The 112,502-nt window shown below is 46.3% G+C and overlaps 13 protein-coding genes and 2 long non-coding RNA genes across 15 annotated transcripts; 9 read left to right on the forward strand and 6 right to left on the reverse strand.

Annotated features, from left to right (window-relative positions):
- The first annotated feature begins 4,113 nt into the window (after positions 1-4,113).
- Positions 4,114-9,024, forward strand: LOC100841472 (flavanone 3-dioxygenase 2). Its single transcript, XM_003558894.4, has 4 exons — positions 4,114-4,549; positions 4,665-4,912; positions 7,346-7,670; positions 8,202-9,024. Exons 1-4 carry the CDS (start codon positions 4,355-4,357, stop codon positions 8,442-8,444), a joined length of 1,011 nt encoding a protein of 336 aa, XP_003558942.1. The 5' UTR covers positions 4,114-4,354; the 3' UTR covers positions 8,445-9,024.
- A 610-nt stretch (positions 9,025-9,634) lies between these two features.
- On the forward strand, positions 9,635-12,515 carry LOC100840391 (psbP-like protein 1, chloroplastic). Its single transcript, XM_003562119.4, has 7 exons — positions 9,635-9,944; positions 10,052-10,153; positions 10,279-10,349; positions 10,458-10,580; positions 10,694-10,765; positions 11,751-11,847; positions 12,055-12,515. Exons 1-7 carry the CDS (start codon positions 9,650-9,652, stop codon positions 12,159-12,161), a joined length of 867 nt encoding a protein of 288 aa, XP_003562167.3. The 5' UTR covers positions 9,635-9,649; the 3' UTR covers positions 12,162-12,515.
- Positions 12,516-12,844: 329 nt separating this feature from the next.
- On the forward strand, positions 12,845-14,912 carry LOC100841775 (50S ribosomal protein L11, chloroplastic). Its single transcript, XM_003558895.4, has 4 exons — positions 12,845-13,123; positions 13,207-13,379; positions 13,473-13,536; positions 14,406-14,912. The coding sequence occupies exons 1-4, from the start codon at positions 12,928-12,930 to the stop codon at positions 14,612-14,614; spliced, it is 642 nt and encodes a 213-aa protein (XP_003558943.1). The 5' UTR covers positions 12,845-12,927; the 3' UTR covers positions 14,615-14,912.
- Positions 14,913-16,557: 1,645 nt separating this feature from the next.
- On the reverse strand, positions 16,558-20,199 carry LOC100840700 (transcription factor bHLH57). The gene is made up of 4 exons (XM_003562120.4): positions 19,698-20,199; positions 18,869-19,261; positions 18,345-18,752; positions 16,558-17,099 (listed from the first exon to the last, which is right to left on the reverse strand). Exons 1-4 carry the CDS (start codon positions 19,737-19,739, stop codon positions 17,007-17,009), a joined length of 936 nt encoding a protein of 311 aa, XP_003562168.1. The 5' UTR covers positions 19,740-20,199; the 3' UTR covers positions 16,558-17,006.
- A 3,990-nt stretch (positions 20,200-24,189) lies between these two features.
- Positions 24,190-24,921, forward strand: LOC112269695. Its single transcript, XR_002961560.1, has 2 exons — positions 24,190-24,358; positions 24,452-24,921. It is a non-coding gene; the product is annotated as an uncharacterized LOC112269695 (long non-coding RNA).
- Positions 24,922-25,648: 727 nt separating this feature from the next.
- Positions 25,649-31,224, reverse strand: LOC100842074 (serine/threonine-protein kinase ATG1a). Its single transcript, XM_003558896.4, has 13 exons — positions 30,816-31,224; positions 30,557-30,683; positions 30,403-30,461; positions 29,919-29,983; positions 29,544-29,637; positions 29,387-29,467; positions 29,180-29,291; positions 28,944-28,998; positions 28,388-28,497; positions 27,965-28,305; positions 27,051-27,342; positions 26,901-26,971; positions 25,649-26,174 (listed from the first exon to the last, which is right to left on the reverse strand). The coding sequence occupies exons 1-13, from the start codon at positions 31,059-31,061 to the stop codon at positions 25,950-25,952; spliced, it is 1,878 nt and encodes a 625-aa protein (XP_003558944.1). The 5' UTR covers positions 31,062-31,224; the 3' UTR covers positions 25,649-25,949.
- Positions 31,225-35,159: 3,935 nt separating this feature from the next.
- LOC100842689 (endoribonuclease Dicer homolog 1) lies at positions 35,160-47,198 on the forward strand. The gene is made up of 20 exons (XM_010230987.3): positions 35,160-35,528; positions 35,679-36,694; positions 36,772-36,885; positions 37,738-37,948; positions 38,063-38,457; positions 38,539-38,761; positions 40,818-40,990; positions 41,084-41,206; positions 41,415-41,575; positions 41,677-41,910; positions 41,996-42,146; positions 42,528-42,707; positions 42,829-42,990; positions 43,066-43,161; positions 43,249-43,871; positions 44,014-44,114; positions 44,299-44,501; positions 45,008-45,919; positions 46,036-46,200; positions 46,295-47,198. The coding sequence occupies exons 2-20, from the start codon at positions 35,699-35,701 to the stop codon at positions 46,862-46,864; spliced, it is 5,793 nt and encodes a 1,930-aa protein (XP_010229289.1). The 5' UTR covers positions 35,160-35,528; positions 35,679-35,698; the 3' UTR covers positions 46,865-47,198.
- LOC112269696 lies at positions 39,436-40,811 on the reverse strand. Its single transcript, XR_002961561.1, has 2 exons — positions 39,949-40,811; positions 39,436-39,680 (listed from the first exon to the last, which is right to left on the reverse strand). It is a non-coding gene; the product is annotated as an uncharacterized LOC112269696 (long non-coding RNA).
- Positions 47,199-47,465: 267 nt separating the features above from the next.
- LOC100842994 (nascent polypeptide-associated complex subunit alpha-like protein 2) lies at positions 47,466-48,737 on the reverse strand. Its single transcript, XM_003558899.4, has 3 exons — positions 48,463-48,737; positions 48,089-48,222; positions 47,466-47,993 (listed from the first exon to the last, which is right to left on the reverse strand). Exons 1-3 carry the CDS (start codon positions 48,653-48,655, stop codon positions 47,640-47,642), a joined length of 681 nt encoding a protein of 226 aa, XP_003558947.2. The 5' UTR covers positions 48,656-48,737; the 3' UTR covers positions 47,466-47,639.
- A 110-nt stretch (positions 48,738-48,847) lies between these two features.
- Positions 48,848-50,755, forward strand: LOC100840999 (syntaxin-52). Its single transcript, XM_003562121.3, has 7 exons — positions 48,848-49,248; positions 49,377-49,579; positions 49,712-49,816; positions 49,923-50,035; positions 50,110-50,210; positions 50,327-50,371; positions 50,492-50,755. Exons 2-7 carry the CDS (start codon positions 49,530-49,532, stop codon positions 50,618-50,620), a joined length of 543 nt encoding a protein of 180 aa, XP_003562169.2. The 5' UTR covers positions 48,848-49,248; positions 49,377-49,529; the 3' UTR covers positions 50,621-50,755.
- A 12,352-nt stretch (positions 50,756-63,107) lies between these two features.
- Positions 63,108-64,202, forward strand: LOC100841302 (dehydration-responsive element-binding protein 1H). Its single transcript, XM_003562122.4, has one exon. It carries the CDS (start codon positions 63,297-63,299, stop codon positions 64,065-64,067), a length of 771 nt encoding a protein of 256 aa, XP_003562170.1. The 5' UTR covers positions 63,108-63,296; the 3' UTR covers positions 64,068-64,202.
- A 4,645-nt stretch (positions 64,203-68,847) lies between these two features.
- Positions 68,848-70,769, forward strand: LOC100843299 (peroxidase 5). Its single transcript, XM_003558900.4, has 4 exons — positions 68,848-69,486; positions 69,611-69,808; positions 69,898-70,063; positions 70,159-70,769. The coding sequence occupies exons 1-4, from the start codon at positions 69,265-69,267 to the stop codon at positions 70,587-70,589; spliced, it is 1,017 nt and encodes a 338-aa protein (XP_003558948.1). The 5' UTR covers positions 68,848-69,264; the 3' UTR covers positions 70,590-70,769.
- Positions 70,770-72,911: 2,142 nt separating this feature from the next.
- LOC100843601 (peroxidase 5) lies at positions 72,912-76,867 on the forward strand. Its single transcript, XM_003558901.4, has 3 exons — positions 72,912-73,414; positions 74,043-74,231; positions 76,023-76,867. Exons 1-3 carry the CDS (start codon positions 73,172-73,174, stop codon positions 76,590-76,592), a joined length of 1,002 nt encoding a protein of 333 aa, XP_003558949.1. The 5' UTR covers positions 72,912-73,171; the 3' UTR covers positions 76,593-76,867.
- A 16,105-nt stretch (positions 76,868-92,972) lies between these two features.
- On the reverse strand, positions 92,973-94,997 carry LOC100843910 (B3 domain-containing protein Os03g0120900). Its single transcript, XM_003558902.3, has one exon. It carries the CDS (start codon positions 94,338-94,340, stop codon positions 93,405-93,407), a length of 936 nt encoding a protein of 311 aa, XP_003558950.1. The 5' UTR covers positions 94,341-94,997; the 3' UTR covers positions 92,973-93,404.
- Positions 94,998-103,564: 8,567 nt separating this feature from the next.
- On the reverse strand, positions 103,565-108,736 carry LOC100842414. The gene is made up of 5 exons (XM_010230988.3): positions 108,420-108,736; positions 106,140-108,058; positions 105,279-105,428; positions 104,996-105,164; positions 103,565-104,886 (listed from the first exon to the last, which is right to left on the reverse strand). The coding sequence occupies exons 1-5, from the start codon at positions 108,661-108,663 to the stop codon at positions 103,877-103,879; spliced, it is 3,492 nt and encodes a 1,163-aa protein (XP_010229290.1). The 5' UTR covers positions 108,664-108,736; the 3' UTR covers positions 103,565-103,876.
- Positions 108,737-112,502: the final 3,766 nt, after the last annotated feature.

Raw genomic sequence — 112,502 nt, forward strand, 5'->3', positions numbered from 1 at the left:
TCCGCATATTCCCGCCGCCATCGAGATCCATCCCCTCCACGACAGGTATTTCGCGAGGGGACAAGCCCTCCCCCCACACGGGAGGAATCCTTCTTCGAGATCCTGCCCAGTTCTAACCCGGCACGGAGAGTCCTCATCAGATCTGGCCGGAATCGTCCGAGTCGCCTTCGCCGTCACCTCGTGCGACATTTCCGCGAAGCGTTTTCTTCCTATATTTTTATTTGTTCCAGGGGATGGTTACTTGGCTGCATGCGCTAGGAAGCAAAGGTAGTATTCTCTCTGTTCGCTAGTAAGTGTCGAGAATTTAGTACAAAGTTGTACTAGCTTTGTACTCACTAAATTCTAGAAACTTATTATGATTCGGAGGGAATAAGAAAATTGTCACGCGGTAACTTGTGCATCATCCAGTAACATTAAAAAAAAAGATCTTTTTGTAAAACATATCCGCGTGGATTTAGTTTTGAAGTTACCGCCGATATGAAGTCAGAATGAAAACTGATCACGAGTCAGACACAAGTTTGAGTGCAAACATTTTATATTTTCAAAGCTTTTAATGGGTTGTTGTCATCTTTTCAAGACAAATTCACACATCTGATTCTCCAAATAGCAATCCAAATAATCACAGTAAAACGCCGGCAGTAAAAAAAAATCAACAGTCAAGCTTTGTCGTCCTCTAACAACTAGCAGTATTTGACGAAGAGGAGCAAATGATGGCGGGCACTCCCAGCTGGCACGCAATGCTAGAGGCCACGACAGAACAGAAAATGCAGCACGTGGTTGATGACGTGGCCGCGTGGGATACTAATTTATGGGAGTATGCACGGTGGACAGGTATGATAAAGTCTGACGCACCTTGCATACGTAGCTATAGTTTTTTTCCCAAATGAACAGGCTGCCACGTATCATTTTTTCTTTCCAATCGAGCTGGTTCGTACTGGACTGTGTCGTGTCGCCAACCCTGAACGAAAACGACACGGATCAGACCCAACTTCTATAAACGTATAATTATATACTTTCGTTTGGAGTCGGTTAGCAAATACATAATCATGCATGTGCATGTTATCATGTTCTGACATAGGCCCTTCCAAGGGCAACCCCCGATCCTCCTTTTTTTCCAAATCTGTTCATACGTGGTACATGACCAAAATATACAAATCAATGAGAACCCTCATCTGTCCAAAAGTGATCCACACCTCTATTTTTTTTCCAAATTTGGGGAGAATATGGGAAACCCCTATTTATGCAAAACTCATCTAAATCTTGTTCACTTGTCTTTTTGGCCCACATGTGAAAGACTCATGAAGTGATAAACGAGGGTTACCATTGGACAAATTGATATTTTATCCACCCCCATTTGTCCAAAAACCTCTCAAATGAACATATGGTGAGGACAAATGGGGGCTCACGCTTGGAGATCAAGAATTGTGGTTTGCCGTTAGCAGAAAAATATATCAGCGCTGGCGCTTTGCTTGGACTTGGCCAAGGCCAATGCTGTCTCAATCTGAAGAGCCACACGAAGAATATTTTGACCAGTACGTGCATGCAGAGCATAGTGGCTAATTTAGGAGTACGATTCAAAGTTTGAAAAGCAGCCGCTTTGACAGGGCGAAAACTCTTAATTTAGCCGACGGCGACTAGCAATGTAGACTAAAAATGGAATACTGGGTAGACAGTGGGAAGGAGAACGAGCAGCAGCCCCCTTAAGCTTCCCGATGACATTTGTTTCCTTGCCCCCTTAAGCACTTGCCATTTCAAAATGCTTGTACATTTATGTTCGTGCTAAGTAATTATCAGGTGTTATCAGATGGCAAAACCTATTCTCCGTTTGTTCTCCCTCGTTGTGCACTTTCTCTACGGGAACGTACAAATAATTCCTCGTCATCATCCATCTCGGCGGAAAGCAAAGAAGCACTAGTCATTCATTTTGGGTGTTAATTTTTGAATGTAAGCTAGCTACACACCTACTAAGGTTGTATTAAAGTACTATTTTTGTACTCGATTACACCTGGGGCCTAAGTGAGCAAGGAAATAAATTAAGTGCCGTCCAATAACCGGCCAAGACGTACGAAAGCAGAAAGGGTTACTGGGTCAGAACCTCCTGCAAAAGTCCTCACAAAAAAAAGGAAAAAGGCAAGAAAAAGTTAGGCATCTCGATCGATCAATAGAAGCGAGTCCACACAACAGTTTGGCCATGCATAGCCGGTTTGTTGAATTTGTGTTGCAACTTGCAAATCAAATATAGTGCGCTCGTACTAGACATGGGCAAACCCCGAACAGGGCCGGGTTTGGGCTTCATAAAGCCTGATGGAGAAACCTCAAGCCTGGCCCAGCCCGGCCCAAAACCCAGAAGAAGACCATGTTAGCATTAAAATAATTATTTTTTAATAAATAAATGACTATTTATGTCTATAATTTAGAAAAATATTCATTTTAATACATTTCGGTCTTTCGGGACGGGCTTCAGGCGGAAATCTTAGACCCGGCCCCAGCTCGGGACACCAGGCTTCGGGCCGGGCCGTCTTGCCAGGCTGCCCGTTTCTAGGTCTAGTTCTACTAGTCACGCACAGTAAGGCCCCTCGATACTTGGTAGTAATGGGTATTCAGATTGAACTACTGCTTTTCCCTCTGTTCAAATTATAAAATGTTTTAGTTTTGTTTTAAATCAAATACTTCGATGCAATAATTTGGGTATTTTTGTAGTGCCACTATCTTAGTTGTACAGACGTAAGTTCTATATTTCGGAACACGTCACCATGCGGAGTAGAGAAAAGGGAGCAAGGAAATAATGTGCCGTCCAATTTCGAGGCGTAGACAAAAGAAGAAAGGTATAGTGTTACCCAAGTCAGAGAACCTCCTGATCAGTCCTCGCCAAAAACAAAGTTAGGCATTTCCACGAGCAAGTCCACACGATGCAATAGTTTGGGCATGCACATACGGTCGTTGAAGCAAATCTTTTTTTTAGCCAGTATTTGTCATTTTAGGAGCATTCTTCAGCAATCGCGCCTCTAAAAATGATGCCATGACTGCCCTTAAGGGTTATAACGGAAATTGCTTAGCACTCTCGGGCATCAATCTATACGTGTCATTAAGTTTGAGAATCCACAGCCCAATCTATAACGCTCGCTCATTGATCCATTTCGCAAGGACACACCTGAAACTAACTTGTTAGTATACAGACCATGCAAGTAATCCATCAAGAATATCTTGTGCACCTGACCATGTTAGCGAGATGGCGACAAGCGATTCAGCCCCAAGATCCACTTGTCTCGAGTTCCAGGAAAACCCTAGGTCCGGCTTTGTGGTATGAGCAGCGGCGGCGCTGTGGCATCGTGTTCCTGCCTGGAGGCGCTGTTTTGGTGCTCATGGATCATGTTGGCATGCGACGGCAAGGTTCGTGATGGTGCCTGCTCGTCGTGCTTGACAAGTTGCAATGCGTCGATCCATCTTCTGAAGATGGGTTGGTGGAAGAAGGTGGAAGCTGATTCTAGAGCATGAACATTGCTTGACCGGATGTGCCTGGTGTGGTTTCCGGATTTCGATGTTAAGTGATGGTATGCGGTCAAGGCATGTGGTCTCGTAACAGCCCTCCCCTTCATCAGGTTGTGGCATAGATTGGTGACTTTGGTTTTTTCAGTGATGTATTTTATTTTGGCAGGCTTGATAATAAATTAATAATGTGGTTTCGTGCATCATTTTGACCTCCACCTTTTAGAGATCAGTCGACGTGTTGCACATTGGATCTTACTCCAACGGTATCAAGTGAAAGATGAGAAAACGAAGATGACTCTCAGATCTTAATCCAACTGAAACGTTGACTACGATTAAACTCCATTTCTTAAAAATCATACGAATTAGAGATAGACACACACACTAACACTGATGCTAATGAAGCTTAATAGAGCGGTGCATCCGTCCGGTAGCGCCTAAAAGCTGGGCCAATTCGGTGCCTAAACGGGAGGACAACAAGCCAGGCAGACAGCAGACACACACACGCGGCGAGCTCTCGGCTCCAGCATCCAGGCCCCCCGCCGCGAACGAAAAGGCGTGGCGCCGCTTGGGGGTCTGCCTGCCGAGTGTCTCTGCGTGTGTGTCCGGACGTGTGTGTGCGCGCCCGGCCAGGCCAGTGTCTCAGCTGCCGTCACCAGGCATGACGTCGGCTCCGGGTGACGACCGCAGCTCTCAATCGAGTCAACTGCGCTTAACCGCGTGAGCCAGGCGCTTCGTTTCATATCCTCCATAAATCTCCCTCCATCCCTTCTTCGTCTTCCTCGTTCCCCTGTTCAGTTGAGCTTCAATTCAGAGCGGCTCTTGCTCTGCTCTGCTCCTTGCTCGATCAAGCGGCATCGGCATCGGCATGGCGGAGCAGCTCATCTCGACGTGCGCGCACGAGACGCTGCCGGAGAGCTACGTCCGGGACGCGGCGGAGCGGCCCCGCCTCGACGAGGTCGTCCCCGACGCGCACATCCCCGTCGTCGACCTCGCCCACCCCGACCGCGCCGCCATCGTCTCCCAGATCGGCGCCGCCTGCCGCTCCCACGGCTTCTTCCAGGTTCCTTACTCAAACATCCTCTGTTTTCTGTCATGGGTGCTCTGTTTTCCAAGCTTTGTTCACTGCAGGCGTCGTGTGATTCTGATTATTACTCTGTTTTCCGCCACTCACGTAGGTGCTCAACCATGGGCTTCCCGCGGAGCTGATGGAGGCGGCCATGGCGGTGGCGCACGAGTTCTTCAGGCTGTCGCCGGAGGAGAAGGCCAAGCTCTACTCGGACGACCCGGCCAAGAAGATCCGGCTGTCCACAAGCTTCAACGTGCGCAAGGAGACCGTCCACAACTGGCGCGACTACCTCCGCCTCCACTGCCACCCGCTCGAGCAGTTCGTCCCGGACTGGCCATCCAATCCCTCCGCCTTCAGGTAATCCCATCCGTCTAGTGATCTAGTCTATCCGTGCGGCCGGACATTCTTTGTTTGTTTTCACTCCCGAGAAAGTTGCTGGAAAATGACGGATCTTGCTGAATTCAGCCTGCGCTTTTGAAAGAAACAGAGCAGGGAATTGACTAATTAAGCTCGTGCGGGCTCCTGTGGACGGTGCAAATCCTACACAACCGTGTTAAATTAGTCTACACTTACCAAATGCTTTTAAAATTATAGTGCTACTCGTACTACTATGTGTTCCCTGGTCACTTTGGCGCTAGTTTTAGAAAGTTGTTCACTGATGCCCAAGGTAAAATCAAAATGTTATTTCCGAGTCCTCTCACGTTCCAGCATCAGCATCAGTAGGTGCAACCTTTTTTTTAATCTAAGAAAGAACACCTTTTCCCAAGTCTTTGCTAACTGATGCCAAAAGCTAAATTTGCTGGCGTTTCCAAGAATCAACCATTAAGAGACAAAGAAAGAAACATAACATAATCTTTTTCTTCTTTCCTGATGAATCGTGAGACTGGAAGGATGCTGTACTGGTACTGGACTAACCACACTGTACCTGGAACGGCCCTTCCATGTGCTAGAGAGTCAGGAAGGGCCTCCATTTGTGCAAAGCATTTATAGGACCAGACAGGGATTCCTGCATCCAGAAAAAGCACAAGTACAGATCCAAGAAAATTACTAGCAAATATAAGTGGGTTGGGCGAATAGCATAGCAGTGGTCCGCACTCCAAACTGATTCCACACACACCTCTAAATGTCCGAATGTCAGTGGTGGACCCAGGTTTTCAATATCGGGTGTTAAAAGAGTGTCATGCGCCGAACTTGTTCACTCAAAAACTCAAACTGATGGTAAGTAGGGCAATATACTTGCCTAAAGACGGACCAAAAGCGGCTTCAATTTAATTGCGTCAGCCGGGTCTCGAACTCAAGACCTATTGGTTTTGATACCATGAAGAGTTACATGAAACGAACCAGTTCACTCAAAAGCTAAAACTGATGGAAGAAAGAGGGCAATCCATTTATATTTCAACAGGTGTGACAAATATTATGTTCTTAATGCTGGTTGGGACAAAAACTACTCCCTCCGATCCATAAACACTACGATTCTTTTTTTTTATACATAATTTCTACTAGTAAAAAAGAATTTTAAATATCATTGGCGTGCCTCACCTAATCACCGGGCTGGGTACACCACTGCTAAATGCTGCATGAGGTCTGTTTTGAAAAAATGATCTACTCCAGCATGAGACGTGAGAGCTAAGCCTGAGGGTACGTATGCCTCTCTAGACATCGAGCCATGAAAGAGGCAAAAGCAACCAGCTGTAGGCTGTAGCATCAGGCAAAGCCAGAGAGGACAGCAACGAGAGACGATGAGTGATGCACTGAAGACGGTGAAATCACAAGACAGGATTTTGGAGGGGGCGTCGTTCCCCGGAAAACTACTACCAGTATAGCAAATATAAGTGGGTTCGGCGACTAACATAGCAGTAGTCCACTCCAAACTGACTCCACACGCACCTCTAGATGCTGTTGGTTGAACGATCCAGCATAAAGGCGTGAGATCTAAGCCTGAGCGTACGTATGCCTCTTTAGACATCTAGCCATGAAAGAGGCAAAAAAGCAGACACTGTAGCATCAGCCAGGGCCAGAGGACAGCAACGGGACGATGAGTGATGCACTATTGCACTGACGGGGAAAGACGGTGAACTCACAAGGACAGGAGTTTGGAGAGGTACGTGTGGTTCACAGGACAGCAGCAGCAGCAGCAGAAATGATTTGGGTGGACGATCTAGCTCTAGCACGAGGGCGTGAGAGCCAAGCCTGGGGCGTACGTATGCCTCTTTTGATATCTACCATGAACGGGGCAAAAGCGCTGTAGCATCAGCCAAAGCGATGAGAGTGATTTCAGTGACGAGAAAGACGGTGAGATCACAAGGACATGTTTTTGGAGGGGTGTCGTCCGATCACAGGACAGGACAGCAGCAGCACTGATTTGAGTGAACACTTCACCTGCCGATGATCCGGCCACCGTGCGAATCTTTCTCTCATCTCATTGGGGGATCCATGGACAGCATAGCGTAGCAGCAACTTTGGTCGGGGGTAATACGTGGTGGTGGGCATACGACGGTATTTCGCTAGATCTCATTAGTTGGAGCATGGATAGGACCAAGGAACATATGCAGGACCAAGATCGCTGCTGGTGCAGGCAGCACGGGCCATAACACTGCAATTCCTTTTGTCTGACTTTCACTCGACAGATATGCTACTAGTACTTAATCGTTGCAAAAGATATATATCTGCATGTAAGATTTTTGTTGATAACGATTAACAAAAGAAACCGACCGGGAGAGCGTCATATCCACATGTGGAAAGTTTTATCACCGAGTTGTTAACCGGTGTTTTTACTGATGATGAACGCAGGGAAGTCATGAGCACATATTGCAAGGAGATCCGGGAGCTCGGGTTCAGGCTGTACGCGGCGATATCCGAGAGCCTAGGCCTGGAGGAGGACTACATGAAGAAGGTCCTGGGCGAGCAGGAGCAGCACATGGCGGTGAACTTCTACCCAAAGTGCCCTTCTCCGGAGCTGACGTACGGGCTCCCGGCGCACACGGACCCGAACGCCCTCACCATCCTGCTCATGGACGAGCAGGTCGCCGGGCTTCAGGTCCTCAAGGATGGCCAATGGATCGCCGTGAACCCGCGGCCCAACGCTCTGGTGGTCAATCTCGGCGACCAGCTGCAGGTGATGCACGATCATGCATATCTATCATTTCAGTTCAGAAAACCAATGTCGATTACACTAGAGATCCCATTACACTACTAATTCGAACTGTATCTTGTGGTAGGTAGCAGACCTGTAGTTGTAGAACACATTGCTAATTGTTTAGAAATGCAGTTATAATATTGTTCGATCTGTTCTGAACTATAAACTACAATCCATACATAAGACAAGCACTTGACCGACCACAAGAAGAATCTAAACAAAAATTGAAGGACACGTGAACAGCCCACCGGTAACCGGTTCGTTGCAAATGCTGGCTAGCTGCATGTGCGATCATATGATTAGTTCGCCAATCCATGTGGAGTATCATACAATACACATGATCAATGTATATATAAACTTTCTGTCAACTGTCAACACATGTTTGCCTACAGTAGCCAGATGCCTGTAAGCAAATCAAATATTCTTTTTTTCTGAATTCACTCATTCAGGAGACTGGAAACTCTGAAGTTTGCTGCTAACAAGTAGTAAAACAATTCTTCCAAAATGCAGGCGCTGAGCAACGGGAGATACAAGAGCGTGTGGCACCGGGCGGTGGTGAACTCGGACAGGCCAAGGATGTCCATTGCCTCCTTCATGTGCCCCTGCAACAGCGTCGTCCTCGGCCCCGCCGAGAAGCTCGTTGGCGACGCCTCCCCGGCCGTCTACAGGAACTACACGTACGACGAGTACTACAAGAAGTTCTGGAGCCGGAACCTGGACCAGGAGCACTGCCTGGAGCTCTTCAGAACCTAGCTAATTAGACGGTCAGCAGAAATTCAGACACTTTTTGGTCTTCCGTGTTTTTTCTGTTTCCAGTCTCGTTTTGGTGTGCACACGCAAGTACGTACTCTCTGTTGCTGTCTGTTACAACCCTCTCAACTGATCATGGTGGCAGCTCCTCCACAGCAGACTTGTGCTCTAACTGATTGTAGCTTTGGCTGTTATATGCATCGCCTGGTGATGATGCAGAGTTTGTCCCTTCCGTTATCTAAAGAACTACATGTAGCTACTAGTTTTTTTTTTTTTGAGAACTATTATTGTAGCTAGCCCGAGCTCGGTGAGGTGGAGACGCAGCAATCCTTAGCAACTGGGTGCAGCCTCTTGGAGGTGGTTGCGATGGTTGCATTGGAACTATTCAGCTGATGTTGGTGGCAGCAGCGTAGCAATATTCCAGGTTGCATGAGTTGTAATTTTTTATTCCTGTTGTTACGAGATTTGTGAGCCCTATGTGCTTGTGACGCTTTAATAATATGGTCTGTGCATCGATCGATGAAGCGACCGGTGATTCTGTTATTCTCTTCAGAAAATAATAATGTATGCATGTTCTTTTTTATCTATGTTTTCTTAAGAAATGTTTGATTTTACTGATTCGATAAATAGAATACAAAAGATTGAAAATTTTGAAACAAAAACTGAAACTATAAGTTGCATCGAGATTCTCTGAAATGGAGTCTCTAGATCTGTCGCCACCGTGGCGACAGAAAAACGAGAACTCAAAACCTAAAAAACAAAACATAAACTAAAACTTTTATGGTTCCACTCATGACCTTATGCCAAATTGACGATCAAAGATGAGGTGAATCTACAGAAAATAATACAGTAGCTGCTTTGGGCTGCTTTTATTGAGCTGATTGCAGCTTCTTGGAGATGTTTGCACTGGAATTATTCCGCCGATGTGGGTGGCAGCATAGCAATAGTATTGAGGTTGCATGAGTTGTAATTTTTTAATCCTGTTGTTACGAGATTTGTGACGTATGTGATTGGCCGGACGGATTAATAATATCTGGCGCGTGCATTGATCGATGGATGTTAAGGTCAAGAATTTCCTTTTTTTCCTTTTCATAAAAGCAATAAATTCGTGTTTTTATCCGTAATAATAATTCAAATTATTCTTTTTTTAATATTATAGTTCAAATTGTTCTAATTCCAGTTGGGCCCAAATGACTGAAATCGCCAAAATGGGCCGGGTTTTAAGGTGTGCCCAGTCGGCCCAACCGCCCTACACTCTTCCTGTGTGGCAGTGGCATCTTCTTCCCGTGCCCTCTCGTGTGGAGCAGAAGAAGCGTAATCCAGTCCGCACCCGCTCGCTCGCTCTATCCGCGTCCCAAGCCATGGCCGCCACAGGCACAGCAGTGTCCACAGCGGCGGCCTCGCTCCCGCCACGCGGGCTACGCCAGGATCCCCCGTCGTCGCTTCGGAAGCGGCATTGCGCCGCCGTCAGGCCCCTCGCCGCCTCCCCTACCGCCACCAGCGGTCGGTGACCTTCCGCTTGCTTCTTTCGCATTTCTCCCCTCCGATTTATGGCGATTTCGTCGCCCCCTCCTCCCTGCGTGACGTCGTTGTGCCATATATGTTGTCAGGTGACGCCGCGGCGGTGGAGAGCTCCCCGCGGCGGCAGGTGCTTGTGGCTGGGGCTGCCGCGGCCGCCGCCTTCGTCTCCCGGCGGCCTAACCAGGCGGCACGTGAGTTTAATTTTTCTTTGCATCTATCAATCAGCGTAGAATGACTCTCTGCGCCCATGAAAAAGCTAGTACAGCAAAATGACTTGTGGGGTGCGATCTCTGAGAACAATTTTGGTCTGGTATAGTCGCAGCAGAGTACCTGCCTGTGATCGACAGGAAAGCTGGCTACTCCTTCGTCTACCCGTTTGGATGGCAGGTAAGGAACTGTTTGATTCTGTGCTCTACTCGATGGTCAGGTAAACATAGTTGTCAGTAAGGTTAAGTTGATCCATGATCGCAAACTTTGATGGTGATAATCATCTAGGAAGTGGCTGTGCAAGGGCAAGACAAGGTGTACAAAGATGTGATTGAGCCCTTGGAGAGTGTGAGCATCAACATGATTCAGACCACGAAGGAGGACATCCGTGACCTCGGGCCTCCAGATCAGGTCTACTGGTATTTCCTTCTGAGTATAAGTTTAGTTTGAACCTTGTGAAGTTATAATTGGGTCTTGGGGAACATACATGTTTATATGTGGTCCACTTATGCTGTCTTTTCCAGGTTGCTGAGGCTTTGATACGAAAAGTTCTAGCTCCACCTACGCAAAAGACAAAGTTAATCGAGGCAAAAGAGGTGTGCCTTTTTTCCAATTAAATTTTGAAAAAGATGCAACAGAATGCATGCCTAAAATGATATTCTATCACCGTTTCATGCACACCAATGCTTGGTCAAATCTTGTAAAACACCCTAGTCTTGCTCAAGTGAACAATTTCTGCTAACACTGAACCATGAGGCTACACAACCTTTCTCTGAAAAATACAGTAATACTAGTAGTAAACCTGGAGTAAAATACACCAGGCTTGCTAGCCGTACATTTGGCTGGCTTTATGTTAAATGCAAGTGTATTTTTTCTCGTGTTTGGATTACATTGGATATTCTGATCTAATAGTTAAAAAGTTTATATTTAAGAAAGAATAACATATGCCACTTCCAAAATAGACATCCCATAAATATACATTTACATTTTAGATAATTGAGACTACAGAACTACGAGAAATGTATTTGTCAACAGAACAGCCCTTTTATAAAAATGTGTGTGAGAGGGAAGGGAAGTAGAATGTGTTTCTAAGTTGAGTTTCCCCAATAGAACTTCCAGCTCCAAAGTGCAAAGGAATCTGCATTGGCCTACTTCTTCACTGAGCAATCTTTATTTAATTGTACTGTAAATATCACTTTTCTATTAATAAAAGGTTACTGCTATGAATTATACATTTGCTGCTGTTCGTCATACTTACTGTTTCTGAAGAACCATGCATACGTGCAAATCATGGTGACAATTTTGCAATGTCAGTGTTCTAGAAATGAGTCTGGCTGTAACATCAAATTATCAATCCTTTGAACAAACTATCCAGTACTTAATTCTTTCCGGTTAGGGTATTCAAATCAAGTGTCGTTTTTCAAATATATTTTGCTACTTTACAATTATATGTTATTTTTTTTAGAAAAGTAGGGGAGAGCCCCCAGCCCCATTTTATACAATTATATGTTATTCTCTTCTGCGAATGAATTTCTTGTACTCTTTTGTTGTTAAACTCACAAGGTTCATTTCATTGCCCAGAATGATATTGATGGAAGAGCTTACTACACTTTCGAGTTCACAGCTCAGGCTCCAAATTTCACCAGACATGCACTTGGTACAATTACCATTGCAAATGGTACCAGCTCCTATCTGTCTGACATCCTTTTCTTTCTCTGTCTATAGTGTTATATTAGTCTTGTTGCACACCCTCGACAAACTTCCATCAGCTTCTCTTGTAAAATTTCTACGATCTCTGACTTGTATTTGTGAAGTTGATCAATGTTGTCACTGGCCAGTGGTCACTATTATCCACTATGTCCTCACTGTGCACGGGATGTTGCAGGCAAATTTTACACGTTGGCGACAGGGGCAAACGAGAGGAGATGGGATAAGATGAAGGACAGGCTACACAAAATCGTCGATTCCTTCAAAATTGAGACAAAAGTATAAGGGGTGCTTGAGGTGCTGATTTTCTTGTTGACTTGTTCGATTTCGGGAGCTGCGACTGGCAAGGTCAACGGTAAATACTGAGGAGGACATGGAGTGTATTGATTCTTCTTTCTTTCTTTTTTGCTTTGAAAATTGTGGTCTGAGAATTAAATACTTCTCTTTGTATGTATATCTTTTCAGCCTATGTACTCTGATCTTTGTACTCCCTCGGATCCATAATAAGTGTCTTAGATTTAGTACAAAGTTACAATCCAAGACACTTATTATTGATTAGAGTGAGTAGTAAAAAAAACCTGGACCGTGTAAATGTGTCACCCTATAATCAGTGTTACATAGAGAGGGAAAAAAAGTCTATTGTGGAGAGTGATATGAAACCATCAGGTGTGTTTTCTTTCTTCAGAAAATGTATTTTTCTGAGGAAATTTGAGAGCCAAATTCACATGCGTGGGAAAAAAATTCCTGGCTCCCGCTTGACAATCCTTTTTTTTTTACGGGTGGCAATCCCTTTTCTAACCTGTGCAAGTGCCGAGGCCCGCGCTCCCAAATGCGTCTTCCTAGCAAGCATGATTAAATGTACATCCTGAATTGCAGTTTGAAACCCGTTTTGTGAGCAGGGAGGCGGATTTTAGCAAACACGCTATCCTTCAGACGAAACGGATTCATGTTGAAAAGGCCTTCCCCTTCGCTAACCGAGTCCCAGACCAGGAGAAGCTGCGGATTAGAAGATAGGAAAGGGCAGAGCAGAGCAGAGGACAACTTCGCAGCCATGGCCACCACAACCTTATCCCTCCATGGGCTCCCTTCCCCGACGGCCAAGAAGCTCACCTCCTCCTTCCTCGGCGCCCCCTCCTCCTTCCTCCGGCCGGCAGCGCTCGCATCCACGGCCACGGCCAACCCATCTCGGAGGGTGTTCGTCGTCAGGGCCATGGCGCCCCCCAAGCCCGGGGGCAAGGCCAAGAAAGGTCCCCTCTCGTCTCTACCTTCACGCGGATACTCCATTGTGCTGCTTTGGCTGAATAGCGCGTGCGTTCCTCTTGCTCTGCAGTGGTGGGCATGATAAAGCTGGCCCTGGAGGCCGGCAAGGCCACGCCGGCGCCCCCCGTCGGCCCCGCGCTCGGTGCCAAGGGCGTGAATATCATGGCCTTCTGCAAGGACTACAATGCCAAGACGGCCGAGAAGGCCGGCTACATCATCCCCGTTGAGATCACCGTGTTCGATGTGAGCGTACACCGTTAAACTGTATGTGTAGTGGTGAATGTGGATTAGTTCTCAATTCTCATGATGTGTGTGGAATTGGTTTGTGTATTGTAGGATAAGAGCTTCACCTTCATCTTGAAGACCCCTCCTGCCTCAGTGCTGCTACTCAAGGCTGCAGGTATTTACCCTATTAATTAGCGTGGAATTGTTCATAGCTTGTGGTTGTGTGCTACAATGCCGGTGTGTGGAAACAATTGGGGAAGCAGAAATGGTATTTTAATAGCTTTTTACGTGAAGGTGGCTGGCTGGGTGAGTGTGGTAAATTTAGAAATCGCGACACCTTTGCATCTCAAATCTCAATGCATTATAAATAAACGGCTTCCTAAGTCATTCAATTTCCTATTGCGCCATTGTTGGATTTTGTATCAAGTGAAAAATAGCACTTAATCTGTACATGTCAACAAATTTTATTTCCCTTACTTGGTCCTGGGTATAATTCTAGGCTAAGTCAGTGCAGACCAGGCAAAATGCTATTCTTGGTATACTTACAGCTTGTTCTAGGTCTGAACCACTTAAAATAATAAAAGTTATGCTAGGTATTTAAGTTGTCATGCATCGACATAATCCCTGCCAGCACGCTTGAAAACCTATCCAGTTTATAGTTGGCAGTGGTAGTTGGTTGATTTTGCTTAGAACTTTGGTTCTTGAGGAACAATCCTGATACAGTCAAATCAACACAACACCTTGACCTTCCTTAGTAATTCTTGGGGGTTTGATTCTATCATGATATTTCCCTTTTTTTCATCAATTAATGTGCAGCTCATGGTCTCGTTGATCATGAATATGTGTTGCTTGCAAATTATTGACTAAAAACAGGATGTATTCTTGTGTGTCTGCAACTCTGCATGCAGACGTTAACCAAAGACAGAACATTATGTCAGAAAGCTAATAATACTCTTTCGAATGTTGAAGCAGCTCTCCTGTCAGACAAATACATTTAAGTAAGCAAACAATGTCTCATCTCCATTTTTCTATCCTAATTCTCAGGTGTCGAAAAAGGTTCGAAAGAACCTCAGCGAGAGAAGGTCGGGAAAGTAACAGCGGATCAAGTACGCACAATCGCCCAAGAGAAGTTACCGGACTTGAACTGCAAAACCATCGAGTCGGCGATGAGAATCATAGCGGGCACTGCCGCTAATATGGGCATCGATGTCGACCCTCCAATCCTTCAGAAGAAGGAGAAGGTGGTCTTCTAGTCTGTTTTGCTGACAAGCCAGAGAACACGTTAGCAATGTCCACCTGTACATTTTGTTTCCTTTTTTGTTCGCCGATCTGCTGTAGCCCTTCAAATTTTCCTCCCATCAGTTTGAGAGCAACCAGTTGTCATATCCTTCAGTTGTCGGCTAGCTGTAATCATTTGATTCGGTGTCCTGGAGTGCAGCTGCTATATGTTTTGTCCTAAATTTCCATCATTTTGAATCTGTTGCCCACAAAATGAACAAGAAGAAACCCATACGATTTATTACATCTCCAAAAAGATGTGCTTGCATGCTACAAGCTCTTCAATGTTGCACAAGTGGATATGTATAGCCCAGTGTGCAGATCTGCGTGGCTTCATCGTATTTTTTCTGTCATGCTGTTCTAGTGTTCTTCCAAAAACATGCCATTTTTTGGCACACAAGTTCTTCAGCATTGCAGTTCTACTCCAGACTCCAGTAAGCATTATCTGGCCTTTCAGGCCATTCAACTTTCAAAGCAGTTGCATAACCCTGAGAACCTTGAAACATTTCCTTGTTTCTCAAAAGAAGGAGGTCTGAAGCATCTGATCTGGGCGGTGTTGGGCTGGAAGTGATTGGTGTGACACTTCCTTCCGAGTTCCAAGTTCCAACGTTGGCCCAAGCGTGTGTACAGAGGCAGAGAACAGGCAGGTTTGCTCGCATCGCATGGTGATCGATCGCAGCGGTAATCTCTCTCTTCGTTTTAATCTCGAGAAGAGAGGAAAAGGGGCAGAGCTAGGCGTCAGCCATGTCTGGACTCTGGAGCAGCCGTCTTAATGGCGGCAGGAGCAAGTGCACGGGCAAGATATCATCTGCTGCTTCAGGAACTGTACGCGGAGATGGACCGATCTTCCTGACGCACGCCGAATCAAGACACGGGGACAGACTGACAGACTCGACTGTTCTCCCCGATCCCGGACAACCCGTGGCCGGCCTACGTCGTCTCCTTGAAACGTGATTTCCGTTCTTCAAGCTGTGGCCGCCGCCGGCGGGGCAGCATCGTCTGCCGTCGCCCGTCGCTGCGAAATCTGGTGGATCCAATGCCATTAGCCGCACCGCTAATGCAACTGTTTCGACCTTGAGCGGGATGATCGAGTTCTTCGAGTAGGTTGAGAGAGACAATGGGTTTCCGGCAATCCGGCCCAGCCCACTCGTTTGCTCATCATAATCTTCTTTCACGTTCCTTTCCTCCGGGCCGCCTTATGGCCCAGTCACACGAGGAACTGAAGCAGGAGGGAGGCTAGCTAGCTTTAACGTCACGCCGCCCGGCTCAAACGCCTGTGCTCGTTTGACTTTGCTCGTCAGTGTGGGTACAACGCCCAGCACAAACAAAAATTTCACGATCCTCCTTTCCGCATGCAGCGGACAAGATCGAGGAGGGACCCGGGAAGTGCCGCTACGCATTTCCCTGTACTGAAACCACGGACGTGCTGCTGAACCCACACGGACAAGGCCGGCGCGGGCGTGAAAACATTACAGCGGTCGGGTCTTTTCGCTTTGATGATGATCGATCCAGAGTCCTGACGACCAGACCCCGGCGGCCGGCGCGGCACAGGCTATGGCTAGATATAGACGTACCACAAGCAGTACACGCGTGGGGTGGCACGGCACGCCGCGAGAACAAGTGTACTACTAGTACGTGCTGAAGCCGGCCGCTAGCTCCATCCTCGGTCCACGCGCAGCAGCAACAGAGAAGCTAGTTCCGAACCGAAGCGAGAGCCGAGCGTGGTGTCGTGTAGGCACCGCACAGGCACAGCTAGAGTGATAGCTACAGCGCCCGCTCTCAGCTGCTGCCGAAAGCTGTATCACCTACTCGTACATGGAAACAACACCCGATGAGGCAAAGCCTGCCACTCCCTCCTCCCAGAGAGAAACAGCAGCAGCGACAGCACCGGACGCAGCTAGCTGTTGCTAGCAGTAGAGGAGAGAACTTGCGATATTTATGTTACGTGTCTAAGTACGTACGTTACGTAAAACTGAACGTACACACTGCAAGGGCTCGAGAAAAGAGGAGAGGAACTGAGAAAGTAAAAAGGGAACAACTGAACAAGACGAGAGAGAAGATGGCTGCACTGTTGCCCTTCTTCCCCGGCCGGCCTCTGTCAGAGATGACAGCTGCCGTCATGTTTACAGAGACTAAAAGCTAGCAGTGGAGGAGGTCTGTCTCGTCCGCAGCTCATGGGCCCGGGCTCTGGCCGCGTCGCCGTCCTCCGTGGCCTCTTGCATGCATGCATGGTCACCCTCTGCCAGTTTTGACTTGTCGTCGCACGTACGTTACCATGCATACGTGCCGCTCATCATCTGTTGGACTTCGACCATACTCCTGCATGCATGCGCCGGCCGGTCACTACCAAGTCTCGATCGTCAGCAGCTAGCACACGCCGACGCCGGCGGCGTAGGCGAAGATCTGGTGCACCACCGCCGCCACCTCGTCCGCCGTCGCCACCTCGCACCCTTCCTCAATCTGCACGTCACACGCACACACAATCCCAACAACACCATCAGAATTTACATCATTTTTTGTTTGTAACAACTACTCTCAAGAGTCAAGACTATCAGGACCAATCGCCAACCAGTTCACCAATGAAATTAGAACCCCATGCCAATTTGTAGTGAATCAAGGGTAAGTAAGTACGGTTAGATCGCGCATGCATGCGGTTGCCGTTGGTGGTGGTGCGTTTTTGTTCGTTTGTTTGCTCAATCGAAACGAACGGCGACGACGAAGAAGACATTGCGGGGAAAAGATGGGGCTTGGACTCACGTAGCTGTCCTGTACTATCGACGGAGTATAGCTAGCTAGTGCCCAGCCAGTGCGTGTTCATCGTACGTATTCGAACGCTCCAGCTACGCATACTCCCAAGAGCGACCTAACCGTGTAACGGAATCGTACGAGAGAGGCCGGCCAGTGCCCATCTCGAGATCTCTCCATGCACTTACGATTACGTTCCGGCAGGGAAAACGGCAACTTCGCTTTCCACAGGTACTACCAGTACGTGCTCCTGTACGTCACCCCCATCGTGATGAAACCCCAAAAACGGCCAGCATCATGCTACCCTGGCCTGATTGCCATGGTAGTAATACTGGTAATATGTTGAATTTCATGGGGTTAAGAAACTTTACAAGAAAAAGGGCCGCCTATTGGATCCTAAATTGACAGACTTTCAAATGAAAAACGCGCTCGAGTCACTTTTCTAAGAGCTTGAATTAACGTAAGATTCTCAACTACGTTCCACTCCATGTTTAAGATACACGCAAGAATTATTAGCTGAAATTGAACTGTCCTTTAGACTGAGCTAGCTAGTGGTGTCATGTGCAATTTTAGGTGACGCAGAATAAAGAAATTCAACGAGTAGTAATTATTAGAATGTTATTATATGTTACAGCAAACTGCAAATTTTAACGAGAAATAGTTAGAGCAAATTTTAACGGAAATTTTAGTGTACAGAGAAGCAGTTTATATTCTTATCGTGTTGGTGCATTTTGAAGCTGAAAAAACAAAACAGTGGCCTTGTAAAATACTGCTAGCTACTCATGAACAAAATCGCTACTGTTTCGCTGCAGAGAAGAAGAAATAAAACACTGGTGAAAGTAATCGCTGGAGAGCAAGAAAGCAATGTGCTAATTAAACCAAGTCACGACAGGACGTAAAATTAAGCTGTTGTACGTAGGTTCAAATTCAAATTCAAATTAAAGGCGGCCGAATTCGTACCTTGAGGTTGAAGCAGTAGACGACGGCGTCTTGCCCGACGGAGGTGACGGCGAGGTGGAGCACGGCGAGGCGGAGGTCCTCCATGGCGGCGACGGCGCGCACCAGCCGCCCCGGCCACCGCTGCCCCGCCACGCGCACCCGCACGTGGCCACCCACCGCCGCCATCGCCTCCACGTCCACCCCCGCCGCTCCCTGCTCCGAGGGCGACGAGTAGCTCGTGTGCTGCGGCGCCACGAACACGCCGTCCGCCGCCGCCGTCGCCGCCGTCCCGACCACCACCCCGACGGCGCCGGAGACTGAGACGGAGCCTCGACGCGCCGCCGCGGACGCCGCCTGGAGCGCCACCAGCTGCTGCTCCAGCTGCTTCACGTAGTCGATCGCTCCCCCCACCACCGTCGCCTGGTCACCCTACAGAGTCAGACACACGCATCGAATTAGTAAAGATTGCGAGTTATAATTCTCGATTTCTTGCGGCATTGACTGGTTAAATTGATAAATTCTTGTGTGAGGCATGGGTGGCTTACGCGTGGGATGTAGTCGGAGGGGATGAGGGAGCGGAGCGAGGCGAGGTGGTCGTTCATGAGGCGGCGCCGGTTGCGCTCCACGGCGATGTGTGTCATCCGCTGGCACTCCGCCTCCTCCGCGGGCTTCTTCCTCTTCGCCTCCGGCGCCGGCGCCGCCCGCGGGCGCGCCCTTGGCCGCTTCCTCCGCCGCTGCTGCCCGGGCACGCCACCGTTCGCCGCCGGCGCCGTGGCATGAGTGACGCAGCTCTCGAGCAGGCCGGCGTCCTCCGTCCGGGGGCACGCGAAGGCGGCGTACTGCCGCTTGTCGTCGTCCTGCTCCTCCGCCATGGCGCCCTGGAGCAGCGCCAGGAACGGCACCTGCGCCGCGGCCGTCGCTGCCGCCTGCTCCCCCCACTGTTCCATCAGCGCCATCGTCGCCGCGGCGCCATGGGCAACAAGGACCGGCATAGCAAATGCAGAGCAGCACGTTAAGAGACAGCAAAAACGGGGGCGCCATTAAAAGAGACAGCAGCAGTACAAGGAGTATTGAATGGCGCGATCGTGCGCGCACAGAGCAGCCAGAGCTAGTAGAGCTAAAGCTAGCCATTGGCTAACATTGGAAGAGGAGCAAAAGGAGGAACTAAACTAAACGCAAAGGAAGAAGAGAAGGGGAAGGGAAGGGGAGCAGCAGGGAGAAGTTAATACACACACATGCATTGCTCACTCCCAGTCCCAGTCCATTGATCGCATTCACGGCTGGAGCATCCAGAGACTGGGAATGGAAGCTGCACCCGCACGTTTGCTCAATTACTGCGAAGAGAAGTGCCGGCCCGGTCGGAGCTTAGCTTACCAGTGAGGTGATGATGGGCCCTTGCAGCTGCATCCTCTCCATTAGAGATAGAGTGGCCGGGCTCGGTCTCAGGCTCAGGCAGGTGGTGGTGGTGTAAACAGGGGTAGCAATAACTGCGGCAATGAGTAATGAGCCCCCGAGGCAGCAAGCTTGCAGGAGCTATCAACAGCAACTGTTCCTCTTTCTCTTCTTCTTCCTCCTAGCTCCTCCAATGCAAGTGGAGCAGCGGCAGGAGCAGCTATACTGTTGCAATAAATATGGTCTCCTCCTCCCTCCCTCTCCCTTTCCCTCCCAGCTGCTGCTACTAGTAGCAGGGGGCACCAGTGGGCAACCTAGGCTGGGTGGCTCCTCAGTGGCTGGAGTGAGTGTGATAGGGGACGGAGGAGTTGTCTCTTGTGAGAGAGATTGCCGAGTAGTAGGGTCACAACGGGGAGATATCACGAATTGGCTGGCGTTTGAAAGGGGATTTCCATCGACTGATTGATCTGGGTAACAAGTGAATGAATTATTATTGATGGCGGTGCAGTTTGCTAGCTAGCTAATGCAGGAGATGAGTATGGAGAGATTTGGAGCTATTGGTGGCCGGTGTTGGGCGCAGCTAGCAGAGAATACTTGTCCTGCGCGACGACAGCGGCAGGCAGCCGAGGGGTCGATTTGCGGCCTTCGTCGCCGGAGCAGAATATTACCGGGAGGAGGTTTAGTTACTTGGTTACAGTGAAAAGAAATGTTATTTCTTATCTTAGTGGTATAGTAGTTGGTAAACCCCATTTGTGGCCTTTCAGCTCTTGTATTCGACGCACAATTCCAAGGACTAGCACCGTCGGGTTGGTACCACCCAAAAAAATACCGTTTGTGTTCTAGCGTACGTGTGTGCGCGATCTGATTTTATCTCGTACGCAGTTGGAGTGGCGCCAGAATTGAAGTGCGTACGATGTACGTATAGCATCGTCATCTGCACGGTCCATATACACGGCATGTGGAAGCATACGTGTATACATACGTACGTACGTACAACGGGTGCATGCATGATGGACGGTCATAATCGATCGGCCGGACCACATAGCTAGCTCCATGTTTCGTATTTTTCTTGCATAAATATCCGGATCGGCGTATAGATCGACCGATGCATGCATGACTACCAACCTTAAATCCGCGTAACATGCTCGTAAATCAAGGTTTTGGCTCTACGCATCAAGTGCGTGCATGCCATCTTGTCCATCATTTTGGTACCACGTACGTACTGTCATTTTCGTCTTGGCGGAGGTATGCGTTTTGTCCACATGGCCACATGCTAGCTAGCTAGGTTCCTTCCATAGTTCCATTTATATACTTGCATGAGCAATTAGTGAACAATACGCGCACATACATAATGGTTGTGCTTGTGCATGCAAATGTGTGTACGCATGCACGACTATACGAGCATGAGCACGTACCCAGACAAGATGGTATATATAGCAAGTTTACGTTGCGGTTGTGCGTGTGTACGTAGCGTACGTGTACGGCCGAGACACGAAAGTTGCAGCTAGTACGGGTTACGAATTAGTACACGAAGCGTTCAAGTCTCCCTTGGCCGTGTTCCCCGAATTAGTAGCTAATCAGTACCCGCGCCCGATCGACGGCACGGCCCGATCAATGGATCTCGTCATCATAGTCTTCTCGTGATAGCTGCGTGTGCCTGGCCGGCCAGGACCGGAGCATGGATTCGACATCGACTCTGCAGTGTGTGGCACGTACGTACGCACATATAGGAGAGTTTTGGCTCGATGCAGGGGATATGGACCATTGGACCGGGCGGCAGGGCGCCGGAGAGCGCAGCACGGGAACGGAAAGCGCGAAGACTTTGTGGCGCACGGAAAAACGTGTCAGGCGGATGGAAACAAAGCAAATTAATATAAGACGGGTCGACTTGTCACGTTCTTTCCGCCGTGCCTGCGTGCCAGTGCTAGCCAGCGCATCCTGGAGAAGTGGATGTGTCCGCCGCCGGAATGGCAATGCGTTATGCGTGTGGCGCGGCGCTCACGTACCCTTGCGTTTTGCGTGTGCCGGGATGAGGAGCTAGCGCAAGTTAAGCCAGGCCAATCCCGCTTGGCCAGTACGGCTTGGTTTGTCGTGGACGCCTGGTTGCACAAGTAAGATTCGATTGCTAATCAATCAACTTATCTTTTTTATGAAAATTAGGCAATTTAGATATAGCAAAATTGTTTCTTATTTACTCTTTTCGTTTCTAAACTTAAGTGGTTTCAATTTTATTTTTTAGAGAAAAAATGAGGTGTATTGCAAGACAAAGAAAAAATTTACATGAAATGCTTATTCGTGGAACAGAGGGAAATCGACCCACCGCCGGGCCCCTCTTGCAGCTGGCGGCGATACGGCTGGCGCGGCGACGTGACGTGATGTGACGCATCATAGCATGCATGCATGCTTGCCTGCGGCCTCGTCGGGCGCCGGCAGTGCAGCGCCTGCCTCCCTCGACGTACTCCGCCGGGATAACAAGTGTTGGCCCGCCGCGCGCGTGCAGGAGCCACCCCTGAACGAGCTGTACCGACCCCCCGTGCAAGCTCTTCTTTTGTGTGTGAGTAATTTCCTTTCGCGGCCAGGAGCATGTACTACTCGAGCTTCTCCTTCCTTCAATTAATTGCGCGGCAAGCGTATTTGACCGGCCATGCATGCATGGGCGCGTGCTGCCCGAGGTTCCCCCGCTGCGGGCCGGCCGGCGCTTTATCGGGATAGCTTTCCTCCCTTCCCTTCCCCGCCTCCTCTTACACCAGTACTGCTAGCACAGGGCATTTTTTCAAAGGTTTTTCAAAACACTACGGCAGCAGACGACTGGCACGTAAATAAGGTGACACAGGCTACCGTCTCCAAGCGTTCTACTAGCAGCTTCCGAATTTTACGGTGTGTAAAATCTGGAGAGGCCAATTCCATGATTTGGCTCTAAGTTAAGCCCTCTGCGGCGCGCGGCACCACCGGTTTTGCGTTTTGGCGATTTGGCTAACCGTCCAAAATGACCTGTGTACTCCTTGTCGGGTAATATCTCCTGCGTTTTGGCCTGTAAATAACTATGTTTTGCTTCTACCTGCTGTTGCTTCTTGCCATTCAGTAAAGAAGTAATCGCGCGCTTTACGCCGTGTGAGAGAGTATATACTGATAGCCGAAAGGTATACTAACGCGCTCGCCAAGACTTCAGTCTGTACGTAGTAGAGAGGACGTACGTACGTCGACGGCATAGCTTTCAGCTCCAGTCAACGACGACCGGTCCCATGGATTTATACAAACTTTTCAAGGCTTAGTCAATGCAACTATAGCTGCACTACAGCCCTACGACGCTTCCCCCACGCAGTACGAGCTTCATTTTGGGTTTGGGAGTCAAGGTACCGTACATCGTGAACGCGAGCTACAGTACTACTGGAGTACTCCGTACTCCGTACTCCAGTACGGAACACAACAAATACATCCGACGATCGACGACGACCGCTCGTGCGTATTGCACAATTTCCGATGAACGCAAGAGTAAGAAGAAGATGATCGTTCTGAGCCTTCTGTTTTCTTTGGTTTCTTTGGGAAGGACCGACGCAGAGAGGATCAGAGGAAGGGACGACGCGACGGTCGCGTCTGGCCATGCCATGTACGTATGGCACATTTGAGAAGCGAGCACGGGGCCACGGGCAGAGACAGTATACGACTTGGATCTGCTCATCTTTTTTCTTTTTGACAGCGGACACCGGCTCATCTTTACTGATTTTCATCCTGATTTTTGACGGATGGAGCCAAGCTCTTGGACTTGGCGGCTTCCGGACGGCTGCACGGTCCACACTTCCTTGTCACGGTGCCCTAAGCAAAGCAGACACGCAGTCAAAAAGGCTGGAGGCCGCAGGACGGGCGTCGGGCGGGGCTAGCTGCTCTAGCCTTGGGCGATGCATCGTGGATGAGGAGGATGAAATGCAATGCAACAACGGCTCCGGGAAAATAATTGGGAGGCATTTGTCTCGGTTTCGGACGACCCGTGCCAATGCCCAGCCAAAGGGTCCTAACTTATTACAGGCCTACAGGGCTGGCCGGTTTTAATTGCGCCAGATCCGGTGAAATCTCCTGGCGCATGCAAATGGTACTACTCCTACTAACACTACAACTCTGGCCCAGAGGCGGATCGGATCTCCATTGCTTTTTGGTCCTTGCAATATTTGCGCTGCTTTTTGGTCCTTGCAATATTGTGCAACCCAGCTTGCTTGCTAGTGTTTGTAGGGCAACAGAAACACAAAAGAGAAAAGGCTTATCATCTCTGTACGGCCGTGGAATGAACGCAAGGGCTAAAACCAATTAGCGGATGAAGCCTCCAACAGGATGGCTACATCAGGGAAAAGCGCTGCATCATATTCTTCTCTTTTTTCTTGCCCCACCTGAGGTGTGGTACCACTGCCAGCCAGCCAGCCTAGCCTAATACGTCCCCATTTACTTTCATATTTTCGCGCCAAAACAACAGTCGTCACCGGAACGCAGTAGTCGTCAGTATAGACTGGCACCGACGATGACGCTATCTACTAATCTATCTATCTATCCATGGCCGCTCCACTGCAGCCACAAACACTGCCACACAAGTGACTCGGATTTTTTCAGCTTTTAACCCCATGGCTCCGTCCTGACTCACTCGTATATTCAGAAAGGTCTGTAGTAGTTTTGTTGATACAGTATAAGATTCAGTAGAGTTTAGGATTGACAACTAAGCAGAGTGATTATACGGTCTCTCTTTTTTCCAGCATTACGGCGGTAACAAATTCTGCTCGGGAAAAAATGCTGCTGGAGTGGTTTCAGTCCTGAGGTGCAATACAGTCGTTCTTACCTGGTACATCGTAGAAAGGCTTCCGAATTCCATGGTATAACAGGTAAAACTGGCTTTAGTGTGGATAGGTCTCCTCTCATCTGTCCACAATGACAAATAGCGGCGATTACATTTAAGATGAAACAGAATGGTCACAACCTAAATCCTCGCTCCAACACCAGGCATGATTTTGGGCAAAACTGTCTGGGCAATTTAGTCCAAATCATCAGTTTACCTGTTCGTACATATCACATCGTGGCACCAGCTACTCGTCAAACTCTGAGTTTCACATGCCGATCTTAAAAGTCCATGAAAACAGAGCGTGATGCAAGTGAAGGCTCACATTGTATTTCTGTATTGCAGATAACCAACCAATACAGCATATGAAGTGACTCTTTAGTTTCTTTATGTACACATGTGTGTTTGTGAGTTTTTTGATCTGGTCTTCCTTATAAACCAGATCATTTTTCTTCTACTTGATGAATAGCCAGAACTCTGAAGCTGCTCTAACCCCAGTTTATTTGGACTTTGATCATTTGCCCTGCCTCAATCTCACTTACAGGTGGCCACATACCACACATGTAAGTGACATGAGGTGGGGCATCACAGCCCAAAGTAAAATAGGGCAAATGATCAAATCTGCACCGAAACTAGCGGATGCCACATTACACCTGGATGAAGAATAATGTAAATGATTGATCTGTTTGCTAACCTGTTTCTGAGTCTGAGGCAAAACAGTTTGCCCCTTTGTCATCTGAAAAATTGCACCGAATGCAGAACATGACAAAACTCTTCAACAGAACAAAACAAACACATATCAGCCCTACCATACAAGCTGCAATGAGAAAAGCTTTTTAGTGGATGCATTGGTCGGAGATGAATGAGAGTTTCTTGATCACATAGCTTCAGATGTGGAACTGAAAAAAATCTTCTCTGCGCTCACCATTATAAGGTGGCTGGCACCACAAGTACTAGGAGGCCAACAAAATAGAAAAACAGAGAAGCAGTATTCGCAATACATTGTCATCTGATAAAGAAATATTGTACGTTATTCTTGGAAATGCTTTTCCCACATCGAAGTTCAAACAAAACTCACTTCTATATACGAATTCTTGATACCAAAGAGGCAATATAGTGAACGAAAGATCTGGAGTCTTTTTCAATTTACAAGTTTCACATGTTATATTTATATACAAACCCATAAGGTCATTTCTACTTGATGGGAAATAACTGTACAACTTAGAAGTGTTATGTACAAAAGAAAGAGCACATGGATCATGCGTTCTGCAAATATAACATCACAATCTCATGGTAGCAGAAGTTCCCCTATGCAATTTAGGCCTCCTAGACAAAAAGGTTGGAGGGACGGAGACTGATGCTCGGATGCGAATAGTTAATCTTTCCAATCGTGTGAATCGAAATTTCCCATGTATAAGTTAGTCCTTGATGGACCTGTGCTGTTGTCCTGTCAACTGAGCACTGCCGAGATGACTCCTCAAATTAGCTATGTACCTATGGATGCGCTGCTGATTGAATGGCGAAAGGGAGAAGAGTGGATTTAGTGGCAAAGCAGATGCTTCCTGCAATATAAAGGTGAACAAGATGATTGCTTTTGAGTATAGTGCCATTGATCTATTTTGACATCCCAAAAGTTCCTTTGCCTGAAAATGAATGCAGATAGGTCAATCAAAAACATCAAACCAATAAGTGAGTAGCAATTTAAGTACAGATTTAAAAGTGACGTTCACAGAAAATGTGAAATAAAGCAACCCCACTGGAGTATCTGATAAGATTGTTATGTACAACTTCAAAAATGGGGAAAACTGTGCTCAGCTAGCAGGGGTTGCTACTTATGGCTGATGTTGTTTGCATGGCTATTGCTGAAACACCAAGCATAGTCATCTATCAGCTGAAGGACACTATGAAACTGCAGTTTAGTTTTGACAGAACAATAAAGAAAGAAGGGTGTAACAAGTCCCTTTTGCCCTTGGCACTAAACTGAGTCCACCTGTTCGTGTTTCTGTGTATCATGTCTGAGGGCAATGACAGGCGTATTCAGCTCAGCTCAAAGGATGACAGAAACTTTTTAACCCAATAGAAACCCTTTATTGCCTTTCTTTTTATATGGTAATTTACTACCAGCAGATATAATTAATACATAGGAGAACCAACTGCCCAGGCAACAAACAGTGAGCATCGATAAAGTTGAAGAATTTTCCTGACAAACATTAACTGGATTATTTTGTTGGGGTTAAATCAAGGCATTCTTACTGACCACCTCATACTGTTTCTCACAAAGAAATTCCTATAGGTGATACATATCCGATTTTCAAATTGTACAAACTGAAAAACTCTAAGAAACAGGGAACACAGATAGTGATACTTACAGCACCACTTTCCCCATATACTAAAGCAGTTTGGAATATGATCTCCATTGCATCTGGCATCTCAGTGTTATCTGGAAACAGACGATGGTTATAATAAGAATCAATATTATACTACTAGTATATAAGATAAGGATATGCGAATGTTCTAACCATTGTTCTCCCGCAACCTATGTGATATATTCTCTGCACGGTCATATGCCCTGATGAACCCACTTTCAGCCCAGTAACGAACAGAAGCCGGTCTAGTGAAATCCAATCCTTGTGCTAAACTCGGAGATAGACGATTATCAGTCTTAGGCATGAAATTCTTGTACGCAAAGGTCGAAGAACTTCCATCATCTGAATCATCCCTCAATAAGCTATAAGCATTAAGTGCCTCTTTCCATATAGCTAGTATTACAAGTTCAAGTGATAGTGCCTCCAGGTCCAGCCCTTTAAAAAGCTGCATATAACACAGGAAAGCAAATATACCTATCAGAAAAGGTGATGTTGAGATAAAGTTGGGGTTATCATGTACTCCCTCCGATCCATAATAAGTGTCTTGGATAGTACAAAGTTACTAACTTTGTACTAAATCCAAGACGCAGTAACTTTGTACTAAATCCAAGACACTATGGAACGGAGGGAGTACATGTTATGAGACAAATATCATAGCTACAACCATCAAAATTATTACTGAGAGGATAGTGCACCACAAACAAATACACTCCACGTATCAGAAATTTGACAAGAAAAAAAAACCATCAGCAACACCATGATTTGAGACAAAAACGCGGCGACAGAGTAGAGAAATCTTGGCACTCCAATTAACTACAATCAATTCTATCAACACTAAAATGTGCACTTATTGTGAAGTTTGCATGAGAAAATTCAGTGAACCATGTGGAGTAACAAAACATATGGTTAAAAATGTGCATCAAATCTACCCTGTAAATTAATTATTCTCAAAGGCAAACCGCTGATTGATCATGATGAAAATCTGAAGCAAAGGAGTTCCAGCTTGCATACTAGACAGAATGCAGAAAGAACATGATACTATTTGCCAACTCGAGCAGTAGAAGTACCTTCTCCTGCGCAAGTTCCGTAAGAACGAAAATATACTGATTCAATAGGTGAAGCCTTGTGTAACAATCAAGTGGCTTCCGTCGCAGATCTTCCATAGTAGATAACTCACGGGAAATGGACAGTGGAGTACCTCCATGGCTTTTCACAGCAACCACTCTACAGAGTGAGTCTCTGTTTTGATTCTGAACAAACCCTTTGCTGGTGGACCTATCATAACCGCGGGATCTTGCACCTGTGAGATCCTTCATTGGCTTCTCGAGTGAAGACATCATCTCCATTGAAGTAGTGTTCGCATGAACTAGTACATATTCTCGTTCAATCCACTCCCATGAATCAAACACTGCAAAATTTATAATTACTAACTAAGCAGAGGACATCTAATATGACATCCAGTTCATCAAGTTTTGGACAGAGCAGTATACCTTTTGAATCCACGCTTTCGGACTTAACTTTGATGACAGCAGAAGAGACCGTCTGGCATGTATCCGTTAGAGCAAGAGCTTGGTGGGGCTCACTGATCATTTCACTCTTCCTGAAAAGGCATGGCCAGCAAGATTCAACAAATGAGACAAATATGACACAATCAAGCCAAGTGCACTATGTTTTGTAACTATTCAAAAAATGTATGGGACATTCAGACAGACTGCAGGATTAATGCACACTAAGTAGGTATCCCCATTTATGACAAGCTAAGGACAAATTCCAGGATGCACTACATGTGATGCACCAAAAATACAAAAGCATGATTGTGTACTTTAGTTGATTTACTATGAAATTTGACTGTTCGACCATTATTTTGATTTTATACATCTCTTTTGGGGGTGCATGTGAGGCAGCTTCCCATATGTACAGCGGGTGAGTTTGCTAAGTTAAGTTTGCACGACTTAATATGGAAACAAATTATGAAAACGAAGTAGATGACTCAACACTGCCAGACAGAATAGTGATTTTAAAACTTTGTCGCCAGAGTAGGAATACCTTGCTGTTGCCAAAAACTTGTGATCAAAGAATTCCTCAAAAGACATCCTCTTTGCTGCAAAATTGAAAACAAACTGGAATCTCATTCTCCAATAGATTACTTATATCAAATTAAGGTATATCCTACAAACTATTAAAATAGCCCGAGCGAAAGTTGAAAAGATTGCTGCAGTGAATAAATTAGTTAACATACGCCTGCTTTGCAGAAACAATACATGGTGAAATGACAGACCTACCTGGATCAAGGCATATGAGTCTTCTGCACAGACCAATGAAATCGGGATGTAAGTCAGCTTCGATATCTGGAGGGAAACTGAGGCCAGTAGATGTCAGGACGTTTTCGCGCAGCTGTATTCAGAAAACAAAGAGCAATCAACATTGTTAGGCTATATAATTATTATGGTCATATAAATACATATAGTTGTGCAATAAGAGTAGCAAACCTCGGGCCTATTATCCCCAAGAAACGGTAACTCCCCCGTTACTAGCTGGAAAAGAATGACTCCAACACTCCACAAGTCAGCCTGTAAAGTTTTTTCTGGTACAAATTATTGCCTGTCATTATAAAACCCACGAATTTAAAGCAGGCTATGAAGATACCTTTGCATCATATTTATCCCCTCGCCAGATTTCTGGGGCCATATAATATGGGGTGCCACAAAATGTGGCTGCCAAATTTTCATGCATCAGAGATCTGAACCCACAATAAATTTTCAGTTGTGCATTTTTAACTTGCATCAAGCTCAGTCACAGCAAAAAAAGAAACTCACAATGAGTAAAGTTTTAGGAAGCAATATATACAGGGCATGAGTACGGACATGACAAAATCATGACACTGAGGAAATACTACTGTGGAACTTAAGAACAGATAGAAACTATAAATATTTAGGTGTTGCTCCCCATCTCCCCAATAATTTCAATCAGAGTAGAAAAAAATATAGTCGTATATATGCGAGGTGAAAATGGCGAACTCACCTAGCAAACCCAAAATCACCAATTTTCAATGTAATTGCATCGCCATTAGTTGATAGCAGGAGATTCTGCATGATTCAAAGCTTGATCAGTATGGATAAAATAATGTATAACTAAATCATATAGATATAATGAAATAACTAAGCAAAATATATCAATCATACTAAATTTTACATGCCTAATTTTGTTGACTGAACTGCAAAGAGTAGCATGAGTGAACAACAATCCCTCTATGTAGCTTGGCACTTAATGGTAAGTTTGCATTGATTTGGGCTAGAAATGAAATCGATCAATAATGTAAATTTAGTTGATAATTATGGAAATCATTTTGCACAAGCAGCTGGAAATGTTTGAATTCAATGGACCTTTTACTCTTTGTTTGGTACTTTGTACCCAATCTTAAACATCACAATTTGCAGACCAGGCCAGATCAGCGACAGATTCCCCTAAACCCTAACCAATCAAATAAAAAGCGGCGAGATCTAACCTGGGGTTTGAGGTCCCGGTGCACGATCCTCTCACCCCTCAGCACCTTCAGCCCCTCGGCTGCCGTAACGGAGAAGAGGCGCATCACAACATAGTCCTAGCAGTGATAAATTAGAAAAAAGGGGGAACTCCGCAGGGATTGATCGAGAACATACCGAGCTGCCGCGCGAAGTCCCTCGCGGTGGCCTCCGGCAACCTGTTGCGAACCCCGTGCGTTTTCCTGTACGCCTCGAGGTCGCCGCCGTCGCAGTACTCCAGTATCAGGAACAGCTTCTCCTCCGTCTGCGCCGGAAATCACAAAGCATTCTCACTAATGCGAAATCGCCGACCACAAGGCCAAGTTCAACGGATCGTTCGCGATTAGTATTGGGGATGGCTGGGTGTTTGGGTGGGAGGGGGGGGGGGGGGGGTTACCTCGATGGTGTGGATGAGGCGGAGGATGTTGGGGTGGGAGAGGCCCCCGAGGATGCTCTTCTCCTGGAGGATGCCGCGGCGGACGTTGTCGTCGAGGCGGCGGCGGTCGATCTCCTTGACGGCCACGCGCGCGCCGGTGGGGAGGTGCGCCGCGAGGTACACCTCCGCGAACGTGCCCTTCCCCACCATCTCCCGGAGCTCGTACTCCCCCACCACCCGCCACGGCGGCTCCTTCTCCTCCTCCATCGCGCCTGCCTCTGCCGACCTCGCCGGCGCCCGCAGTCCTCGTCTCCGGTACGGCGAGTTGTTCTGGCCTTCTGGGGGGCGACGGAGGGTGTGCTACTGCCGGGGGCCCGCCTGGGGCCTGGATGGGGCAAGAGGATACTTTGCCGCCGAGTTAACTGGGCGAACCCCACATGTCAATCAATCGAAACAAGATACGGTTTCGGGAATCGCTCGCCCAAGACCACTTCGGCCTCGACCCGTCTCCCAGCCACACTGACGCATCGGACACAAACACGGTGGGACCGAAACGTCAGTGGGAACGAGGGCAATGTATTGGCTTCTCTTATACTCGAGCGGGAAGGTCGCTTTAAAATACGGTTTCCTCTGCGGATGGGTTTCGTGTGGTACAAGCTGTTGCTTCCACGTCGGACACTCCTTGTGACGTGACAGGTGTCGTGTGGGCCGGGCCGGACGGGCCAGTCCTGTCGCTGGAATGCACCCCGCTTTCTGATCTCTGACACGGTCGGTGCCTCGGCGCGGCGACTGCAGCTTTTGCGAGGAACTGGGAACGACACGGATTTGAGCATCCCAACATCCACCTCTCTTCCAGGAGATGAGCATGACGCTCTTCCTGCTTGGCGGAGAAGCTAGCTTTCGCCGCAGGAATCGACATCGCGACGCCCGAGCTTAAGCAATTGGCGATGGAAGTCCAAGCCGATGAGGACTTCGACGTGTCAATCTCGGCACCGTTGTTGGAGAAGGTCTCATGGCGGCGCTCGTATATATGCAGGGTCCGGTATTGTATTTGGTGTCTAGCAACTCACAAACGTGAGCAATGTGCATGGTTTGCTCTTGCAGGTCCGACACGTCCTCTCCCTGGACATGTGTGTCTCCGTAAGTCCCCTGTCCTGCTCAATTTTATGGGTCGTATCCTGTCAAATTGTTCTGCAGGATCCTGAGGATGCTAAACTGAACCTTGCACGGGAGATGGAGAAACTTCCGGTTACCAGCTTCTCTGTTTTGGACCTACGTCTCAACTTCAGGCGCTTCAGGTTCATTCCGCAATAAAAAAAAAGTTGTCTATTTCTCGGTCGTCTAAGAAATAGTTATTTCTCAGTCAACAATTGTAGCCATCTAATCAAGATTTTTTTATCCATCGGGCCAGTCGCCTAAGAAATAGCAAAACCGTAAAAAAAAACCTAAAGGTCACCCTACAGACATCCGAGAAGTCGGAGGTAACTCTTCGCTACGGTCATGTATTGTACGTGCAAAGTTACCTTTGATCAACATGTTTTCATATCTTTTTTCGTACTCGTACCGTTTGAACGATGACCAAAACAAACCTGCCAAATTTTTGGTATTCCTCCGTACAACAAAGAATGTCTCAATTTTGACTAAATTTGAATTTATTCCTCCGTACAACAAAAGATGTCTCAACTTTGACTAAATTTGAATGCATCTATACGCTGAGTTGTCATAATCTTTTGTTGGACGGAGATATATACTCATGCTCTCTAGCTAATGCTAATTTTTCTCGCCAACACTAGCAAAAGAAACACAGATAACCAAAATCTTAGCCAAAATTTTATTGCGTTGGTTTGGGCTTAAACCAAACACATCCATACTTACACTTAAACATTTTTTTTATTTGTTTCAGTTGAAAAAGCATGCTTAGAAAATTGTCCATGTGATGAGCCAAAGAACTGGAGGAGCGAAAGTGTCTCCCTTACTCGTCTCGAAGGAATGGAAATCAACGGCTTTAAAGGAGAGGACCACGAGTTTGATTTCTTGGAACTAATATTCATATGTGTACCAATACTTACAAGCATGATAGTGAAACTTTTTTTTTGAAACGCTGATAGTGAAACTTGGGAGTCAGTTTAAATCATATAGCCATGCAGGTTGCACTAAGAAAATCTACAATATTTCATTGGCAAATCCTTATGTGAATCTCCATGTTTATCTTAGCTCCAGAAAAAGGGTTTTGGATGTATGTTCAACATGCTCCTAGTCCAGTGTTTGTAGAAGAAACAAATGTGTAAGACCTAGAACGATTAAAACACGCTAACATTTGTCATGGCAGAGTTTCGTGTAATGTTTTTTGAGAAATAGAGCAGTAAAATTATACTTTCTCCGTCTGAAAATAAATACCTTGAAACAGTATTAAAAATAGACCGCTTTGAATTTTTACATGGACAAAAAATTCCTCTCGTTTCTAAATCGGCTCCATCTAATTTCACCAAATCAGTTATGTCATGCATCATTTTTCTCTCCAACAATCAAACTTCTGATCTCCCCAAAACAAGAAGAATGAACCCGCCAGACTGTGTGAATCCGCATAAAAATTTGCGGAAAGCCCATTGACTCGAGCGCCCCCGAAGAGCAAGAATAATAAGGTGATGTAACCAGCCTCTAAAAATTTAAATATTGTATCTTTGTTTAGTTGGAGAAAAGAGAAAAGTAGAAGAAAAGTGGGCTACTATCTAATAGCCAGTTGCAGCACGTGCTCCTATACATTATATGAGACTACAATGTGGACCTCCTCATAATAAAGTAGTACATTCTTATGACCACCTTATTATACATGACCACTTATACGTTAACTAAACATGACACGAGCAAAACCTCGTAGCCAGCGACATGCTAAACTAGAATCGCCACGAAACACCGTCTGGGCGCACGACACGTATCATACCGCCTTGAACGCTCCCCGAGCAACGAAACAACGGCGCAGGATTCCCGGCTCAGAAGGGAATCACCGTGTCGGGGCGTCCATAAATCGAGGTAGGTTCACTCACTGACTCGAGCCAGTGCTGTCAGAGAGAGTGAGATGCATTCCTGAGCCAGCCATCACTCACTCCACTGCATCGGGTGGGTGCGGACGAGACGAGCCAACATAAATCGAGGTAGGTTCGTCTCCAGGGGTAAGTGACACCCGCAGCAGCTTTTGCTCACTGCAGTGGAGTACTCCGGGGAAAATCGAGCAGGATTTTTGTTCCGTTTTTTTTTCAAAAGAACTTTTGCGTTGGTCGAACCTGGACGTATTCTGTTTTTTCCTGATCTTTTTTCCTCCCCCTGGCCAAGCAGGAAGCGGCTAGGTTCGTCAGTCAGCCTTTTCTTTTTCTTGAGAAAGGTTCTTCAGTCGGTTACTAGTGCTACCAGCAGCAGCAAAGCATCTCCTTATCTCCGCGGAGAGTGAAAAATGGTCGAGTACGTGGGTACAAACAGCCTTTGGAACTTGATGCACGTTGTTGGTCGTCGCCAACTTTTGCCATGCATCCGTGTCTGTCTACAGCCCGGAATCATTTCGGCTCTTGTCCTATCCATGGAAGAAGTACGTGCTTTTATCTTTTCCAGCCGCAAACCGCAGACCCGCTTTTTACACTGACACGAGTCTCATGTCTCACCTACTGCAACGGTTGGCAGTTGTAAATACATGAAAAAAAATAGAGTAAGAGTAATTTACCTTTTTTAGAATATGATTATAATTTTGCAAGTACTCGCTCCATTCCACATACAACAACGTTTATAGATTTTTTTCATTTATTCCTCAATACATCTCATATTTTTTTGGTACCTGCATCCAGCCAATACATGCTCACATCCATTTATCATTAACCTAATATGAGTGATCAGGCACTAGAAACGAGAGCTGTTTTGGTCTAAGTGCACAAATCGGTATTTTGGAATAAGTAAAAAAAAAATAGTCGATGGTTATTTATTACTGTACCGTCCTGAGGTAGAAATATGGGCCGCACAGACGGCCGAGACCGAGACGTGGGCCCGCCGTACGAGGCCGCGCCCACTCGGTCGCTCTGACACACGCACACGCGACTGCGGAAGAGTCACCTCGCTCCGGCAGCCGGCAGGTAGTACGACCCGGTCCACCCTCCCGGCGCACGCGATCATCATCCGCCGCTCAGGTCTTCCATGCCTTCCCTGGCGAGCGGGCCCCACGAGTAAGAAGCGACACGGTCCAGGAGGAGTTGCCCCCTCGTGCACCGTAGGCCCAGTCCACCGCGCAGGCAAAGGCAGAGGACAGAGGACTGCGTCGCGGGCCCTACGTGTCAGCCAGAGGACGCGTCGATTAATGGGGATTCTGCGTGCTCTGTCGAGAGCCCCTCTCTGGCTGCTCGGCTCGAATCGGAGCGGAGAGCAGCAGCACGAGAGAGAGAAAGCAGTGGAGGCCGCCGAGGGAGAGATCGGAGAGAGAGAAGAGAAAGAGTAGCGTTGATACACCGTCGAATCTGGAATCGAATCGCGCCGTGACCACCCCATATCGGAATCGTCTCCGAGCATCGCATCGCATCCTCCCCCCCTTTTCCATCCATCCATCCATCCATCCATCCATCCATCCACCCCCAGCAGCACTCGCCTCTCGATTGCGTGATTCGTACGGTTTATCACCGCCTCTTTCTCTTCCGCTCTCTCTCGCCGACGGACGGACGGACGGACCGGCAGCTTCGCTAGCGCAGCGCGACGCAGAAAGTAGTAGCAACATTCGTTTCCCTCCCACCTTCTCCCCTGATTTTGTTTCTGTTTGTGTTGTTGTTTGCTGCTCTGATTTCATCATTCTGTTGCGGTTGCTGATGAGTTGTTGTTGTTGCCTGTAACTATCGGCGTGCTGTGTGGTTGCAGCTTTGTGCGCGGGGAGCGAGATGGCTGGAGGAGGCGGCGGCGCCGGGGCCGGCGAGCACGCGGCGGCGGCCTACTGGTACGACGCGTGCGAGGACGGGGCGTCGCTGCTGTGCGGCATCGACTTCGCCGCGTCCGCCGACTTCGACCCGGGCCTCATGCCCGCCATGGACAGCGGCGTCGACGACGGCTTCGTCGCCGAGATCGACCGGATACTCGAGAGCATCAACGCGGAGAGCACCCCCGCGCCGCCGCCGCCGCAGCAGCAGCAAGCGCTTGTGGACCCCTCGCCGCAGCCGCCGGTGGAGCAAGGGCAGGAGGCTGCTGTGGCCGTGGCCGACAATGCCGTGGAGGTGGTGGGCTCAGGGCAGAGGATCCAGGGCGCCGAGACGAGGAAGGAGATGAAGAAGGAGTCGCACAGCAGTTCCACGAATGGCAGTTCCGCGAATGGCGGGGACCGGAGAGACCAGAAGCGTCCGCCCCTCGCCTCTGGGGTCGCCAGCGGGCCGCGCCCTGATTGGCGGCGGCGGCCGATGCCACCACCGCCCTCGCGTGGATTGGAGGATCGGCGTGGGAGGCGCGACTTCGACAGGCCTCGCAAGCGCGACCGCGACGGCCACTCTGGCTCCGAGCATCACCGGCGCGAGGCTCGGGGATTTTGGGAGCGTGACCGCGGCGGTAAGATGGTGTTCCGGCCGGGCACTTGGGAGAAGGAGTCTGACCGCGAGGCAAAGCGTGCCAGGACACAGGACGGGGGTTCTGTGGAGAAGAAAGCAGAGGCGGATAGGGCGGGGGCAGCGCAGAGGGCGAAGCCTGTCGCTGAGGAGCAGGCGAGGCATTACCAGTTGGAGGTGCTTGAGCAAGCAAAGAGCAGGAACACCATAGCCTTTCTCGAGACCGGCGCCGGGAAGACTCTCATTGCTGTGCTGCTCATCAAAAGTATATGTGACAAAATGCTCAAGGAGAACAAGAAGATGCTTGCTGTCTTCTTGGTTCCCAAGGTGCCTCTTGTGTACCAGGTACAAATAAACGAGCAGGCTTCCATTGCTTAAGGTTGCAAAGTTCTGTGGGTGTAATTGTGTTACTGATATTGCAGCAAGCGGAAGTGATACGCGAGAGGACTGGCTATCGGATTGGGCATTACTGCGGAGAGATGGGTCAGGATTTCTGGGACGCTAGAAAGTGGCAGCGTGAGTTTGATTCAAAACAGGTGATTCTTTCTTTTCATTGCCTTTCGCATTGTTGTTGTTATTCTTATTGCTGTATGCTATGTCTCAAGGCCTAGTTCTCTGCTAGACATGTGCTGCCTTAAATCAATTACTCCCTCCGTTCCATAATTCTTGTCGAAATATTACATGTATCTAGATGCTTTTTAGGAATAGATACATCCATTTTTGGGCAAATTTGAGACAAGAATTATGGAACGGAGGGAGTATTTCTTTACAGCAAGATTACTCTAGTTATACTTAACTATGTCATATTAATTGGTCAGATATTAAGAAAAATGCGGAGTTACAACAATTGCATGGATATTGATATAATTTTATTACGTCATGTTTAATATCTTCTATAGTATATTTTGGCAAATGTTTTACGTGTACATCACTGTCAACTTGTCTTGTGCAGTGTATTTATATCATGACCTTCATTTTTTTTACTCTGACCTCAATGGTAGCTATCAAAGTATATAAATGAAGCCATGCATGAAACAATTATAGTAGGAGTATATGATAGTGCTTAAGAGGTAAAGAAAAATAAGCTATTGAGGGAATTGTTTTGGACTATGGAATCGCCACACACGTGGTCTTGTGTGGTTAGTCTCTTATGGGGGAGAGACGCGTGATGGTCATATTTCTTGCCTGATATAAATTGCCCTTGGTACGGACTACCTGCAATGCTTTGATACATTGCATTTGCACGTGTCAGGACCTCTCAACTGATTGCACATGTGCACACCCATCTGTCGGAATGATTTTGCACTTTACAGTTACAAATTGAATAACTGCATTTTACTAAACACCATGTCTGATTTACTTACATTAGACAGAGCCCTTTCATGCAGGTACTAGTTATGACAGCTCAAATTTTGTTAAACATCCTCAGGCACAGTATTATTAAAATGGATGCGATACATCTTTTAATTTTAGACGAGTGCCATCATGCAGTGAAAAAACATCCTTATTCTCTAGTGATGTCAGAATTTTATCACACGACTCCAAAGGATAAGAGACCAGTTGTTTTTGGTATGACAGCTTCTCCTGTCAACCTAAAGGGTATTGCTCTGCTCTATTTCTCCTGCTACCTCTTGCAATTTTTGTTTTGTTATTCACTATTTCGTGTTTAGATTTGTGTCTTTTTTTCCTCTCATCCTGCTATTATGTTGCCAGGAGTCACTAGCCAAGAGGATTGTGCCATCAAGATAAGAAATCTTGAGAGTAAACTTGATTCTGTAGTTTGTACTATAAAAGATCGGAAGGAGCTTGAGAAACATGTCCCCATGCCTTTTGAAGTTGTTATCCATTACGACAAAGCAGCCACTCTTTGTTCCTTGCACGAGCGGATCAAACAAATGGAAGCTGCAGTTGAAGAAGCGGCACTCTCTAGCTCTAAGAGAACCAGGTGGCAGTTTATGGGAGCAAGGGATGCTGGGTCTAGAGAGGAGCTGCGCCTTGTCTATGGTGTTTCTGAGCGTACAGAAAGTGATGGTGCAGCTAATTTGATCCAGAAGTTGAGAGCTATAAATTATGGTTTAGGTGAACTAGGACAATGGTGTGCTTACAAGGTATTTACTTCCATGTTAAACAATGGTGTATCGCTAATTGCCATATATTTCTAAGTTCTAACAGAATATACCTGATTTCAGGTTGCACAGTCCTTCTTGACAGCGTTACAAAATGATGAAAGGGCAAACTATCAGGTTGATGTAAAGTTTCAGGAGTCCTATTTAAAGAAGGTTGTTGATTTGTTACACTGCCAGTTGACTGAAGGAGCTGCAATGAAAAGCGAGACTAATGATGTTGAGATGCATAGTACTGAAAACCATAACTCAAGTGAACTTGAGGATGGGGAGCTACCTGACAGCCATGGTTAGTTTTGAAAACATGACATGCAGCCATTTTGTTCTCTCTCTGTCATGTGCATGTGTATAAGATTAGGTAATATTCTACTCCCTCCGATCCATAATAAGTGTCTCAGACTCGGTACAACTTTGTACTAACTTTGTAGTAAATCTCAGACACTTATTATGGACCGGAGGGAGTAGTAAATAAGGTATATTACTTAAATAAGGAGCGTTATTATTTAGATAGGAAAGAGATAAAATTTAGAGATAGAGATCGAATCTATATTACTTAAATAAGGAGCGTTATTATTTAGATAGGAAAGAGATAAAATTTAGAGATAGAGATCGAATATGTATTCTTCTGATTACTACTTAGGGGTCAAGTAAGCCCTACTATATAAGCGGCATCACGTGTACCAATATGAAGTAAGTATACCACTCCCTCCTTCCCATATTAAGTGACTCAAATTTGTCTAAAAATGGACGTATCTATATACTAAAATACGTCTAGATACATGTAATATTTTGACACTTAATATGGGACGGAGGGAGTATGAAGATATATATCACGAAGGAGTTAATAAACTAATTTAGGGTTGTAGATGTTGGTAGATTTTTTTATTAATTTGGTCAAGCTTTAAGAAGTTTGACTTAGGACAGAGCTAGAACATCTTATAAAAAGGAACAGAGGGATATCAATTAGGAATTAAGCAATGAGAAATTAATAAAATTTGGTCTCCCTCTCCAATCTCTTACGCTGTCCAGCTTCCATGGCGCAGTAGTTACCCACCTTGTACACAAAGCTAGGCGCAACGGCAACGGCACATCAGATAAAAGGTGCCACAGTGTCGATACAGCGAGTACAAGAGACAGCATCTCATCTAGTTACAAAGGCGGTGCTGGTTCCCATCGGCAGCTACAGCAGGAAACGCAACGTCCAAAACCTATAAATGCAGCAGGTGGAGCAGTTCAATATGGTGCTTCTGGCCCAATTAAACACATGGTTGCTTGGGCCAATAGGCTTCAATTTCTTCCAATCAGGAGGACCAACAGTGCACAAAGCAACTTGTATACTTGTATTTTCATGGCAGCAAGGAATAAACCAGAACAAGTGCTAGTCAGCATTAATCCATGCACACACAACTACACAAGGCCGCTAAATTTGAGTTAAATTCTTTTGCTGCATGTCAGTTTGAAGGAAAATTACAATACCTGAGTTTTGGTGGGCGACGACTTGCTCGATTATGCAGGAAGACCACGTTGGGTGCCAACCATGGCCTCCACATGAGTGGCTCGAGGATGAGCTGCTTGTCAAGGGGCCAGTAGCTATTATGTGCACAGATATATGATATAGGCAATATTCTACTCCCTCCTTTTCGGTTTATAAGGCACACGCCCGTACCTAGGTCATTGATTTGCCCAACAAAATATGAGTTCTGTGTCACAAAACGTATACTGTTAGAAACTTATTATACCATAGTTTTTAATGGTATATTTTGTGTGGCATACAACTCATGTTTAGTTGGTCAAATCGATGATCTAGGTACCCGTGCATGCCTTATAACCACCTTGGGTTGCAACCATGGCCTCTGATTGAGCAGCTCGAGGACGAGCTTCTGGTAAAGGGGCAGGTTGTTATTATTCGCGTGGATATAAAATTGGGTAATATTCTAATTAGTAAGGTGTATTGTTTAAATAGGAAGGAGTTATTATTTGCATTGTAATATGATAAGATTCGAGTAGAGATTGACTCTATCATTTAGATTTTTACTTATAGGTCAAGTAGGTTCTCTTATATAAGGGACAGCATATGAATCAATCAGGAATCAAACAATGGAATTTTTAATAATCGATCTAGTCTCTCCCCCATTCATCCTGGCCTTAAGTATGTTCTACTCCCAAGCCCCTATTCTGTGTCTTCCGGCTATCGTCACCCCAGTTTATGCCACTCTTTTATTCCTTTAAACCTTTGCTATGCAGTTTAATTCTATAATTTTGGCACCATTTTTTCAATCCTTATCTTTCATCCATTATTTTACAAGATATCTGACTCTCTCTTCTATTGCTGTTTTTCTTATTAGCTGTTTCGGTAGGTGAACATGTAGATGAAGTCATCGGAGCTGCCGTGGCAGATGGGAAAGTTACCCCTAGGGTGCAGGCTTTGATCAAAATCCTTCTCAAGTACCAGCATACCGAGGATTTCCGTGCTATCATCTTTGTGGAGCGGGTTGTCACGGCATTAGTTCTTCCTAAGGTGAACAGTTGTTCGTTCTTGCCCAGATGTGTAGCTTTATTTCATATGGTTCCATTATAAATCTGATTCTTTTTTCCTTTTCCCATCTATTAGGTGTTTGCGGAGCTTCCATCTTTAAGCTTTATTCGATGCGCTAGCTTGATAGGCCATAACAACAATCAAGAGATGCGCACAAGCCAAATGCAGGATACAATTGCCAAATTTCGCGATGGCCGTGTATGTTTCTCTTCACAAGATAATTAAATTTAATCATCAAATCAGTAGTAATCATGTTATTAGTTGCAAGTCTAATGCTAACTAGGTGTTTACCTTGCATGGTTCCTTTGTGATAGATTTTACATGTATATGTTGGAGCTAAGTAGTTATGCCTGATATACATGATACTAGATGATGTCTTAAAACTGATTCTGTAATCGGCTTGCAGATTACATTGTTAGTTGCGACTAGCGTCGCAGAGGAAGGGCTTGATATTCGACAGTGCAATGTTGTCATTCGCTTTGACCTTGCGAAGACTGTCTTGGCCTACATACAGTCTCGGGGTCGTGCAAGGAAGCCTGGATCTGACTACATATTGATGGTCGAAAGGTAACCCCCCCCCCCCCCCTCCTCCTCCACCCACCCACACCCGAAATATTATTTTGCTTATACTCGTTTAACTCCATTGGTTTATCAATTAATTGCTGCAGGGCAAATTTATCACATGAAACTTTCTTGAGGAATGCTCGAAATAGTGAGGAGACGTTAAGAAAAGAAGCTATAGAAAGAACTGATCTCAGTCATCTTGATGGCATTCCTATGTTAAATCCTATCCATACATCTCCTGATTCGATGTATCAGGTGGAATCAACAGGTGCTGTTGTCAGCTTGAATTCTGCAGTTGGACTCATACATTTTTACTGTTCACAGCTTCCAAGTGACAGGTGCACATAATTCTTTTAAATTTTTACTGCAGTATTTTGTTTGAGTGTCAAGGTCACATATGCATCCTGAGTTTCCCACTTGCAGGTACTCAATTCTTCGTCCAGAATTTATTATGCAAAAACATGAGAAACCAGGGGGTTCCGTGGAATATTCTTGCAAACTTCAACTCCCCTGCAATGCACCATTTGAGAAACTTGAGGGTCCTATATGCAGCTCGATTCGTCTGGCACAGCAAGTAATGATGGTTTCATTGTGAACAAAATTACTTAGATGTTGTCAGAGGGGACATATCAAATGAGAATTAGCCTTAAAATAATGAGAGATGGCAACCTTAGCTATTTGGTTCAACCTAGATGGTTTACATGAAAAGCTAAAGGCCACCAATATTTTTTGAAAATCCCTGTTGAATAATCCCACTTCACTCTTATAGCCTGCTACCATCTAGTGAATGGATAATCCACCTGGATCTAAAACAGCCAGAGTTCATATAGTGGCCAGGACTTAAGTTCTCATCACCCTATTTTAAGGCTGTTCCCTACCTGACATGCCCCCTTGATGTCATTTATGACCCGTTTGCCCATCAGTTACATGAATCACACTTGTTCTTTCTCTGCAGGCTGTTTGTTTGGCTGCCTGTAAGAAACTACATGAGATGAGTGCCTTCACAGATATGCTTTTACCTGATAGAGGAATTGGGGAAGGAGAAAAGACTGAACAGAATGATGAAGGTGATCCAGTCCCTGGAACAGCACGGCATAGAGAGTTTTATCCTGAAGGTGTTGCGGAAGTTCTGAGAGTGAGTTATTCACTCCCCTGCTCACTTATCTCTGCATAAATAGGGGAACTGTTCTGGGTGGTGCATTTACACTTTCCTACACAACCTGAGGTTCCCAACACATTTTTTTTTGCTATGACAGGGAGAATGGATTTTATCTGGAAGAGATTGCTGCCAAAGCTCTCAATTTATTAAGTTGTATATGTATTACGTGAACTGTGTGGATGTGGGGACATCTAAGGACCCCTTCCTTGCACAACTTTCAAATTTTTCTATAGTTTTTGGCAATGAGCTGGATGCAGAGGTATGCTCCATCATCTGTGGGATGTCATGAAACATGAATAGCATGTTAAATTCTTCAAACATTTTGATTTTTCAGGTTTTATCGATGACAATGGATCTCTTTGTTGCCAAGACAATGATAACAAAGGCATCTCTTGTATTCCATGGACCAATTGAAATTACAGAGAGACAGGTTGATCTGCTTGGCACATGCAAAGTAAACACTCATTCCCTCTGTTTTACATTGGTGTAGCTAATACACGTACTTTTGTGATTCCAGTTGGTATTGCTGAAGAGCTTTCATGTTAGGCTCATGAGTATAGTCCTTGATGTTGATGTCGATCCCTCAACTACACCTTGGGATCCAGCAAAAGCGTACCTCTTTGTCCCTGTAGGAGCTGAGAAGTGTACAGATGCTTTCAGAGAGATCGATTGGACTTTAGTCAACAGCATTGTGAACACTGATGCCTGGAATAATCCACTTCAGAAGGCACGCCCAGATGTCTACCTAGGCACCAATGAGCGGACACTTGGTGGAGATAGGAGAGAGTATGGGTTTGGGAAATTACGTAATGGAACCACTTTTGGACAGAAGGCACATCCGACTTATGGTATTAGAGGAGCCATTGCTGAGTTTGATGTTGTCAAAGCATCTGGATTAGTTCCTGCTCGTGACAGAGGGTTTCTTAATGACTCTCAGAAACACGGGAAGTTGTTCATGGCAGATTCATGCTGGGATGCTAAAGATCTTGCTGGAATGGTTGTCACTGCTGCCCACTCAGGAAAGAGGTTCTATGTGGACTCTATTTGTTATAACATGAATGCAGAAAATTCATTTCCTAGGAAGGAAGGCTACCTGGGGCCTTTGGAATATAGCTCGTATGCTGATTACTACAAGCAGAAGTAAGATAGCAATTCTTTTAATGCTATAAACAAGATCAGTACCCTTTTAGTTTCATATAATTCTGCTTTATGTTGCTGATCTTCCTTCTGGCTAAGCAGTTTTATAGCAGCTATCGGGACTCATCGTGCTCTTTGATCTCAGATACGGCGTGGAGCTAGTGTATACGAAACAACCTCTTATACGTGCACGTGGTGTTTCGTACTGCAAGAATCTCCTGTCTCCTAGATTTGAGCATTCTGAAGGTATGTCTCAGTCCCATCCAGAACATGCTGAATGAATCTTGAAATATATTTCTGAAAGAAACTTTGAAGGCAAAACCATAAATTGGATGTTTTTTATCATGTAATTTGTGCTACTGTTTGAGTAAACCTGTGTGCAAACCTTATGGTCATGTAGCTGCAACTAAAATTAATGTTTGTTTTACAGCTAAAGAAGGTGTCAACTTTTCTGAGAACCATGACAAAACATACTATGTGTATCTACCACCTGAACTGTGCGTTGTGCACCCTCTTCCTGGATCACTTGTTCGTGGAGCTCAGAGGTTGCCTTCAATAATGAGAAGGGTTGAGAGCATGCTTCTTGCAGTTCAGTTGAAGGAAATAATTGATTATCCTGTTCCCGCAACGAAGGTACACTCAACATCCTTGATTGCACCAAACCTGCATCTTTAAAAAAATATTTAACGCCTCCTGTTATAATGCTTTGGTAGATTAGATCCTTCCATTTCTTCTCCTTTCTAAATTACATACATCCCTACAGTGTAAGTTAGGGGCACCATAGTCATGGCTTTACCATGGCATCTGCCTCTGTTGGGTCCTGCAATAAGAATTGATAAAACATGATTTAGAGATACCAAAGGTGAGATGGGATACATGGGTACTACAGCAGGGCTTTATTGTTATTTCAAGATGATTAATGTAGACGGTGGGTACATATTTGAATGTTTATTGTTGCAATACTAACTTCTGAGGGGTACCATAACATATGTGATTATATCCTTCCATTTCCTCCCAAGAGACTAATTACCTCACCTGTATTCCATTTGACTCGTCACACAAGAGCAAAATGATTTTCTTAAACAAACAAGAAATTGCGCTTGTGATTCATAATAACAGTTTGTTTGGTTTCATGGCAGATATTAGAAGCCTTGACTGCTGCATCATGCCAGGAAACGTTTTGCTATGAAAGAGCAGAGCTACTGGGTGATGCATACCTGAAATGGGTTGTGAGTAGATTCCTTTTTCTAAAATATCCTCAGAAGCATGAGGGACAGCTTACGAGGATGCGGCAGCAGATGGTTAGTAACATGGTTCTGTACCAATTCGCTCTGAATAAAACTCTTCAGTCGTACATTCAAGCAGATCGTTTTGCCCCATCAAGATGGGCAGCTCCAGGAGTGCTACCTGTATTTGACGAGGAGACAAGAGAATCTGAACCATCCATCTTTGGTGAGGAACCAGTTCTTGGTAATGAAGTACAGAAGGATTTTGATGACGATTACGCAGATAGCATCCAAGAAGACGGTGAAATTGATGGAGATTCTGGCTGCTATCGTGTTCTCTCAAGCAAAACTTTAGCAGATGTTGTTGAAGCACTTATTGGGGTCTATTATGTAGCAGGAGGGAAAATTGCTGCAAACCACCTGATGAAGTGGATTGGGATTCATGCAGAGCTGGATCCTCAAGAGATCCCTCCTCCGAAGATATATAATATACCTGATAGCATAATGAGAAGCATCAACTTTGACACCTTAGAAAGCATCATGGGTATCAAATTCCAGAATAAAGGTTTTCTGGTTGAGGCTATAACGCATGCATCGAGGCCGTCTTCTGGTGTTTCCTGTTACCAGCGGTTGGAATTTGTTGGTGATGCTGTGTTGGATCATCTCATCACAAAGCATTTGTTTTTTACATATACTGATCTACCTCCTGGTCGCTTAACCGACTTGAGAGCTGCGGCTGTTAATAATGAGAACTTTGCAAGGGTTGCAGTTAAGCATAAGCTGCATGTACATCTTCGCCATGGGTCATCTGCGCTGGAAACACAGGTAGTTCAGTCATTATTTATGCAGTAGGAAACTAGACGTTGGTAGAACTTGAGTTCTAGGTTGAATTTGCATTCTCTTTAAGCGATGCTGACTGTTTTTCTTTCAATCTTCTGAAGATTCGGGAGTTTGTGAAGGATGTCCGAGAAGAGATTTCAAAATCAGGTTTCAATTCTTTTGGGCTTGGGGACTGCAAGGCTCCTAAAGTTCTTGGAGACATTATTGAGTCTATTGCTGGTGCAATATTTCTCGATAGTGGGTATGACACCTCGGCAGTCTGGAAGGTACTATTTATTTTGATTGAGAGAAAACTTCTTTTCACACGGAAGCAATCTAATTTGGAAGGACGTCTAAAAAAACTGCACTATTTTGCACCAGGTTTTTCAACCGCTTCTTGATCCTATGGTAACGCCAGAAACCCTTCCCATGCATCCAATTAGGGAGCTCCAAGAACGCTGCCAGCAGCAAGCTGAAGGCTTAGAATACAAAGCATCCCGAGCAGGCAATGTAGCTACTGTTGAAGTCTTCGTGGATGGTATCCAGATTGGTGTAGCTCAGAACCCGCAGAAGAAGATGGCACAGAAGTTGGCGGCGAGGAATGCACTTGTGGTCCTGAAGGAGAAGGAAAGCGCAGAAGCCAAGGAGACCGAAAAGGATGACGATAAGAAGAACGGTGCTCATGTGTTCACCAGGCAGACCCTGAACGACATCTGCTTGAGAAGGCAGTGGCCGATGCCACAATACAGGTGCATAAACGAGGGCGGCCCTGCTCATGCTAAAAGATTTGTCTACGCGGTAAGGGTGAACACATCTGATCGTGGATGGACCGACGAATGCATTGGAGAGCCAATGCCTAGTGTGAAGAAGGCCAAGGACTCTGCTGCCGTTCTTCTCCTTGAGCTTCTGAATGGAAGTTTCCCTGACAAGTCTGACGGCAAAAAGCCCTAGCTAAATGTCGTTGTTATTGGTAATCATTATGGCGGTGTTTGAGGCATTCATCATTGTTTACAAACATTACATTCATTACCCATTCAGTGCTCTTCGGCTCCGGCAAATAAAATGGTCAGCAGAGCCGATGAGTGAGAGCAGAGGATTTACTTTTACGACCGATTAGGTGACGCTGCTGGATGGTACTTTTAGAAATTTACTGGCAGAGTCGCGATAAATAGGAAGAAGAAAGGGTATAGAATAGGTGGGGCCTCTTATTCTATTGGACATCGTGTAAACGAAACATTTGATGATTCAAATCTATGAATTTATTTTGGTTTGATGATTGAACGTATGAATTTTTTTTTGGTCGGATGTAGTAATCCCATTTCCAACCATATTTATGAGTTAGAAAAGTTTCTCAAAATTAATTGTATGAGAATTACAAAGCATCAATTTGTTTATCTAGCTTATTTGGTTTGAAAAGGCACTCCATGTACAGATATTTAAAAACAGAGTGAGTGCATGCACAATTGTACAGATAACAGTTAGAAACAGAAGGATTATATTTGAAAAACGATTGCTGGTGGCATTTGAATTTAATGGCCATGGAAAGACGCCACTTACAAAGCCATGCTCCGACCACTGAAAATGCAACGCTATTCTGGAAGCTGAAAACATGGTGCAACCAACGCAAAATGAAGAACGAACTTGACACAAATCAATCCAGGGGCAGAATTGCAGAAACACACCACACGATGATGGCGGCAGAAAGAAAGACGAAATTACTAGGCGCCTAGGCGGTGAGCTCCATGATGGCGCTGACGATGTCGCCGTCGTGGGCCTGGAGCGCCCTGACGGCCTTGGCGCGGGAGACGCTGGCCTGCGTCATGACGAGGTCGATGTCGCGGGCCTCGATGCCCGTCTCGTCCACGGCCTCCTCTTCCTCTTCGGCGGCCGCGGATCCGGAGGCGGCGGCGCCGCCGTCCGGCTTGGCCATGGCCTTGCTGAGGTCGTGCATCCTGAACTGCTGCGCCGCCTGCGCCTGCAGCTGCGAGCTCAGGTCCTCGATCTTGGCCTCCCCGAAGATCACGTACGTCTCCGACGTCGGGCTCTTGAACACGTCCGGCTTCGACACCACGAACAGTATCTGGAACCACAACACAGAGAATATAGATTCACACATAAATGTAAGTTACGAGCTAATCAAATCGGTGGAATTTGTTGGATTAGTTAATAACGTACGTTCTTGGCTCTTTTGATGGTAATCCTGGTGACCCCGGTGACGGGCTTCATCCCGAGCTTCATCATGGCCTTGCGGCTCTTCTTCTCGCTCCGGCTCTGCTTCGACCCCTCGATCCCGGCCACACCTAGCTCGCCTTAATTCACCGTCGTTCGGGGCCACCAAATCAAATTCAACAAAAACTGCAAGTCAGCGACTACTACTCCATATCTCCGTATCTACAAATTAATCTAGCTCAGCTAACAGCTCTACACCAATTTACAGTAACTAAATTAAGTTTGTTGCTGCAAACTATACTGCAGACCATTTCAGAAGATAAAACGAGGAGGGAACCAGAGGCGTAATTAAGGAATTGCTGTGTGCGTTATTCAAGTACCGTCGTCCTCCTCGTCTTCTTCATCATCGTCTTCCTCTTCTTCCTCGTCGTCTTCGTCGCCGCCCTCCTTGACGTCCTCGACGACGGGCGCGCCGTCGTCCTCGGCCTTGACGTCTACGACGGCGACGGGCGTGGTCGCGTCGCCGCTCTCCAGCTCCGGCTCCATGGCCGCAGGCGTCTGCTCGCTAACCATGCTGTGTGTGAGCGGAGGATAAGGAGGGAGGGGAGAAGCAGAGCAGAGAGCCGGGGCAGAGCAGATTGGGAGGGACCGTCGCCCGCCCAAGGCCTTATCTATCCGCGAGCAAAGTATTGGGCTGGGCTTCCTTAACTCAGACATCTTGTCATGGAGGCCCAATCCCGTGCGTAATCGCTCCAGATGGGCCGTAGTGCGGAGGGTCCAGTTGGATCCAAACCGGGACGCCCCATGAGGCCCTGAAGAAACCGGAGCCTACTCGTCGTGCCCGCCGCCGCTCTTGGTTGGACTCGGAATAGGACGCCAAAAGCAAAAAAGAAAGACACCACCGTCCATGTCCATGCAGGCAACAACATATGCGACATCTGTGCTTCCCCAATAAGATCCCCGTAAGCTTCTTCCCCGATAATCTCCAAGCCGCGCCGGAACGAACTCAAGCGCTAATTCCCCGCAAAAAAACCGCGGGACAGACTCAACGATTAGCCTGCTGCTAGCTGCCGTAATTCATCCTGATTCTGCAGCGTAACCGATCATCATGTCCAACAACAAGAGGTCGAACCCGATTCTTCCGATGACAACCTTTCCGCCCAAAGGTTAATCTAACCCATCGAGTTCTTTCGCAGTTTCGATCTCGTCCAGAGATACAGAAAGCACATTGCGATCGATTCGTCGTGCTAATTCTGAGTTGTTTTCGTGTGCTAATTCTTTTTTTGAGTTGCAGGGCATGTGACGTCGTCCCCATTGGAGCAATGGACGAAGCGGTTCCAGGAGGCGGAGAGGCTGGTGGAGGGAGGCCGTCCCGCCGTCGATGCGGCTGGAGCTGCAGCGCCGGACGGCCGAGATCAGGCGCTAGGTGGCCATCCTCGAGACCCGCATGAGCTTGATGCAGGAGGACTTCTCCCAGCTCTCAAGCAAGCAACACATGTACGCATCATATACAACCTGCTACGTACAGTAACAGCCATAAGTTTGATTTTGAGCTCTGGACGCAACTACTAATTGGTGAGCGAAAGTAATTTAGGAAACTAATTAAGGGTTTGCGTGTGCGCATTGCAGAAGCTTGAAGGAGATGCGGAAGCTGGGGGAGAGCTTCTCGGCGCTGAGCGACAAGGTGAAGCAGGCGGCGGCGCCCTTCACCATGAAGCACTCCTCCAACAACAGGTTTGCTGACGATGATCGATCATCTTTGCAGTTTCTCTGAACCCTGCCTTTTCTTGAAAATTAGCAGTTTCTGAACTCTGAACCCTGTCGGCTGAATCTTGTTCAGGAACGACCTGCTCGGGCCTAGCGACTTGGACAAGTGCGCGGCGATCGACGTGAGCAGCACGGCCAACATGGAGGACCGTGAGATCGTCGAGCTGCAGAGGACCGTCATGAAAAGTAGGATCTCATTAACTGATTGTAAGCAAATAAATTACTCATTTGCTGATTTGGTTACGACGATGTTGATGCAGAGCAAGACGAGAGCTTGGACAGGCTGGAGGAGTCGATAGCCAGCACCAAGCACATCGCGCTGGCCATTAACGAGGAGCTGGACCTGCACACCAAGCTAATCGTAAACCATCAACCTTTCTTTCTCGCTTCAATCTCTTTTGTAATCTTATTATACTATATACTAGACTTGGCTGGCTCTGACTGAAACCATTTTGTGTGGACATTAATTGACTGCAGGATGATTTGGACGACAGGACTGAGGAGACGGCCCACCAACTGCAGGTAATTCACTTCCCTCGACACCTCCCGTTCCTTTGGTTAGAGACAAAAACGATGACCAAAATTTCAGATAAACTCCTAAGCTAATTAGTTACCTGTTGGATCCAATGTTTTCGCATGCAGCGTGCGCAGAAGAAGCTCAAGTCTCTGAACAGGCGGATGCGGGAAAGCGGTTCCTGCTCGTGCATTCTCTTGGCGGTCATTGCCGCTGTCATCTGTGTTGCCGTCGTCTGGGCTCTGATCCAGTTTTAGTGGCACGATCATCTGACTGATATACCGTGCGCCACGAAGAATTAAAGGGGCTTCCATGTACATGTACAGTCTGGAAATACTCGGTGTCAAGTGTATCTTCGAGCTCATTGTCGAAAGAAAAAATGATCCCACGAATATAATGTGCTCTGCCACGGTATAACGATACTCTCTGCTCTCTGTGGCCTCTGCATCGATATCCCACTGCCTGATTTTCCTAGCCTCTCATGAAGCCACGTCACCATTTTTCCCTGCGCCATCGACGACGATATTGAACGATCCCGATTCCGTGACCCAAGCTTCGCCATCGCCCACATTGAATCCAGATCGCAGCCCACCGCGTCCCGTTCCATACTTTGCCAGCGCCCGGTCCAAGTTCCCAACCGACCAAGTCCACCAGAACCCGTGGGCCTTTAGCAGTGCACCTCCTCTTCTCTCCCACGTAGATGTTTTCTCTTCTTTTCTCAAAAAAGAAAAAAGAAAGAAAGCGGTTTCCTCTTCTTCTCAACCACGTTCCTTTACTTCCCAGTTCCCACGTTCATCTTGCATCTACTCCGTGTCACGACGGTTACTCTCCTGAATCGACGAAGGAACCGAACAGGCGTGTTTCCTTTTAAAGACCTGCCTTCAATGGCTCAATCTTCCCCACTGCCTCAACCTACCACAACTACAGAAAGGCTTATCAGTAACGGTCAAAAATCAACATCAGTAATGGTAAGGGCGGTCGCGTTGCCACATCAATGTCGGTCGAGCGACCGACACTAATACATTTTCGGTATTTAAAAAAAAAGTAAAACCACAGAAAATACAAATTAAATACACATAATTGTATATACAACACAGCACAGATTGTATATACAGCACAGCACATAAAAGTACATATAAAGCCGCATCATCACATCATAGCACATCACATCACATCATTTAAACCATACAAATGTATATGAAGCTGCATCATTTAAAGCATATAAAGAATACAAAAGTCTCTCACTTCACGACATTGATTACAAAGTGTCAAAATTTCATAGAAGTATAATTACAAAGTGTCAAAATTTCATAGAAGCATATAAAGAATACAAATGTATCTCACTTCAAGCTAGGTCCTAATGTTGTGGGTGAACCCTAGACACCACTTGTTCCACGCGTTCGTAGAAGTCCCCACTATGCTTGATGACCTCATTGTTGATGAGATGGGCGAACTCCTTTGAATGTTATACACGACCCATTTAGGTCGGTGTCCCATTGTCATTCGGGGCCGCTAGTACTCTTTCATCGCCGCAACTGACCCCTTTGACCCAGGCTTGAACATGCTGGCATTCTCCATAAGGATGTGACAGCAGTAGTAGCCACAGAACACACTGCCAGACGGCTGTTGCTGGCAAGGGAACCTGTGGTTGTGGTGAGGCTCGTCTTTATAGCCTTTACCAGCTAGTTTTCTCCTGGTCGCTACTTTCCAGGCAGTGTTAATAAGTGATTTGATGGGTTTCCAAAACCTACCTCGAACACCCTTCTTCGGAAGTAGTGAATCGAAGTAGTACACCACGGACCAAGGCAAACAAATGAGTAGTGTGACCCAATGGTCTCTGTTTTCAAAAGAAACAAACTTTAGTATCTAAGGGTGTATAAGAAAGACTGAATTAGAAAAAACAGACGGTTCCATATATAAAATTGAACTTACTCCAAATTAAGGAAAAACAGGATAAAGTCGTGGTCCGCGTATTTCTCGAGACATGCCACCAAGTATTTAGATGTAAGGGTTCTTGAGGCATCCTTTTCTGGCTCAATACCGATGTCACCGTAGTTGAACATCGCGGGGTCTAGAATGGTTACTTTTTTGACCTCCATTCGTCGCAGTTCTCTTATTGGGTAGTCAGACCACAGCCTTAAGAGGTTGATATCAAGCTTTTGGCGGTTGAAGAGGTGGAACAGTACGTTGAACTCCACACCAAAGGTGATAGGACGTTCCTGAATGTTCCCAATTTCTTGGTCAAAGAAGACATAGTCTTTTGGGATTCACATTAATCTGTTGGGCATGCTGTTGAGAACCAGCTGATGCTTGCATGTAGAACTGATGAAGCTCTTGCATCTCTCTGGACACGGCACGCAGGAAATCTTCGGTGACCATCGGTCTTCCAGGATAGTAAATAAGAACCCGGTCAAACTTCCTAGCCACGAAATAGGATCCGTCTTCGAATCTCTGGCCTTGACGGAGGTTCTTCATGAGAAAGTCAGGCCTATTGTCCTCCCAGACTCCAGTTATGTCAGGCACATAGTGCATCTCATCTTGAGTGACATTGGAGGACTCCTTGATGGTCTTGCCGCCACGCCCCCTCTTTTTACGCCTCCTCTTATTGTCCCATGCCTTCTGCTCCTCTGCCTTGTACTTGTCATCGATCTTGCGACCACCCATGGACTCAGCGGCACCCAAGAGAGAGAAGGTAGGAGGGACGCTTCCAGCCTGTGCCGACCCTGTGGTCTGGCTATCTTTGAGCTGTGCAGGCATCGGCATTGCCCGCTCTTCATCTCCGCCGGCATCGACAGGAGGAAGTATCCTAGGGGAAAGGCCGGGCGGCGAATGAGAAGTACCTTTGTGGGCGGAGGGAGATGGAGTCATAGAGGACCGGCGCTGGTTGTAGAGAGATACCAAGCTCTTAGGCCACATAATGCGGTAGTTTGGACAACCGCCTAGGATATCCACGCCTTCCTCCGGAGGTAGCGGGATAGCATAATCCTGATGCTCCTCGACGACACAGTCCACCATCACACTCACTTGTGCGTCGTTCATAAGAATGCCGTGCACCAGTGGCGGTGATTGTCTGGGCATCAGGTGGCCAATGGCGCCTATAGACTTCCCAGGCTTGTCAACGTGGATACGACACTTCACCGGTGCCTGCGCGTAACAAGAAGAAGACATATGTGTGTAAGATTTTTATTCATGAAGGTAAGGAGTGAAAAAGAGTTTGAAAAGATGCTTACAAGGATGTTGTCTCTCGGACCCGGATCGTTATCCCGGATGCCCTCGCTTGGGTCCGGTTGGCTAGCGGGGGGGGGGGGGGGGGGGTTGTCCATGTTAGGAGCCGGGCTGTAACCTGTGGTGTAGGTGTTTTCGTCGTCCATACGTGTGTCGGAGGCGGCGCTGCTCTTCAGCGGGGTGCTCTTTCGCGGGAGAAGAGGAGGAAGAGGAGGAAGGAGGTTCCTCAAAACTTCCACTCCTCCCCCGAGTATGGCGTCAAGGGCGGGCTGGTCTTTGGCCAATGCCGACACCAAATGATGGACGCTTGCACTGCATATTCCCGCGACACCTCTTGAGACACGATAGATGCCTGCTCTCGCACCTCCGCCTTAGCTTGTTCTATTATTTCAGCAGAAGCGGGGAGCTTTTTCTGGACCCTGTTTCGCTTCGGAGTAGGCGGGAAATAATCATCCCAGCAGGCCCCTTCGCCTTCCCCTAAAACACGGCTCGTGTGCTCCGCCTTTTGCAAGCCAGCGGTCACAGCCGACTCCCACCTCTTGCTCTGCACGGAGTTGTCGGAGGTTTCTGACCTCTTGCTCTCCTCCCATTTGTGGACATTTTCCTGTTATCATATAAGACAGGACGTGAGTCTATATGGATCAGGAGTGTCATAATTAACGTCGAAAACAAATAAATGCACATGAACCCTTACCGTAAATTTTTTAACAGGCGACTGCATTGGCTCAATGCCCACCCACTCCTCGGGTGTCATGTGCTGACGTGCATATTCTCTAGCACGTTGGTCCTCCAGCATATCATGCACTGGAGGTACCCTGCCTGCCGCCTCGAGAATTCGGTCCTGCTTGCACCAGACCTTCTTCTTCCCCTCTTTCCCTGCACTCCCTAGCATGTGGTTCAAGGGCTTCCTCAAGCGCAACGCCCTCATACGTTCACTCTTCGCAATGAAGTCAGGGTCAGATGATTCCTTCTTAAATTTTTCCCATTCGGCCTCATCAGTTACCGACAGCCATTTCTTCTTCATGATCTCGTAGGGTTTGTCCATCCACTTTCTAGCGGTGGTTTTCCAATTAGCAAGTCCATTGCGCACTGCTATGTTGACGGCCGCTAGGAATCGCTCGCGCCACTCGTCAGTGACTTGGAACCTCCTTGCAACGTCCGCGATGCACGTGTTTCTAACGACTTCAGAGATGTCACTCCACTCGTGGTGATCTTGCAATACTTATGTGCAACGTCTCCACAGGTCGTTGTGAAGGCCTTCTGTGCCCTCTCAGGCGACTCCGAGCGGCCTCTCTCAGAGTGCCGGGTGACCACGTAGCAGAACTCCTTCAAGTTGTGGCTCCCCCTCGGCGTCTTCTTCCTTGGCTTCTTAGCAGGAGTTTCAGAAGGTTGCGGGTTACTCTCTTCCACCCGTCGCTCGTTGTTGCGCTCTTCTGAACGAGAGCTACCTGAGCCAGAGCTGGCAATTTGCTCTCATGATGAAGACTCTTCATCGACACGATCTACCTCCTCCCGATCAAGAACTGGTTTCTGGCTACTCTTGCCCATTTCATACCTATGCCATCAAAACCATCAAATATATATCGGCCGAAAATTTCAGCATGACCTATGCTAAAAAACTAGCAAATTTTCTCTAGTAGGAGCTCGAAACCTGCATAAAAACCCACCCGCATATGTACCCCCTCGGCACGATGGCCGGCCCCTTCTCCAATGACCCGACATGATGGTCGGGCCCACAATTCATTACTCAATTCTCCAAAATAGCATAGAAAACCGCTATATAAAAAATACATGTATAGCATCTAAAAAACTACATGTATAGCATATAAAAAACTACATGTATAAAAAACTACAATGCATATACTCATGTGTGCTATATATTATCAAATGCATATACTCATGTGTGCTATATATTACAATGTATAAAACATCATGTAAAATGTGCTCACTAGAATGCTCTATAACTCAATACTATATCAAATTCACAATGGTAAATAAAATGTATCCATGTTACAAATTAGCTATTACAATATGTGTGCCCATCTAACTCAATACTATATCAAATTCACAATGTATACATGCCCTGGTGTGTGCTGGGAAATGTACATCTAATTTGATATAAATTATCTACTACTACAAACTACAATGTTAATCCTAAATTAACAGCAACAAATCCTAAATCCTAACCCTAAATTAACAGCAACAAATCCTAACCCTAAATTGACAGCAACAAATCCAAACCCTAAATTAACAGGAACAAATCCTAATCTTAACCCTAACCCTAAATCAAGCTAAATCAGAGGAGAGGGAGGGAGGCAGAGGTGAAGGACGCAGAGGCACGCACCTGTGGCTAGGGGAGGAGGGAGACGGCATGGCACGGGGTGGTGGCGCTCGGGAGAGGACGACGCGGGGTGGCGGCGCTCGGGCTTGGGGACGAGGACGTGGGGTCGGGGAGGAGGACGACACGGGGTGGCGGCGCTCGGGCGGGGACGAGGACGACGAGGCCGGCGGCGGCGGGCTCCGAGCGAGGACGGGGAGGCACGGGCTCGGGGCGGAGGAGGAAGACGGCACGGAGGCGAGGACGAGGAGGCCGTCGGCAGGCTCGGGACAGCGCGGGGTGGACGGCGGCGGCGCGCGAAAATCCGGCAGCGCTTCGCTAGGGTTAGGGAAGCGCCCACTGCTGGTCTCTCGGATTAGGGGAGGACGCGCAGGCGAATGACTCTAAAATTTTCTAAGTGTTCCTTTATATAGCCAACTATCATCAATAACGGGCGGATAAGGGCGGCGACCGTTACTGATGTTCCCTCAATCATCAGTAACGGTCGGGATACAACGCGACCGCCACTGATGAGTGCCTATGAGAAATGCCCAACAACACATCAATAACGGGCGCCTTGTTACTCGCCCGTTACTGATGAGTGGGCGTGTAACCATGCGACCGTTACTGATGTGTTCCCATCCTTATTGAGCTTTGTACCAATTTAAATTACAGGAACGTTTAAAAAAATTTAAAACCTGTCCTTTTGAGTGTTTTAGGACATGTACTTGTCACATTCAATAGATGAAATCAAAATGTTGAAGTTTGATGAATAAATTCATGCATTTTGTCTAGTTTTTTTTTGGGAGTGACAAAGCCATGTACTAACATACATACATAAAAGTACATCGATCACACGTAATTTCACTTAGTACAAAGTTTGCATTAAAATTCAGTACGGGTATATTTTACAATGTGACTACTAGTGCTTCTCCTTTCTTCGGTAAGTCATAACTTGACTCCTCGCATAACTGCTTCTGAGGTAGGGTGTTTGTGGTATTTTCTCGCTCTCGCTCCCATCACTTCTTCTTTTCCCTCTCCTTTTCCTCGTTAATATCGTGTGTTCCGCTTCTTCGTCATCTGTGGCGGTCGTCGGATCATGGAAACCTTCGTAGTCATCTTGTGAAGTAACTCCATCCACTCCAACAATGCTTCGTTTTCCTCTTTTTACTACGACACGGCCTTTATTTTCCGGGTCGTCTATGTAGAATACCTACTCGCATTGTTTAGCAAAGACCCATGGTTCCTCTCTTGCCGGGATTTTTCTAATGTCAACTTGTTCACGAGGGATTTCAGGAGGTAGCACCATCATCGTGAACCTGTGACTTTCTTCTTTGTCACCTTTGGTCGATCTTACATGGAACATTGGGATCTTTGTGATCGAGTACTCCAATTCCCAGATCTCCTCGATAACGCCAAAGAACGCTTTGGTTTTGCTGTTGTTGTCGGTCGCGGTCTCAGAAGTCATGACTACATCACTATTTTGATACGTGCTTTTACGGTCCTGAGACGCAGTGTAGAAGTTATAACCGTTGATCGCATATGATTACCAAGTAGAGACGTGGTAAGCAGGTTCCCGTGACAAACATGCAACCGTCTCTTCTGATACATTGGTCGTCTCCCTGCCGTACCAATAATTCTTCAGCCACGCTGCGAATGTTTTATTGTGCTCTCAGTGGATCCAGACTTCTCCTCTTTTAGGGTTTTCATTTCGCAGTTGTTCCATGTGCATTTCCTGATAAGGCCGGCAGCAATCAACAGTTTGCAACACAACCAAATGTGCTCTTTCAAAGTCAGCTTCCGTTCCTCTTCCATAGACATTAAGGTATGTATGTCCAAGGCCATCTTCGCCATCGAGCTTGTCGTTGTGCTGTGATTCGGAAACACCTATTGATTTCTGGTCGGCCAACCAATCCGTGCAGAACTCGATGCACTCTTCTGCCCTAAAGCCTTCCACGATGTTACCTTCCGGACGCGATCTGTTACGAACGTAGCATTTCAGAACCCCGTTGTATCGTTCAGGGCCATACATGTTATGCAGGAACGAGGGCCCTAGGGACAAGATCTCATCGCATATGTGGATCATTAGATGGACCATGATATCGAAGAATGATGGAGGGAAGAACATCTCGAGCTCGCACGGAATCTGTATCATACTATCCTTCAGTATCTAGCATCGTCTAACGTTGATTGACTTCTGCGAGATGCTGTCAAAGAAGTCAGAAAGTTTTATGATTGTCTCCCTTACGTGCGGCTCCATGATACCTCTGATTGCGACTGGAAGTAACTGAGTGAGTATGACATGGTTGTCATGAGACTTCATGCCAGATAGCTTGTGACTCTTCATGTCAACTAGATGCTTGATGCTCGACGAGTAGTTCGATGGGACGTTAATGCACCGTATGGTCACCGTCACGAAACCATTTTTGTCGGCTGCCAACACTTGATCTTTGCCCCCACAACTCTTTTTTGGTAGACATGAGTTCCAGGTCCTTCCGTGCATTGGGTCCATTTTTCGTCTTCTCTAGAATGTTCATCAGCAAACCCAGCACGCTGTCGCATACATTTTCTCCACGTGCATGACATCTATGCTGTGGTGGCATTCTAAATGTGCCCAGCACTCCAGGTCCCAGAATACGGACCTCCTTTTCCACACGATGCCTTCAGATTCCTTATATTTCTTCGCAGCAATCTTTCCGGGGACAACTTCAAGATCGTTCACAATTTCGAGGATTTGCATAGCAGACTTCTCCTTTGACGCTGTCCCGTGCTCCTTCTTCCCATTGAACCTTTCCTTGTCATCCCTCCAAGGATCTTTAGCATCCAACCACTTTCGGTGGCTCATGTAAACAATTTTGGATGAAGCGGTCAACTTCTCCGATGTCGTGTTTCCCCCGCACTTTGTACAGGCCTTGTAGCCATCTGTCACCTGGCATGAAGTATTTCCATTCGCGGGGTACTCATGCACGCAGGTCAGAAGCGATGCTCTCATCGTGAAGTACTCCGTCCTATTTGCGTCCCAAACCACTCTGCCAGGGTTCCAAAGCTGCTTCAGCTCATCCTTCACTAGCTACAGATACACATTTAGGTCAGCTCCCGGCTGCTTTGGACCCTGTATGAGCATGCACATGTGGATGTACTTTCTCTTCATGATTAACCATGGAGGAAGCTTGTAGACAAACAAGATCACTGGCCAGGTGCTGTGCTTGTTGTTCATGTTTCCGAAAGGATTTATCCCGTCAGTGCTGAGAGCGAGCCTCAGGTTTCTGGGCTCTGCCCCGAAATCACGAAATGCCATGTCGAAGTTCCTCCACTAAGTCCCATCGGCAGGGTGTCTTAGGACCCCAGCTTCCTCCACACGGTAGTGCCCGTCAGGATCGAATGCAGCCTGCGTCGGATCGTGATAGACGAGATACCTCGCGTCCTTAACGTTCTGCATCCAACGCTCAACTCGGCCACCTGCCTTAAGATACCAGACAGTCTTTGCCAGCCTGCCCTTCATCACTTCTTCCCCATCGTCTTCGCCAGCTCTGGCGTTTTTCTTCTTGTATCTCGATGCACCGCATATGTGCCAGCTCTCATGATTCTCGTATTCTCCAATGTATACCATGCAGTCGTTTGGACATGAATGATGTTTCACGCAATCTAATCCAAGCGGGCATGTGATTTTCTTCGCCTTGTATGTGCTCTTGGGCAACTTATTTTGCTGTGGAAAAACCGAAGCAAGATAACTCAACAAATCCGTGAAGCCCTTGTCTGACCAGCATGATGCTGCCTTCAGCCTCAAAAGTTCAAGCGTCACTTCGAGCACGTTGTTTTCTTCGCTAGCTCCATCATACAAGGGTGTGTTTGCGTCCTCCAACAATTTTTTGAACTGAGCAGACTCTGCTCATCTTCGGGGTCCTCCAGCTGCTCCCGTAGGTATGGGTCATCTAGCATTTCGGCAATCCTGCCACGTGGAGCTCCTTCACCTTCCACATTAGCCTCCTCATCGACCCTTGTTTCTTCCTCGGAATCATTCGCCAGATCATACCGCAGGACATCATCATCTTCGCTACCGCTACCGACATCAGCCGCATCCTCCCCGTGACAAGTCCAGCGAGAATAACCTTCCACAAAACCCGATGCCAGCACGTGTATCTGAACATCTTCAGGCTTCATCATGCATGTGTTTCCACATTTGCGACATGGACAACGCATCATCACAAGTCCTTTTCGTTCCATATCACCTTTCGCGACTCCAAAAAAAACCGTCCATTTGGTTATCCATCGAGCATTGATTCTTTCCTTGGCGTACATCCAAGAAAGGTCCTTCGATCTACAACACAATACACAAGAAAACAAACAAAGCAAAATAGTTAGCCTAATCATTGACAAGGGGATTAAGGTGTTAATTAACCAGAGCTAACTAAAAATTTGAAATTAGAGACATTCGGAGAGATATTGGAGGCCTGCGAGAAAGATCGGGAGGGAGAGAGAGCTCGCATGGGAGAGGGAAGCTCCGAGCGACGACGAGGAGGCCGCATTTTGGACGGCGGCCGGAGCTCAAAAATTTGAAATTGGGGAACTTCGGAGAGGAATTGGAGACCGTTGCAGCGGTACGCGCCACCTCCGCTGCACCAGGCGCCTCCCCCGACACAGATGTGGGGCCAGTTGCCTCCGCCCTAGCAGGCCGCCGCATACGGGCAGGTGTCCTCCTCCCCAGGTACAACAGTCAACAGCTAAATGGTGTTCGTGAGGCAGCACGCCCAGAAAGCCTCGTGGAAGCTAGGGAGAACGTCGTGGAGAGTCAGAGCGCCATTGTTTCTTCTCCTCCCCCCGCTCAAGATTGCAACAGCAACAGCTAGGTAGGTTGTTCTATCCAAATGTGTCTCAATGCGTCCAAGAACACGCACGCAGCAAGTGGCCAGCTGACACTACACAGAGTACAAAAGATGGTTGGGGATCTAAGAAGTGGATACCGAGAGTGACGAGGTGCTCCGTGAGCGCTGCAGTGTACATTTATTGTTTGTTACTTTGTTTTCCTCCGAGGAGCATGGTGGAAGAACCAAGTCATAACCTGACCTGAGGAGTGGCTAAGAACCATGATATTTGGAGGACTCGGAGGTTAGCAAGCTGCTTTATCTGAGTTTTCATTTGTCAATATCGATATTGACCGCAACAAGTTTGATTCATACATGTTATGTTTATTTTTTATTCTTAAATTTATGAAGCGTGAGATTATGTTTGTTGAGCTCAAGGCTGGATTCCGTAAATTGAATACGACGAATTCATTTTTCCTAAAAATTTTAGCCCAAACTGCATCTCCGTATTGACATCGGTACTTTCTCAAAAATAAAAAGATCCATTTTTCTTATCCAGTTTATTCTTATTTAGAATACACATATACATTGATAGGATATGAATGCCATATGGCTGTGTGCATCGATTGATGCAGAGGCCGGGGGTATTCCCTCCTTTTCGAAAAAAAAGATATGAATGCCATTTTAATGCTGATTTTTTTGTAAATTTGTACCGAAGTGTATTTATTTTGCATTTTCAAATTTATGTTTTATGTTGGTACCAAAATGTATTTGTGCAGGCATTTGCATATGACTAGACGAGTACATATAAATTTGATGGTTTTTACTTTTCTATTTCTCATGTAATTTGTGCATCTTTTTCCAAACTATTTATAGAAAACAATAGTCCCGCAGCAACACGCGGGTATTATCTAGTTTTTTGAACAGAGGATCCTGTGGATCTTTCTCCGAAATCCTTGTGGCCACGTGAGATGACGAGGTATCATTTTCTGCGATGAAAAATGACGATGTACTGTGCATGTGACTGTACGGTGTTGTACGTGACACTTGAGAGGGAGCAGGTTGTACGGCACGCCAGCTAGGGCTCCCTAGTTTGTGCGTACGAGCGCATCGTAAGGGCCTCCATGCCAAATAGCGGTGCCAAATTGTTATTTGGCATTTGGCACATCTTTTCAACATTGTGAGGCCAGTGCCAAATCTTAAAATTTTGAAACCGGACCAATTACATGATTCTGTGCCAAATTGAGCCAAAACATTAAAAAATGGGTTGAAGGACTGATGCCACTACGAACTCTCTCTCGCCATGGTGTGAAACGAATCGTGGCTGGAGATAAAGCAAATAGCAGTACTACTGTTTATTTTCTAGATGGGACCCACACAAGCAAAATTTAGCAGCGCACACGCTGTGGAAAAAAAATGCTCATATGTTATTGGTGCCAAACTGCACAATCTCAGCCGTATTTGGCTTGGCACATTGTGGAGGCCCTAAATATGCAAAGACGCCGATGAGGGACGAGCAGTACGAAATCGGTAGGAACTCTGATTTTCGGGCGGACTTTAAACTAAATTAATGTGCGACGAGTAATTCCGGCCAGAGCGATCAGTCGTTGTGCGGTGTGTGTGGAGCGTGCTCTTCTTATAGTTTTGCGTGACGCGGGGAAGAGTGAGGTGTCGGGGGCGCGCGGTGCATAGGCCAGCCGGTGACGAAGCAAAGGCGCGTGAGGTTCTGCAGCGTTATTCCTACTCGAGCAACGGCACCTTCCTGCTTGTGGTTGGGTTCCACGTACTCGCCCAGCCCATGGAGGCCCAAAAACACGGAACAATCTCTTCGTTTTGTTTTCCAGCGTTTGTTTTTCTTCTCCCCAGCAAAGGCCACGATCGAGAACATATGCCAAGCTCTCGTATGATGGTTGTTGTATTCTCTAATCAAAAGATATCTATTACCGTAATAAGTTCTACTTCTGGTATGATCGTTATATTTTTTTCGGTATATGGGGCAGAATATTCTTTTAGCTAGCGCTGAAGCTTAGATAGAGGCCTCATTTCGGTACTCCTTTGCACCATGAAATCCATATTGGTATTAGAATGTCTCGTTGCGTTATAACTAGCTACTTCTATTGTGCACCCAATGAAGAACAACGTTTCTGCCCGGATCTGTCAGATGATCAGCTGGAACAAAAAAATGACAAGAATTTAGAATCGGGAGTAACCGTTAGGCTGTCATCTCCAGTCTCTTTCTTTGAGCGGGGTATGCCATGGGCAACGAAACACATCCTTTGAGAAAGTTTTGACACTCTTATGCTTGGGTGGCGATTGGGCTCCACTCGCCCAGCCCATGGAGGCCCAAAAACACGGCTTCGCTCAAGTAAATAATGCTGCAGAACCTCACGCGTCTGCCTTGCCTTGTCAGTTGTCACCGGCCGGCTGCATCCTCCTTCAACGCGTCACGCAAAGCTATAAGAAGAGCATACTCCACATGACACCACACAACCACTATAAACCCTTCAAGCTCAGCTCAACCGATCTCCTCTCAGTACTCAGTCCTGATCTCCTCACACACCACACGCCGGCAGCAAGCAATCAACAGCCATGGACGGCTCTTGCCAGTGGATGAGCTTCACTTCTTCTTCCTCGTCCTCTTCCTCCTCGCATAACGGCCAGGCCGGGGCGCCATGGCCGCCGCCGCCGCCGAAGCGCCCAGCGGGGCGCACCAAGTTCAAGGAGACGCGCCACCCGGTGTACCACGGCGTGCGGCGCCGCGGCCGCGCCGGGCGCTGGGTGTGCGAGGTGCGCGTGCCCGGCACCGGCTCCTGCAACAAGAAGCGTGGCCAGCGGCTCTGGCTCGGCACGTACTTCAGCGCCGAGTGCGCCGCGCGCGCCCACGACGCCGCCATGCTCATGCTCCGCGCCGCGCCCGGCGCGCGCGTCCTCAACTTCCCGGACTCCGAGTGGCTCCTCGACGTGCCGATCATGGCGCTCCCGGCCGCCGCCGACCTCTCCTGCGTCCGGCGCGCCTCCGTCGCGGCCGTCGCCGACTTCCAGCGCCGCGAGCCCGCCGCCAATGGCGCCGCCGCCGTCCTCGACCTCGATGAGGCTGCGGTCTCCTGGGCGACGACGTCCTCCCAATTAGCTCGTGCCAACAACAATGGAGGAATGCTCATGTTTGATTTTGAGGTGCCGGTTGCGGCAATGGGCAGCGACGGCATGTTCGAGCTCGAAGACATCTGCGGCGAAACGGACCTAGACATGTACTACACGGAACTCGCGGGGGGGCTGCTCATGGAGCCGCCGCCGGACGCCGGGGCGTGCTGGGAAAGCCGAGACGCCGGAGCCGACGCCGACCTCTGGAGTTGTTACTGAGATCGACGACATATGTACGTGTGTATGTATATGTATGTACCTTGATTAATTTGGCTCCATGGATGCACACATGGACCAAATTGAATTAGCTGCCTGATTTGGCATGCATAATAAAATAGAGGAACCTTACACGAATCGAATCATGTCATCCCGTGATACTAGCTAGACTCAATCAAACGCGCGCAGATCTAATCTAACCTACTCCGTACAAAAAAAGAACAAGAAAAGACATTCAGCACCGGCGATCCTCCACTAATGGTGGTACTGTAGAGTGACCTAGCTTAGCTAGTAGATGAATGATGGTTCCTTCCCGTCCAAAAGAGGGCACACTGGCTTCAAGTGCTGGTAACCACAAAAGGCAAAAAAAGGGTGAGACAATTCAACGCTTGGGTAATCAGGCCTACAGAGGTGTAATCAAGAAGATGTGGGCGACAAGCGTCCACCTCGTCCCCGGCCAACCCCCATTACCCTAGATATTTTCCGGCAAGCTCCGGTTGGCGTACTGTGCGTCTGATTAATTGCTGCCCGGTCACTGTCCAGCAATAATCTTCAGTACCACTCAGCTGCTGCTGCTGCTGCTGCAGGCCACTGGGCCGATGGAGATCGCCTAGTGATGGTCCTCAGGCTAATGGAGACGTTATTGGGTTCTAGAGGGCCTCTTATTCTCGTCAAGTAGGCTCACGTACAATCAGTCCTTTTCTGGGTTAATTAACCTAATCCTAGTGTGTACACCATATATGGTATGTTCGCCGCTATATAGGCTCTGCTTCTCGGGCGCTGCATGCATATCGATCGAGACATAGCTAGGGAGGGAATCCTTTTGACCTTTCGTCTCCAGCAACTCTCTCGTCACCTTGATCTCATCAGTCTCTCGCCTAAATATCGTCGAATGTCGTTGCTCCGTCTCTCTCGTGAGCATCCGAGGATCCAGTGGACGGAAAGCCCATCGATAAGGTTCAGCATAAGATATTGAGACAGCCGGCCCCACCGCCTCTCCCGTTAAAACCAGTACTCCATCCGTACTATATTAAATATCGAAATATTACAATATTACATGTATCTAGACACTTTTAGGTATCTACATTTGAGTAAATTTGAGTCACTTAATATGAACGGAGGGAGCAGCTAGCGTCCCATATTAAATATCAAAATATTACAATATTACATGTATCTAGACACTTTTAGGTATCTACATTTGAGTAAATTTGAGTCCTTAATATGAACGGAGAGAGCAGCTAGCGTCCCATATTAAATATCAAAATATTAGTATCTAGACACTTTTAGGTATCTACATTTACTCGCTAGCATGTCAGAGACTAGTAGAACATGTTAGTACCGACGAGTAGTCTTAAACATTGATTGTTGAATGACTCGTTACTAACCTGTCATCAATGATGATAAGTCTTTTCATCACTTATGGGTCTGGGCTTTTGTTACTCGCTAATCACCACTAAGACGCTATGTGATTTGACTGGATTAAAATAATAATAACATATGCATATGCATAGTCAATGGTGATTAATTGGTATCAACGATGAAATGGTCCGTCAACTCGAAAGCGTATACATTTGCTCTCTCAATTGGCAAAACTTAATACTTTTAGTCCATCTTCCGAATTCAAGCGGTTTTGACTTCACGTTGAACCGGTTTTCCCTTAAAGTTTTCCACGCCGGATGCCACGATGCAGGACCAAATATATACAGTTGTTAGTCCAATGGTCATTCTAGGAGGAACCTGACACCATGGTGATAAATTCGAGAGGAAGAACTCCCCACACGGAGTCAAAACCGGTTAAATCTGAGATAGGGACCAAAAGTTTCCGGTTTTATCAATCGAGGGACCAAATTTATACGATTTCATGTTCAAAGACCATTTCTAGACTTTGCTGCCAATTGAGGGACCAAATATACATTTCTCCTATGCAATTCAACAAATTAACAAAATTTGCTCACTGCCACATAATGAGCATCACACAATGAACAGAAATTCAAAGCTCGTCACTTTACACAGAACTATACACACATCATTGGATTGTCAGGCCAAGCTAACATAGCATAATGCTACGAAATATCTAACGAAGACATACGACTGGTACTCATTCTATCCCTAAAAATAAAAGCAGGAAGGTTTCCTTCGTTGTCGTCCGCCGTGCATCAATTTCCGTGCATGTTCTGATTTTCCGTGTCTCCTTACACTCCATCGAACCTTCATTTTCCTATTCTCATGGCGCTGCCTTCCCGGGCCGCCCACGACGACTCAACTGCCCGCGCAGCACCTCCCTGCGGTGACCGCTCTCGATACGCGTTGGCGCCCGATTGCAAGAGACGAGCAAAGGGGTCCAGGGCGCACGGTTCCTCGTGCACTGCACCACCGCGTGCTCTGACGCCAGCCACGGCCGGCGGGCTGTGTGGACTGGGTGCCATGTCCGTGGCCACGGCCGCATCGGCCCCGAGATCATTTTGATTGAATGTCCAATTATATTGTTATGTTTTGTATAAACATGAATTTTCGTGTGCACATGTGTTAAGAGGCCGTGACAACGCACGGACACTGTACTAATACTATTCTTATTGGCATATTGGCCACAAAATATCTAACCAAGGCACGCGCCACTTATTGGCAGAAACAAATTAGAGCAAGAGCAACGTGGGCTTTGCTAGAAAACTCTCAGGCCATGGGGTGCTAAGAAACGAGAAGTGCTCCAACGTGGGCTCGCTCTAGACTCAGTTCGTGAGCCCACCCATCCGAATAAAAAAAATTGCAGATCGAAGTCTTCCCCAACCTCCTCGATCTGGCTCTGGTTCTCTCCCGCGAAATTCCCAATCCCCCTCAATCCTCTGTTCCTCCGCCTCCAAATCACCCATATCCCCAGCCCGGAATCTCTTGGAAAACGCCAGATCCATTCTCCACTGGAACAAATTCGAGGGTGGCTTGCCAGGCCAGCTTGATTTGTGGCTCTCGACAGCCGACTGAGATGGGGATGGGGAGGAGTAGAGGCATGCGGGTGTGGCGATGGGGAGGAGATGCTTCGGTCGACGCCTGGAAGAGGAGACGAAGCGAGCGGCGGCTGGACTCGCGTGCACGTACAGAGAGGAGACAAGGCGCGCGGTGGCCGGGCATGCGGCCAGGTGCTCGCCGGATGGACTCAGCCGCAGGACGAGGCAGAGGCAAGGCCTGAAGGTAGCAGCCGTGAGCCAACTGCCGAAGGGCCCACCAAAGTCAAAGCAGAGTTGGAACCGCATCACCTAGTAGAAGCGATGCCTCAAAAATTTTGCGTACAACCTGCCCCCTCACAAGTGTCACGTACAGTATACAGTCACCCACCCCCACTCAGTGAGTGAAGCTAATTAAGTTAGCGTGCGTGCTAGGTTGTGTCCGTCGTCCATGCTAGCTATTTGTGGTCGGATGGCATGCAGGAAAGAGTAGTAGCACCTATTTCTTGGAACAGAATCATCCTGCGAGTCGGAGGGACGTACATCTGCAACCATCATTTTTCCAACGCAGACAGTGATGCATTGTTTTCTTCTGTGGCTTCAAGCCGTTCTGGAACAGGACCGGAAGGAGACAGCACTGTTCGACACTACATCTCGCCTCGTCAGCTCGCGTGGCTACGACTGTACGAGGATTTTATGGGAAAAGATCCGCGGTATTCCTCGGGCTTGAACAGGAGTATGCGTATCTGGACATTGGTGGCCGGCTGAGCTCCACATGTTTTGGGTTTAGCTTAATTGGGCCACCTCGGACAGATTACCCAGCGTTGATCTTTCTTCTTCGGAAGGGAGGAACGATCCTTTTCTCTGAACCAGTGAACCCTGCTCCTCTGAATCTTGTGAACTCTGAACCTGTACTCTGACCCTCTATTCATTTCGTTACGGAGGAAATGATGACTAATAAACGTCTAAACTCAAGATAAACTGCTTTTGCGTGCAGCATGCGCAGAAGAAGCTCAAGTCTCTGAACAGGCTGATGAGGGAAGGCGGTTCCTGCTCGTGCATTCTCTTGGCGGTCACTGCCGCTGACATCTGTGTTGTCGTCGTCTGGGCTCTGATCTAGTTCTAGTGGCAGCAGCATCATCTGACGGGTTACAATAGTATTTTCCAACCAAACAAAAAGGGACGAAGAAAGGGTTACAATCTGGAAATATACTCATTGTTCCAGAAATATACTGTGATTTGGCACGGGAGAACAATATTCTGTGCTCTCTGGCCTCTGCCTCGACTGTATTTTGTGCAGTTTGTCATCGAAAGTCCGTACTGTCAGCTGTATAATAATCTGGTTCTATCTTTCCGACCAAACATGTCTTTGTCATCCGTGGACTATTGTCGCCCACTCACATGCGCGCCGCGGCGCTTATATGTAGCCATTTTCTTTTCCCTTTTCCCCCCAAAAACGCTGACAGACAGTGGTATAGTGTAGCTCGCACATGCATGCACAATGCTGTGACAATACGCCGTACGAAGACATGCCATCTGAATAGCAAAACTTGGAGCACGTCTGTAATACAAATAGTCCATTTTTTTATCTATTTTTTTTCAAAAAAAATCCTACAACCGTGAAATGCCCTGCAAAAACCACCTCGGCGGTAGTTGTCACAGCGGACAGCAGATGCTCGCATTGCCGGATCCGCAAGCAAACTCCAGTAGCAGTATTTTTTTTTGTAGTCCCCAAATGCAAACGCGGCACGGAGTCGATGCTGAAGACTCCAAATCAAACTCGACCCCAGTACTCCTACTACAAAATCCCTCGGAAACCGTGCAGAGACCAGCAAAGAAAGGAAACATGCCTGGTTTGCCGGGCTAGCTGTGCGTATGTCTGCACCTACAGATGGCTAGTCCCAAGTGCAAGGCCTCAAAATCTTGGCCGTGTTTCTAGCTCCGCACATGGCAGCTGCCTGCTAATCCTGTCTTCGCCACGCGCGCCTGTCACTGTGATCTACCGCTAAATTGTTGTCGAATTATTACATATATCTAGACACTACATTCATATTTAGAAAATTTTGAGTCAGGGCACGGAAAATTTTTACTCGCGGGTTCCAAAGACAGCATAAGTACATCGCTACTTATATTTCCAAAATGCACTGTTTCCCCTATTTAAGAGTCATAGACCTTGTTACTTCTTCTACCTCTCAGGATATATTTCCTCTTCATGTAAACTTGTCTTGCTCTGTCTTTGATTCGTCTTGGTAAACACAGAAGCCATGGCGGTCCTAGTACTAGCTGCCGCGGTGCTGTGGCTATGCTGCGCCGGTCGGGACGCGCAGGCGCAGGCGCCAGCAACGCAGCTGCAGTTGGGGTTCTACGCGCAGTCTTGCCCCCAGGCGGAGGTCATCGTGCGGGACGAGGTCGGCAGGGCCGTCTCCGGCGACCCCGGCCTCGCCGCCGGGCTCCTCCGCCTCCACTTCCACGACTGCTTCGTCAAGGTTTCTACTTTCTACTCTTCCATTTCACCTTGAAATGCCAATGTCAATGCCAGTGCAACGCAGGCTTGTCTGTCTGTCTCAAAATGTCAGCGATGATAGATGTGCTACTGCTGATGATGTGCAGGGCTGCGACGCGTCGGTGCTGCTGGACACGATTGCGGGCAACGGCAGCACGGCGGCGGAGAAGGACGCGGCGCCGAACAGGACGCTCCGTGGGTTCGAGGTGATCGACGGCGCCAAGAAGCGGCTGGAGAGCGCGTGCGCCGGCACCGTCTCCTGCGCCGACATCCTCGCCTTCGCCGCCAGAGACAGCGTCGTGCTGGTACGTGTACGCCCGTGACTCTCCATTAATCGCTGCAACGAACGAAGTCCCGTAGTCTCTTTAATTTGCTTACGTATCGACAATGGCAGACCGGCGGCAGCCCGTACGGCGTGCCGGCGGGGCGGAGGGACGGCAACGAGTCGTCGGCGTCCGACGCGCAGGCCAGCCTGCCACCTCCCACCGCAAACGTGGCCCAGCTGACCCAAATCTTCGCCAGGAACGGGCTCTCCCAGGAGGACATGGTCACGCTCTCCGGTACCCTATAAAGCCCATATCATATAAAACGGCCCAAAGCCCAACTAAACCAATCAGATTCTGAATCTTTTTTTTCCTTCTTTTTTTGCATTCAGGGGCGCACACGATCGGGGTGACGCACTGCAGCTCATTCAGCGCGCGGCTCTACTCGGGCGACAACAACAACAGCGATAACACGGGCCATGACCCGGCCATGGACGACGCCACGGCGACGGAGCTGGCCCGGCGGTGCCCGCCAGGGAGCGCCGACACGGTGCCCATGGACCTCGGCGGCGGCGGCGGCCCAGTCGACGAGAACGCGTTCGACACGGGCTACTTCCAGGCGCTGCTGGCCCATCGCGGCCTGCTGGGCTCCGACCAGGCCCTCACGGCCGACAACGCCACCGCGGCTCTCGTGGCCCAGAATGCCGGGAACCTGTATTTGTTTGTCACCAGGTTCGCCGACGCCATGGTCAGGATGGGCGCCGTCCGGGTGCTCACCGGCAGTGACGGCCAGATTCGCACCAGTTGCAGGGTCGTAAACTGATATAACAGCATACAGACAGTACCATTTTTTCTTTTTGCGAGTTATTTCTTTTTTGTTTCTATGTCTTTCAAAATGCTGAAAATGCGACGGAATTACACACCCATTTTGGCACTAAGTACGTACGTTGCGCTGAAATCTATACTCCAATATATCAATGATCTATAGCTTCTTTTCTAACGATGATATACTATGCAAGGCAAAGCTGTAGCACAAACTTTTTTTTAGCCAAAGTGTGGTTCTATTATTATATGGCTGCTTTGTTTGGGTGATGGATGGATCGGTCACGCGCGGGTGGCCTAGGAGGTGCGTACGAGCTTTTGTCACGTGTCGACGTAAAGATTCATCAGGTAGCTTGTTTATTCAGCCGGACAACGAAGTTGATAAGCAATGCATTATAGTTTCAGCATATTTTTCCTTCTCCGTAACAAAGTCGACGATGGCCGGAAAGAAGATCGAAAAAGGCCGCGATGCAACAAAAGCAGACCGACCTTTGCAACGGATCGGGCAAAAAAAACAAAATTGGGGAGAGTCAGTGGCTGCCAGAGTACAAAGATAGATGGAGCTATTTTGCCACTTTATTGGTACGGAGCAGATTTAATTAGCTCCGCACTGATCACTGGTGAAGCGTACTGCTACTGCATAAGGGGAAATTTTTTTGGCTCATGCGGCCTGAAATTGGGGCGAAATGCTCGTGGTGTAAACACAAATCAAGGGCTCACATGGCACGTTCTTTCTTCTCGCAAACAGTCGGTCGCATGCAGAATTTGCACGCCGGCTCTGAAGAACATGGGTCCTGATTCAGCTGCGGTCAAACAGACAGCGGCGCAGGACAGATTGATTGATCCGCTATAAATAGCCAGGGCTTTCCTTAGCACGGTTTACATGGTTCTGCACCATGTGCAGGCTGGCAGCACCACATTTCCAATTACTACTAGTACTCAACATGGTTCTGAACCTCTGATTGGTGGTAGGAAGCCAGTGCATTTCTTAATTCGTTTTCGCACTGGAGAACACACAGATTTGCAATCACTGAAACTGGACTTTGACACACTGATCTGCCCCCACTCTCATCACGATGATCTGTAACTTTACCCTGAAGTTGCACGAACGATACTCTAGCCAGCTGCCCCCTTTGCTTTCCAATTTCCATGCTTCCTTTTTGGTAAAGCTTCCACGCGGATCTAGCAGCAGAGACCTAGTAGTAGTGGCTAGTGCGGCACTCCTTAACGTTTAAGCCACTCGAGTCCGGAATGAGTTTGTCTGCTGCTAGAACGATCTGATCTTCCCCTGACTAACTAATTAAGAGACGATCGATCATCGATGACGGCACATAATTAGGCACTTGAGTGTGGATGCAATGCATGGAGGAGTGCGCTGCAAACTGAAGCAACCCAGTACTGTCTGTGAGCCAACACTTGATTCTAGACTGGACTTGCCCCCAACACCTCACTGTGGTAGCACATCGGAGGAGGACAAGGGTGGCTTAATAATCATGGAATGCAATAATGAAGAGTCAGTATAGTTGGATATATAGTTGGATGTGGATAAGAACATATAGTTGGATATGATAGAGTGAAGTTTTACACCTCATTCTGTTTAGCACACAGTACTACGTACCATTATACAGCCTTACAGGCGATCAGGTGTTTGCTGAAGGTAAGGCACACCCCAAGTTCAGGTTCAGCACGCAAGCACGAAGTTATGGAAGAAAAGAACATATACTGCTCTTGTTGGTAGAGCCCAATCTCCACCGTCCGCTTTGCATCCGTCAGATCACACTGATTACCCATTTCCAGCACAGCATCAGATGCTCATGTGCCAGAAGTATCACTGGGCCCAGTTATGCAAAATGGGCGCCTTCGGAGCCTCACGATCCACGGCAGAGAGAGGAAAGTTCCAATCTCCATAAATCGGACAAAAGCAGACAACAGTAATCATCTAATCATCGAGATGTGCCAGCTCAGCCTGATGTTAATTACCCCCCTCTTTCAGGCTGTTTTCGTGTCGCATGTCTGAACTCTGTTCACTAGACTAGTATTACTACTACTGCAATCTGATTACTCTGTGCAATCCAAATTGCCCATCAATTCGATGATCCCCAGTAAAATTAAACCTGCAACAGATCGACAAGAACCCAAATGAAAAGCAAGAAGCATTTCGTGTCGTTTCACTCACAAATCTCTTTTCCTCCCGTGCACATCACATTCGTTCCTTTCTTCCTTTCTTTCCCACGCCTTTCAGTTTTTATTTATCGGCTAGCTGAATGATAGAGTATGACACTGGCTCGATCAAAAGGGGGGCGACTCGCTTGGCTTGGCCCCATCTCGATCTCTTCCACTAGTACTAAGCATGCCCCAGACTCCCACATGCCTCGCGCCACGCCACCCCAGCCCCCTATAAACCACACCCTGATATTCTCCTCCCCACCCTTCTTCTTAACCAAGAAGCACTTCCTCACTGAAACAAGCCTCAAACCGTCTAGCTCTCGCAAGATTAGCCCTTAAGCAAGAGCTGAGAATTGGCAATCCAGAGCTAGTTTTTCTGGACCAAAAATCCAGAGCTAGTTAAGCAGGGAGAGAGAGATGGAAGCGCAGGCCAGAGGAGGATTGAGAATTCCAATTCCAATTCGAATGCGGCTGTTGGTTGTGATGCTGGTGCTGATGGCGGCGAGGCCGGCGATGGCGCAGCTGGCCGTGGGGTACTACGACACGCTGTGCCCGGCGGCGGAGATCATCGTGCAGGAGGAGGTCAGCAAGGGCGTCTCCGGCAGCCCCGGCACGGCCGCGGGGCTCCTCCGGCTCCACTTCCACGACTGCTTCGTCAGGGTCAGTACTAAGAACACTGCTATATATGCTGCAGCCAGCAAATTCAGGTCCTCCAATTCATCATCCGTTGATTAATGAGGCCACCAGCTTCCAGTTCGGCGTAAGAGTGTGCAGGTAGATGGATAGACAATTAGACAGATAGATTGATACTTGGTCTGTTCTCTGCCTTCTGCTTCGTCTGTTTCTTGGTCTGTTCTCGCGTATCTGCTGCCTTTTACATCAGATACGAAAGGAATCGGGCAGTAGTAGATGTGGGGAGGTAGATGGCGCTCTGCACGCATGGACGGACCTGGCCGGGCGCTTGGAGCCTTGGAGCCAGGAATGGCGACAGTCTGACAGGCCGTTGTCATGTGCATGTTCAGTTCCAAAAGTTACCTCAACAATCACATTTTCCTCTCTCTGTTTCCTTTCTTTTCCCAAACAAAAAAAAGAAAAGAAGAAGGATACAGCTTCCACCGTACAGTCCAGCCATCCAAACGTGACGGTGTAGTAGTAGAGCCTAGGACAGTGATGATGCGTGCGCGTTGTTTCATTGCTAATTTCATCTGACATCATCACGAATTCATTCATCATCATCACCTTCTTTGCTCTGCTGAGTCGTTTACTGAAACTGCAATTGCGATTGCAGGGGTGCGACGCGTCGGTGCTGCTGGACTCGACGCCGGGGAACAAGGCGGAGAAGGACGCGCCGCCAAACTCGAGCCTCCGGGGGTTCGACGTGATCGACAAGGCCAAGACGCGGCTCGAGCAGGCCTGCTACCGGGTCGTCTCCTGCGCCGACATCCTCGCCTTCGCCGCCCGAGACGCCCTCGCCCTGGTAAACACACCTCACCTTCCCCTGCCATTTCACATGTCACTGTTACTTCCCTCCATTCTTACCATCTGCAAGCTCCGAGTCGAGCGAACTTGCTCTCGGATCACGCGCAGAGGGACGTGATCTTCTGGAATACAGTATATTAACACACATGGGGGGCGCCTCTACCGATCTCCCTAATTATGCCTTTACCGAATGGCACCAAGCTTTTCCCTCGACCTTTCTCAGAAAAGCAAGGCTGCCTTTTACAACTCCTCCTCTCATCTCCTCCAACAGCAGGAACAACATCCTTTGCTTTCCAAAGGGCACATTTGTACCGTAATAAGTATGCTGCCGCCTGCCTCCATCGAACGACGATATGCCTGGACAAAGAAAAGAAATGAATGTCTCGTTCGGGCAGCCGAATCCGGCATTGCTTTGCTCAGTCTGCGTTCCGGTGGGCACCGCACGGGGCATGCCTGTCTAAGCAACGTTTTGGCACCGCATCTGGCTGGCCCGTTGCGTTGGGCACACGGGAGTCCGTTACGGCAGGCCAAGCGGTCGGTGTCCGTATGTGCATCAACAGCTAGCTATCAGACCGGCGTCTCCTATCCTATCCTGCGTACTCTGGCTCACATGGCCGTGTCGCGCTCACACCGCTTCGAGAAGATCAAGAAACAAAGGAAACCTCGTTAATTTGCTTTCTCCCGAGCCTTCTTTTTCAGATGTGGCGATACAAAGGACAGGATCCGATCTGTCCGATCGTGGCACGGTGCAGGGGGTTCAGTCAGTTAGAAAGTTTACCTAGCTTGGGCCTTTTGTTCTTTTCGTTTTTACCAGCAGTAGAATCGAGCTCTGGCACGTGTAGTGTTGGGCTAAAGGCCAAATCATTCCCCGATCGAGCTTTGCACCGATCACTATGCAACAAGAAAAATCGTGAACCAGATGGCATCCACATGTTACTGAGCGCATGCAGGGGGACGAAGCTCGCACACCGAAGCAAATGATGAACTTGAGTGCTTCTAGAGTTTGTTGCTCTTTCCCGATGGAGGCAAGAATAGTTAAATTTCTCTGTCAGTCTTGCTCACGACAACGGTAGTTAACAGAAAATTAATGTGTTAGCTAGTCATAGGGTGGAGTACACTGCTAGTCATACTACCGTTGCAGCTTTATGTGAGTGATACTGAAAGAAGTCAACGTGTTAGTATCAAGATTGATTATGGTTGATCACCGAGCACTTGGCAGCAGCTCTTGCGACTGATCAAAGTGCATGAGCTTGAGCAGAACACTCCATGTCATGATGACCGAATACTGCCAGTGCGAGAGTGATAGTGAAGCCTGACTCACTCAGAGCTGGAAACAGCACATACAGGCGTTTCCCTTAAATAAACAGCACATCTGCACATAAAGGCCTCCCCTTCATGGGAAAAAGACACAGGCCACCACCAGAAACTACACTCGTGAGGACGACCGGCCGTTCGTTCGGCCCCCAAATCAATTACCAGTAATCAAAAGAAGGGGGTTAATGGCGAGAGAGCTATCAGCAGGATTCCGGTCATCGAGTGGCGCACGTCAAGATACGTTCAGGGCCGGTCGACTTCTATAGTTTAGTTCAGTTACGACGTGGATCCGTCCCACGCCCATGTGGCCTGCACATGCCCCATGACCCACGAATTCCGTCTCCATTCCCCAGTTGGATGGCATGGAGCCCATTGCCCGCGCTCACCACAAAAACGAACGGAAACAAAGCAATTCCTCTCTATATTCACTTTCTAATTCACTGAAACTTATGAGCTGTGTTTGTGTGTGTTGCAGGTGGGAGGCAGCGCGTACCAGGTGCCGGCGGGGCGACGAGACGGGAACGTCTCGTCGGCCGGCGAAACCAACGGGAACCTGCCACCGCCCACGGCCAACGTGAACCAGCTGACCCAGATCTTCGGCTCCAAGGGCCTCTCCAAGGCCCAGATGGTGACGCTGTCGGGGGCGCACACGGTGGGCGCGGCCCAGTGCAGCTCCTTCAGCAGCAGGCTCTACTCGTCGGGCCCCAACGGGGGCCAGGACCCGACCATGGACCCCAAGTACCTGACGGCCCTCACGGCCCAGTGCCCGCAGAAAGGGGCCCAGCAGGCCGTGCCCATGGACCCCGTCACGCCCAACGCCTTCGACACGAATTATTACGCCAATCTGGTGGCTAACCGGGGCCTGCTGTCTTCCGACCAGGCGCTGCTCGCCGACCCGAACGCGTCCGCTCAGGTGGTCGCCTACACCAGCAGCCCTGACACGTTCCAGACCGACTTTGCTAATGCCATGATCGCCATGGGGAATGTTGGCGTGCTCACTGGGAACGCCGGGAACATCAGGACCAACTGCAGAGTAGCCTCCTGATTCAGCTGAGATTAGAGTTGATCGATTGAAGGCTTGGTTCAAATGTATGTAGTCCGTTCTGTCGTGCTAGCTAGCTAGCTTAATTAGCTCCTCCCATCTTTTTTCTTCTCCTTTTCCTCTCTTACATATATAGTACTGGTACTTTCCTTTTGTGCTTGGATTCTTTTAGCCTCTGTATGTAGTATCTAGCTAGCTAGCTAGTTACCGGATTCATAACTGTATATGTGATGATTGGATACCCAACAGTGCTTAATAAGAAGCTATATATACGGATCGGAACAGGCAGTTGCTGCCACTGTAATACTCCTAAATACTCCAACAATAATTCACACACGATGGGCCTCGTAGGGACCCATATTGGGCCACAACACAAATCGGGCTACGAACCTCGCCTCAGCATTGGGCCTGCAGAGTGTCTCGCTTCCCTGCAATTTGGTGGCACCGAGAATCCGTGGGCGGGTGGCAGTCATCGATACACTGCACTGCACCCGAGTTTAATTTTCTTGTTCTTCGAACCCCCATGCACCCCAGCTAGGCAGGCCCCTGGCTAGCTAGAAAAGAACTCTTCTCTCACCCATCAGCTAGGCCCCGGACCCGCTGGTAGAGTACGTGACGTCCATTACATATATGGAAAAAGGCTGCACTACGTACACACCGCAAGCACTGGTCCATGTCCAAATGCAGCTAGCTTAGCTTTACTGCATCAGCAGCACTGTGTGCAGCGTGCAGTATGTAGTACGTAGCAGAGGCAGCACTGTAACCGGCCGCCATAATGTTTCCATGCATCCAGCGCATACACGTATGACGTGGTGCTGATTAAGCTACATCTCTCTGAATATATATACAGATATATACGAATACTACCAATATGTAGTGGTACGCAGTGATTATCGCCGCGGGGAAAGCTAGCTGTGGACGCGTACACGAGTCGAGAAGCATCTCGAGTCCAGCGTGTAGAGTGTAAACGGTTGCTATCTGGACCAGAAATGCACATGCAAAAGCTGTTGAACATGCACTCGTTCAGACCAAAATCGATGTGCAGGTCGCATTGGCTTCTACGGCAAGAATTGGAGAAGGTACAGTAGCAACTAGCAAGCAGAGATCAATTGCGTGTTTTCCCGTGGATCGATCTCTCTAATGGAGCACTCTCTCCTTTCAGTACTCCGTACAAATTTGAACTAAACCACCACAACACGACAAGAATTTAGTAACCGAGAGGTACGGCATGAGCTGGTGAGCAACAACCATATAGACGCGTGCTGGACCAGGCACCAGAGAGTGGCCGGGATGTTGATGACACGAAGACACATCTGCATGAAGTTGACGGATCTGAATGAAGATGCCCTCTTAATCAATCGATCGCTTTCCCTGGGTGTCCACCCGCCACCACATCGATCCATCGGAAAAATTGACCCGCGACACGTTCTATCCAAGAGCTAGCTAGTTAAAGTTCCTCGATCTTCCACGCCCCCACCAAGTGAAGCATTCCACATCGATCCATCTCTTCTTTTTGACCAGACCTACTAGGAGTACGACGAAATGCAGTAACAGACAACAGCCGCTGGGGTATGAGGAACTTCTCTGAATAGAATATCAGGAGGCTCGAAGGCTGAAGCTAGCAATCGCTCCGGCCGGGCCGAGCGATCCACATCGATCTGCACGCGGACATACGCTAGCAAACAGTGATCGAGCTAATTAAAATCAAAGCGGTCAGAAATTACAGCATTCTGATAACATGTGTACACGTGTTGCATGATCGTTCATTTTCTTCTCTTGGCCGGCAGGATTCGATCGATTGATTGCACGGAAGCTAGCTGCAGGAGCACTGGTGAACTAGGCTAGATGCCTAGACGGCCGTCCCATCCAGGTGACGGGTCTGCACTAATTTTGCCTTGTTGTAGGCCTGACCGGACCTTCATTTTCTGGCCGTGCATGCACGCGTCGGTCCGTGCTTCTGTCTGTAAATTAACTCTGCTGCCTCCGTCATTAGCTTTCCATTTTCTTATGGTTATGATTTTGATCATATTAGTCACACGGAGTGGTCAACCAAAATTTAATATGTCATGTATTGTTGGACGGAGGGAGTAGTACTCTACGCAGGTTTCAGCTACATGTGATGTGGCTGGCCAATACTAGGTTTTATTAGGGCGTGGGTCGCACCCTGCTAAAAGTATCCGGCCGATTAAATTCATGGCCTGTGCATGTTCATTTTGCTTGAATTTGGCTTTCGCCAGCAAAAAAATAAAAAAGAATAAGCCTTTTCTTTTCAGTGGCAAGGCCTTGGTACATCCCCACTACACCGAACGAACCGAAAAGAAAGAAAGAAACCACGGCTGTCATACAAGGCCAAAAGGAAAAGGGAAAAGAAAAGAGTTTGGGTCATCACAGGGTAGTTTCTGAGTTGGGAGGTGAGCCCAGTTAATTTCCCTGCAGACTACAGGTGGTCCCAAAAGCTTGTCACCGACAGGTGGTCCTCCGGTTGGGCCCGGGCTGCAGTGTGGTGCGTGAGAGCTAGGACGGGTGGAAACCGGGCAGCGGAAGATACCATTCCGGTTGCGGCAATGCAGCTAGCTAGCGCGCAGTTTTGTCTTGCGTACAGGCTTCGCGCACCGGCGTGTCGACACCCACCAGTCCCTGAAATGTGGCCCCACTTAATTCCGTGGGCCCCCTCAGAGGACGTGGGCAGCCTGGAAAGCGGGAGAAATTAATGGGCGAGGGAACAAGAGAGACAGGGGCTGCAGCTGACGCTGCCACGTCTCAGGTCTCAGCCGCTGGCATTGCCCTCACCTCCTTCTGTCACTGCGCGGTGGGGCCCATCCTGCCGGGACAGGAAGCACAACAAATTGCTACTGCTTCTCTGTTCAACCGCAGTGATGCGTACCCTTTTTTTTTTCTTTGGGTTTTTCCAGCTATAGCGGTTACAGGGATTGAAGATGCCGCCGGGGGATCTAAAATGAGTTGCAAATTGAGGCCTTGTCTTTGATACGTACGTACAACCTTTTGTTTTCATGCTCATTTCACTTTCCAATAATATGTTGTAAATCTCTTTCAAACATTTCAAGCTAGTTAATTGTGTGGTTACAGAGCGGATAAAATGTCGAATAGATTTAATGCTTGTTCAGTTGTTTCCATCCTCGACCCTAGCTATAGAGAACAAACCGTCCTTTATCGGTCATTTGCAGCTCTTGTACCCCACAACATAAGCTAAGTTAATTATGAACAGTACGCACAGACGTATACGCATCGACGAGAACTTTTATTCTTCCGTTCAGATCCGTGCTATAGTAGGGTACAACAAATCTAAGTTAGTGCTCCCCCGTTTCAAAATAAGTGACGTGAATTTGTATAAATTCTTATTTCAGACTGAAGGGAGTATAACTTTGTACAATAAATCTGTGACACTTTTTTCATTATGGATAGTAGCAAACTAGCAATACTACACACTTTACGTGTATATACACACGTAGTTTGCGTTGTTTTGTCAAGATCACGGCGCGGCCTTTACAGCTTAATCAATGATCAATGCTTCTCTCCGATCCCTCTCACATATCACAGTGCGCTTAATTTGTGCCATCGATGTTTTGGGCTGCTAATTGCTACTACTACAGCTGCTTGTCCATGATTGAGCCGGCCGTACAGGCGTTGCTCTCAGTCCGCGTGTGCTTAATAAAGCGACGCCGCGCGCGCCTGATCAGATCGGTCACCTTTGTCACGCACGCCGCATGCAGCTTCTTTCTTTGACCAAGTTAATTACCTGCTGCCTCAGTTTCTAAATTCTTGTCGCTGTTTTACTACAAATTTGAACTAAGACAACGATAAAAATTTAGAAATAAAGAAATTACTTGAAATATAAGTATATGATGTATACATGCATGCATGCATCTTAGGAACACTCCAGCGTGTACATATGGATGCCAATCTAATTAAAGCACGTTTTTGGATTCGGTCGATCTTACAAGGGCCGGGCCGGCCGCCGGGGGTTGTGGAGGCAGCATGCATGGAGAGATGGGCGGCAGAGAAGGGCAAAGCGTGATGGAGACCGGCCAAAAGTTGATGTAAGTGTAACACCGTCTAGTGTCACACCAAGTGGTACTGTTGATCGTGTTGACATATTAAGTAAAAGAGCTCGGCCTTCAAACTCATGTGAATTTTGTAGTACTTGCGTCTACATATAAATGTTCTTCCCAATAAATTGATTTTGCATCGAGGAGAAAATCTCATTAATCTGATCTCTCACAATCTATATTTTCATGATAAAAAAAGGGTGTGGCTGACTATGATTTTATTCGAGGTGCTGAGGACCTATGAGTAGGTGCCATAGCTAACTATGACAGATCAGCAGCTGCAGGGCCTTCTCCAGGAATTTTCTTTTTCTTGGACTTGCGAACTGTTAATTTTCAGTTTTTCACATGCAGGCGTAACTACGGGCAACGGAAAGCGCAGCAGTAGAGCTACAGTAGCATGTTAGCATGCCGATGGGCAATGGGGTCTTGGCTATACGTTGCTAGGGCGAGCCCCACACGCACTGTATAAGCATGCAGTAGCTATAAAGCGCCCAATATATGCAAAAGGTTGCATAGAATGGTCCATGCATATACAAGGCTCAAGGCAGTGATATAGTAGTAGTAGATCGATTTAAAGCTACATAGATATATATGTTGAAAAATTAAGTAAATTCAAGAATAACAATTCAATGAATAATTTCAGAATATATATCATGACGACAGTAGCAACTAGCAGATGCATCTCGAAAATACTAGAAATATTAAACAGCCCAACAAACAGCAATATGAATTCGCAGATCATAACTAAACAACAGATCGAATCACAATGTACGTACTGTTGCGATGGAGAGGAAGCCGTTGCTGTTACGTTCGCTTGACGAAGTTGTTGACGAAGAAGACGGCGTCGCGCCACGCACCCGCCGAATCGAGAAGGTAGACGACCCGTGGTTGCAGGGAAGCGAGCAGTCGCGCGGAGCGCTTCCCAAAAACCTTATTCGTCCTCTCCCGTACAGCATCACAAAGGCAAAAGGTTTCGAAGACCTGCTCTCCCGATCGCTGGTGCACGCCGGCGCTCGGGATGGAGTAGACTACGACGACGACGTAAAAGCGAGAGACAGACGAAACCCTGGCACAGCTGTGTTGCATACCGATCGGAGGGACGGGCGGCTGTATATATAGTCACGCAGGTATAGGTCGGTTCGGTTTAGGAAACCTGAACCGACTCCACAAAATCTGCACGCGTCCGTAACGGATTCCAAAAATACCTCGCGCGCGTGACAAAAAGATAAGAGGCCCGGCCCCGCACCGACCCGGCACGGCTCGAACTCGAAATCGATCCACGAAACCCGGCGCGCGCGTCGTGGCGTGGCTTGGCGAGGCCGGCGGAGGAGGAGGAGGAGCGCGCGTGGGGATTTCCCTTGCTCACTTGCTCAATAGGTGAGAAACAACATCTCTTATATGTTGGTCTCACTCACTCTGAACTAGCAAGGTGGCACTATTATTTTCCCACTTCCCTCATCCCACTTCATGAATGGGCCTTTGAGATTTTTCAGAATTTATTAAAATTGGGCCTGGGCTGATCAGGCCCACAACACAAATTCTAACAATCCCCCACCAGATCTCAAATACCCATTTAGAGATTTACCTGTTCTCGCCACTTGTTTATATACTAGTGTTTCAGTAGAGACTGTTAAGTTGAATTTCTGCTTAGAACTTTAAGTTACATCCATCCACACTCACAATGGACTAAGCCTTGAATTGCAAGCTGGCGTGAAATAGATTTCACTCAAAAGTCAACCAGTACTGGGCTATCAATAGTCTACCCTGCGGGTGGAGCATATGCGTCATACTCAGTGGTCTGTTCATGAGTTACTAGAGATCACTCGAATCTCATAAACTGCGACGTTAGACAATCAGACTCATATAGGTGTGTTCTTTCAACAATACTTTATAGGACATCATCTTTCGCTACTCATAGCCGCAATTAACACATTAAGGCATGTCGCCAACCTGCCTTACAGCAATTTGAGAGTCGCACATCTTCACATAGGGAGGGTTATAACATACTCTCCTCTGTTATACCGATAGCTTCGTTCTTCCCAGATCCTACTTCACGGGATCTCTGATCACATAGGTTGGGTTACCACTATGGCAAAACATTCATGGGTCTCAACCCCATCTCCCTCGATGCACTCTCTATCACATTACGTGGTAGTCCCTTGGTAAAGGGATATGCCAGGTTTTTCTCTGTTTGAATATATGTAACAGTTATCACTCCAGAGTTTTTCAATTTCCTGACAGACTGCACACGTCTCCTCACATGTTTTGATGACTTCGCGTTATCCTTTGAACTGTTTACTTTAGTAATAACAGTTTGATTATCATAGTTCATCAGAATAGCCGACACTGGTTTTTCAACCACCGGCAAGTCCATCAAAAGATCTCTCAGCCACTCTACCTCAAAGGTGGCTGTATCTAAAGCAGCAAGCTCTGCCATAGTTGACCTTGTCAATATGGTCTATTTGCAAGATCTTCATGATACTACACCCCCACCAAGTATGAAGGCATATCCGGTTGTGGCGTAGAGATCATCTGCTTCAGAGATCTAGTTCGAATCACAATATCCCTCAAGCACAGCTGGATGCCCTGAATAATGTATTCCATAACTCATCGTACCTTTTAGATAGCGCAATATCCTTTCTAGTGCACGCCAATGATCTATACCCGGGTTTGACGTGAACCTACTCAATTTGCTCACAGCAAAAGAGATATCAGGCCTCGTAGAGTTAGCTAAGTACATAAGGGAACCGATTATTTGAGAGTATCTCAATTGATCTTTCCCTTCTCCATTGTTCTTTCCGAGTATCATGCTGGGGTCATAAGGTGTTGGTGAATGTTTGCTGTCAGTAAAACCGAAGCGACTCAAGACTTTCTGAACATAGTGGGATTGCAACAAAGTAATTCCACTCTCATCCTTAACCAGCTTAATGTTAAGAATAACATCAGCCTCTCACAAATCTTTCATATCAAAGCAATTTGATAGAAACGACCTGACCTCATTTATCACTTTTATGTTTGTACCAAAAATCAGAATATCATCCACGTACAAACACAAAATAACACCTTCGCCCCCACCATAGCGATAGTACACACATCTATCAGCCTCATTAATGACAAAGCCTGCAGAAGTTAAAGTTCTGTCAAATTTCTCGTGCCATTGCTTAGGTGCTTGTTTTAGTCCATACAAAGATTTTAGTAACTTGCACACCTTTCTCTCTTCACCCTTTACCACAAATCCATCTGGTTGTTCCATGTAAATTTGCTCTTCCAACTCTCCGTTAAGGAAAACCGTCTTTACGTCCATTTGATGAACGACAAGAACATAGAAGGCAGCCAGGGATAGTAGTACTCGAATGGTAGTAAGTCTAGCAACGGGTGAATAGGTGTCAAAGTAATTTTCGCCTTCTTTCTGAGTGTAGCCTTTCGCCACAAGCCGTGCCTTATACTTTTCAATAGTACCGGCCTTAGCTTCCTTCTTGAACACCCACTTGCAGCGTACTGGCTTACAACCGTGGGGTCGTTCAGATAGCTCCCAAGTCCCATTAGAAAGAATGGAGTCCATCTCACTCTGGACAGCTTCTTTCTAGTCATCTGCATCCGGAGATGCATATGCCTCTGGAATGTTTTGGGAGTATCCTCCACAAGGTACACAATGAAGTCATCACCGAAGGATTTTGCAATTCTTCGTCTCTTACTCCTTGACGGAGCTTCATTGTCATCCTTCTCAACATCATCCTCAGGATGTTCAGATTCATTATCAGATGTATTAGATTCAGGTATGCTAGACTCATGTAACATTTCAGAAGAAATTCTAGCAATGCTATGCATATCTTTCATAGGAAAAATATTCTCAAAAAATGTTGCATCACGAGATTCCATAATATTATCAACATGCATATCAGGTAGCTCGGATTTAACTACTAAGAATCGATAGTCCACGCTCTGCTGAGCATAGCCTAGAAAGATACAATCCACTGTCTTAAGTCCGAGCCTACGTTTCTTAGGAATTGGAACGTTGACTTTCACCAAACATCCCCAAGTGCGCAAGTAAGAAAGTGATGGCTTTCTTCCAATCCACTCCTTGTAGGGAGTCTTCTCTTTATTTTTGTTTGGAACTTTATTCAGAACATGACATGAAGTCAGTAGCGCCTCCGCCCACCATGCCTTAGATAAACCGGCGGTGGCTAATATGAAATTCACCAAGTCAGTCAGCGTGCGGTTTTTCCTTTCGGTGACCCCGTTTGATTGAGGAGAATAGGGAGGCGTCCTCTCATGAATAATACCATGTTCCGCACAAAACTCATCAAATACATTGGAAAAATACTCGCCACCACGATCCCACCTAAAAACGTTTGATCTTTCTCTCCAATTGATTTTCAACTTCAGCCTTATAGATTTTAAAGTAGTCTAAAGCCTCATCTTTAGTTCGCAACAAATAAACATAGCAGAATCTAGTAGCATCATCAATTAACGTCAAGAAATATCTCTTTCCACCTTTTGTCAACACACCTTTCATCTCACAAAGATCAGAATGTATGAGTTCTAGAGGTGCCAGATTTCTCTCCTCAGCCGCCGTGTGAGGCTTTCGAGGTTGCTTTGATTGCACACAACTATGGCACTTAGGACTTTTGGCAATGGTAAAAGTAGGAACTAAACTCATAGTGGATAGCCGAGACATTAAACCAAAATTAACATGACATAAACGAGAGTGCCAAACACTTGCATCATCATTTACACTGTCACAAATATGATTTACTGACATGTCACTAAAATCAGAAAGGGAAAAACGGAACAAGCCTACGCACTCATAGCCTTTACCAATAAATTGTCCATGTTTGGACAGAACCACTTTATTAAACACTAAAACTACCTTAAAACCATCTCTACATAAAAGGGAACCGCTAACGAGATTCTTGTTCATGGAGGGGACATGCATCACGTTCCTTAGCCGCGCGATCTTCCCCAAAGTAAATTTCAAATCGATCGTACCAACACCACGAACAGCTGCATGCGACCCGTTCCCCATCAAGACGGTCGAATCCTTCCATGCTGGTAAGAAGTAAACAAAGAGATGTCAGAACATACATGAACATTAGCACTCGTATCAATCCACCAACATGGAGATTGAAACACTGAAAGTACAATAGGTAAAATACCGTACGTGTCAGTGTCGCTAGCGGTCACGACGTTGACAGTCTTCTGCCCCTTTTTCCCTCTCCGATCTACACGATCAGGACAGTCTCTGGAAAAGTGGCTGAGCTCTCCACAGGTGAAATAATTCATTTCGCCTTTGTTTACTTTCTTCTTCTTCTTGAAGGTAGTAGTCTGCGCAGGTTTGTTGTTATTAACAACAGCGGACTTCTTCCCTTTGTTTTTTCCGTTGCCGCGAAAGTTCCTCTGTACCATATTGGCGTTAGACGGAAAATCAGCAGCCTTCTCAGTGGTGTCCTTAGCCCGAGCTTTCTCTTCAACATCAAGGGATGTTATCAGTTGTTCAATTGATATCTCTTGTCTCTTGTGTTTTAGAGATGTGGCAAAGTTCCTCCACACGGGAGGTAACTTTGCAATAATGCACCCAGCCACGTACTTGTCGGGTAAATCACACTTGAGAAGCTTGAGCTCTCTCACAATGATCTGTATCTCATGTGCCCGTTCAACTACAGAACGGTTATCCACCATCTTGTAGTCGTTCAGCGACTCCATGATATACAATTCATTGCCTGCATCGGTTGCACTGAATTTAGCATCCTGTGCATCCCACAGCTCCTTCCGGTCTTCTATGTGCATATACACATCACAAAGACGGTCAGAAAGAACACTCATAATACATCGTCTAAAGGCAACATTGGCATCCTGAAAAATTTTCTGAGCTTCCTCAATTAAATCTCCCTATGATTTGCCGTCTGTCACCCAGAATAATTTCAGAGTCTGCAACGAGAGCATGGCCTTTAATTGCCATCTCTTGAAGTACATCCCGAAAAATTTATCCGGCTTCAATGCATCGGCTAAACCCATAGTTAAATCAGAAAATTGCCTACAATAAGGTTTTTGGATTGTTGGAAAATTAAGCAATTTCAAGAATAACAATTCAATGAATAATTCCAGAATATAGATCATGACGACAGTAGCAACTAGCAGATGCATCTTAAAAATACTAGAAGTATTAAACAACCCAACAAACAGCAATATGAACTCGCAGATCATAACTAAACAACAGATCGAATCACAATGTACGTACTGTTGCGGTGGAGAGGAAGCCGTTGCTGTTACGTTCGCTTAACGAAGTTGTTGACCAAGAAGACGGCGGCGCGTCGCGCACCCGCCGAATCGAGAAGGCAGACGACCCGTGGTTGCAGGGAAGCGAGCTGTCGCGCGGAGCGCTTCCCAAAAACCTTATTCGTCCTCTCTCGTATAGGATCACAAAGGCGAAAGGTTCCGGAGGCCTGCTCTCCCGATCGTTGGTGCACGCCGGAGCTCGGGATGGAGCAGACTACGACGATGGAGCAAAAGCGAGAGACAGGCAAAACCCTGGCGCGGTTGTGTTGCATACCGATCAGAGGGACGGGCTGTATATATAGTCACGCAGGTATAGGTCGGTTCGGTTTAGGAAACCTGAACCGACTCCACAAAATCTGCACGCGTCCGTAACGGATTCCAAAAATACCTCGCGCGCGTGACAAAAAGATAAGAGGCCCGGCCCCGCACCGACCCGGCAAGGCTCGAACTCGAAATCGATCCACGAAACGCGGCGCGAGCGTCGTGGCGTGGCTTGGCGAGGCCCGCGGAGGAGGAGGAGGAGCGCGCGTGGGGATTTTCCTTGCTCACTTGCTCAATAGGTGAGAAACAACATCTCTTATATGTTGGTCTCACTCACTCTAAACTAGCAAGGTGAGACTATTCTCTTCCCACTCCCCTCATCTCACTTCATGAATGGGCCTTTGAGATTTTCAGAATTTGTTAAAATCGGGCTTGGGCTGATCAGGCCCACAACACAAATTCTAACAATATAGACACTCTGACACTCTCTGCGGCCATGGATCGATCGAGCTTCGAGCATGGCCCTGTACGTAGTTGCGCCTGGCCTCGGTCTGCCTGGCTGGCGGGCCCTCAACTTCTGACCGATACGTACGTATACTTCCGTATTGTACTGTCCCCGTACCGAGTATATACTAGAGCACGTACAGTGCAATACTCTGTTTATTTAGGTTTATAAGTCATTTTTTTAACTCCTACAATTTCAATCTTATAAGCCCTCTCTTCTATTTCTCGACTATTTAAGTACTCCGTTTCTTTTGGTTTTCAATTTGAGATAATAAACTCTCTTCCATGCACTGAGTAGTATTTTTTTGACACTAATCCTCTCTTTTTCTACTATGTTTGTATCCTAAATTCTTGACTCAAATTTGCCCAAATCTGGATGTATCTATTCTTAAAAAGCGTCTAGATACATGTAATATTTCGACAACAATTTAGGATCGGAGTGAGTAGTAGATAAGCCTTGTAAACCTAATCGGATGAGAGTACATAGCTAGTGTAATGTATGTGCCAGGTGCAACTAATTGCGACAATAAGTGAAAGTGACGTACTCGTCAACTATGTACGAATTGTCCGTGGTGACTTCGTCAATTTCAAAATTTGCTAATTTAGTTTTTGGAAAGTGCTCATATATAGGGGTCGGATGTGTGTGCGTCAGTGCTTGCGCTCATAGGGATGAGTGTGCGTGCATATTGTGAACTTCTGTGTCTGTAGCGTGTTTCTTAAAAAGAAAAAACGTGTCCTCTGTGTACCTCTTGCCTTTTTCTTTTCACGGAATGTACCTCTTGCCTTTAACAACACTCTCTCAAAAAAGCATACAAATTTATAGCATGGAGTAAAGGAGAGGAGCACGGTACGGAGTACCTAGCTAGCTTTGCCTAATAAATATGCAAGATTTTAAACTCAAACCCAGCTAGCTATAATTAACGTGTTAAGATTTTGGTGTCTTGTTATAATGGTTATTTCTAGCTAGCTAGGTTTATTAGTTAGACACCGCACGAGATGGCCTCAAGTGGTGTCCTTTCGTGTATTTCCTATGGTTCATAAAAAGTGTTGTTTTGTACATTGACCCGTCCTCGAGATGTAACGACCACAAAGTTCGATCGCAAATATTGTACAAAATCGTACTCATGCTGGAGTATTTTTTCGGGAAAACTCTATTTAAGTTTACAATATGTTGGGACATAATAATTCTTTATATGGTCCGGGCACCTAGTCCAAGGAGACAATAACCGAATCCAAGGAAGGGTCAAGACAGACAATCAATCATATATTGAGACTACGGTCAATCCAACATGGTAACAAAACAGTCAAGAGCTAACTTCGCGCTCTCCACATGAGGCGGTCTCTCAACATATGATTAGGCCGTGATGCTCCACAAGGCGACTGGACATATTTAAAAACTCGACGTATCGCCATTATTGGTGATCGATGATCTTCTCTAATAAGGACTATGTACACAGCTCAAACACTTGCACCCTACTATTAACCATGTCTTTCTCTAGAGCATGCACAAATCACTGATGCTAGCAATACCATGGAGCTACAAAAAAAAAACGTGAAGGTGAATCCCAAATTTGGTAAATTAGGCAACAAAACCTCATATATGAGGCGGCGACGAGGAATGGAGTGGCAAATTCTTGAATGGGACTAGTTCGAGTCATTTTTTCTCCTATTTTCTTCTCTTATCATATCTCTCAAAGTTAACATATTTGAGTTTATAATCGACGTTTCGGTAGCTATATATGCATGGTTGCATAGGGTATATTGATGCACAGAATGCGCTTCGACTAAATCGATTTGGGCCCTAAAATTGATTGATTCACATTGTGATGCCGATATATGTGCAGTGTTCACATTTAAGTTGGAGTGGCAACACAAGAAACGTGCAGATAATTCACAAGTCATTGTCGATCCCTTCATGTGTATATATGTACTAGCTAGCTCTCTACTTGTTCCCACTTCACTTTCCAGACATGGAAAATCTGATATAGGAGATGTACGAGAAATCAAGTGGGTGCTTGAATTGAATCTTAGTACCAAAACAGCTTCATAAAAAGACCACAAGCATATACGGACATTCATGAAATGCAACCAAACATTAATAAGAATTGCAAATGGAAAATCTGATAGGAGATGCAAAGAATCACATGCATATATTCGTGTATATATACTAGCCCAGCATATAGTATAAGCCAAGTACGCAAAGTACCATCTAGTTTTGCCTAAAAAAAGTGCTAGATGCCCATCAAAGTTCCAAGAAATGCTACCTTTAGAGGATTTAGTTAATTTCTACCCTAATTCCCTTCGCTTTACCCTGTGCTTATATCCTCGATCTTAATTAGTCACCTGGGAAGCTGTAGTTCGTAGTAGTACTACACCAGTAACTCAAATACTGCAGCTAGCTGTGCAGGCAAATGCAAGTTCGGATTCGATCATATCAGCAAAGACAGTACATAATCAACAAAAATAATGTGATTAAAGCAAAGGCAAGAACTAGCTATTATGGCTACACGCACCAAATGATCTTATTCTCAAAACCAAAATGCAGGTGCTTGAGTTGCAATAGCTAACTAGGCACATGTATAGTGCTTGAGTTGTACTCACTCTGATCCATAAGAAGTGTCTCATATTTTGTACTAATTTAGTACAAAGTTGTACTAAGTCTGAGACACTTATTATGGATCGGAGGGAGTAATAACTAGTTTGAAATAGAATATCAGAAGAGTGTCATGTTAAATTGTTTATCGCATATATATAGTAGCAATGGTGCCAAAGGATAATTGATCTGTGTTAACACAGTAACACTACATAAATATGGTACCTTGCATGTTGGTATATATGTATACCACTGCCCACAAATATATGAAGCTTTATATTCTCTTATTCCACTAATTAAAGTTTGACTTCATCTTCTGTACTCAAACTAGTCTCCGATCCAATTCTAAGAGCTTTTCATAAGAACTACCTTATTTGTAATAAGTAAAAGCACACATCAAACATGTTAACACCTGTACTTATATTCTATACATGAAAGTATGTGCTTATTTGGTCGGTCATACTTTAGTGTATGCCTAACAAATAGAACACTTATTAGTAACAGAACACACACACATATATCCTCTATATATCATTATTAGGAAAAATATGTATGTATGCATGCAAATTTCTAACAAATCTTGTAAGATTAGTTATACATGATAAGTTGTCTCCTAGAACAACAACAACAACAACAACAACAACTTAATTATGAACAAGGCATATGCATGCTTAATTAAAAGAGCACTGCTATATATATGTACGATACTTTTATATACCATCTTTTTACAATGTGTAGTATTTGTGCGCAAAATAGCACTAACATACAAGTCGATCAATCGCTAACAAACGCATACGGTGGAAAAAAGGATTAGTATATATAAATTATAACGACTGTCGATCAGTATATATTGAAGAAACAAAGAAATTGGAGTAATGCCTATCAAAATGAATTGGATAAACAACATTATGCACTTTTTGGATACGCAGCGAAACACCTTCTGGACCCAAACCCTAAATCCCTAACAACCAGGTACCGTTTTTTTTTTGACGAAATAACCGTCAGCGGGCTATTTATTGCCAAAGAACGGTCAAACAGAATTCGACCGTGGAAGAAGTGGCCCGTTTATAAGGAAAATTGGACCGAAAACCGAACAGAGGAAAAACACAAAAAAAACACTAGAGCTTTGGGGTAGGGTTTAGAGGTCTAGAAAAACTAGAAAAACAACCTAAGAAACATCATCTGATCCGGAAACGAGAACACCCAAACCAGGTACCGTTATCCAAAATCCTTTTGAACACCAATGCAATGGCGTTAAAACACAACAAAGCTGCAATCCCCGACAAGGCCCTGAAGGCCCATGCATTCACGGGATCTTGGACTAACAAAAGAAATAATCTTCCCTAAAGAAAAGAAATAATCAAATTAACAGCAAATCTCTACACGTAGGGCCACCGGCCAGCATTAAGGGCCTAAACGTGTTGCACTCAGAAATGCAATAGCTAGCTTGCCTGAATGCATGCTCTCATGGCTAAAAGCTGTAGCATCATCTCATCTCCTGGCTAACACTGGCTAATTAATTTCTAGCTTCTTGTAGTCAATAGTGGCTGCCCCAGTACCTGAATTCCAGATCAATAGTGCAACTGTTCAAGTGTATATTTAATTGAGATCCTCTCCTTCCTGCAATATGCTTTACACAACTACTCCGTACTTACACTCCTACTCCTACAGTAGACTTTGGTACAACGTACAGTATGCAATGTGATCTGCAGTTTTGCAGCCTATCCACATGCATTGGCCATGGAGATTCCCTCTCTCTCCTCTCTCTGGGGGAGAACCGAAGCTAGCCCAGCAGGAGGGAAGGATCTACTGCTGCATGCTTTTTAACGGACTGGCTTTAACTCCTTTTCTTTTTTACTCTCTCATTGCTTTGCAGAAAGGCTGGAATGCCATGCATGCATACAGAAATCTTGGCATTTAGCTCTCTGATACATGCATGTATATATGATCGATATGCATGCCTAGCAGCTGGTTGCCTGAACATTTCACCTATAACGCAGCTGTAGTTCATGCTGCTGCAGAAGAAGCAGCAGGAGCCTGCATGAGCAGGAGCAGAAGCAGCAGGGAAAAAGGATGCCCAAACCAATTCAAGAGTGCAAGCAACAGTATGTGTAGAGAGAGATGATGGTGAGTACTCCTACTACTCCAGTATGAATGAATGTATGCAGAGAGGCAGCAGCATATGCATATGCATGTGCAGTAGGAGAAGGATTTAGGATCTGACCTCCAGGCCTCTCCCATAACTGCCTGTCCTAGCTTGCTGGCATATGCAGTTGCTAGCTAGCTAGAGGAGTCCCCTTCCCACATTTTAAAGGCATCCTCTCCTCTTCTACATCTAGCTTTTGCTTAGCTTTGGAAGGAGAGCCCTGCAGCTAGCTCAAATTGACCTGCATGCCCACACAGCAGCAGCAACAACAAGAACAATCCATGTGCACAATCACAACATAAACATTGCATGCATCGAATCGATCGATCTCCATTGCCCTCACTGATTAAATATTAATTAGGATATGTTAATTGTTGTATGACAGAACATACATATTATTAATTGTTATCATATGTGGGGAGAGCTAGCTAGCACATTGTGTTTCCTAGGCTCGGTCATGGTAATATAGAATCTTTTCTTCGCCAGTGTATATCGTAGAGATTAATACCCCAAAAAAGAGAATAAACAAGAGATAATCATGCTAATTAAGATCGAACAACTAAACCATAATTGAGCACAGGGACCGGAAAGCAAAGCAAATCGAAGCAAAGAAACCATGGATCACACCAAGCTAGAAAGAATTGTTTTTTGGTTGTTACTGCTGCTTAATCTGATCTGTTCCCTTTTCTTGTTTCTCCTCACACTGCTAATTAATTTCAGAGAGATGAGCTATATATACGAATTACGAAGAAAGCTAGATGCTTCACGCATCCACCGGCCGCCGCCGCCACATTTGCTTACTTCGATCTGTGGCGTCTCTGCTCCACGACCGGCGCCGGCGCCGTCTTGATCCGTTTGTGTCAGTACTTACGTACATAGTAGCAGAATTGAAGTAGCAGATGTAGACCAGCTGACTGACCAGTAGTAGTAGTCCACTTTAGCTTAGCTTAGCTTCTTCTTCTTCCTCATCACAAGTCAAGATTCAAGGAGCACCTCGCTTTCCCGGACGACGACGACGTCGACGTGGACGACGCCGGCGACATCAGCTGCTGCAGCTGCATCGGCGCCGGCCTCGAATTCGAATCCTCCTCCGAGTAGTCCAGGTTCACCCCGAACAGCCGCACCCGCTTCGTCCCCGACGACGGCACCGCCTCCTCCGCCGCCATGGCCATGCCCATGCGCACCGGCACCGACTCCAGCACCACCGCCGCGTGCTGCTGCTGCTGCGGCCTGTAGTACAGCACCTGCCTCCCTCCGCCATGGCCCGGCGCCCCGTAGTACCCGTCGTCGTAGACGAAGGACGGCGGCGACGGCGCCATGAACGCCCTCCCGCCGGAGCCGGAGAAGAAGGGGTGCCCTTGCTGCTGAGGCGCGGTCATAGTCCACGGCGCGAATGGCACGGAATTGGGGAGCCTCGTGAAGCGCGGGAGCGGGAGCGCGGACGCCATGGAGTCCGGGCGCCGGCGCCAGTCGATGAAGAGCCGGCCCTTGGCGGCCTCTGAGCCGACGCCCCGGCCGAAGGACACCGTGTCCCCGGCGTCGAGGCGCTTCTCCTTGACGAAGCGCGACCAGCCTTTGGTCATCACGTAGCTCTGGCTGCTGTTCCAGTACGAGTACCGGAACCGCCAAGGCTTCCCCGTGCGGTCCTCGAAGCTCAGCAGCAGCCCCCCGCCGCCTCCCGTGGACGCCGCAGCCGCTGTAGTGGAATCGAGAGGGAAGTACTTCTCGGCGTGCTGCTTCGGGATCACCAGCCGGTTCAGCTTCCCCACGTCGCTCGGCGTCACCACTTTGTCGAACATGTGCTCCTTCTCCACCTGAACTTGATCCGTAGTACTCGACGGGCCGCCGCCGTCGTGCTCGCTTGTTCTTCCCGCCGCCGGGGACCTAATTGCGGTGAACTCCATGGAAGCTAGCCGGTCTCCTCCTGATGTATATCTTCAATTCTTCTTCCTCTTCTTTCTCCTCTCCCCGGAATTGGCCTGCCTTGTGCGGCCTTGACCTTTGACCAGCGGCTAGCTAAGCAAGCAAGCTGCAAGCTGCTGTGCTTGTGCTGTTATAGTACTAGTATAGGATTTGGGTGGGATTATTATATATCCTTGGATGCCTCTGCTACCGCTTGTTTAGTGGTCGGATCTTGGAATTTAGAATTACGGTGGCTGGCTCTTGCTAGCTAGTTAGCTCTTCGCCGCCGATCGATCAGCCGCAAGCAGGCGGCAGCTCGATCGAGCAGGAAAGGGTCGATGGGGAGCGAGAAGCTAGAAGAAGAAGAGAGGAAGAAATGGATGGGAATGGCAGATGAGGAATTGGGGAGGGAGGACAGGAGGAGTACTATGAAGAAGAAGCAAGGTTCTTCTTGGTGGGGGGAAGAGAGAAAGAGAGAGATGTGGATGTATCATGTATGTATGGATGGATACTTACTTTTTGGCTTGCAACCAAAGGTAATTTGGCCTAGCTCGATTAGCTATATGTATAGTTGTAGGTGTGTAGACTGTAGAGTGTGTGTGTATTGTGTGAGGTGGTGATAGTGGTGTTAGAGAGGGAAGGAAGAGGAAAAGAGTGGGCTCAATACAAGTAGCTTGCTTTTTAAAGGGGAAGGAACGGTGACTTGTGAGAGGGGGGCAGTGGGCCCCGTGGATTATCTGGTTGAGCTCATGTGAGCTTGTCCTTGTCATGCTATAGGGAGGGGAGCCTTTATGTGAGTTAGGCAGGCCCCAAAAATTGCCAGTTGTTGCTGGCTTAGAATTTTCAACATGTTATATATTGGTAGGTATCCAAACAACTGTATTTTATGCTCGTATTTATAACTACATAATATGATATACGTGTGCCTGTGTGTCTCTGCGTGTCTGTGCAGTCCTACTATTTGATCTGGGTCTTGGGTGCATGCATGTGCTTTGGTCCAATTTGAAAGTGATCAATAATTCCAGTAAAAAAAAGGTGATCAATAATTTGAATACCTGCGTATATATGCATCTGTGTGCTAGCTATATATGTTGTTTTGCATTGCAATTTGAGTTGAACTAGCTAGCGGCCAGTGTGATTTTCCAAATTTCATTGCATTAAATTTGCAGGTTAATAATTAAGCCGGAATGGATATTTTGCTATTTTTATTTGCTAAGTGACACTACAATTTCTTGGGGATTGTACACACACTATGATGGATATATGCATGATTATATATTAGTACTCTCTTAGGTGTATGCTTGCATTGGTTTAATTATCACCTTGAACCACTCTTATTGTTGCGACCTGCACACATGCGCGATTGATCATATGCCACTGAAAACTGGACATGGTTGTCTAATTTTTGTCCCTGTATAAAATAGATATTGCCTTAAAATCTCAACACTCAAGATCCACGAAATAAAACATATATATATATATATATAGATATAGATATATATATATATAATATATATATATATATATATGGATAAATGCATGCCCCAGATAGAATAATTGCAACGTGAGCCTGTAAGTGTGCATTCTTTAATTAGGCCAAACTGGCTCTGAACTTATTTCAGGTTATCTCCTTGCAATTAAAAATTGGCAGCAGGGCCAGCTAGCGAGCCAGTAGTATTTGTCGCAGGAGAGAGGTCAGCTCTGATTCTCAGCTCCCAAGAGGCCAGGAGCGAGAGGGCCGGGGTCTATTTTATGGGCACGAGCATACACATGTCGTGCATACAATAAGGTACAATCTGCAGCTAGTACTTACTTACCAGTAGAGCTGAGGAATGTATACTATTTTATAAGGTGCACACACATGTTGTTGGCTGTTAACTTGGCACAGGAGGTAGCTAGGCAGATGCTGATATGCATATACAATGTTCCAGTGGCTGTTTGTTTTTGGGGAGTTTGTTTCCGGATCGACCGGTAGTTGGCCTGTTAGACTCGTCAAAGCTACTGGCATCTCTCTTCAGGAAAATAATATTCCTATTTTAGCATCGGATTAGCAAAAAACCAGCGGTGGTGCTAAGCTAGCAGGAAACAGCCGAAATGATATTTCCTAAGCCAACGGCAAGTCAAGACTGGCTTGGGTCCTTTGAAATATTTGGGAAAATACTTTCTGTAAACGAATTTTCATTTCCACACACGCGCTTATTATAAGCACTTGATGTACATGCAGCTCTGGGTGAAGCCTATGTGAGCACGCCGATCTTCTTGCCTACATATTATTTCCCTAAAATAACAGCAATTTGAACCCAAGATGCATCCCGATCGAGAGACAAAAATTTGGGACCGGCTAGCTTGTTGATATATTGGTTGAGCACTTTGTCGACTATATTGGACAGCGGGATGTGTGCATTTTGCACTTGCACCTGGCATCCCATATCATAGGACAAGTGGACATGTAGCACATAGTAAGATAATCGAGCAGGAAATTGCTCCGGAGCGCACATGCCCCCTTCGGTCCGCGGTCAACAGTGTAAAAAATGTAAAAATCTGAAGAAAAGAAATTGATGAAAGTAGTTTAATTATGTATTATTATCATCGTTGCATCAGGAAAAATATGGACTCCAAAATTGTTTTGTTTCTCCATATTCCTAAAAAAGTTGTGCTAATTAAAAACATATTTCAATACTAATGCTAGTTTCTGTTTTTTGCAGATGGGCACAAAGCACTAAATGTTTCTCAGTTTAAAATCATAAAACGTACTAAAGCATATTTGCAAATTTAGTTTTAATTACTACTTCTGACTTTGTGACACACATGTGAGAAATTAGTTTAGTTCATTCTCCACGAGAGTACACTGCAGGTGCACCCAATTCTCACTTGCGTGATCAGGCACTCCAATCCCGCGCGCCCCGGCGTTGCCCCGCGTACGTTTTTAACAAGACCGAGGAGTAGAGGAGATTATACATTGCATTGGCTAATTCTAATCTGATGGAAGATGACTAAGCAAGCTGAACTGATACGAGCTACTCTCCCTCCGTTTCATAATTCTTGTCGAAATATTACATGTATCTAGACTTTTTTATAAATAGATATATCCATTTTTTGATAAAATTTGAGACAAAAATTATGTAACAGACGTAGTACTAGCTTCTGGGGACTCCATCCAGCATGCGCCGCCTACGCTACTGTCACCCGGCCAACTGTAGTGCATTTATGCAGTACTACATAAATGACTTAATGCAATCTGTAATCTAGGATACTGGAGTATTTACTTCATACATAGAGATACTCGACCGATCGTAAATCCTTTTGTGCTGAAAAGTGATGCCGGCCGGCCCACTTTTCTGCAGCTGCAAATTAATGTAAGAAAATGATTCAGACATGATGATCACTGAAAAGGTCAACTTTTTTTAATTACTGCTAGTACTGCAGAGTAGTAGGAGTACTGCAGAAGATGGGTTAACCAGCTGCTAGCTACGAGTTTTATAGAAGCCACACATAGCAGCTATAATATAGTTGAATCCATTAATTCACTAACTTGGAGTATATAGCTAGATCAGCATATATACATATGCATATGCGAACGTACGTGCTTTAGCTATAGTTTGACCGTGTCAAATTAACCACGAGCCTTTGATACATGCATGTGTGCATGCGCATAGTCAAAGTCAATGTGCGAGTGCTCATTCCTTTCACAACTAAGCAATCCTCGTCAGCTTGATTCACATATACATTTACCCCCTTCATTATATATTTGTGGCAAACCAGATACCAAAAAAAATGAAAAAGAAAACGACAATGGTTTTGCTATTTAGAGATCAGTCAACGTGCTTGTTCGTTGGTTCTTACTCTAACGATAGCGCATTGTAGAGGGGAGAGTGAGGATGTCTTTCAGATCTTAATCCAATGATTCTGATACGTCAACCGAGGTTTTTAAGGTTTTTTCTTAAAATCAGACGACTAAGAAATAGACACACCCCAAAAAATAATGGGAAGTTAAAAAAGGAAAATCTATCAATTTAAGAAACTACAAAACTATCAGCAAAAGTTGAAAAATACTTGTCATAATTAAAGGAAACAACATGAATTTTGGTCACAATTAAGTTCATGAGAGACAAAAAATGTGGCTGAAATTTAAGAAATTTCCAGACAACGTACTTAGAAATACTATATAGACAACCAAAGTTAATTACTAACTGAAGAGCTTCATGCGCTAGCCAACGCAACCAAAAGACCGATATGATGGAAGGGGCTAGGCAATCCACTTATACTTCAACAGTCCCCCTCACGTGTGGCTCCCGCAGGCCTAAACGTGAACCGAAAGTGAGTTGCAATTTAATTGCGTTAACCGGGTCTCGAACTCGAGTCCTCTTGGGTCTGATATCATGAAGAACTTCATGCGCTAGCCAACGCAACCAAAAGACCGATCTTATGAAAGGGGCAAGGCAATCCACTTATACTTCAACACTAACTATCGGCTCTGGATGGCACACCCTAGTTAGGCTCCACAAATAGGATAGGAAAGTACATTTAGACACATGCATTGAGTAAGCTAGAGGCATATATATATGTCTGTCATCTCTAGCTATAGCTAGGACCCCAGCACCCTGCAATCATAATGCATAGGCAGGAACATGCAAATGGTTAAATGAGGGAGGAGAGGGAGAATTGAAGGGGGGAAAGAGCTAGGCAGCTAAAGATGGCACAGAGAGATGTCGATAGGCCAGGTCGATCTGATCTGATCTGTACGCGCGTTGCATAGAATTGTTTGCATGCATGTAGTGGTAACAAAGCCTTGCAGCAATTGCACAGAGCTAGCAGCATGCAGCAGAGAAAGCTGCAGGTGGGTATTAATGAGAGGAGAGGTGTATCCATCCATCCTATGGTAGCTGTTTCGAGCCAGTGTCATGAGATGAGATGAGAGAAGGAATGCTTGTAGGGAGCCCCCCTCACTCCTTTGTTTTTAGAAGAGAAGAGAAGAGGGGGTCAGAGTCTCAGAGAGATGCTGGTAGCTAAGAGAGAGTGGTGCAGTGTGTGTATAGGTAGGTAGCCTGCCTGATTGCCTGAATAATCTTCATCTCCTTTCCATTCCACTGCAGGGCCAAAAGGAGCACTTGGATAGGCATCTGCCTGTATATATGCACCTGCTTTGCTTCTCATGGTCTCACTCACATCTTGTATGCAAATGTCAATGCGTGTGTCATTGTGTCTCTGCGTGCATGCATGCCCAGCCTAGGCACATGCCCTGTAGTAAAAGCTTCAGCTATAGCTTAATCAATAAACTCAGACTAGCTAGCTAGCCCGATTACTCTGGTGTACTGACCATACATATATATTAATTCTTTTAGGCTAACAATTATTAATATGCATTTTTTTTTTCAAATTAGTAAACAATCATGCATGGCATGTGCATGATTAATTTAGTTAATTGGCTTTGATCGAAACAACTGTTGCAAGCATCACATCACTTGCACGTCAGGGATCGAGTCGAGTAGACATCATGGATCAGAACCGTAGGCGTATCATTTTGGTCTATCGATCAATACATTCTGCCTTTGCCATAGTGCCAGCAGAGGTTCAAGGCAAAATGTAGAAGCCTGCCCATACCCCTACCTAGGACATGGCTAGCTAGCGTGCCCTAGCTACGTGCTAGCTAGGGATGCAACATTTTGAAGAAGAAGGTAGCTATAGCTAATAAGGTGAATTCATCATCAACCTCATGAGCATGGCATCTAATATCCTTAAGGCAGGTTGGTAGGTAGAGCGAGCGTACCGGGGCAGGCCGAGCAAGCACCCATCTCTCTCTTTAGTCTTTACAGAAATACAAAGGAGCGGTATAGCGCATCTATCGATCTATAATATCTGTCTAGCTATGATCTCTCGCCATCGATCGACCGACCGATCCCTCTCCTGATCTCCTCCTCCCCCTGAGACGCATCGTCAACCGATTCGGGGTCCCCGTTATACGTGCCGTCGAAGGTGTGGGGGAAGAGCTAGCTATGTATGTGTAATGGAGGGTGAGATGAGGGGGACTGGGACCCCTTTGAGATGGAATGCGACTAGTGAAGGGCCGAAACGAGAATGAAGAAGGGGGTGTGGTGGTATGGTATGGTAATGGTACAGTGCACATGCGTTATGGCGCCACGCATGGACAAGATACTACCTCCGTTCCTAAATTCTTGTCGTTGTTTTAGTACAAAATTGAACTAAAACAGCGACAAAAATTTAGAAGCGGAGAGAGTATTGATTAGTATTGCCCCTGCCATGCTTAAAGCTATTGTCTTCTCCCCCCCTCCCTCTCCCTCGCTCTCTCTCTCATGCACTTAATTATATATATTTCTGTTGTTTTCTAGGGCATCTGCATATGCATATGCCATGCCATGGCATGGACCACCAATTATGTGCCTTGAGGAGGCGTGGCGTGGCCCTTTCAACGTCACCAAGGACCCTTTGGGCTTGGGTCCGAGCTAGAGTGTACGTACACTGCAGGGCTGCTAAGTACTCTACCTAATGTACCATCATGCTTATGTATGCGTATGGGCTGTATAGTTAATACAGATCCCAGCTTAGGAGAGCATGCAGAGATAGATGCGTATGCATGCATGGTTTATTAAGTTGTTATGCATGTGGTAGCTAGCTAGCTAGCTAGGGACGGCGCAGTGCTAATTAATCACTGTGTATACGTACATGTGAGCTGGCTGCTAGCAAGCTGCAAATCCTAGCTCGAGAGTCTATCAGCTGTCAGCACGAAGTAACCATGAAAAAAATATACATCATCGGATTTATATTAATTGTTGTCCCATGAATGTATCTATGCGTAAAAAACGTCTTGATCATTTAATATTTCAACAACTAATATGAATCGGAGGAGGGAGTAACATATTAGTATATATATTAATAACCTTGAATGCCATTCCACTACAGTACATACGTATCAACTATTCAATTTCAATTTGACTTTTCTTCTTCAGTCAGTGTATGAGCCAGAAAATTCACACACTTAATGTCATGTATAAGAAAGTAATCTGTACTGAAACAAGTAAATGTCACTTGGATATTGCAATACATAACTGAAGTGTCCAAGAAGAAAGAACGATACTTGCGATGGTCCCTGCAATGAAGCTGCCTAGCCAAAGGTGGACTTGAGTGTGATGGACCCTAGCTTGGTGATAGGTAGCTAGTAGCTAGAAGGGGACCTCACTACCCTAGATTTTTTTTTCTTTCATGGTTCACCAAATATAAGTCATTTCAGATGAGGTGGCATTCTCTTATGCATTAATGTATTAAGCACTTAATTATATGTCTGTCTGTCTAGCTCAAATTTGTTTCTTTTGAAGTTTCTTGATGCGACCCCTGCGTGAGTACTTCGTGAACCCAAATTGATTTTATAGCTTTGTTGATTTTAATTGTTCCAAGTTGATTTTGCACCATATATAATAGAAGCATTTCAAATCTTATTTATAGAGTTCCAAAATATCAAATGATTAAATTGAATTTGTGAAGTTTCGTTAAAATCCACATGACGTGACTTTTAAAATTTACTAGAAAATAAAGCAAATCGCCATCCGGTTTTTCAATAGCTTCCTACGGGTAGAAACTTGTAATATATATCTAAATCAAGTGAGCTGAAAATGCATCATATGCATAGGTGCACCGGCCTTTGTGCATTTTTTTGCCACAATTTTGTGTTATTTTCTTAGACTGTTAATTTAATTTTTTTCAATACAATAAAAAAATAGTATTCTCTCATATCCAAATTAATGGCCGCAGGTTTTGAGTAGTAGTTATTTGTGTTGGATACATATTGTACATACAAGAAATGAGTTCAAAAATTGTTTCAAAGTTTAAATTTACCATAACAATCATACTTCAAATTACGAATAGAAGTATATATCAAACTTTGTGACAGAACTTACATGCATACATATAATGCGTACATTACTTCTTCTTTTCTAGAATAATGGAGGCCTCAGAATAATGCTTGGACGACAAAATGACAAATTTCTAGATCTGCGGCCGTGGGGGCCCAGCAGCAGCCCATGAGGCCATGACCCACGCCTGCCAAAAACCGTTGGCTCGCTTTCTGCACACCCTGCCGCCACTGCTATGCTGCTGCCCATCCCATTCACACGCCACGCCATACGGTGTAGTACTGTATACTGTTGCACAGTGTACGCATGGATCAAGACGGCGAATCCCGGTGTTCATACAGGTAGGACCTGATAGGTTAATCCCGGCGAATCCCGGTGTTCCTCTGCCTACAAGTCCTAGGCCCAGATTCGTACATCAAATATAAAACCAAACATCTGGAAAAAAAAAGCAGATCCATAGAAAATATATGCAGATTAATAAGCCACCGTCATATTCGGTTGTTGCTGCGTATCGTATACTCTATCCGTTCCAGAATTTTTGTCAAAATATTACATGTATGTATTTAGATGTTTTTTAAAAATAGATATATTTATTTTTTTGATAAATTTGAGACAATAATTACGGGACGGATGGAGTGCATCCGTTGCACTGGCTGGCCGGCCCACCGCAGCGCATTACTGATTTACTGGTCACCACCTCCCCCTGTTCTCACTTGGATATATGGATGTTGGCACAGTGGCTTGCAGTGACTTTCCAAAAAAGGACGAGAAGAACAGCAAAGTTTCCTGGCAACGGTAAAAAGGATTGTTGGAAGACCAGAGTCCAAAGAGATGCGTGTAAGTACTGGATGAAGTGAGCAGAGAGAGACCTCACCTCCAGGTTGTGGTAGCATGCCTGAATCCTGATTTCGGTGGAGATCATATTTTGGTGGCATCTTTTCTCAGTCAATATAGCACATGAAATGCATTCGATCTGATAGACTGAGACTGGTGCAAGTAGCTATCCCAAGATATGTATATACGCCCTGGATACGCGCAGCAAATTCAGCTATATCTCTGCAACGAGCACTGGTGATGGTCTGGACATCCTCAGGACAAGAGGGGACTAGTGTGCTGCAGCTTTGGTTTTATCTAATCTTAGCCTGCAAGAGTATATGCTGTATGCCAGTATGGGTATATATGGTCTTGACTAGAAATATTAACGTAGGCGTGCAAGTGCTCATTGTGTGATTAGTCATCGCATGCCTTAAAAGGGAACACGACGCGGCATAGCAGGAGACCATAGTATAAAACTGAACAGTAAACTGCATGATAGTATAAGTATGACTCAAGATGGGACTAAAAAGACCATCACAAACAACTACGAAAAAGAATAAGATATATACTCGCCGTACATATAACAGTCATTAACATCAAGGGTTACAGTTATACGACAGTTTAGTACTGTGCATCATACATTCAAGCATACAACCAGATAGAGCAATATCACATATATTTACACAAAGCTCAGTATGAGCCAGGAGTTGAGATTATTTTCTGTTAAATAGAAGTTCAGTTTTAGCCATACAAGACGGTTGATCCTGCAACTTATGTCACAAGCTCCCTTCTTGCACAGTATTTAAGATTTAAGAACATATTTACAATCGCAAACCCAAGGAAGCGGCGAGTTTCCTTCACTTCAAAGGTTTTCCTGGGAGGAAAAAGTCCTCCTTCAGCACATGCTCCCATTCTGACGGCGAGTGGCTGAACTGCTCGTCATGCAAATGTAGAGCTGCAGGTTCCACTGGAGCTGAGAGAACCTGAGACTCTTGTGGCAATGCACCCAGGTACTGGACTGTAGAGCTGCCATTTGCTTCACCAGATCTGGTTCGGCATTTAACATCATCAGGCATATCGGTCTTTTCAATTAGCCCATCATGAGCTACGCGGCCGGATTCTTTACTTTCGAAGAGATCGGCCCAATCATCTGAACGGATAACTTTCGGTCCAACATCCACAACACTACTAGTGTTGTCTAAACGTCTTTTCAGGACTTGCAATCTGGCCATAACGCCATCTTCAAGCTGACCAGATTTATCGTCGCTTGCGGTTTGTACCAGATAAGCATTGCCCCCACTCAATGAGCTTATCTCATCATTGCAGCACATCAAATCTTCAAGCCTAGCCATAGCACAACCAGTTTTGCTTTTACTAGATTCTAGCTCCTCTTGGTTTGTTTCCTCATCCAATGAGCTTGTATTATTATAACTCATAAAATCTTCAAGTGCACCAATAGTAGCGCCATCAGCCTCATCACCTTTACGTCTACTTGTTTCCAGACGCTTGTTGATGATGTCCTCCACTAAAGAAATTACCATATCATCAACTTCATTATGCATATCGGCGCCATCAACATCTGTTGTGTCATAACTACTTGTTTCCTTTGGCAGCTCACTACCGTCCTCATGGAAGCCATTTATACTCTCATCACGAAGCTTCAAAACCTTCAGTCGAGCAAAGACAGCAGCATCAACCTCATCACCTCCCTGTGGTAGCAAGGTTGCGCTGCAGATATTGCTTTCTTTCACACTGTTTTGTTCTTTGTGTTTGCTAGAATCATCAATCTCCCCAATACATAAAGAGTCCTCAAATTTGGGCAAGTTAGAGACCTTGGCTTCTCCAAATGAAACAGCAGGAGCTGCAGCTACAAAATTAAAACAGCCAGGAGTAAGGAATGTTCAAAAGCATCAAGATAAATTAAGGCACACTTTCTCGCTACACACACACAAACACAAACAAACACATGTACTTACCTGTTTGCTGGTGGTGATGTTTCATTGCAGGTTTCATGCGGGTAAGTTGGAGTTCATACTTGAGTTTACACACAGAAGCTTCAGCTTCAATCCATAGGTTCTTATATACCAGCATTTGTGCATCTTCACTATCACTAACCACATTCTCCTCTTGCAGCTTAGCAAGATCCTGAAACACATGAAGACAGCATAAGTTACATGCTCAAGAGGAAGGACATGTCAGTTCAGATGTACTCCGTAACAGATACTCAAAAATATTCCCAAGCCAGTAAAAAATCCCTACCTGTATAAGAAATGTTTTGAAGTCTGCGCCAATGTTTCCTCCATCGAGTCCAGCAAACTTCTTGGACTGACAAGTCTTTCCACAGCACTTCACTTTTTCCAAATTCATTTTGCAGCAGTTGTTATTAACATCATCAACTTTGAATGCAGCCTTGCATGATAAAGTAAACAAACCAAAATGAGAAAAGTGAGAGTTTAACGTCTTTTTATAATTGGTAAGACGTGAAAAGAAAATACAATAAAAATTGCTATTTTGATTGATGAATAAGAAATTTCGAGAGGACCAAAAGTGCACGCTTGCCAGATTATTTCCAAGAATGGACCAAATATGAAATCACCAGCCAAGGCACTAGGTCTGTACAGCTACCAAATGGATCATTGTGTTAACTATCAAGCCCAAATCATGTAAAGCCCGTATTGAAATGTTTTACATCCACATCAGCTGCTGTTAACACTATTTAAAGGAAAGTGAGAAAGATATAATGTTTCAGCCAGTGAAAGAAAATGTATCTGTCAACATGAACCAAAAAAAATATCACTACCATCAAGGCTAACTACAGTATGGATACCAGAGGTAGCAGAAAGATGTAACAAATCAAAGTAAAAAAAAATTAATATGGCGTACAGCACCTAGATACAAGTGACGGAACTTATATCATTTCCAGCTAAAGAATGTAGTACAAGTCATCCTGAGTGGCTTTATACTACTCCCTCCGATCCTTAATAAGTGTCTCAGATTTAGTACAAAGTTCTACTAAACCTGAGACATTTATTATGGATCAGAGGGAGTAGTACTCATGAAAACATGATATAATCAACTTGTGCCAACTGACAATAGTAGTTTTGTATCATACAATCATACCTTGCTTATCTTGGAACTCAAAGAACTGAGATTTTGTATCACGGATTGAACAAGTGCATGCTCAGATTCCTCCAACTCATAACCACCATTGCAAGTAGATAGAAGCATTGCTGACAAATCGTACATTGACTTGATAAATTCTGCTCGAGTCTTAGATCTGGATGTGATTCTGTCTCCAGATATCTTCCTCAAGTCCTCCTCAACACCTGAGTTGTGATGGGTTAAATGCTCCAGACCTTTGTTCATAGGAATTTCAGAGCACAGATGTTCCAATGTTGCTGCAGGTTTATGGACAAAAGTATTTCCTTGCAGGCTTTCTTCTGTCAAACTCCTAATCAGTGCGGTTGGAGCAGCACCAACATTGCTTGAAACTTTCTTACTAGATTCTTCAATCGGACAGCCAATATGGCTGCCAATTTTTCTGCCTAACACCATAGGCCCATTGTTTTCATTGACAGGGAAAACACTTTGTTGACCACCAAAATCATCTCTCGTCTTACAGCTCAAATGTTTATCACTTCTGTTGCCTTGTTCTACAGACTTAGTCATGCCACTGAAATCCTCAACAATGGAAGGTTGTGCATCACAATGAACACCAACCTTTTTACTTTCTGAAGGCAGACTAAATGCAGAAAGATAATTCATGAAATAGGGCACACAAGGATTATCCTCAGGATTTGATGTATCATGAAGGTTGGGAAATAACACGGAATTATTAATACTAAATTCAGAAAGCTTCTTGCCTTGCTGCAAATCATGGAGGTCGCCTGAGCCATTAGCAGAATAAGGAGCTTCATCATTTTTCACACCATCAAATGATGGCTGCTGCAGGGTCGGTGTCCCTTTCCAACAAGGAGAATCAACAACAGGGTTATTTAACTCTAGTGAGTCGGTGAAAAGATCACGAGGATGAGTAAATGGATGTTCAGGAGAAACTTTGGAACATGATGCTTGCAAGCTCTTCAAATCTGATTTCACCTCAGAAGAAGGCTGTACGGGTCGTCCAGTTTCTGAACTCTCACCAAGAAGATAGTTCTCTCCAGCTCCACGTCTACTAAGTGGATAGTTTCCTACTAATCCAGTATGCTTCAAACCAGACTCCACTTCTGATGAAGGCTGCACAGGCACAGATCCCACAGTTTCACTATTCTCACCTAGATAGTTCTCTCCAACCCCGTATCTACTAAGTGGATAGTTTCCCAGTGGTTTCATACACTTCAAACCAGTCTTCACCTCTGATGAAGGATGCACAGGTCCCCCAGTTTCAGAACAATCGCCAAGAAGATAGTTCTGTCCAACTCCACTTGTACCAAGTGGATAGTTTCCCACTATTCTTGTACCATTATTGGGGTTACTCCAGTCACCATAATGTTTATTATAAGCAGTCTGATAACCAAAGAGATCTTTCTGTTCATTCTGCATGGTATCAAAATAATCAAGATTTAATCTGCAAGGATTTGTATATGGTGAGGAGAATGGATTCTCCAATATATGGCCATCTGTTGTCGGCAACGATGATTTTGTTGCAGCACATACTTCAGGTGAGGCAACAACAGGTGGCATGGACTGGTCATAATTCAATGGATAGGTTGAGCATGATGGAATATGTGTCATGTAGTTATCATAAGCAGAATATGTAGTGGAATACTGATTCACAGGTTGAGGTGTGGAAAAAGGCTCTTTCTCTAAGCGAGCAAACAAACTAGGAAGCACGGAAGGCTGACGGACAGCTGATGATCCAAATTCACTCGAGAGGGCCTTGGACGTTCTTTGGTAAATTCCAGGATACCTCTCTTCCATCCACTCTGAGCTGCCTGCTGTGAAGGGATGAGGCTGCATGGAGGCACCAAAATGATTCCCAGGGTATATATCGTTTCGTGCATCTTCAGAAATCAGAAACCCATCAGAATTATCGAAACCTGCATAATTTGGTAGACGCTGTCAGGTGACAGATGTAAATTTTTAATCAAACACTAATTCAATTTTTAATCAGATGTAAATGATTCCCAGAGTTGAAACACTAGCTCAATTCAGTACTAATATATTTTCAAGTGTATGATCACCTAATTACTCCAGCAGCACTCATGATCGCATCACATAATCTTACGTAGTATGCCCACACGACACACCCACCCCTCGAGCCCGTAAATAGACTCCGGACGAATCGAGTATGCACCTTGGCCAATTATCGCCACCGTGGAGACAACAAAACTAGTAATAATAATAAATCACGCAGCAGAATTGCACGGGCCCTGGGCACGGGAGAAGCCGTCAGCTCACCTCTGTACGCGGGCGACACGGCGGCCGCCCGATCCATGTAGGTCGACGGAGGCTCCACCCAGGACTCGTAGAGCGACGGCGCGGTGGGGAGGTCGGGGTACGACGGAGGGCTAGGGTTAGGTGCGTTGGGGGGGATCGGGTCGGGGGTGGCGCGGGGGCGGGCGACGGTGAAGGGCGCGGCGGATGGGGAGAGGTAGGAGAGCGTCGGGGGCGGGGAGAGCCGGCGATCGCCGGAGTAGGGCATCGTCGTCTCGGGCGCCGGGCTGCGGGTGCGGGCTTTGCTGTTGCGTGCGAGGAGGAAGGAAAGGGAAAGCCGCGTCGGCGAAGCGAGTGTGGTTTTGCGCTCTGTTATCTGAGACAAGTTGGGCCTTGCAGGCTACTGGGCTTAGTAATGCACGCTCAGTCTTTAGCCCAACTATTAGTGGGCTTTCTATCAGATAGTGGAAGAAGTTGGGAACTGTCTGCTGCTTCTGCTATCCGGTGAAAGCCTTTTTGGCCCATCGGAAATTAAAACAAGGGTGTTTTTTTTTTTTACTTTATTGAAATTTCTTGCTTAGAGTTCCTTCGATTGTTTTCTAAAAAAAAAGAGTTCCTTCGATTTTTACTAGCTTAATGGATTATTTCTCTATTCCCAAAATAACTTGTTTTTTTTTTATTTAGTAAGAGGTGAGCTAATTGGGTTGTCACATGTGCAAAACCGCCATCATGTCCAGAGGGGGAGCGGTGATCCTGCTGTTGGGTCCTAAACAAGATCCTAGATGACTTGTTGTAGATGAGATGATTTTGGAGAGTCGGCGAAGGGGTAGCTAGTCGAGTGGGTTTGTGAATATTCGCGAACCTATAACCACGGATTACGAGAGACAGCTCCATCCACTACATATGTTGCATATGTGAATCACGTATAGGCAGGGGCGGAGCTAGATCATTTCACCGGTGTCAGTAGACACCAGTGATTTTGTTTGAAACCCTTATAACTATATCACAAAATTGAAATTGACACACCATCCAAAATAGATGCAAACTAGTGCAATTAAGCTCTTGACACCGACCGCTGTTTATCTTGTCCTCACCCCTGCGTATAGGTGCAATAAATAATATCTTCAATTAAAGAAAAAGAAGGAGAATTCAAAACTTTATGAGAAATCTCGTCCGATCGATGGTCGGGATTTTTCCGGTTACTGCTAATCCACTCCCACGGAATTTTAAGAAATCCGGAACCTAAGAACTCGGTGCCGAGACATCAAGGGAGAAAGATCATTCCGGTGAAGCCAACAACAGATACACACGACGACATGACGGTTACATATCTCATATTCTCCTTGTCGACATCGATCATACGTACCACGTCTCGATGCCCTTATTACTCCGAGGATCCCTGAACAAGTTCCTCGACGTTCTTCCTTAGCAGCCAAGGCATCGACCCACAGATCGACCGAGCGGGCACACGTGCATTTCCATGTCCCAACTTATTCGATCCTGCCCGTCTGCGGCAACTTATTAAGCCCCAGTGCGCCGGGAATCCCCACACGATCAGCCGGCGTACGTGTATGTAAATTCGTTGCTATCCGAAGAATCGCTCCATATATATCGCTGGTTCGCTGTTATTACTGTCATCTCCAGCTCTGTCCATTCTACTGGCAGCAGCTAGCTTATGCCTTATGGTCATGTGGATGACGATCGAATGAATTCTATATTCTGGTAGCTTAGCTAGCTAGGCAGGTAGATAGATAGCTACTGACTAGATAAAATGTTGCTGAATTACATGGAGTGTGATCTCATTATATATCCTTCTTTGTCATCACATCTTAGTATGTTAGGTTGTTGCTGCATTGTATGTATTCGAGCGAGCTGAAATGAGTGCTTCCTTTTATCTTGTGGTACCGTTGATTCGTGTGTGCAAGTGGGAAAGGTCGGATGATTATTATTACAGTTATTTTTTTCAGAAAAAAGGTTGATTAGAACTAAGTATTTCTTAGTACTGGTGCAACTTAATTGACATGGTCTTCTAGATCAGAGAGTACATATCTGTTCGAAAGAAAGTAAGGGGAGAAAAAGATCCGATTATACCGGCAGCTAAATATTTTTGCCAAGTTGACACTTTTCAGAGACAGGGCTACTTTTCCGGACTGTTTCGCTCAACTTGTTTATATGTTATTTTGAAGCAACTTCGTTCAACTTGAGCAGTAGATTCCTTTGCTTTTTTGTTATTCTCGCGGTCATTCTCAGCTTCCTCGCAAGAGATATTTCTTTTTCCTCTCCTACTCGATGAGATGCACTTCTGTCTGCTGGCAATGTTCTGTCTCCTGACATGCTACTGTATTTGTGTTTTCTACAAGAGTAAATTGCAGAGAAACACATGCATAGCAGCTCTTGCAACAAAAAAAACATGAATTCAGGTTTTTTTAACTGATAGCCACGACATACCGACGAATAACAAACAACCTAAAAATAACCTGTTAGCGCTGGTTAACCTTGGTGACCCACGTGTCATACAGAAGAGCCGGTTCTTTGGCTCGCAGCTCGTTCCCGGCAGCTCGAGCCGGCTCCCTAGACGTGGGCTCTACAATTAGGCGTGAACGAGCTGGCTCTTCCTCAGTACCTCTGCCTCCTCTGCCACCGCAACCGCCTGCGCCTCCGTGCAGATCGGGGAGAAAAAGAAGCTCGTTCCTCCCCCTCTTGAGCAGCAGAGCATGGCCACCGGCTGCCAAGGTTCGTGTGCGCGCTCGGCCATGGGGAAAATGCCCTCGTTCTTGGAGATGAAGACGGGCGCGGTGAGCGACCCGTCTGACGCCGCGCGGGCCCCGCCGCCAGCTGCCCCTGCCGCCTCCGCGGGTTGCAGCACCCGCTGCCGCCTGCCACGGCCGCCTCCGCGGGCGCGCGCCGTCCTTGCCGCCGCCTGCCCCGGCCGCGCGCTGCTCTTCTTCCCCAACACCGGGCTGCTCTTCTTCCCCAATGTTCGGGGCCTCCTAAGATTCATTGGCTGAAGCACCCGCCGGCTCGACATGACCTCCAGGATGCGCCAGATCCAACATAATTGGCTCATGCGTATGACAAGTGGGTCACAGCGATTAACTTATCCAAACCGGTTCATGTCGTGGGTATCGGTTAAAAGACTTTGAATTTGTGGTTCCTTGTTACAAAAGGCTCTGCGTACGTGTCTTTTTGCAATTTACTCTTTTTCCAAAGGCATCGGTTGCCTTTGCCTCCAAACCTGACTGTATGCCTTCAGATCAGATTCCAGCATCTCGAGCCAGCAGTTTTTACATATATATCTTTTTGGCTTACCTTCAGTTATTGCTTACTGGCAAAGAAGAGGTATGTGCAGTCGTGACTCATGAGAACATTAGCATTTAGGAATGATATTTTCTGCAGGGTTTTTCTTTCAGATTCAAGGAAAGAATAAAGCAGGGGGGAAATGGCCGGAAAACGCTTTATCAAGAAAGTATTTAGCTTTGTTTGTCCTGATCTAGCTTCGGTGACGGAAAACAGCAAAATTGTTCTTACCCACCTAGGCAGTGTACAGAGTACAAAACCAAGCAAGATCATTTTGGATTCTACCACAAGTTTTTTTAGAATCTGTCCTCTTTTTTCCACAGCATCCTTAGCAAATAATCTTCTCCATTAGTACCTAACATTCTAACAAGTGCATGTTCTATTAACTTTACCTCCATCATTGCGATAGTATTCTTTAGCTTTTCATATGACTAACACCAAACTTAAAATTTGTTTCCGGGCTTTCCTTTACATAAAGCTGAAGCTTAATTAAACTAGGTGCCTGCAAGCATAAGATTACCGGACCAGCTGTAATGGCTGTATATGTTATCAAGAACTTCCGACAGCTTTTCTTGTGGGAGAACCATTCGTACATGCAAAAAACAATAACTCAAATCTCATCATTTCAAGTTCATCATATGGACCATCCATCGCAACCGATACAGCATTACTGATCAGGAAATTTAGAGTGAGTAGTGTGCAATGATTACAGTGAGCTATAAGAAATCAGTACTTGATGGCTGTTGCTTAAAGATGACAAAAAATAGATCTTTCCCCAATATAAGATTTCAAAAAGAGTGGCTCTCTGCT

This window comes from Brachypodium distachyon, chromosome 1 (assembly GCF_000005505.3).
Source record: "Brachypodium distachyon strain Bd21 chromosome 1, Brachypodium_distachyon_v3.0, whole genome shotgun sequence".
NCBI classification, from domain to species: domain Eukaryota; kingdom Viridiplantae; phylum Streptophyta; class Magnoliopsida; order Poales; family Poaceae; genus Brachypodium; species Brachypodium distachyon.

What these genes read in the sequence shown, in the direction of transcription:
- LOC100841472 (XM_003558894.4), top strand. Translation starts at nt 4,355, where the DNA reads ATGGCGGAGCAGCTCATCTCGACGTGCGCGCACGAGACGCTGCCGGAG. An exon ending in GCTCCCACGGCTTCTTCCAG is followed by an intron (nt 4,550 to 4,664) that starts GTTCCTTACTCA and finishes CCACTCACGTAG; the next exon opens with GTGCTCAACCATGGGCTTCC. An exon ending in TCCAATCCCTCCGCCTTCAG is followed by an intron (nt 4,913 to 7,345) that starts GTAATCCCATCC and finishes TGATGAACGCAG; the next exon opens with GGAAGTCATGAGCACATATT.
- LOC100840391 (XM_003562119.4), top strand. Translation starts at nt 9,650, where the DNA reads ATGGGCCGGGTTTTAAGGTGTGCCCAGTCGGCCCAACCGCCCTACACT. An exon ending in ACCTCGGGCCTCCAGATCAG is followed by an intron (nt 10,581 to 10,693) that starts GTCTACTGGTAT and finishes TGTCTTTTCCAG; the next exon opens with GTTGCTGAGGCTTTGATACG. An exon ending in TACAATTACCATTGCAAATG is followed by an intron (nt 11,848 to 12,054) that starts GTACCAGCTCCT and finishes GGGATGTTGCAG; the next exon opens with GCAAATTTTACACGTTGGCG.
- LOC100841775 (XM_003558895.4), top strand. Translation starts at nt 12,928, where the DNA reads ATGGCCACCACAACCTTATCCCTCCATGGGCTCCCTTCCCCGACGGCC. An exon ending in TTGAGATCACCGTGTTCGAT is followed by an intron (nt 13,380 to 13,472) that starts GTGAGCGTACAC and finishes TGTGTATTGTAG; the next exon opens with GATAAGAGCTTCACCTTCAT. An exon ending in GCTGCTACTCAAGGCTGCAG is followed by an intron (nt 13,537 to 14,405) that starts GTATTTACCCTA and finishes CCTAATTCTCAG; the next exon opens with GTGTCGAAAAAGGTTCGAAA.
- LOC100840700 (XM_003562120.4), bottom strand. Translation starts at nt 19,739, where the DNA reads ATGGAGAGGATGCAGCTGCAAGGGCCCATCATCACCTCACTG. An exon ending in GGCCCATCATCACCTCACTG is followed by an intron (nt 19,262 to 19,697) that starts GTAAGCTAAGCT and finishes CTGATGGAACAG; the next exon opens with TGGGGGGAGCAGGCGGCAGC. An exon ending in TCTACTGCTTCAACCTCAAG is followed by an intron (nt 17,100 to 18,344) that starts GTACGAATTCGG and finishes TGTGACGTGCAG; the next exon opens with ATTGAGGAAGGGTGCGAGGT.
- LOC100842074 (XM_003558896.4), bottom strand. Translation starts at nt 31,061, where the DNA reads ATGGAGGAGGAGAAGGAGCCGCCGTGGCGGGTGGTGGGGGAGTACGAG. An exon ending in GCCTCATCCACACCATCGAG is followed by an intron (nt 30,684 to 30,815) that starts GTAACCCCCCCC and finishes TTTCCGGCGCAG; the next exon opens with ACGGAGGAGAAGCTGTTCCT. An exon ending in CGGAACTTGCGCAGGAGAAG is followed by an intron (nt 27,343 to 27,964) that starts GTACTTCTACTG and finishes TGTTATATGCAG; the next exon opens with CTTTTTAAAGGGCTGGACCT.
- LOC100842689 (XM_010230987.3), top strand. Translation starts at nt 35,699, where the DNA reads ATGGCTGGAGGAGGCGGCGGCGCCGGGGCCGGCGAGCACGCGGCGGCG. An exon ending in GCAATGAGCTGGATGCAGAG is followed by an intron (nt 42,991 to 43,065) that starts GTATGCTCCATC and finishes TTGATTTTTCAG; the next exon opens with GTTTTATCGATGACAATGGA. An exon ending in TAGATTTGAGCATTCTGAAG is followed by an intron (nt 44,115 to 44,298) that starts GTATGTCTCAGT and finishes TTTGTTTTACAG; the next exon opens with CTAAAGAAGGTGTCAACTTT.
- LOC100842994 (XM_003558899.4), bottom strand. Translation starts at nt 48,655, where the DNA reads ATGGTTAGCGAGCAGACGCCTGCGGCCATGGAGCCGGAGCTGGAGAGC. An exon ending in AGAAGACGAGGAGGACGACG is followed by an intron (nt 48,223 to 48,462) that starts GTACTTGAATAA and finishes CGGTGAATTAAG; the next exon opens with GCGAGCTAGGTGTGGCCGGG. An exon ending in CCATCAAAAGAGCCAAGAAC is followed by an intron (nt 47,994 to 48,088) that starts GTACGTTATTAA and finishes TTGTGGTTCCAG; the next exon opens with ATACTGTTCGTGGTGTCGAA.
- LOC100840999 (XM_003562121.3), top strand. Translation starts at nt 49,530, where the DNA reads ATGAGCTTGATGCAGGAGGACTTCTCCCAGCTCTCAAGCAAGCAACAC. An exon ending in GCAGAGGACCGTCATGAAAA is followed by an intron (nt 50,036 to 50,109) that starts GTAGGATCTCAT and finishes ATGTTGATGCAG; the next exon opens with AGCAAGACGAGAGCTTGGAC. An exon ending in AGACGGCCCACCAACTGCAG is followed by an intron (nt 50,372 to 50,491) that starts GTAATTCACTTC and finishes TTTCGCATGCAG; the next exon opens with CGTGCGCAGAAGAAGCTCAA.
- LOC100841302 (XM_003562122.4), top strand. Translation starts at nt 63,297, where the DNA reads ATGGACGGCTCTTGCCAGTGGATGAGCTTCACTTCTTCTTCCTCGTCC.
- LOC100843299 (XM_003558900.4), top strand. Translation starts at nt 69,265, where the DNA reads ATGGCGGTCCTAGTACTAGCTGCCGCGGTGCTGTGGCTATGCTGCGCC. An exon ending in TCCACGACTGCTTCGTCAAG is followed by an intron (nt 69,487 to 69,610) that starts GTTTCTACTTTC and finishes GATGATGTGCAG; the next exon opens with GGCTGCGACGCGTCGGTGCT. An exon ending in CCAGAGACAGCGTCGTGCTG is followed by an intron (nt 69,809 to 69,897) that starts GTACGTGTACGC and finishes CGACAATGGCAG; the next exon opens with ACCGGCGGCAGCCCGTACGG.
- LOC100843601 (XM_003558901.4), top strand. Translation starts at nt 73,172, where the DNA reads ATGGAAGCGCAGGCCAGAGGAGGATTGAGAATTCCAATTCCAATTCGA. An exon ending in TCCACGACTGCTTCGTCAGG is followed by an intron (nt 73,415 to 74,042) that starts GTCAGTACTAAG and finishes TTGCGATTGCAG; the next exon opens with GGGTGCGACGCGTCGGTGCT. An exon ending in CCCGAGACGCCCTCGCCCTG is followed by an intron (nt 74,232 to 76,022) that starts GTAAACACACCT and finishes TGTGTGTTGCAG; the next exon opens with GTGGGAGGCAGCGCGTACCA.
- LOC100843910 (XM_003558902.3), bottom strand. Translation starts at nt 94,340, where the DNA reads ATGGAGTTCACCGCAATTAGGTCCCCGGCGGCGGGAAGAACAAGCGAG.
- LOC100842414 (XM_010230988.3), bottom strand. Translation starts at nt 108,663, where the DNA reads ATGCCCTACTCCGGCGATCGCCGGCTCTCCCCGCCCCCGACGCTCTCC. An exon ending in CGTGTCGCCCGCGTACAGAG is followed by an intron (nt 108,059 to 108,419) that starts GTGAGCTGACGG and finishes CAAATTATGCAG; the next exon opens with GTTTCGATAATTCTGATGGG. An exon ending in TCAAAACATTTCTTATACAG is followed by an intron (nt 105,165 to 105,278) that starts GTAGGGATTTTT and finishes CATGTGTTTCAG; the next exon opens with GATCTTGCTAAGCTGCAAGA.